Here is a 144,179-nt window from a genome sequence, read left to right as displayed (position 1 = left end):
TCTCCTTCCAAAATTCAGCAAAAAGGCTCAGTTTGCACATACTTCCTGCACTTGACCCTGTAGGGCCTCATTCACACGTCCGATGTTCTCGTACAAGCGCTATCTGTGGTTTTAACAGATCCATGGAAAATCACGTAGACATGTCTAATTTTGATTGAAGCTTTGGATCAAAATAGGCAATGCAAGTCTATGGGCCCATGAAAAAAAATCGAACCGCACTCGGATGACATCAGAGTGGGATCCGATTTCACGGACTGTTACATAGGAGAAGGTGGAGAAACTTTTATTTGTTTTCTCCACATACAAGAAAAACTGATAACACTCAGACCAAACTCTGATCAAGGTATGATTAAAATAACCGGTTCGTTTTTTTCGTACATGAGAAAAACTGATGTCTGAATGAGGCCTAAGGGTATCTGCTTCCTTTAAGGCAGTAACTGCAACTCCCAACATGCCCTGACAGCCTGCCTCCTAGGAGTTGTACTTTTACATCATTGATCACCTACCAATGAGCACCCATGCGGTATTTTGCTCCACCGGTCATATACAGACCGCTAGACACCTTATACTCCTCTAGACTCAGATTGTTGCATTGTATACTGGAGATGGAGGTGATCTAAAATCCAACTTCTGGATCATCAAAGGCTCAGGCCCCTGCTCTGTCCCATCTAATGCTTTACACTGCAGCTCTGCTTGTTCAGATTGCCTTCTGGGTATGAGCACATAGACTGCAGGAATGAGTGAGTACATGTAATGAAAGAATAATCACAAACTATCCAGAGGACAGGTTACATCTTCTAGGGCAGAGGGTACCTGATGGATGACATCCCAGCTGAATGCAGAAGTGGTCGGGCATGAGCACTTTATTAAAGGGGTTGTCCGGCCTTAGGGTACAAGTCTGCAGTCACTCTATGTGAGTGCAGACTTGTGAATCCTCACAGCCTGGTGTCAGGATTTTCCGATCTCAGGGCGCACGACTGCAAGTATGTGATTAGCATACATGCGATCATGTGCCGACTAGACTTGCCAGACCTTGATCAATGCAAGTGAATTTGAGTAACGCCGGACAGGACACGTCTAGTTGGAATGTGTCCGGAAGTATGCAAATCACTTCTGATGCTGGTGAATCCTCAAAGCGCGCACACTGCGCACATAGAGTGACTGCAGACTTGTGCTGCATGGCCAGACAACCCCCTTAAGGCTGTGTGCCCACGTAGCATTTTTCAAGCGTATATGCTGCGGAATTTCCGCAGCGTAAATGCTTGAAAAACGCATGTATATCCGCACCCCATGGTCCCCAATGGGATTCCGCAAGTTCTATGCACATGCTGCGGATTTTTCCGCAGCGTTTATGCCGCGTTCAAAAATCCGCAGCATGTCATTTAATTTTGCGTTTCCGCAAGCGGAATTGCCTTTGTCCAATGCATAAAAAACGCAAGGCAATTCCGCATGTGGAAAACGCGTGATAAACGCGCGAAAAATGCGCGATAAACGCGTGCGGAATTCCGCATGCGTTTTTCCGGGAGAGGACTTGCATTTATGCAGCAGAAATTTTCTGCTTCATAAATGCAACGTGGGCACATAGCCTTATTCTCTACAAAACTGCTGGAGACAGCGGAGTGGGGACATAACCTATAACGTAGTGATGGGCCCCTATAGGTGGATTCCCTTGTGCAGCTGGCCAGAAACATATACAATATCCTACAGGAAATCCTATACCGTCCTTGTGTTTATTCTTCAGTGTTTATCGACAGAGGAGAAAGGAAGTTTTAATTTTTTGCAGCTTAGTCCTCAGAACATGGACAAACTCCATACTACTTGTCACAAATACCTCTGGTCTGCCCCCTCCCCTGTGTCACTACAAGTGGGTTACCGCCTGCACCCTCCAAGTGTGTGAAAGGTCTGCAGGAGCACATTCCTGGTATCCTAGGGAATGGGGCAGAGGGCCAAGACCAGGGTTAAGGTGTGTAAGGAGGGGGGAGTTGAAGGTATGTGCCTGTCTGTGATGGGTGGGAGGGAATGAATGAGCTGTGCCTGCTGTGTGGGCCGGTTCTGCTGTGTGTATGGACCAGGGCAGGAATGTATCGGCATGCCAGTGCAGGGAGGGGACATCTGAGGACTCCACAGTCACAGCCATTGTTCTGAGGACAGCGAAATGTAACACTGCTCCATTATATAGATGTCATATCCCAAGAGCTGAAGAACAGTAACCATTCTGTCTGCAATGGAGAGAAATCCAGCAGTGTCTGCCTACAGAGAGCACCAACCTCAGCATACACCTCCTAGTGACATACCCTTGCGCCACCACATACCATTCATCCCTGGCACAGCCATGGCGCTGGCATGTTTACTAGAGCGGGGGCACGCTGCCAGGCTGGATGTTACTAGAGATGTTAAAATGGCTGACATCCAGGACTGCACCAACTCCATATATCATAATAACAGGAGCTAATAAAACGTTAGACAACTTCCTAATAGACTTGGTGTCACAATTCTTCCCAATATCTCTGTTTGCTGATATTTAAAGGAGCAAATATACTTCTCCAAGCCGGAAATACATTCAGCCTAGTCTATACTCTATCAGCTAATAGGGTGGAAAAATTGCCTGCGAGAAGTGTTATGTGAGGACAGATAAAGTGGATTTATCACCAGATCTTTTCCGCACTTCTGAGAGCAGCATAAAGTAGGTGCAGAGACCCTGATTCTAAGGACGCAGGCAGACGGCTGTATAAACCGGACAGGGATTGAAATGCAGTGCACGGCAGGTCTCCCGATCTGAGTGTGACAGCTGCATAAAAATACATGAAGCTAGGACGCTCGGGCACGAAGAGCCGCTAGCCAGTCCGTGCACTGCGTTCCGATCTCGGTCCAAGACACTTTCTGGGCTTCTTGTTGTATCTTTGATAATACACTGTTTTATCTGCTGCAGTTCTGCTAGTCCTCTCATTGATGAGCTCCTGCTATGTCGTCCTCGATATTATTCAAGAGCTCTTGCTATCCCGACCTTCCACCATTGTCAGCTTTCTGCCTATGCACATTGTAGACAGAAAGTTGCCAATCGATGGCAGGTTGTTGGGTTATACAGAGATCATCATTGAGAAAACTAGCAGAGCTGCAGCAGATAAGACCGAGATCGTAGCAAAACTACAACAAGAAACCTAGTAAGTGACCCAGCATTGGGGTGTGTGCATACAACGCTTTTTTTTCCCTGGCAGATTCCACTTGAAAAAGAGTCGCAAAACTACAAGAAACGTAGTGCACAGCAATGTCAAAACAACTCGTGCCGTCATTCTTCATTTCTTTTATCGCCTTTAGGGTTTGGAAACCTTGAGGAGGATAAAAGAAGTGACCCGTTCATTCTTCGTCCGGCTTTGTTTGGAAGCCGCCAGTTCTATGCACTTCAGAGCACAGAGCAAAATCGCCGGCGCAAAAAACGATTGTGAAGACGCTTCAGGAAAAAAAAAGGACTGAAGCAAAGCAGATTTTTTATAAAAATGAATAGTAAGAGTTTTTCGAGCATTTTTCAAGTAGTTCTTGAGAAGGATTTTGAAGCGTATCTGCCCCAAAAATCCTAAAGAAAATGTGCGAACTTATAGCTACTCAAACTGGGATTGAAACTAAAATCTCATCCACTACCTTCACATTACAGTCAACCACAGATATTGTCTGTTGGTAATTATTGAGTAAGGTTAAAATGGGTTGTCCGGTCTTAAGCTACAAGTCTGCAGTCGCTCTATGTGACTGCAGACTTGTAAATTCTGACATCGTGCTCACTGCGCACTGTGAGGATTTTCCGTTGCATGTTGTGGGCGGTCATATGACCGAAAGTGTTCGATCTTCGACTACACTCTTTCCAGCCTCGCACAATACACTTGCATTACACACACGACGACAGCTGTTCTGGCGTTCTTTGTCTTGCCTGTCGCTGGAAAACTAAAAATCCTGTTGAATCATGCATGAAGTGTATTAATGTACCAGACTGGTGCTCTACGATGGCTGGTTGGTTATTTTCAAGATGAAAGATTGTGGGGTTTGACGAATTCCTAGTTTCTATCCATCGATGATCTCACCATGGAGCTCTACCTTTGTACCTACAAACCCATGATTCAGTGAAGTGATTATTTCCAAGTTAATCGATTGACTTCATCCTCATGAGCCCAAGCCCACAAAATACCTGCGTCAGGCGACAGGTTCACTACAAAGAATCTTTAAGTCTTCAGCCAGAAAGTCAACATGCAAAGAAGATATTTTCTCCAATAAATTCTGTTTTATTGACTCGTTTTACTGCTGATTTAAGATAAGATTTTGCTTATAAATATTTTTTTCCTTTCAATGATGCTAAAGTATGAAGTGTAGTTGTTGGGTAATCGGCATGCTTGGGCAGATAGTGACCCATCCCGTGGCTTCTAGGTTATCAGCGCCGAGGCTGGTGATCTAATCGTGACTGAGCCATTCCTGACGGATAACCTCCTGGTCACACCACTGTTCTGAGGCAGAGAACTGACGGTTCAAAGAAGCACATGACTCCCAACTATTGATCAGAGAACCGGGCGTCTGCCTGGGGGGGAAGAAGCCACAACGTGATGTCATTCTCCTACAAAACTTCTTATACACATATCCTTTTACATGTACAAAGATCACTGACCACTATAATACTCTATAGTCCGAGAGGCTCGAACAGGAGACCTGCTTTTAATTTTACTTTAATTCACTCATTTTCTACCAAGGATTGTAAAGGTGTATTCCAGTTATTTAATAAATTCACTTACCAGTGTGATAGATGAACCAGGAAGAAAAACTAAATCTGTGTCATTGTAGTTATATTCCTGCACATAGGGGACACTATTATAGTAGTTATATTCTTGTACATAGGGGCAGTATTATAGTAGTTATATTCTTGTACATAGGGGCAGTATTATAGTAGTTATATTCTTGTACATAGGGACAGTATTATAGTAGTTATATTCTTGTACATAGGGGGCAGTATTATAGTAGTTATATTCTTGTACATAGTGGACAGTATTATAGTACTTATATTCTTGTACATAGGGGCAGTATTATAGTAGTCATATTCTTGTACATAGGAGCAGTATTATAGTAGTTATATTCTTGTACATAGGGGCAGTATTATAGTAGTTATATTCTTGTACATAGGGGGCAGTATTATAGTAGTTATATTCTTGTACATATGGACAGTATTATAGTAGTTATATTCTTGTACATAGGGGACACTATTATAGTAGTTATATTCTTGTACATAGGGGCAGTATTATAGTAGTTATATTCTTGTACATAGGGGGCAGTATTATAGTAGTTATATTCTTGTACATAGTGGACAGTATTATAGTAGTTATATTCTTGTACATAGGGGCAGTATTATAGTAGTTATATTCTTGTACATAGGGACAGTATTATAGTAGTTATATTCTTGTACATAGGGGGCAGTATTATAGTAGTTATATTCTTGTACATAGTGGACAGTATTATAGTACTTATATTCTTGTACATAGGGGCAGTATTATAGTAGTCATATTCTTGTACATAGGAGCAGTATTATAGTAGTTATATTCTTGTACATAGGGGCAGTATTATAGTAGTTATATTCTTGTACATAGGGGGCAGTATTATAGTAGTTATATTCTTGTACATATGGACAGTATTATAGTAGTTATATTCTTGTACATAGGGGACAGTATTATAGTACTTATATTCTTGTACATAGGAGCAGTATTATAGTAGTTATATTCTTGTACATATGGACAGTATTATAGTAGTTATATTCTTGTACATAGTGGACAGTATTATAGTACTTATATTCTTGTACATAGGAGCAGTATTATAGTAGTTATATTCTTGTACATAGGGGCAGTATTATAGTAGTTATATTCTTGTACATAGGGGGCAGTATTATAGTAGTTATATTCTTGTACATATGGACAGTATTATAGTAGTTATATTCTTGTACATAGGGGACAGTATTATAGTAGTTATATTCTTGTACATAGGGGACAGTATTATAGTAGTTATATTCTTGTTCATCGGGGCAGTATTATAGTAGATATATTCTTGTACATAGGGGCAGTATTATAGTAGTTATATTCTTGTACATAGAGGCAGTATTATAGTAGTTATATTCTTGTACATAGGGGGCAGTATTATAGTAGTTATATTCTTGTACATAGGGGACAGTATTATAGTAGTTATATTCTTGTACATAGGGGACAGTATTATAGTAGTTATATTCTTGTACATAGGGGACAGTATTATAGTAGTTATATTCTTGTACATAGGGGACAGTATTATAGTAGTTATATTCTTGTACATGGGGGACAGTATTATAGTAGTTATATTCTTGCACATAGGGGCAGTATTATAGTAGTTATATTCTTGTACATAGGGACTGTATTATAGTAGTTATATTCTTGTACATAGGAGCAGTATTATAGTAGTTATATTCTTGTACATAGGAGCAGTATTTGTAACGGGTCTGGGAGGCGGAACCTCAGAGCTACTATACAAGGGGGCGGTCCTTGTAAGGGAGCGGGTGGCGACCAGGGAAGACGGGCAGGCAGTCACAGCAGGTGACCGGGACAGTCTCTGGGTGAACGGGCAGGAGGTCACGGCAAATGACCGGGGCAGTCTCTGGATGAACGAGCTGGAGGTCACGGCAAGTGACCGGGGCAGTCTCTGGAAGAACGGGCTGGAGGTCACGGCAAGTGACCGGGGCAGTCTCTGGATGAACGGGCTGGAGGTCACGGCAAGTGACCGGGGCAGTCTCTGGGTAAAGGGTAGGTACGACCTGTGATGGCTGAACCTCCAGGTAGGCTAGCAGGCAGATGGAAGATGTATGCTCCCAGGTGAGCAAGCGAGAGTCTCTGGATGAACGGGTGGTCACAGCATGTGACGGCGGATCTTCCAGGTAGGCAAACAGGCAGGTAGCGGAGGAGCGCTCCCAGGTGAGCGGGCAAGAGTCTCTGGAATAGCAGGTGGTCACAGCACGTGACGGCGGAGCCTCCAGGTAGGCAAGCAGGCAGGTAGCGGAGGAGCGCTCCCAGGTGAGCGGGCAGGAGTCTCTGGAATAGCAGGTGGTCACAGCACGTGACGGCGGAGCCTCCAGGTAGGCTAGCAGGCAGGTAGCAGATGTGCGCTCCCAGGTAAGCGGCCAAGCTGGTCCATAGACAGACTGACAGGAGTAGGAAGGCAGACCGTCGGACCTCAGGCTAGCAAGCAGGTAGCAGGAATATCAGGCAGGAAACAGACAGCAAACTGGCAGGACTCTGGCAGGAATCAGGCAGGTAACTGACAGGTAACTGGCAACGGGACCTGAGGGCTGAAGCAGAGTAGTGAACAGTGCAACAACATTGCTCGGGCACCTCCATTTTGGAGGAGGTGCCTTATATATGGTGAAGTCCTCCGGCCATTGGCCGGGGACTCCTTAGGACGGCGCGCGCGGCCCCTTTAAGAGGGAGGGAGCGCGCGCGCCCTAAGCACAGTGGCCGGGAAGGAGCGCGCGCTGCCAGCAGAGCGGGAGGAGGACGCCGGGCTCGGAGCAGAGAGGTGAGGGGAACAGCGTCCCTGCCTAGCAGAGGGCAGGGACGCCGACGCTACAGTACCCCCCCCTTTAGGCCCCCCCTTTTTTAGGCCAGACAGAAATTTAGCAAGGATGAGAGGGGCATGGATGTTCTCCCGGGGCTCCCACGTTCTCTCTTCAGGACCAAACCCCTTCCAATCTACTAGAAAAAAGGTCTTCCCTCTTACCCTTTTGGTGGCCAGAATGTTCTCTACCTCAAATTCGTTTTCAGCGGAAACCGGAGCAGGAGGCGTGCCTGTAGACTTGGAAAAAGAGTTAAGTACCACAGGTTTGAGGAGAGATACATGGAAGGAGTTAGGGATCCGCAAGTTGGCCGGGAGTTTCAATTTATAGGCCACCGGGTTGATCTGACTGATGACCTCCAGAGGACCGATGAACCGAGGCCCTAACTTATAGGAAGGAATCTTGAGCCGGACATACTTGGACGAGAGCCAGACCTTATCCCCTGGACGGAATTGAGGAGGATCCAGACGTTTTTTGTCAGCATGTCTTTTCATACGCTCGGATGACAGAAGGAGTGCGGACCGGGTACTCTCCCATATGGAGGAAAATTTGTTAACAAGAGATTCCGCAGCCGGATTGTCCACCGAGGTGGAGACGGGAAACGGGATCCGAGGATGCTGACCGAAGACTACAAAAAACGGGGATTTGGAGGAAGATTCGCTCTCGTGATTGTTGTACGAGAATTCGGCCCATGGCAGGAGATCCACCCAGTCAGAATGGTGGGCATTAACGAAGTGCCGGAGGTAACTGGTCAGGATCTGATTGATCCGCTCCACTTGACCATTAGACTGTGGGTGGTAAGCGGAGGAGAAGTCCAGGGTGACGTCTAGCAATTTACAAGTGGCTCTCCAGAAACGAGAAGTGAACTGTACCCCACGATCCGACACGATGTGACGGGGCAGGCCATGAAGACGGAAGATGTGGCGGATAAAGTCTTTAGCCAGCTCGGGTGCAGACGGGAGGCCTGGCAGGGGAATGAAGTGAGCCATCTTGGAAAAGCGGTCAGCGACCACCCAAATGACCGTACAACCGGCAGAGACGGGAAGATCAGTTATGAAGTCCATCGCTATATGCTGCCAGGGGGCAGCAGGTACTGGCAGAGGAAGGAGGCGACCGGCTGGCAGGTGTCTCGGAACTTTGTTGCGGGCGCAGGACACACAGGCAGAAACAAAGTCTATTACATCCTTGTGCAGGTTAGGCCACCAGTAGTGCCGGGTAATAAGCTGGAGGGTCTTTTTCTGACCGGCGTGGCCAGCTAGTTTAGACGAATGACCCCAGTGTAGGATCTTCTCCCGATCAGGTACCGATACAAACGTCTTACCGGGAGGGAGACGATTTAGACTCACGGGAGCCACCTGCATTACTCTGGCGGGATCGATGATATGTTTAGGTTCTTCCTCGAGGTCAGATACCAGAAAGGATCGGGACAAGGCGTCCGCTTTGATGTTCTTGTCAGCCGGGCGAAAATGTAGAGCAAAATCAAAGCGAGCAAAAAACAAGGACCACCGGGCTTGGCGTGGATTAAGTCTCTGGGCATGCTGGAGATAAGCCAAGTTCTTGTGGTCAGTGTAAATTATTACCGAATGAAGAGCCCCCTCGAGTAGATAACGCCACTCCTCCAATGCCAGCTTGATGGCCAATAACTCTCGGTCTCCTATGGAATAATTGCGCTCAGAAGAGGAGAAGAGTTTGGAGAAGAAGCCGCAAGTTACCATCCTCCCGGAAGAAGATTTTTGAGTAAATACAGCTCCGGCTCCAGAGGAGGAGGCGTCAACCTCCAGAAAGAACTGCTTGTTGCCGTCCGGACGATGCAGCACCGGGGCGGAAGAGAAGGCCTGTTTTAAGGAAAGAAAGGCCTCCTCTGCTTCGGACGGCCACTCCTTGGGATTAGTACCCTTACGGGTGAGCGCGGAAATTGGGGCAGTCCGGGAAGAGAAGTGTGGTATGAAGAGGCGGTAGTAGTTGGCGAAGCCCAGGAACCGCTGAATGGCCTTCAACCCCTCCGGTCGGGGCCATTTCTCGATGGCAGACAGTTTCTCTGGATCCATTCGTAGGCCGGTCTGAGAAATAATGTAGCCCAAAAACGGAAGCGAGGTCTGCTCAAAGAGGCACTTCTCATATTTAGCGAAGAGGTGGTTCTGCCTGAGCCTGAGCAGGACCTGACGAACGTCCCTCCGGTGAGTCTGGAGATCCGGAGAGAAGACCAAGATGTCGTCCAGGTACACCACAACGCAGGAGTAGAGAAGGTCCCGGAAGATGTCATTGACCAACTCTTGAAACACGGCAGGAGCGTTACAGAGACCAAAGGGCATTACCAGATATTCATAGTGGCCGTCCCGGGTGTTGAATGCAGTCTTCCATTCATCCCCTTGACGGATACGGACCAGGTTGTACGCCCCACGGAGGTCCAGTTTGGTGAAGACTCTAGCCCCCCTCAGGCGATCAAATAATTCTGGAATGAGCGGAAGAGGGTACTTATTCTTCACCGTGATCTGGTTAAGGCCTCTATAGTCTATACAGGGACGGAGAGAGCCGTCCTTCTTTTTTACGAAGAAGAAGCCTGCTCCCGCCGGGGAGGTAGATTTCCGGATGAATCTCCTGGCCAAATTCTCCTCAATATATTCGGACATCGACCGGGTCTCAGCAGCGGACAATGGGTAAATACGCCCACGGGGAGGAGTAGTACCGGGTAACAGGTCGATAGGACAGTCGTATGGTCTATGAGGGGGTAATGTCTCTGCCTCCTTTTTATTAAAGACATCAGCAAATGACCAATAGGGAATCGGAAGTCCAGGTAGATTAGTTGGGGTAGGAGAAGGACGGACGGGATGAACAGGAACCAAACAAGTCTTATGACAGTCCTGTCCCCAGCGAAGGACTTCTCCGGTCTGCCAGTCAAGCACGGGTGCATGTCTCTGGAGCCAAGGTAGACCTAGTAAGAGGGCGTGAGAGAGTCCAGGCAGAACATGAAAAGAGATGCTCTCAGAATGCAGCATTCCCACCTGCAGAGTTATGGATTCGGTGATGAGATGGATGGGACGTGGTAAGAGGCCCCCATCCACAGCAGCGACAGATAATGGTACAGCCAAAGGTTTGGTGGGAATGCGGTATTTTTCTACCAGGGACTGTGAAATAAGATTCCCGGCCGCTCCAGAGTCAAGTTGGGCTAGTTCGAAATAACGATTCTCCCCGCAGATAATAGAGACTGACAGTAGCAGAGATGGAGAGGATTTATTCTTGTCTAGGTCGACCTCTCTGAGCGAACCTAGACACAGGCGTTTCCCGACCTCTCCGGGCAGGTACGGATCCGGTGCTCCTTACTGCCACAGTAGAAGCAGCTCCCTTCAGCACGGCGTAAGTCCTGACGGGTTTTGACCATCTTGGTCTGGTCGAGCTGCATAGGCTCAGGAGAGTGTACCTGGGGAGAAACGGAGGGAGTGACGGGTTTCTGAAAAGTAGGAGCTAGACGTGGAAACCTCCTCTCACGGGTGACCTCTTTGGCACGCTCCTGGAACCGTAGGTCAATCCGGGTGGCAAGAGTTATTAGGTCATCGAGAGTGGTAGGAATGTCTCGACCGGCAAGTTCATCTTTAATACGGCCGGACAGACCCTCCCAGAAGACAGACACCAGAGCGTCGTTATCCCAAGCCAGCTCCGAGGCAAGGGTACGGAACCGTATGGCATATTGGCCCACGGTGAGATTTCCCTGGTGGAGGCGTAGCAGAGATGATGCGGATGAGGTCTTCCGTCCGGGTTCGTCGAAGACTTTCCGGAAAGCCGTGAGAAAGGCAGGCAAGTCGGACACCAGGGGGTCTCCTCTCTCCCATAGAGGATTTAGCCAGGCCAGGGCCTCCCCGGTGAGATGGGACATGATGAAGGCAATTTTGGCCCGGTCGGAGTTAAACTGGTGGGACAGGAGTTCAAAGTGCAGGGTGCACTGATTTATGAAGCCCCGAGCCTGAGTGGAGTCGCCTCCGAAGCGAGGAGGTGCAGAAAGCCGGGGTCCGGGGTAGGATACCATGGTATTGGTGGGCAGCGGAGCTGCCGGGTTGCGAGTCATGGCACTGGCGGTGGTTGCTGGTGGAGCAGTCAGAGTGTCCAGGCGAGAATTGACATTCCGCAGGTGACCCAGGATGGACTCCTGTTGGGACCTCTGACGGGACAGTTCATGACAGAGGTCCGAGAGCGAGGGAGCTTGGGTGCCACCGGGTTCCATGGCCCGAGTAAACTGTAACGGGTCTGGGAGGCGGAACCTCAGAGCTACTATACAAGGGGGCGGTCCTTGTAAGGGAGCGGGTGGCGACCAGGGAAGACGGGCAGGCAGTCACAGCAGGTGACCGGGACAGTCTCTGGGTGAACGGGCAGGAGGTCACGGCAAATGACCGGGGCAGTCTCTGGATGAACGAGCTGGAGGTCACGGCAAGTGACCGGGGCAGTCTCTGGAAGAACGGGCTGGAGGTCACGGCAAGTGACCGGGGCAGTCTCTGGATGAACGGGCTGGAGGTCACGGCAAGTGACCGGGGCAGTCTCTGGGTAAAGGGTAGGTACGACCTGTGATGGCTGAACCTCCAGGTAGGCTAGCAGGCAGATGGAAGATGTATGCTCCCAGGTGAGCAAGCGAGAGTCTCTGGATGAACGGGTGGTCACAGCATGTGACGGCGGATCTTCCAGGTAGGCAAACAGGCAGGTAGCGGAGGAGCGCTCCCAGGTGAGCGGGCAAGAGTCTCTGGAATAGCAGGTGGTCACAGCACGTGACGGCGGAGCCTCCAGGTAGGCAAGCAGGCAGGTAGCGGAGGAGCGCTCCCAGGTGAGCGGGCAGGAGTCTCTGGAATAGCAGGTGGTCACAGCACGTGACGGCGGAGCCTCCAGGTAGGCTAGCAGGCAGGTAGCAGATGTGCGCTCCCAGGTGAGCGGCCAAGCTGGTCCATAGACAGACTGACAGGAGTAGGAAGGCAGACCGTCGGACCTCAGGCTAGCAAGCAGGTAGCAGGAATATCAGGCAGGAAACAGACAGCAAACTGGCAGGACTCTGGCAGGAATCAGGCAGGTAACTGACAGGTAACTGGCAACGGGACCTGAGGGCTGAAGCAGAGTAGTGAACAGTGCAACAACATTGCTCGGGCACCTCCATTTTGGAGGAGGTGCCTTATATATGGTGAAGTCCTCCGGCCATTGGCCGGGGACTCCTTAGGACGGCGCGCGCGGCCCCTTTAAGAGGGAGAGAGCGCGCGCGCCCTAAGCACAGTGGCCGGGAAGGAGCGCGCGCTGCCAGCAGAGCGGGAGGAGGACGCCGGGCTCGGAGCAGAGAGGTGAGGGGAACAGCGTCCCTGCCTAGCAGAGGGCAGGGACGCCGACGCTACAGTATTATAGTAGCCATATTCCTGTACTTAGGGTGCAGTATTATAGTAGTTATATTCTTGTACATAGGGGCAGTATTATAGTAGTTATATTCTTGTACATAGGGGGCAGTATTATAGTAGTTATATTCTTGTACATAGGGGGCAGTATTATAGTAGTTATATTCTTGTACATAGGGGCAGTTTTATAGTAGTTATATTCTTATACATAGGGGCAGTATTATAGTAGTTATATTCTTGCACATAGGGGCAGTATTATAGTAGTTATATTCTTGCACATAGGGGCAGTATTATAGTAGTTATATTCTTGTACATAGGGGCAGTATTATAGTAGTTATATTCTTGTACATAGGAGGCAGTATTATAGTAGTTATATTCTTGTACACAGGAGCAGTATTATAGTAGTTATAGTCTTGTACATAGGAGCAGTATTATAGTAGTTATAGTCTTGTACATAGGAGGCAGTATTATAGTAGTTATAGTCTTGTACATAGGGGCAGTATTATAGTAGTTATATTCTTGTACATAGGAGCAGTATTATAGTAATTATATTCTTGTACATAGGAGCAGTATTATAGTAATTATATTCTTGTACATAGGAGCAGTATTATAGTAGTTATATTCTTGTACATAGGGGGCAGTATTATAGTAGTTATATTCTTGTACATAGTGGCAGTATTATAGTAGTTATATTCTTGTACATAGGGGGCAGTATTATAGTAGTTATATTCTTGTACATAGGGGCAGTATTATAGTAGTTATATTCTTGTACATAGGGGCAGTATTATAGTAGTTATATTCTTGTACATAGGAGGCAGTATTATAGTAGTTATATTCTTGTACACAGGAGCAGTATTATAGTAGTTATAGTCTTGTACATAGGAGCAGTATTATAGTAGTTATAGTCTTGTACATAGTAGGCAGTATTATTGTAGTTATAGTCTTGTACATAGGGGCAGTATTATAGTAGTTATATTCTTGTACATAGGAGCAGTATTATAGTTATTATATTCTTGTACATAGGAGCAGTATTATAGTAGTTATATTCTTGTACATGGGGGCAGTATTATAGTAGTTATATTCTTGTACATAGGAGCAGTATTATAGTAGTTATATTCTTGTACATGGGGGCAGTATTATAGTAGCTATATTCTTATACATAGGGGGCAGTATTATAGTAGTTATATTCTTGTACATAGTGGGCAGTATTATAGTAGTTCTATTCTTGTATATGGGGGCAGTATTATAGTAGTTATATTCTTGTACATAGGGGCAGTATTATAGTAGTTATATTCTTGTACATAGGGAGCAGTATTATAGTAGTTATATTCTTGTACATAGGAGAGTATTATAGTAGTTATATTCTTGTACATAGGGAGCAGTATTATACTAGTTATATTCTTGTACATAGGAGAGTATTATAGTAGTTATAGTCTTGAACATAGGGGCAGTATTATAATAGTTATATTCCTGTACATAGGGGGCAGTATTATAGTAGTTATATTCTTATACATAGGGGCAGTATTATAGTAGTTATATTCTTGTACATAGGAGAGGATAGACGTGTGCTTGAGAGCTCTCAGCAGGGCGGAGGCATGGCTTCTGACCCAGGTGGAGGGGAGGGGAGCTGGGCTGATGATCCAGGGAAAGCCCCTGGTCTGGAGTCTGGCCTGCTGCCTGCACCTGATGGTGATGGGAAGCTGGAGATGGAGGCTGGTGAGTCTTCTAAACCTGCTTGTTATGTTGGAGGATTAAATGCTAAAGTTACAAGGCAAAGTATATTTAAGCTGGAATTGCATATCAGCAAACTAAAAGAAGAAATTAAGAAAGAGACTGATCCTAAGGTAAAACTGATGAAGTGCGAGTGTCTGGATGATTGCAGCCGAGAGCTGCTGATCAGGAAAGAAAAACTGGAGAAAGGTTTAAACTCTGTGCCCAGAAAGGAGACTTGGGCTAAAGAGAAAAAAAAAGAATCCAGAGCGCAGACTGTGAGCAGAAAACGCTTCATAGGGAATAAGGACATTAAATAGAAAACTGTGTGCAGCATTGTGGAGCAAGGAAGCCCAGTGAGAAGTGCAGCGCTGATATCAGGGGCACAATGTGAGGGGTCCGAGACACCAGAAAGTGCTGCAGAGGAAAGTGTGCCAGCAAACGAGGGGTTAACTGCAGTGACCTCTCTATTCAGCAATGAAGTGAGCTCAGCTGCTGAGAGTGAGAAAGAAAGTGCACCCTGTACTGATACTGTGAGTGAGACCCCCCTCAGCGCTGTGAGTGAGACCCCGCTCACTGGTGCTAGTGAATGTCTGTCTGCAACAGATAATACAAATATTATAATGGACTCTGAACCCTCCATGTCAGTGAATGGAGACAATACTGTGCAGCAATCAGTGGTGATGGACTCTATGTCATGTATGTCAGCGGATGGAGACCACACTGCAGTGGTAATGGACTCTCAACCCTCCATGTCAGTGAATAGAGACAATACTGTGCAACCATCAGTAGTAGATCTGGGTGTTGTTGCAGCATAGTCAGGTGTCAGTAATCATGGAGCTAGGGAGAGCTCCAGCACTAATCCTCCAGCAGCGGTGGAGATCTCCAGCACAGATCCACCTGCAGCTGGTGAAAGCTCCGGCACTGACCCATCTGCTTCTGGTGAAAGCTCCGGCACTGACCCATCTGCTGACCATCAGTTCAGGAGACTGTTCTCTAATGTCACCAGACCAGTGAACCCCCCGCCTCAGAGGAGAAACGCAGTCAGGATAAAATACACAGGACCAGAGGAGAACATCCCATCCAGAATTTACATTGGGAAAGTTCTCCTAAAAGACTTCATGAAGTTCAATGCGTCTGAGGTCTACGCTCTGATCCGTATCCCATCCAGCAGGATCTATGACATCAGCTTTAAGCTCCAGTGCGATCTGGATTTGTTCTGGAACATCTATAATGACACCAGAGAAGATGAGATCTGGGATCACCTCCATTGTATCCAGCTGTCTAAGCCGCAGGAGATAACGGCCACTGTCCTGTTCCAGTCTGAGGTGGTGGCGGTGGCGGATCTGCAGCACTGGCTGAACCGGCAGTGCATAGTGAGAAGTCATCCTGACAAGATCTATGATGAGGAGCAGATATGGAATGGAGGATATACACTGAAAATCCAGCTGATACAAGAGAGCGGTGTGACCAGACATCTGCCGCACTCCTTCTACCTGGGCTCAGAGAGGGGGATCTGCTACTACCCTGGTCAGCCACGTCTGTGCCATAGATGTGGGGGCCGGCATCTCGCCATAAACTGCTCTCGTATCACATGCTCATTATGTGGACAGTCAGGTCATACAAAGGACAAATGCACAGGACCCGTCATCTGTAATCTGTGCTCAGAACCAGGGCATACGTTCCGGGATTGCCGGCATGCAGAACATAATAAATATAATGGCCAGACCTCCTCAGAAGTTATACAGGAAGATGTCACCAGAGGTTCTGATGTCCCAGAAGCCGGAATGGATGAGGACAGAAGTCACAGTATCAGTGAACCTGCTCCAGAGTCTGAGGTACTAACGGATGCTGCACTACTAGGACCACCAGCCACTGAAGAACCACCTAAAGGCCCACCAGCCACTAAAGAAAGACCTAAACCGCCATCAGCCAATATAATAAGACCTAAGCTTCGATCAGCCACTAAAGTAGGGCCTAAAATGCCAGTTGTTAAAGAGAGGCCTAAGGTGTCCAGAAAGCCTGCCACCAAACCATCCAAACATCAGCCCAGTACATCTGTGGAAGCAGTTAGTCCGCCTGCACTGTCCAGTGTGGATGAGGAAGGCTTTGTGACCGTAAAAAGAAAAAATGCATCTGTGGATCCCACCAGAAAAGTCACAACAGTACAGAAAACCTCTGAGCCTCCAGTGATGGTGATAAGTCCTGGACGTTACAATGTGCTGGGAGAAGACCAAGATGAAGAGTCACAAATGGAGCAAAGTCCTTCATGCGTCCTCGAAAATGTCTCTGATGAGGGGGATCCTGACCCTCCCGTGTCCACAAAGAGATGGGGCACTACAGGTGACAGCAGTGGAAGGAGGAAGAAGACCAAACAGTCTAAGTGATCAGGATGCGGCTGAGAATAAGCTCCATTAATGTGAACAGTGTGAGGACTGTGAGCCGGCGGCAGGCGATTTACCAGCGTTTGTCTGACGAGAGATCTGACGTCTTCTTCTTGCAGGAGACGTATTTGAAGAGCAATGCTCATGTGTATGCAGCCAAGAGAGACTGGAGACTTGGGCCGTCATACTGGTCCTTCGGTCTGGAGAGAAATGACGGTGTGGGGGTCCTCTTTAATACCATGAATGTCCAGGTGGACAGAGTCCTGGAGATCTGTCCGGGTCGCTGTCTGATGCTGGACTTTACATTGGACTCCATCCATTATAGAGCGATAAACATTTATGCTCCGCAGACCAGGAAAGAGCGGAGGGAACTATTTGACCACATGAAACCATATTGCTTTACATCTAAAGTATTTATATTGTGTGGGGACTTTAATAATGTGTCCTGTAATGTGGACAGATCCAGCAGTCATAAGCAACTAAGATATGATGAGACGTTCCTTAATAATATAGTCCAGCAGGCCCACCTAGTAGACCCCTATGGGTCTCATCATACCAGTAAGACGTACACTTACCATAAGGGTGGTAATGCCAGTAGGATAGACCGGGTGTATATAAAGAGGGAGGTGAGATGCTCTCAGTACAGGATCAGCCCCCTGGAGTATTCGGACCATTGTATGGTGAGTGTGACGCTGGATCTGGCCCAAGCTGTGGTCTGTGGAAAGGGGTACTGGAAGGTGAACAGCTCTGTGGTCCAAGATCCTCGGTTCAGAGAGGCCTTCACCACATTCTATAATGAACGTAGGACCACCCAATGTATGTGTGATGACACAGCTGAGTGGTGGGAGATCATGAAGAGTGACATCAAGCAGTTTATTATACGAGCAGCCAGTAGACGTAGTAATATGGATTATATGAGATACACAGCCCTGAGACTGCACCTCAGCCGGCTATACAGCAGGATGAATGGTGGTGAGGAGGTGGACGGACGGAGCGTCAGCCATATAAACAGCGGATGAGGGAGCTGCAGTACGATCGCCTCAAGTCTCTCAAGGCGGAGGGACAGTTTGATAGTTGGGGCGTCCATAACCCAGATCCCTTTATTGCCTGTAAGAACAGGGTTAGTAAGAAGCTGATCACTGGCTTGTTAGATGAGAATGGGGTGGAGCAGTCAGAGCCGGAGAAAGTCCACAGGATCATTGGGGATTATTATAGAGATCTGTATAAAGGGGCTCATATTAATAAGGATGACATTAAAGCTTATCTGAAGGGGGTGTCCCTACCAACGTTAGACCTGGTGCAGGCAGATAGTATGGCCGATCCCATAACTGAGGATGAGGTGAAGAGGAGCATTGACTCCTTAAAGGCCAACAAGAGCCCAGGACTGGACGGCCTGGCCAGCGAGTTTTACAAAGAGTTCAGGGACTTATTGGCTCCGGACCTGGTGCAGGTCTATAATGATTGCCTCTCTGCAGGGAAGCTCCTACAGTCCCAGTATAGATCTGTTCTGGTTCTCTTAGCAAAGAAGGGAAATCTAAAAGATGTAAAGAACTGGCGTCCACTGTCTTTGCTAAACACTGACTATAAAATCCTGGCCAAGATCTTGTATTATCGGCTGAGTGAGGTGGCGGGTGAGCTGATCATCGCCAACCATACGTGTGGTGTGAAGGGTCGGACGATAGAGGACTCATTGCTGCTGGTGAGAGAAGCTGTGACGTACATTAAGCAGCACAATGTGGGGGCGTATATTGTGGGCTTAGACCAGAGTAAAGCCTTTGATAGAGTCCATCATGACTACCTGTACCAGGTGTTGTTACACTATGGCCTCCCGGTGCGGTTTGTGCAGTGGCTGCAGGTTGTGTATAAGGAGGCTGTAAGCCTGCCGCTGATTAATGGTCACTTGGCTGAGCCCTTCAGGATCATGTCAGGGGTGAGGCAGGGCTGTCCTCTCAGCCCATTGTTGTATGTCTTTAGTCTGGATCCTTTCCTCAGAAAAGTGCAGGATCATAGAGGTTTCACAGGGCTGAGGTGTTGCCTGCAGAGTACAGTGGAGGATGTAAAGTTCTGCGCCTATGCGGATGACGTGTCGGTGGTGGTGTCTTCTAGAGAAGACTGTACGGCTCTACAGCAGGAGATGACAGCCTTCTCCAATGTGTCTAACTCCTCTGTGAACATGGAGAAGAGCGAGGCGTTGTGGTTGGGGGGTGACAGTGATGTCTTCTCTGTGCCCTTCAGAACAGTTCAGGGTCAGATAAAGATTTTGGGAGTAGTGTTTGGAGCTGTAGATGATGGGAAGGTGAACTGGGAGGAGAAGCTGGTGGTGTGTGAGCAGAAGGTGCAGAGCTGGAGACACTGGAAGCTGACGTATCTGGAGAAGGTCCGCCTGCTGAAGACCTTCCTGCTCCCGCTCTTCCTCTATATCAGTGTGGTGTTCCCTGTGCCCGATGCGTTACTCCCCAGACTTACCAATGTCTTCTTTCACTTCTTGTGGGGTAACAGAGTGAATGTGGTCAGGAGAAACATTGTCTATCTCCCCCATAAGTAGGGTGGTCTCTCCATGCCCTGTCCTGAGCTCTTCTTTAATCTCATGTTTCTTATGAAGAATTTCTCTTTTTGTAAGAATTCAGAGAAGACGCCATGGTCTTGTTTGTTTAAGAGCCAGATCCAGCAGTTTGTGTCCGTGTGGTCGGTAGGGGACCCCATCAAGAGAATCTCAGGCCGACTAAAGAATAATGTTTCTTGGTATGGTGTCCATGTAATAAGTAAGGTTATTAGATGGAGGATCCTGTATGAGGACGTCAGGCAGCTCAGTAGGAAGGAGTTGTATAAGAACGTGCTGTCATCTCACTTTAGTGTCCATGTTCAATTGAGGGGCGCCCCAAGTCTAGATGTAAAACAGGCTGCAAAAAACGTACTAGATCCCAGAGTCCCCCCTCATATGAGAGACGTGGCGTGGCTGGGGCTCCATGGTAAGATGTACGTCAGAGACAACCTAAAGTGCAAGAATGTATCAGACAGATCCTGTCCTAGAGAAGAGTGTCCCCGTATACAGGAGACTATGGAGCATCTGCTGCTAGAGTGTCCCTTCAGTATGCAGGTATGGGAGTGTGTGTCCTTGTCCCTAAAGTTACCGCACCTGGTGGGACAGTCGTATGGTCAGCTGCTGTACGGAGACTTCCAGCCTGAGCTCAGGGCGTATAACCGAAGCTCACTATATGTAATAAATGTGGTGACCATCTATCATCTGTGGTGTGCACGGTGCTGCCTGCTCATCAATAAGGAGGTCCTGTCCTGTGATAGTGTCAGGTATAAGATCCTGGAAAGTCTCAAGTCAGTGTATAAGAAGGACATAAAGATTAACTCAGGTAATGTGAACTGGAGGAACATTCATGTGGCGGGATTTATCAATGTTATCTAATATTATTGTGTAAGTGATGTAACAACACAGTATTTATTTTCTTTAATATTTATTATTTTGTGATTTTAATGTAATTATTCTGTAATATTTGGTTGTCAGTTTTAAATAAAAAGATCATTATAATAGTTATATTCCTGTACATAGGGGGCAGTATTATAGTAGTTATATTCTTGTACATAGGGGCAGTATTATAGTAGTTATATTCTTGTACATATGAGCAGTATTATAGTAGTTATATTCTTGCACATAGGGGCAGTATTATAGCAGTTATATTCTTGTACATAGGGGGCAGTATTATAGTAGTTATATTCTTGTACATAGGGGCAGTATTATAATAGTTATATTCTTGTACATAGGGAGCAGTATTATAGTAGTTATATTCTTGTACATAGGGGCAGTATTATAGTAGTTATATTCTTGTACATAGGGGCAGTATTATAGTAGTTATATTCTTGTACATAGGGGCAGTATTATAGTAGTTATATTCTTGTACATAGAGTGCAGTATTATAGTAGTTATATTCTTGTACATAGGGGCAGTATTATAGTAGTTATATTCTTGTACATAGGGGCAGTATTATAGTAGTTATATTCTTGTACATAGGAGGCAGTATTATAGTAATTATATTCTTGTACATAGGAGAGTATTATAGTAGTTATAGTCTTGTACATAGGGGCAGTACTATAATAGTTATATTCCTGTACATAGGGGGCAGTATTATAGTAGTTATATTCTTGTACATAGGGGCAGTATTATAATAGTTATATTCCTGTACATAGGGGGCAGTATTATAATAGTTATATTCCTGTACATAGGGGGCAGTATTATAATAGTTATATTCCTGTACATAGCGGGCAGTATTATAGTAGTTATATTCTTGTACATAGGGGCAGTATTATAGTAGTTATATTCTTGTACATATGAGCAGTATTATAGTAGTTATATTTTTGTACATGGGGGCAGTATTATAGTAGTTATATTCTTGTACATAGGGGGCAGTATTATAGTAGTTATATTCTTGTACATAGGGGCAGTATTATAGTAGTTATATTCTTGTACATAGGAGCAGTATTATAGTAGTTATATTCTTGCACATAGGGGCAGTATTATAGCAGTTATATTCTTGTACATAGGGGGCAGTATTATAGTAGTTATATTCTTGTACATAGGGGCAGTATTATAATAGTTATATTCTTGTACATAGGGAGCAGTATTATAGTAGTTATATTCTTGTACATAGGGGCAGTATTATAGTAGTTATATTCTTGTACATAGGGGCAGTATTATAGTAGTTATATTCTTGTACATAGAGTGCAGTATTATAGTAGTTATATTCTTGTACATAGGGGCAGTATTATAGTAGTTATATTCTTGTACATAGGGGCAGTATTATAGTAGTTATATTCTTGTACATAGGAGGCAGTATTATAGTAATTATATTCTTGTACATAGGAGAGTATTATAGTAGTTATAGTCTTGTACATAGGGGCAGTACTATAATAGTTATATTCCTGTACATAGCGGGCAGTATTATAGTAGTTATATTCTTGTACATAGGGGCAGTATTATAGTAGTTATATTCTTGTACATATGAGCAGTATTATAGTAGTTATATTTTTGTACATGGGGGCAGTATTATAGTAGTTATATTCTTGTACATATGGGGCAGTATTATAGTAGTTATATTCTTGTACATATGAGCAGTATTATAGTAGTTATATTCTTGTACATAGGGGCAGTATTATAGTAGTTATATTCTTGTACATAGGGGAAGTATTATCGTAGTTATATTCTTGTACATAGGGGCAGTATTATAGTAGTTATATTCTTGTACTTATGAGCAGTATTATAGTAGTTATATTCTTGTACATAGGGGCAGTATTATAATAGTTATATTCTTGTACATAGGGAGCAGTATTATAGTAGTTATATACTTGTACATAGGGGCAGTATTATAGTAGTTATACTTTGGTACATAGGAGCAGTATCATAACAGTTTTATATTCCTGTACATAGGGGGCAGTATTATGGTAGTTATATTCTTGTACATAGGAGCAGCATTATAGTAGTTATATTCTTGTACATAGGAGCAGTATTATAGTAGTTATATTCTTGTACAAAGCAGTATTATAGTAGTTATATTTTTGTACATAGGAGCAGTATTATAGTAGTTATATACTTGTACATAGGGGCAGTATTATAGTAGTTATACTTTTGTACATAGGAGCAGTATTATAGTAGTTATATACTTGTACATAGGAGCAGTATTATAGTAGTTATATACTTGTACATAGGAGCAGTATTATAGTAGTTATATACTTGTACATAGGAGCAGTATTATAGTAGTTATATACTTGTACATAGGAGCAGTATTATAGTAGTTATATTCTTGTACATAGGAGCAGTATTATAGTAGTTATATTCTTGTACATAGGGGCAGTATTATAGTAGTTATATTCTTGTACATAGGAGCAGTATTATAGTAGTTATATTCTTGTACAAAGCAGTATTATAGTAGTTATATTCTTGTACATAGGAGGTAGTATTATAGTAGTTATATACTTGTACATAGGGGCAGTATTATAGTAGTTATACTTTTGTACATAGGAGCAGTATTATAGTAGTTATACTTTTGTACATAGGAGCAGTATTATAGTAGTTATATTCTTGTACATAGGAGCAGTATTATAGTAGTTATATACTTGAACATAGAAGTATTATAGAGGGATTTTTGAGTACTCACCGTAAAATCTCTTTCTTGGAGCCTTCATTGGGGGACACAGGACCATGGGTGTATGCTGCTGTCGCTAGGAGGTTGACACTATGCAAAAAAAGGAAAATAGCTCCTCCTCCGCAGTATGCACCCGCCTACAGGCACCAAGCTCACCAGTTAGTGGCTAGAGCAGTAGGAGAAGCACAATAAAAAACTCAACTATGTAATGCCCAACGGGGCACAACGGTGATAAAACTAAATGAGATGCCCAACAGGGCCAACAGGACATAGGTCTAAACACAGGGAGGGTGCTGTGTCCCCCAATGAAGGCTCCAAGAAAGAGATTTTACGGTGAGTACCCAAAAATCCCTCTTTCTTTATCGCTTCATTGGGGGACACAGGACCATGGGACGTCCCAAAGCAGTCCCTTGGGTGAGAGAACAGAAGATAGTCACAGACCAGGTCAGACTTCGGCAACTGCCGCCTGCAGGACCTTCCGTCCAAGACTGGCATCAGCCGAAGAATAAGTGTGGACCTTGTAAAACCTTGAAAAGGTGTGAAGAGAAGACCACGTTGCGGCCTTGCAGATTTGAGAGGCCGAAGCCTGATGGCGAACTGCCCAAGAGGCCCCCCACCGCCCTGGTGGAGTGAGCCCTTACTCCAGGAGGGGGAGGTTTGCCCGAGATGCGATGTGCCTCCAAGATGGTCGAACGTATCCAACGGGCGATGGTTGACCTGGAAGCAGGGAGACCCTTGCGATGCCCCTCAGGGATGACAAAAAGGGCATCCGAGCGCCGAAGGGAGGCCATTCTGGAAAGGTACACACGTAGAGCTCTGACCAGGTCCAGTTTGTGCAGAGACTTCTCCCGTGGATGCACTGGAGCAGGGCAAAAGGAAGGCAAAACGATGTCCTCATTTATGTGAAAAGCGGAAACCACTTTTGGCAAAAAGGAAGGCACCGGCCTGAGCACTACCTTGTCTTGATGGAATACCAGAAAAGGCGACCGACAGAGGGCTGCGAGTTCTGCGACCCTTCTAATAAAGGTAACAGCCACCAGAAAAGCCACCTTCCAGGAAAGGAGAGAGGCTGGAATGTCCTGAATGGGTTCAAAAGGAGGCTGTTGTAGGATGCTTAGGACCATATTAAGGTCCCATGGTTCCAATGGAGGGCGATAGGGGGGCGCCAAGTGGGCCACCCCTTGTAGAAATGTCCTGACCTGAGGACGGCTAGCTAAGCTACGTTGGAATAGACTGCACAAGGCCGAAACTTGGCCCTTGAGAGTGCTGAGAGATAGTCCCGCCTCTAGGCCAGACTGAAGAAAAGCCAAAATGACTGGCAAAGAAAAGGACATAGGAGTCAGTTGATCTTGTTCGCAGTGACGAAAAAAGGCTCTCCAAGTTCTGTGGTATATGCGCGAGGTAGCAGGTTTTCTGGCGTTAATTAGGGTCTGAATGACATTGTCAGTAAAGCCCGCCGTCTTCAACACCGCGGCCTCAACGGCCATACCATTATATTCAGAGAACGAGAACTCTGATGAAGAATAGGACCCTGAGAGAGTAGGTCCGGACGGTCTGGTAGTCTCCAGGGGGAGTCGACAAGCAGATTTACCAGATCTGCGTACCAGACGCATCTGGGCCAATCTGGGGCTACTAGGAGAACTGGTACTCCCTCTGTCTTGACCTTTTTGATGACTCGAGAGATCAAAGCTAGAGATGAAAAGAGATAGGGCAGTTGGAACTGTGACCATGATATGACTAGCGCGTCCTGAGCGATTGCTAGTGGATCGCGGGACCGAGCTACAAAGGACGGGACTTTGTGGTTTAACCGGGACGCCATGAGGTCGACGTCCGGCGTGCCCCACCGCAAACAGATTTGGTGAAACACCTCGGGATGGAGAGACCATTCTCCTGAGGTGAGGCCCTGCCGACTGAGGAAGTCGGCCGCCCAATTGTCGACCCCTGGAATGTGGACTGCAGAGATTGCCGGGACCGTTTTCTCGGCCCAAAGTAGCACTCTTGCCACCTCTTTTAAAACGGGCTTGCTACGCGTTCCTCCCTGATGGTTTATGTATGCCACGGCCGTGGCATTGTCCGATTGTACCCGGACTGGGGACCCTGCCAGGATCTTCTGCCAGTGAGGCAACGCCAGGTAGATCGCCCTTATCTCCAGAATGTTGATGGGAAGGGAGACTTCGTGGGGACTCCACCGGCCCTGGACCGTGTGTTGTAGGAAAACTGCCCCCCAACCGATGAGGCTGGCATCGGTCGTGACCACCTGCCAGCGAAGCGGAAGGAATGATCTCCCGGGTCTGAAGGAAGAAGGGCGGGACCACCAGATTAGCGACCGTCTTACTTGAGGAGGTAACTTGATGCGTCGATCTAGAGATGACGGATTCTTGTCCCAAGCTGAGAGAAGGGCTAGTTGAAGGGACCGGGTATGCAACTGGGCAAACGGAACTGCCTCCATGGCCGCTACCATCTTTCCCAGGACACTCATGCATAGGCGAAGGGAGTGTGGACCTGGGTCGGAGAGGATGTGGATTGCTTGTCTTAGGGAGTTTATCTTTTCCCTCGGAAGGAGGACCCGGGCACGGATCGTGTCGAACTGCATCCCTAGGAAGGTTAGGCGTTGGCATGGGACCAGGGAGGATTTGTCCGTGTTGATCAGCCAGCCTAACCGGGAGAGTGTTCAAGGTGATCTGTAGGCTGTGGAGACAGTCCTTGAACGTGGGGCCTTTGATTAACAGGTCGTCGAGGTAGGGGATGATTACAATTCCCCTTGTTCGAAGAATGGCCATAACTGTCGCCATCACCTTTGTGAAAACCTTCGGGGCTGTGGCGAGGCCGAAGGGGAGGGCAGTGAACTGGTAATGCGCGTTCTTGAAGGAAAAGCGTAGGAACTTCTGATGTGACGCGCAGATTGGGATGTGAAGGTATGCATCCTGAATGTCCACTGAACATAGATATTCCCTGGCCTCCATCGAGGAGATTAGCGACCTGAGGGACTCCATCCTGAACTGTCGGATGCGTACATGTCGGTTTAGCTGTTTGAGGTCCAGAATCGGACGTAGTGAGCCGTCCTTTTTGGGACGACAAAGAGATTTGAGTAACAACCGGAAAACCTTTCCTGAACGGGAACCGGGACTATGACTCCTGAGCGCAGAAGAGAGGTGATGGCTTGGAGGAAACCGGGAAGCAGAGATGGTTGTGGGGGGCGGGACCTTAGAAAGCGTGATCGTGGGCTGCAATCGAACTCGATTTTGTAGCCGGAAGACACAATTTCTTTTACCCAGGCATCTTCTATTGCCGGGAGCTAAGAATCTGTGAACAGAAGGAGACGGCCGCCCACCCTGGGAGAAGTCCCAGGTGGGAGTGACCCGTCATGTTGAGGAAAACCTGTTGGATCGTGATAGTGATCCAGAGGACTTGGAGGAGCGACTCTTTGGGCGCCAGTTAGGGGTGGGCCTAAAGGAAGGTCTACGACTGTCCCGCTGTGCTGGAGTACGGTCCTGTTGAGAGGAGGGGTTCGGTTGAGCGAACTGACGAAAGGACAGGAATTGAAGGGGGCGTCTCCTAGGAAAAGGGCGTTTGGGTCTGGGCTGGGGGAGAGAGGTGCTCATACCCCCAGTAGCATCGGAGATGATCTGATCTAGCTTGGATCCAAACAGTCTGGAACCTTGAAAAGGAAGATTAGTTAGAGACCTTTTGGAAGCCGGGTTGATGTTCCAGGCTTTAAGCCAAAGAATTCTACGTAAAGCAACGAGATTACTGGAAACCCGGGCTGAGCATGCAGCGGAGTCGAGGGACGCCGTAAGTAGATATTTTCCGGCATGGCCGATCTGATCAGCTAAGTCGGCCAGATCGTCCGGGGAGGCGCCTGCTAGGATGCCCTGTCTGAGCTGTTTGGCCCAGGCGGAGACCGCTTTTGATACCCAAGTTGAGGTGAAGGAAGGGCAGAGGGAGGTGCCCGCAGCCTCAAAGGCTGACTTGGTGAGGGCCTCAACCTGTCTATCCGTGGTATCCTTAAGGGAGGAACCATCCGGAAGAGACAGTACCGTCTTGGCGGAAAGGCGAGAGACGGGAGGATCCACAGATGGGGACTCCGTCCATTTGCTGACAAGGTCATGGTTAAAGGGGTATAGGATGTTTAACTGTTTCTTTCCTGTAAAGCGCTTTTCTGGTTAGAAAAAGTGCGTGCAGGACGCTTAATCTTTTTGAAGGAAACTGAGTAGTCCCCGGAAGGGCTCTCATCTTCTGTAACATGCAGAGTTTGATTGACAGCCGTTATAAGGCAGTCTATCATATCCTGGACCTTGGAATACAGGTCTGAGTCAGAGCCAGAGTCTGAATCTGAAGCAGAGTTAGATCCCTGGGCGACCTCCGGGGAAGAGGTGTGAGACGCAGGAGCATCTTGGAGTCTGGAGAGCTGGAGGATGAGCTTGCGTGGGTCCGTTTCTGAGAACGTGCCGTCAGTCTGCCCCTGTGAGGAGGGGGCAGGGATGCCTGCGAATCGTCTGTGGGGACTTTCAGAGCGCTGGTGGCCGTCGACAGCATAGGTAAGCGTTCTGGCAAGCGTTCTAAGACCTGCACCAGAGATTGAGAAACCTTGGTGAGGTTAGAGACAGACTGTGACATAGCAACAGCCCACTCCGGAGGGGAGAGGGTTACCACGTCCTGAGTGGCGGGGGGATCTTGGGGTGCCAGAATGGCGGGAGGTTTGCAGGTCGAGCAGAAGGCTGTAGTGACACCCGCGGGCCACTTAGTACCGCAAAGAGTACAGGCGTAGTATGTGACGATGTGAGAGGGACGGACTGAGGACTCCCTGGGTTTGGGCATATGTGCCTGACCAGGGATACTGCAGAGGGGAGCGCTGTGAGCAGGGGGGTCGGTGTCAGGGCAGAGCCTAACCGATCCTGTAGAGAAGCGGTCCCGTGTTCCCCTGGAGGCTCCGATGGTGAGGCTGGAGCAGGTCGATAGGTGCCGACGGAGCGGGGAGTTGCGAGTGGCAGAGAGATGGCGTCGGTGCAGAGGACGCAGAGTTGATGACGAAAGCGCGAGGAGGCTCCGATAGGTAGATGGGAAGGGGGGGCGGGCTTGAGAGGTCCGCCGTGATAGGTCCTCAGAAGGCATGAGGGCGTGACGGAAGCGTCACTATGCTCCTCGGCCCTGGTTGGTCAAAAAAGGAGGGGGCGTATAGCCGTCGGAGCGGGACTGCCCACCGGACACGCCCCCCCTCCCCCCGACGGAGAAAGCGCGGCAGATTTGCCGCGCATTATGAAGGAGAAGGAGGAAGTGGCCCGGGGAAGCGCTATTAAGCGCCATGTTGGTGAGAGGGGGAGGGAGGCAGGTAACGCCAGGGGAGTGGGACCTGCAGCTAGAAGGCAGAGAAGTACCTGTCTTAGCGGGTCCGGGAACCGTCCCTTCCTTTCTCCTTCTGAGGATGGTCTCAGGATGCCTTCCTGGATAGGGGGGGATCCTGGCTTTTCCTCCTTCCCGCACTGTCCGGTCCTGGACAGTGCAGGAGACGGTGTCAACCCCAGAAGGACTGGGGGAAGGTCACCCGCAGGGACCACCGTCTCCCTCCCAGGCCGCTCCGAGGAGGGGGCTGGGGTGGGGAACAATCTAGGACTGGCCACCGAGATCACCCTGAGACACCCTAAGGTGATAGGGGATAAGTCCTGCCCAGCGGGTCCGAGAGTAGGCGATGTGGGGGTAGCCACATTGCTCTCTCGGTTGCTAGTGGGTTAACAGGGGACGCAATCTGCCCTGTTAGCCTGAAGAGCTGTATCTGAAAGAGAAAAAACAAACATTAATAAAACACAACAGGGTTGGATCAGTAGGATCCAGATCTACCTCCTACAGACACTAAGCAACTGGTGAGCTTGGTCCCTGTAGGCGGGTGCATACTGCGGAGAAGGAGCTATTTTCCTTTTTTTGCATAGTGTCAACCTCCTAGCGACAGCAGCATACACCCATAGTCCTGTGTCCCCCAATGAAGCGATAAAGAAAGTAGTTATATTCTTGTACATCGGGGGCAGTATTATAGCAGTTATATTCTTGTACATAGGAGCAGTATTATAGTAGTTATATTCTTGTACATAGGGGCAGTATTATAGCAGTTATATTCTTGTACATAGGTGACAGTATTATAGTAGTTATATTCTTGTACATAGGGGGCAGTATTATAGTAGTTATATTCCTGTACATAGGTGACAGTATTATAGTAGTTATATTCCTGTACATAGGTGACAGTATTATAGTAGTTATATTCCTGTACATAGGTGACAGTATTATAGTAGCTATATTCTTGTACATAGGGGACAGTATTATAGTAGCTATATTCTTGTACATAGGGGACACTATTATAGTAATTATATTCTTGTACATCGGGGGCAGTATTATAGCAGTTATATTCTTGTACATAGGAGGCAGTATTATAGTAGTTATATTCTTGTATATAGGGAGCAGTATTATAGCAGTTATATTCTTGTACATAGGAGCAGTATTATAGTAGTCATATTCTTGTACATAGGGGGCAGTATTATAGTAGTTATATTCTTGTACATAGGGGCAGTATTATAGTAATTATATTCTTATACATAGGGGCAGTATTATAGTAGTTATATTCTTGTACATAGGGAGCAGTATTATAGTAGTTATATTCTTGTACATAGGTGCAGTATTATAGTAGTTATATTCTTGCACATAGGGGCAGTATTATAGCAGCTATATTCTTGTACATAGGGGCAGTATTATAGTAGTTATATTCTTGTACATAGGAGCAGTATTATAGTAGTTATATTCTTGTACATAGGAGCAGTATTATAGTAGTTATATTCTTGTACATAGGGGGCAGTATTATAGTAGTTATATTCTTGTACATAGGGACAGTATTATAGTAGTTATATTCTTGTACATAGGTGCAGTATTATAGTAGTTATATTCTTGCACATAGGGGCAGTATTATAGCAGCTATATTCTTGCACATAGGGGGCAGTATTACAGTATCCAGTACTAGTAAGGTGGATCTGATAGATTAGTTACAGAGTGGAGATTAGAAGCAGAAATATAAAAATAAACCAAGACATTCCACAGCTGAAGTTCTGAAAGTTTATGATAATGTACGGAAGATCCCTAGCTGAGTGGTGGTTATGTTATAATGGAAGGAAGTATTTCTACAGAAGACTCGGGATCTGGCTCCCAATACAAGAAGCTAGTCATGCATATCAAAGCTCTATACTTATGTGGTGTTAGACTCACTGCAGCTTCTGGAAAAAGCTGGGTGACAAAGCTGTAATTTGAGGACATATTTATTGTTACGTAGTTTTTACAGCCATATTTTGTCTTTATGCCCAAACATTGATATAATATTGAAAATTGCAAAAAGGAACAATTGGACTCTTCTTGTTCTTTTCCTGTGACTGTATATAGGGAGGTTCTCCTAATCCTGGGAATAGGAACTGTTTCTGCTTTATTCTGCTGTAAGGGATCCAGAAACAATGATTAATCTACAGCATTACATAAACGTGTGCATATTAATACATATTAAATAAGACAAATTGATAGCAAAAACCTGATTGTCTTGTCTGACAACAGCGACACCCTCACCCACCCCGACCAGGTCTGTAGGTGTTTATATGCTAAGAATGAAGCAGTCATGTGCACAATGAGGTTCACACAACACTACAATGTGTCAGCGACAGCTGAGCGTGGATACAACAAAACACAAAAATAAACAGCGCACCGGCCAGAACAGAGGCGGCAGTGGGGGAAATGGGGCTGTAGGTTCCAGCATAGAATCAATTATTGCCTTCAGTTTTTACTTCCATGTGTCTGTTTTGAACAATGTTCACATTTGCCATTATTCCTTTTTTTTTTCTGCTCAAAAAACCCAGAGCGTTGGCAGAAAAAAAACCCGCCGTATTAAGCTATATGAACACATTGAGTATTTGCAGCGGATTTTTCTGCACCAAAAACTGTAGTATTGGTAGCAAAAAAAGCTGCGTACATTTTTTTTTTACGCGTTTATTGTATTTTTTCTTTCATTCATTTGAATGAGTGTAAAACGCTGAGGGAATTGACATGGTGTAAATTTGAAAAAACACAAAATGCATTGATGGTTAAAATCAGCAAGAAAAAATAAGCATGTTTTGCATGAGATTTCAGAAATCTCATCTTTGTAAACTGTAGCATTTTTTAGCCTTGAAAAACATAGCAATCTGCTCTGATTACTGAGGGTTTTTTATTCGTTTTCCTTTTTGGTGCAGGTTAAGCCCTTTTTTTTTTTTACGCATTTTTTTTGTGCAAAAATGCTGTGATTTTGCAATTAAATAGGCAATTGCTGTTTCTTAGGCTCATCCGGGAAAATCGGGCCGATTATGCAAAATGACACTCTGATCATAGTGCAATCTGATTCACTCAGATGACAACATTCAGAGAAAAAGGTTTCAATTTTCTCCATTGTGTCAGTGCACGGATATCAATCTGCACTCAGATGTCATCCGAGTGCAGTCTGATTTCCACACACTCAATGAATTGCATGGCCGATAACGGATCAAACTCAGACATGCTGCGATTTTTTCCTTGGATTGACTTGGTCCAAGGGAAAAAAAAAACAGACATTTGCACAACGCCATAGAATAACATTGGTCTGAGTGCGATAGGTTATTTTGTCGAATCGCACTCGGACCGATAATACGGTCGTGTCCACCTGGCCTTAGGATATGTACACGTCTTTTTTCAGGCAGATTCCACACAAAATTCAACTGAAAATGCACCCCATACAACGAACATAATGCTGAGTAGTGCCAAAACAACATTGCCATGCACGAGCTCCATCTTATGTCACTTTTTTTTTTTTAATCGATACAGGATATGGAAACTCTGAAACCGTTAAAAGAAGGGACATGATCTCTGTACTTCACAGTAAGGAGTAAAAGACTACGAAAACAACAGTGCAAAAAATAAAAAAGATGAAGTGAGAAAAAAAAACACAATTTATGCTACGTGGGAACAAAATTTCTGTATAGGATAATATGGCAAGACCCAGGCTGGAGGCTGTGAGATTGTAACTCTCTTTGGTGATGAATATTTATGTTACGCCGCACCCAAAATTAGCAATTCACTATGTGCCCAACCCTTGGTTCACCAGTGGAAGCACGCACATCCCTGCCCCTTCCTGATGACGTCACAGAAGTGATGTCACCCTGCTCATCGATGGCTGTAGTGATGTCACCCTGCTCACCAACGGCTGTAGTGATGTCATCCTGCTCACCAACGGCTGTAGTGATGTCATCCTGCCCACCAATGGCTGTAGTGATGTCACCCTGCTCACCAATGCCTGTAGTGATGTCACCCTGCTCACCAATGCCTGTAGTGATGTCACCCTGCTCACCAATGGCTGTAGTGATGTCATCCTGCTCACCAATGGCTGTAGTGATGTCATCCTGCTCACCAATGGCTGTAGTGATGTCACCCTGCTCACCAATGGCTGTAGTGATGTCACCCTGCTCATCGATGGCTGTAGTGATGTCACCCTGCTCACCGACGGCTGTAGTGATGTCATCCTGCTCACCAACGGCTGTAGTGATGTCATCCTGCCCACCAACGGCTGTAGTGATGTCACCCTGCTCACCAATGCCTGTAGTGATGTCACCCTGCTCACCAATGCCTGTAGTGATGTCACCCTGCTCACCAATGCCTGTAGTGATGTCACCCTGCTCACCAATGGCTGTAGTGATGTCATCCTGCTCACCAATGGCTGTAGTGATGTCATCCTGCTCACCAATGGCTGTAGTGATGTCACCCTGCTCACCAATGGCTGTAGTGATGTCATCCTGCTCACCAATGCCTGTAGTGATGTCACCCTGCTCACCAATGGCTGTAGTGATGTCATCCTGCTCACCAATGGCTGTAGTGATGTCATCCTGCTCACCAATGCCTGTAGTGATGTCACCCTGCTCACCAATGGCTGTAGTGATGTCATCCTGCTCACCAATGGCTGTAGTGATGTCACCCTGCTCACCAATGGCTGTAGTGATGTCATCCTGCTCACCAATGCCTGTAGTGATGTCACCCTGCTCACCAATGGCTGTAGTGATGTCACCCTGCTCACCAATGGCTGTAGTGATGTCACCCTGCTCACCAATGCCTGTAGTGATGTCACCCTGCTCACCAATGGCTGTAGTGATGTCACCCTGCTCACCAATGGCTGTAGTGATGTCACCCTGCTCACCAATGGCTGTAGTGATGTCATCCTGCTCACCAATGCCTGTAGTGATGTCACCCTGCTCACCAATGGCTGTAGTGATGTCATCCTGCTCACCAATGGCTGTAGTGATGTCACCCTGCTCACCAATGGCTGTAGTGATGTCATCCTGCTCACCAATGCCTGTAGTGATGTCACCCTGCTCACCAATGCCTGTAGTGATGTCACCCTGCTCACCAATGGCTGTAGTGATGTCACCCTGCTCACCAATGGCTGTAGTGATGTCACCCTGCTCATCAATGGCTGTAGTGATGTCACCCTGCTCACCAATGGCTGTAGTGATGTCACCCTGCTCATCAATGGCTGTAGTGATGTCACCCTGCTCTCCAATGGCTGTAGTGATGTCATCCTGCTCTCCAATGGCTGTAGTGATGTCACCCTGCTCACCAATGGCTGCCCTGTCTCCTTGGGTTTCCTTTTAGTCATGAAATCCACCTCCCCTGCTGCGTTTCTGTAGACTAGGTCCTTCCTCGTCTATCTCAGTGTGACACATTGACATTATACAGTATATTATTTGTGACTTATGCAGGGGTCACTTGTCGAGGGTAACACACATTTGAGCTGAAAAGTCGCTTCCTAAATATCACTGGGGCTTTTCCGCTGCATCATTAGAAATTATTTGCTAACGACAGCGCAGATTTGCAGGAACCAATACAAGTGCGATGAGAGATTCGGAGAGTTACACATGTTATCTGTGCACATCAAAAAGCTATGGAGAGATAATGAGAGCCCACCATGCATACCCCAGTTATGAGGATGCTATAGGGGGTGAGTATGTAACAAGATATAATGGAGGCATGCGTTAGGCTTCATTCACATCAGTGTAATGAAATAAAATAGACATGTCCTGCTTTAGTCTGATTTGCAGACAAAACACAAGTAAATGAGTCCTTGAACAAAACAGAAAGCACAAGGAGGCCACCTGTGTTGCCCCCACATGCTGTCTGCTTGTCACTGACTGATTCGTGGGCAAAACTTAGAAACCTCCATCGTTTTTTTATTTACATATCAGAAAAAAAAGATAATGAAGGACCAGAAATGGATCCAGATGTGAAAAAAAAAAAAGCACGGGCATCTTAATATGGCCATAGGCTTTGTGCATACTCTGTCAGAGGCTTAGGCCACAGCCCCACTATCAGTATTTGGTCAGTATTCGATCAGTATTTTTTCTCAGGAGTGGGAGCCAAAACCAGGAGTGGGTGATAAATGCAGAATTGGTGACTTGTTTCTATTCTACCTTTTCTCTGATTGTTCCTCACCTGGTTTTGGCTCCCACTCCTGAGAAAAAATACTGACCGAATACTGACCAAATACTGATAGTGGGGCCGTGGCCTTAGAGGGAGTCTGTGAGCAAATCAAGCACAGACTAGTTCCTCAGTCCACTGTCCTATCTGCTTGTTTATCATCTAAATCCAATCCCCTCTTCCTTGATTGAAAGCTCAGGCTTTAAAGAGGCAGAAGAGGGCAGAGAGAGATGGAAAACAAGTAGGTGGGAAGGTGCACGGAGCTGGCTGGCCACACCCAGGGTGCACGGAGCTGGCTGGCCACACCCAGGGTGCACGGAGCTGGCTGGCCACACCCAGGGTGCACGGAGCTGGCTGGCCACACCCAGGGTGCACGGAGCTGGCTGGCCACACCCAGGGTGCACGGAGCTGGCTGGCCACACCCAGGGCGCACGGAGCTGGCTGGCCACACCCAGGGCTGGTAAGCCTGGAAAAGCTCCCAACTTGTACACTAAACCCACATACAGGGCTCCATTTACCCAAAACCCCTTTTGTCTTCAGTATGACCACTATGGGTCTGCATAACTTTTTTCAACTTGATAGAAAACAGCAGCTGACTGTACTTTGCTATACAAGACGCTATATGCACAGAACCTCAGCTGCTGTTGAAAACTCAAGGTATAACCTCGCTAACTAAAAATTATTTGTAATGGGGTATATGGGCCAGATGAGCAGCTGTGATGATTACACAGAGGTCATCGAGCTGTGACACTCCTGCCTCTCTCAGCTTGCCCTGACAGCTTGTGGTTATTCTGGGACTTGTGTTTTTGTCAGAGTCTTTATTATTATGCAGGGAAAAGTAGTTCACATTCTCCTCAATATGTAAAGAAGCTTCCTAAAACAAGTCTTATCAATTATTTGCATCAAAAACATCTGTACATGTGAAAGAAAGTCCTTGAAGTCTCATCTTGTCAGTACTGGGGGTGAGTGCCCCTACTCTGGAAGGAGGTGGGATTCATCGCTGGTACGGGTGCATGGAGGCGGATTTAATGTTGGTTTTGATATTGCTGGGCATCTTGCCTAATGGGAGATATTGAACACACTGTCAGTTCATTCATATACAGACATCGAGCTATGGATATTTTGGCGAATGTGGCCATTCTTACCTGGCTGGCCAGTCTGTGCCATTGGAACCCCCCCAGGCATGTGCTGCTGCTGGTTTTGCTGGAGGGTCATGGGTACTTGCTGCATGCCCGCAGCCCCTTGTAACATCCCACCTGCTGCAGACGGTCCTGGACCCATGGGGCCTCCAGGTCCTGGGGGACGGCGATTTGATAGGCCTTTTCCAAAGGCTACAGCTACTACCAGCGCATTTGTGTCGGTTGGATTATACGTTGATTTATTTTGCCGTAGATCTAAAATGAGAAAAAAAATGCAACATTAACAACACCCCTGATCTGAACGCACAAGTTGCAGAGCATCACTGCTGCGGCCAAACAGAGACTTGAGCAGATTCGGAAATCCGTGGAGGGGAGGGTGAGCACCATTGGGCTCTGTTATTTTTCTTGCCTGCAAGTGCTTGGGGTCCCACTTTGCCAACAGTGGAAAACCCTTTAATATGTTTAGGTGAATGGCAGTCATTACCTGTAACAGCTGCTCCATATCCCCCTGCATGTCTGATAGAGGATAGGCTTCACTGTATGTTGTGAATTTCAGTGCTAAACTTTTTGACAATGAAAACATGTCATATACCCACACGACTTTCAGACACTCACTTCCAACATCCGACTCCCTTTCCTCCTTGAGGATTTTCTCCAGCAGGTTGTTGCACAGCTTATTCATAGTCTGCACTTGTTTCTGGAAAGACGCAGCTCAGTTTACTACATAAGGACAAAACGTGAAGGTAATGGAGGCTGGCAGTGATGAAGGTGGGTCATTACCTGGGCCACTTCTGGAGTGATGCGAGATGCATCTGCAACCAGCTGCTTTTCCAGCTCCTCCACTTCAGGGTCCGGTTTGGTTCTCAGGTGATCAGGTACCACCTCATGGCTGAATACGGGCACCCGCCCCTCGGTGAGACGCTGCAAACATTAACCCATGTTAAAAAATAGATCTTTAAGCAACAAAGGCATCTTAGGTAGATGTGGGGGGGGGGGTGGGGAGTTAAACTACGGCACTTACCATGACCTCTTCATCTCTGTCCGGTGACAGGAGCAGAGGGATGATCACCTGGTTTTTCAGCAATGGCGTCTTCTCATTTTTCAGGACTTTATTCAGAGTGTTCAGCTGACCCGAGAGCAGAGCGAAACTGTCCAGCACAGAGGGCCTAGGGAGAGAGATCTGTGAGGTGGGCATGAAGAGGTCTCAAAAGGATGGAGGGTATGGGATAGGGTTACTAAGGAACCTCAGAAAATAAATGACAGGATGGAAAGAAAATGCGGGAACAAGGCAACAGAAAGTCCAAGGTGGTGATCTATGGAGATGGATGGTGTCAAAGATACTGGAATCGACATGAAGCAAGAAAACAAGTCTATGAGACGGACACGATTCATTATTAAAGCCAAGAAGATGATGGATCTTATTATTGGTTTTCTCCTGTGCTGCTCACTTCTGCATCAGGAGGTGAGCGCTGCTGATGACACTGTGCTGACAAGTGACTGTCGGGATGAGTGACGATGACACTGTGCTGACAACTGCCTGCCGGGATGAGCGACGACGACACTGTGCTGACAACTGCCTGCCGGGATGAGCGACGACGACACTGTGCTGACAAGTGCCTGCCAGAATGAGTGACGACGACACTGTGCTGACAAGTGCCTGCCAGAATGAGCGACGACGACACTGTGCTGACAAGTGCCTGCCGGGATGAGTGACGACGACACTGTGCTGACAAGTGCCTGCCGGAATGAGTGACGACGACACTGTGCTGACAAGTGCCTGCCGGGATGAGTGACGACGACACTGTGCTGACAAGTGCCTGCCGGAATGAGTGACGACGACACTGTGCTGACAAGTGCCTGCCGGGATGAGTGACGACGACACTGTGCTGACAAGTGCCTGCCGGGATGAGTGACGACGACACTGTGCTGACAAGTGGCTGCCGGGATGAGTGACGACGACACTGTGCTGACAAGTGGCTGCCGGGATGAGTGACGACGACACTGTGCTGACAAGTGGCTGCCGGGATGAGTGACGACGACACTGTGCTGACAAGTGGCTGCCGGGATGAGTGACGACGACACTGTGCTGACAAGTGCCTGCCGGGATGAGTGACGACGACACTGTGCTGACAAGTGCCTGCCGGGATGAGTGACGACGACACTGTGCTGACAAGTGCCTGCCGGGATGAGTGACGACGACACTGTGCTGACAAGTGCCTGCCGGGATGAGTGACGACGACACTGTGCTGACAAGTGCCTGCCGGGATGAGTGACGACGACACTGTGCTGACAAGTGCCTGCCGGGATGAGTGACGACGACACTGTGCTGACAAGTGCCTGCCGGGATGAGTGACGACGACACTGTGCTGACAAGTGGACTGCCGGTAACTGCTAATCTGTGGAGCTGCCGGGTGTTGCAACCCCACCGATCAGGTATTGATGGTCATCAATAAAAAGTAATGGCCAACCTGGATAAGTATTACCCGAAAGGTAGTTACATCCTGCAGTGTAAGTGGTGACTTAAAAGAACAACTTTAACGTAGAAAACTGTTTTCGAGAGAGAGAGCTGTATGCTACATTTTTTCATACTAAACATAAGCCCCCAAGGGCTTTAAAGGGGTCCTCTCCTTTAAGAAATATTATTATTATTTCAAAAATTCTGGTTCATGGACGCAGTTGATTAAAAACTAACAAACCAGCGAGTCTCCGTTGCGTCTCCTGGTGTCAGTTATTGGCTGCTGCACCGACGTCCGGTTGACAGGGTGACAGACGCTCAGTGAGCTCAGCGGCTCTGAGTGGCGCGTTCTGTTTACATGGGCAGAGATTCTGAGCTCGCTGATTGGTTGCGGCATGGGCGATGTGACATCAGTGCTGCAGGCAATATCTGACACTGATAACAGCGGCGGAAACTCAGGGGTGGACCAGGGGAAGGCGAGTAAAGAACATTTTATAATAAACTGCGTTGGGTTATCCCCTTTCAGAAAGTCCCTATTTCAAACAACAGAGAACAGACATAGGATGGCTGCAGCGACCCCCCTGGCAGAAGAGGAAGAGTGAAGAATAGCAGGGGTCCGATAGGCGAGAATTTGATCTTTTTTCTTTACTATATATATAAAAAAATAATAGTTCTCCTTTAAGAGGCATGTACAGAGCGACACTTCTGTGCAACAGACCCGGCGTGAACGTTGTGGAGCCTCGTCCGGAAGCCTCCACCTTCCCTCCGGTACCTTGCTATATTATTTATAAAGGTTAATTGCAAACATAAGTATAGAATAGAAAGCCGGAGATGGGGGAGAAAGACATCTGTGAAATCTGCACAGGAAAATCAACCCAAGCTCACATTAAGGTAATTGTCTGTAGCATCAGTCCTGTCCTCAATGAGAACATTTACAATGCAGCCTCCATCCCAGAAGCTGAATGACTAATAACCATTTACATTTCTGCCCTTCTTACATCTGGGGCGATGACAGCAGATTTGTGGAATTACGAGGTCACTACAGCAGCTAAAACCTCTGCGGAAACCACACTGGTAACATGCAGCCAGCGGCCATGTCTGGGGAACGCGTCCCTGCCCCCAATATCTGTGACCAGCAGGGAATTCCTTAAATAATGTGCGGCGTAACGTGAGGTGCTGGGAAGTGACCTCATGGGATATTTTCACGGCTCTATAGCTGGGATACAGAAGTAACCGAAACATGGCTATGCCCTCAGGTCATGGAGAGCAGAGCAAGAGGAGTTACTGTTCTAGGAGTGTATATTAGGAAGTAAAAGGACAACATTAGGGTATATACCTGTCAGACAAAACATATAAAATAGAAAACATTGTCTTGCTGCCATCATCCTGTCCAAATTCTCATGCTCTATCACTTTTTTGCTTTTTGAGTAGGCGATTCATCTTGGTCAGCATCCTCCCAGCACTATAGGTGCTGGAACGTCCTTACCCATGTGCTGGAACGTCCTTACCCATCACTTTTCTGTATGCACTGTCCAATGGCTTGCCTTCCCTGATTCGAAAGACCGCCTCTCTGTTTTGCAGTTATACAGTGTGACAGAGTGTCAGTAATCACATGTCTCACGCTGGTAACGCCTCCTTTCATTTACAATAATCTCTGGAGGCAGATTCTCAGGGAGATCTATGCCCCGCCCATAGATCTTAACAGCACATTTACACAAAGAGAAAAATGTGGATTTCTCTAGAATAAGATATTGGTTCACACATATCAAGGTATCATTTTATTCAGCTTTCTATGACCTACATGCCCATATAGACTGCTTAGGAGGAATGATCCTACTGACAGATTCCCTTTAAAACTGTGTAAATGAAGTGTTGAGTGCTCTGGGTGTGACAAAGCACTTAATCTTTGGAGGAGGGGGGCTTGTTTCCTGCCCGGCCCCAGCCACTTTAGCTTGATTGATAGCTCGCTGTCTGTGTGAGGTCAGGCGTCAGGCAAGGAAATCAGACAGTGAGCTATCAATCAAGATAAAGAGGCTGGTGCCGGGCGGAGAAACAACCTTGGCAGGTGGGAGCTTAAGTGCTCTGTCACATCCAGAGCTTTTAACAACTCATTTTCATGTGGATGAATACACTAATTTCTCAGGAAAGCAGCAACAGATAGATTTTTACTTAAATACATGTATTTTTAGGAAAAAAATCTCTTTTTAAACTGGGTTTTATAAAAAAAACAAAACGTTGCACTGTTTCCTTCCATGGCCCATGTATTGAACTATTACATACAGGGTGTGCCATGCATTGGTCACCAAGATACAGGTGTGGCTTTACTGCCACATGTGGATGGAGCTCTGAATTCTCTCTTCACATGTTTTGTGCTGTTATGGCTTCCCCGTTTTCAGTGCAGCCATCTACAACAAATCCACCTTGTCTGACCACGGCCTAAAGGTCCCACAGACACGGACGGCACTGACCGGCCTGATGTGCAGCGCAGGGGTGGTGGCAATGGCTGGTGCCGGCCTCTTCTCACTCACCAAGTCAGTCGGTCATATTCGTTCTCCAACTTATAGATGAATCCACCCAATGAGTTCTTCAAATCAGAGACCTGGGCTATGAGAGTCTCCAAACTGGACTCCAGCTGCTTCTCTTCTCGCTGCAAGAAACAGAAGGGATTAAGGAGTGAGAGACATTTCCTCCATCAGCCCAGAAGAAAAAAATAAGGGCAGTGACCGGGACAAGAGCAGCCGGGGCCACGGAGGTGTGTGAGAGGTGGAGGAAGGCGCTGTCTGCTCCGGAGAGCAAATTACTGAAAAAGCTGCTATTGGTGATAACAGAAAGGTGTCAGGACACGCAGATCATTGCAGCTATGATAGAAAGGTGCCAGACCATGCAGAGCATCGCAGCTATAGCAGAAAGGTGTCAGGATGTGCAGAGTATTGCCACTATGATAGAAAGGTGTCAGAAAACGCAGAGCATCGCAGCTATGATAGAAAGGTGTCAGAAAATGCAGAGCATCGCAGCTGCAATAAAAAAAAGGGGTCAGAACACGGAGATCATCGCAGCTATGATAGAAAGATATCAGGACATGCAGAGCATCACAGATATGATAGAAAGGCGTCAGGACACAGAGCATCGCACCTACGAGAGAAAGGTGTCAGGATAAGCAGAGCATCACAGCTACCATAGAAAGGTGTCAGAAGATGAACAGCATCACAACTATGATAGAAAGGTGTAGGGACATGCAGAGCATCGCAGCTATGATATAAAGGTGTCAGAAAATGCAGAGCATCGTAACTGTAATAAAAAAAAAGGAGTCTGAACACGGAGATCATCGCAGCTATGATAGAAAGATATCAGGACACGCAGAGAATCTGAGATATGATAGAAAGGTGTCAGGATAAACAGAGCATCGCAGCTACGATAGAAAGGTGTAGGGATATGCAGAGCATCGCAGCTACGATAGAAAGGTGTAGGGATATGCAGAGCATCGCAGCTACGATAGAAAGGTGTCGGGAAATGCAGAGCATCGCAGCTATGATAGAAAGGTGTCGGGATATGCAGAGCATCGCAGCTATGATAGAAAGGTGTAAGGATATGCAGAGCATCGCAGCTATGATAGAAAGGTGTAAGGATATGCAGAGCATCGCAGCTATGATAGAAAGGTGTAAGGATATGCAGAGCATCGCAGCTATGATAGAAAGGTGTAAGGATATGCAGAGCATCGCAGCTATGATAGAAAGGTGTAAGGATATGCAGAGCATCGCAGCTATGATAGAAAGGTGTAAGGATATGCAGAGCATCGCAGCTATGATAGAAAAGTGTAAGGATATGCAGAGCATCGCAGCTATGATAGAAAAGTGTAGGGACATGCAGAGCATCGCAGCTATGATAGAAAGGTGTAGGGACATGCAGAGCATCGCAGCTATGATAGAAAGGTGTAGGGACATGCAGAGCATCGCAGCTATGATAGAAAGGTGTCGGGACATGCAGAGCATCGCAGCTAATAAAAAAAAAAAGGTCAGAAAACGCAGAGCATCGCACTATGATAGAAAGCTGTCAGGACAATAACAGACACATCCTATATCGCAGTTCTAGGAGCCGCAGCATGTACACACACACATAACGCGGGAGCAGATATATAACGAGGAGGGGGCACAGTGCACACAGGGTAATAACATCTCCGGGGTCACCTGCATGCTCCGCGCTCCCGGACTCCGGTCACCATAGAAACAAAGGACTTCCGGTGCACCAGAAACTACATCCGGGTTCAAATTATGATTTCCGGGTATAAGGGGCGGGGCTAGAGAGTCCCAGTAACGAGAAAAAGCCCCCCCAGAACGGAGACACCAAGAGGGGGCGGGGGAGCCGGGACATGGCGGAGAAAGGAGATGCCGAGGTACCCCCAATATATGTACACAGGGTATATACTGACCCCCCCCAATATATGTACACAGGGTATATGCTGACCCCCCCCAATATATGTACACAGGGTATATACTGACCTCCCCCCAATATATGTACACAGGGTATATACTGACCCCCCCCCCAATATATGTACACAGGGTATATACTGACCTCCCCAATATATGTACACAGGGTATATACTGACCCCCCCCAATATATGTACACAGGGTATATACTGACCTCCCCAATATATGTACACAGGGTATATACTGACCTCCCCAATATATGTACACAGGGTATATACTGACCCCCCCCCAATATATGTACACAGGGTATATACTGACCTCCCCAATATATGTACACAGGGTATATACTGACCTCCCCAATATATGTACACAGGGTATATACTGACCTCCCCAATATATGTGCACAGGGTATATACTGACCTCCCCAATATATGTGCACAGGGTATATACTGACCTCCCCAATATATGTGCACAGGGTATATACTGACCTCCCCAATATATGTACACAGGGTATATACTGACCCCCCCCCAATATATGTACACAGGGTATATACTGACCCCCCCCCAATATATGTACACAGGGTATATACTGACCCCCCCCCAATATATGTACACAGGGTATATACTGACCCCCCCCCCAATATATGTACACAGGGTATATACTGACCCCCCCCCAATATATGTACACAGGGTATATACTGACCCCCCCCCAATATATGTACACAGGGTATATACTGACCCCCCCCAATATATGTACACAGGGTATATACTGACCCCCCCAATATATGTACACAGGGTATATACTGACCCCCCCAATATATGTACACAGGGTATATACTGACCCCCCCAATATATGTACACAGGGTATATACTGACCCCCCCAATATATGTACACAGGGTATATACTGACCCCCCCAATATATGTACACAGGGTATATACTGACCCCCCCAATATATGTACACAGGGTATATACTGCCCCCCCCAATATATGTACACAGGGTATATACTGCCCCCCCCAATATATGTACACAGGGTATATACTGCCCCCCCCAATATATGTACACAGGGTATATACTGCCCCCCCCCAATATATGTACACAGGGTATATACTGCCCCCCCCCAATATATGTACACAGGATATATACTGACCCCCCCAATATATGTACACAGGGTATATACTGACCCCCCCAATATATGTACACAGGGTATATACTGACCTCCCCCCAATATATGTACACAGGGTATATACTGACCTCCCCCCAATATATGTACACAGGGTATATACTGACCTCCCCCCAAATATATGTACACAGGGTATATACTGACCTCCCCCCAAATATATGTACACAGGGTATATACTGACCTCCCCCCAAATATATGTACACGGGGTATATACTGACCTCCCCCCAAATATATGTACACGGGGTATATAGTCGCTGTACAGACACCCCCCCCCCCCCCCAATATATGTACACGGGGTATATAGTCGCTGTATAGACCCCCCCAATATATGTACGCGGGGTATATAGTCGCTGTATAGACCCCCCCAATATATGTACGCGGGGTATATAGTCGCTGTATAGACCCCCCAATATATGTACGCGGGGTATACAGTCGCTGTATAGACCCCCCAATATATGTACGCGGGGTATATAGTCGCTGTATAGACCCCCCCAATATATGTACGCGGGGTATATAGTCGCTGTACAGACCCCCCAATATATGTACGCGGGGTATATAGTCGCTGTATAGACCCCCCCAATATATGTACGCGGGGTATATAGTCGCTGTACAGACCCCCCAATATATGTACGCGGGGTATATAGTCGCTGTACAGACCCCCCAATATATGTACACGGGGTATATACTGATTGTACAGACCCCCCCCCCCCCCAAATATATGTACACGGGGTATCTAGTCGCTGTATAGGCCCCCCCCCCCCCAACATATGTACACGGGGTATATACTGATTGTACAGGACCCCCCCCCCCCCCAATATATCTACATGGGGTATATAGTCGCTGTACAGACTCCAAATATATGTACACGTGTTATATACTGATTGTACAGTGGTTTTCACATTTTTGCACCTCTTCTTTTTATTTTTCTGGTTCCTGTTGCTTCCTTAATGACTTTGTGGAATATTGCATTCACAGTCATCTTACTACATTCTACATCTTTGCTGTTATTGGCATCTGATTCTGTTGACAGATCTTGCAAATGACAATTCAACTTGTTCCTGACTGTAAAGTTGGTGGTTCCCATAATAACAATATTTTAGTCACTGTCTTGTTCTTTAGTATGAAAAGTCTGCACACCCCTCCCTGTTCATGCAGTGGTTTTCCCTGTTCTTATTGTGCACATTGTAGATTCAGACTGAAGGCAGCAAAACCACAAAGAAACGCATGGAAACGAGGAGTAAAGAAACGAGTGACACAAACCTGAATGTGTGATGCTTTGTGCACAACCTGTTTTTAGGAGTGTTTTTGAGCAGGTTTTTCCCTCATTTTTGAGTCCTCTTTTTTTGGGGTCTTTTTATTTTTTCCATTGAACAGTGAAGAAGCCATTAGTGGGCTCTGAAGCAAAAATGCTCAAAAAGATGCACGGGCATCTTCTGGGCATCTTGTGAGCTTTCCTATTGAGCGTCTTCTGAGCAAAAGATGCCTCAATAAGGGTATGTGCCCACGTAGCGTTTTACAAGCGTATGTGATGCGGAATTTCCGCAGCGGAAACGCTTGTGAAACGCTTGGTAATCCGCCCCCCATGGTCCCCAATGAGAATCCGCAAGTTCTATGCACATGCTGCGGATTTTTCCGCAGCGTTTTTGATGCGCACAAAAATCCGCAGCATGTCAATTAATTTTGCGTTTCCGCAAGCGGAATTGCCTTTTCAATGCATTAAAAAATGCAAGGCAATTCCGCATGCTGAAAACGCGCGAAATTCCGCATGCGTTTTTCCGGGAAAGGACATGCGCAAATTTTCCGCTTCATTTCCGCAACGTGGGCACATAGCCTAATGGATGGCATTTTCTGCATGAAAATCTGGACTGAGGGTCTTTTTCGCAGACTCCGCATGTGAATATGCCTGAGTGTTGCAGAACAAGGACTCTCAGCATACACTAATAGCCCCTAGCTATCAGTACATGCTGAGAGTTGTAGTTGTACATATTGGTGCTGGCATTGTACGCCAGAGTTGGCCGACCCCCGCAGATTCCTCTGGATGCTGCTCACAAGCGGAGCTTCCCTTGCATCGTGCCAATTCCACAGAAGTGCCGCCACCAGGCCACGTGCAGGAGCCGTCTGTTGGGACAGCACTAGTTTAACCCTTGGTTTACAAGGATATAGCAGAGAAAATGCATATAGCTATTAATGGCCGTATGTCCACTCTGACCACATGCGAGGCGCTCGGGAATGCATGCTGCCTCTGCAATCATAGTTTCTTGTACAATCCTTTTTTTTTCTGATTTATTATTACTGGTATTTTTTTTTTATGAGAAGTCAAACCAAGTAGCAGAAGAAATTCTCTTGTATTATTATGACGTTAATTCTGTATAATTAGTCACTGTCTACTCCAGTAACCTTGATTAATGTTTAGTAACTCACGTGTGTGTTTATCCGGGTCCGAAGTACTAGGACATTGTAGTGGATTTACTGCCTCCTGTGGTAGGGACGGGCGACTGTGCACCAAGAGTTACATCCTGTATTATACTCCAGAGCTGCACTCACTATTCTGCTGGTGGAGTTACTGTGTACATACATTACATTACTGATCCTGTACTGATCCTGAGTTACATCCTGTATTATACTCCAGAGCTGCACTCACTATTCTGCTGGTGCAGTCACTGTGTACATACATTACATTACTGATCCTGAGTTACCTCCTGTATTATACTCCAGAGCTGCACTCACTATTCTGCTGGTGTAGTCACTGTGTACATACATTACATTGCTGATCCTGTACTGATCCTGAGTTACATCCTGTATTATACTCCAGAGCTGCACTCACTATTCTGCTGGTGCAGTCACTGTGTACATACATTACATTACTAATCCTGTACTGATCCTGAGTTACATCCTGTATTATACTCCAGAGCTGCACTCACTATTCTGCTGGTGCAGTCACTGTGTACATACATTACATTACTGATCCTGTACTGATCCGGAGTTACATCCTGTATTATACTCCAGAGCTGCACTCACTATTCTGCTGGTGCAGTCACTGTGTACATACATTACATTACTGATCCTGTACTGATCCTGAGTTACTTCCTGTATTATACTCCAGAGCTGCACTCACTATTCTGCTGGTGCAGTCACTGTGTACATACATTACATTACTTATCCTGAGTTACATCCTGTATTATACTCCAGAGCTGCACTCCCTATTCTGCTGGTGCAGTCATTGTGTACATATGAGGAGATTGCTTTTGGCTGCAGTTTCCCTTTAATTCCTGCTTTTCACTCTTATTAATGGAGGTGATCCAGTGTTTGGGAGCTCGAAGAGATGTTGGGTTTCAGTAGAAATGTTCTCATTAATTAATAAACATGTTTTAATGTGGAAACATTTGGATCTGCCTGGTGTCTTATAATTGAGTTTCGCTGCCTCCAGGAAAAAAAATATTTATCTAGTCGTCTTTTCATCAGGATTGAGGCTCCGGCACATCAGTGTAACGGGAGGTTTCTATAGAACGACTTTCATTCTTATTGCAGCTTCACATGTACATGCATTATTTTTTTTCCCTTATTTCATAAAAATATATATATAAATATTTTTTTTTTTATTCATATATTCTCTATGCTGTGCTCTGCCCATTGGAACTTTGTCTCAGGACAGTCTGTCCGTAGATGGCTCCTTCTTTTTAATGTCTCATTAATTGTAATGCTGCCCTTCACCAGCGGTGGCGCTGCAGTGATATTGAACACTTGCAGTCAGGTTTTCCTGCAGATCGTATCTGATCGCTGAGACTCCCTGCAGCAGGACAAGCTTTGTTTAGGTGTTTTTTTTCTCTAACATTTATGGTTTTTTCTAGAGTAGAGAACCCCTTTAAGAGTCATGGGTATATTGCAGTGCTGTGTTCTTCTGTGTCCGCACTTTTTTTTTTATAAAGTGAGTTTTCTACTTTTTCATGTTGCAGGTGGAGGAGGCCGGGCAGGTGTTTCTGTTGATGAAGAAGGATTACCGCATCTCTCGCAATGTCCGCCTGGCTTGGTTCCTAAGTAATCTTCACCAGTCCATTTCTTCTGTCCCCGAGTCTGAGTTGGTAAGTGCAGGGGTTAATGTAAAGTAGGTCCTGCCCAACTTTTCCCAGAGTTGTGAGTTTGTGTAGATTTGAACTTTTTTAGCTAATTAACACAATTTAGCAAAAAATGTTGTTCCTACTGGAAATGAATAAATGAATTGGCTTTTATTGGTTTTAATTTACTTTCTCTGGATCTTTTGTATTTTAGGGTTTACATGACAATGAACTAGAAGTGGTGAGCGTCGTGCCAAATGGCTGGCAGCCGGATGAGCCGGTACGCCCCGGGCCGTTCCTTTTAGTCCCATCAACGTGGGTCACCTTCCTAGCACGGCAGTACCGCTTTGTGATCGAACTTGACCTCAGTCCTTCTACGGTTATTGTGGTAAGTAAAAGGGAGTTAAAGGAGTTTTCCCTCCACTGGTATCCAAAATCTCAAGTTATCCCCTATCCTATGTCTGGGGGGTTACTTGCGGACTGCTGCGTGTCCGACTGCAAGGACCCCCAACTCCATTCATTGTCTATGGGACCCTGTTCTCGGGATCACCGGTGGTCCTAGAAGTCAGACCTCCTGCAGTCAGCTAGTTTCCACTTAAACTACAGATATGGGATAACTACAGATTTGGGGAGAATTCCTTTTAAATTGGATTATCAGATGTGATAAACTATGGATGTTCATTAATTGGACCTGATTGTTGCCGGATAATCGGATATTACAGAATATTAGGAAGTCAAAGAAAAAGTTTATACGATTCACTTACACTTGTCATTGACCGTCCTGCAGTTCAGTGCTGGAAATCATTTCTGGATTATCAGACTTTCTGGAGTATTAGAGTAAAACTACAGTGACATTACTTAATTTACTTTTTTTTCTTTTTTTCTTTAGGACGACTCCACAGAGGAGATCCTTTTCGATGAGATCTTCCATTCGCTCTCCCGCTGTCTGCTCGGGCTCCTCAGGCCTTTCCGAATCCCGGGGTCCAGTCTGGTTTTCCGGCCGGAGATTTTTGTTACCATTCAGGCCTATTCTTCTATCATTGGACTACAGAGTCATCAGGTAAAATATGGTTGCCGGAGTCGCATGGGCTCAGCGCCGTCATCTAATTATTATTCTCCATTGGCAATATCACGCTGCCCCCTTTTTTTTTTTTTTTTTTTTTTTTTTTTTTTTTTTTTTTTTTTTTTGCCGCCTCAGGTGCTTGTTCAGGGCTGTCGGCTGGACGAGCAGAAACTGCCGGCATTTCTGGAGAATGTCTGCCTGCAGCTTGGCGCCTTTGAAAATAAGATCGCAGAGATGCTCCAGCGACAGTATCGTCCGTACACTCAGGTGGGTGATAAATGCAAGAACGATAGACTGAAAAATTCCAAGTCCCCACCCGTAATGGTGTAGTGGGCGATTAGCGGCAAACTGGGCTCCATTTATTTCCTGGAAAAAGCAAAGAACTGCGGTGGTGAAATCTGATCACTAGTCCAGCTGCAGCCTAGTTTGTTTGCTTGCAATATTTCATAATGGGATATTTTGCACTGATAATTCAGAGAGGATGGATGGCTAGAAATGTGACTTATTTACTTAGCCAACCTCTGTCTGCAGTAGTCAGTCATCTAAGGGTCACTTTCTGTGCGCTGAGGTATCAGGTAAGTGTGACTGTGCTTTTATGCTATTCTAAACCTCTTTTCTAAATCCACTTTTAGGATTGCCTACCTCAATATGGAGACCACCCGCCAGGCAGAAAAATGGGTGTATCCATGGTCCCAGCTGACATTGGATTAATCAGTATGATCCGGCAAGGGATCCTGGCTTTACAGCTGCTACCAGCCAACTCCAGTGCAGGTGAGTGGGGTCTCGCATACTGTGTTCATAATGGATTCCAATGGGGGACGCACAATGCATCTTCTACTTCTAGGAATAATCGTCATCACGGACGGAGTCACCAGCGTCCCGGACGTTGCAGTGTGTGAGACATTATTGAATCAGCTGCGCAGCGGAACAATCGCCTGTTCCTTCGTGCAGGTAAAACCCGCAGGTGTTCATACTCTTTGAGGACTTTTTTTTTTTTAGTCCTTGGGTTCGCCCATAGTAGGATGAACATGTACATAAACGATCACACATCAAGGACCTGTTTTGCAAGCGTTGCACAGTACCTATTGAAATATTAATTTAGCAGGGGTCTGTGTAATGCACCAATATATGCAAAATCCTTGGGGTCTTAATTAGGGGAACCCTTCTGTGTTACACTTCTAGAAAGAGCTTGTTTAAACCCTTAAAGGGTTTGTTCTACGCCAGTCATTTCCACCGATGACGTTGCGTACACACCCACATGCCGGGACACAGGTATCCTGCCCCTCTCCATTAGGAACTATCCTGACAGGCGGGTGTAGATGCAAAATACTCTGATGTGGGAGTGAGCGGCACTGGACAAACCCTTTAATTTTTAGACTTGCTCATGTTCGCTGTTCTTACAGGTTGGTGGTGTGTACTCGTACGACTGCAGCTTCGGCTACGTCCCCAACATTGAGCTGATGAAGTTTATTGCCATGGCCACCTTGGGATCCTACCTCTCGTCCTGTCCAGAAGTCGAATCTGGACAGATGGACATGAACGTTTATCACAAGGCGTTCTTGCTGTATTCCTTCCTGCGTACAGGCGAGGCCCTGAATCCCGAGTATTACTGCGGTGAGAGACGCTTATCTCGTGGTTTCTGGAAGAGTGAACATCATCCTGTTTTAGTCTTTAGTCTTGATGCACATTTTATCTTCTCAGGCTCTCAGCACAAACTATTCAACGAGCACTTGGTGTCCGCCAGCAGTAACCCGGCCCTCGCCATGCGCAGGAGGAAGCATACCGAAAAGGAGGTGCATGCCGATATCATTAGCGTGGTGTCTGTGCGGCTCCGGGAAGGATACAGCATTCGAGAGATTCGCATTACAAAAGGTGATTTTATTTTATTTGTTCCCAACTTTCTTCTTTCTTTAATATCGGCCCAACTTGTCCACAATACATCTAGCTAATGACAGGCGAACAGAATTTGTGTTGTAATTATCTGAGTTTCGAGGAAACTTTTCTTTTATTATAAGGTTAATCATGGCTTTTTCTGGTAACCTACTAGCTCCTCTGTACCTCAGATGCATTTGTCTGTATGAAGCTGAGTTCATTTGCTCATAGTATTGTCCCGTTCTCAGGGATGCTGGAGGTGAAGCTGGCTCTGCTCTGGAAGCACAACATGCGCATTGAGTACCTTGCTGTCGCCCCGTGGCCTCTAGATTTTGTCAAGCGCATCACAAGGGTGGAAGTGGTAATGGAAGGAAGCTATGATATCCTGCACGACATCAGCTGCACATTGAAGAAGCCCATCACCAGCATGTATAGGACCAGCGTTATACGCCGCTTCTGGAACACCCTGCAGAGGTAACGTAGTGATGCTGCCTGTGGCAAGAGGATGTAAAACAATTCCACTCAATCATTCATCACTTTCTTGATTTTAGTCATTTGGCAAACACAGAAGTCACGTAAAAGTAGGAGCGATGGGTTTGTTCCCATGATTTTTTTTTTTTTTATTTGCAATAGGACTGTCATCTACTATGATTGTTTTGCAGCTGCACTCACTATTCTGCTGGAGTCACATTACAGTACTGATCTGGAGTTACGTCCTGTATTATACTCCAGAGCTGCACTCACTATTCTGCTGGTGCAGTCACTGTGTACATACATTACATTACTGATCCTGAGTTACATCCTGTATTATACTCCAGAGCTGCATTCACTATACTGCTGGTGCAGTCACTGTGTACATACATTACTGATCCTGAGTCACATCCTGTATATCTGGCTCTTGTTTTGCAGCATCAGTCAGACGGATCAGATGTTGGTCCACCTGAAATCGTTTGACAATGTACCGGAGCATTTCAAAATCCCAGAGAGCACCAAGAATGGGGTTCCCCTCTTCTACATCCCCCCGGGCTCCACCACTCCGGTAAATCTGGTGTGTGACAGTGCAGGGTATTTTGCATTGGATATGAAGCTCACGACTGCCTCTACTTTTTCTCTCCAGGTGTTGTCCCTGCAGTACAGTGACCCGGACTCCAGTCATTCTCAGTTTGCTGCATACTGGAAACCCGTCCTCTCAATGGACGCCAGCGTTTGGCAGCGTTGGTTACATGTGCACCGCATTGTTTTATTGCTGGAGCACGATTTGTAAGTGTACAGGGACAAGCCCTTTAATAATTTTTGGAAAATATGAGTAACTTTCCAATATGGACATTTAACTTTCCTAGAGTTACAGGTGCATCTCACTAAATTAGAATATCATCAAAAAGTTCATTTATTTCAGTTCTTCAATACAAAAAGTGAAACTCATATATTATAGAGTCATTACAAACAGAGGGATCTATTTCAAGTGTTTATTTCTGTTAATGTTGATGATTATGGCTTACAGCCAATGAAAACACAAAAGTCATTATCTCAGTAAATTAAAATAATTAATAAAAAACACCTGCAAAGGCTTCCTAAGCCTTTAAACAGGTCACTTAGTCTGTTTCAGTAGGCTCCACAATCATGGGGAAGACTGCTGACTTGACAGATGTCCAGAAGGCATTCATTGAAATAGTAGTAAAACCTCGGCACACCAATAATTGAGTATTTCACTGATTTATTTTAGCAGTCCACATCAAACGTTTCGGGAATCCTTAGGCGCTGATAGGAGTCGTGTAGGGACCTCGGACACGCGGTATCCACCGCTAATATACCGGCTATCAGCGGTGGATACTGCGTGTCTGAGGTCCCTACACGACTCCTATCAGCGCCTGCCAGGATTCCCTGCCAGGGACACTGCGCTTCCCACTCCTCCCTCCTCTTTCCCATTCTTTAGCAAGTGGTACACTGACGAAGGTCCAATGTTTGGACCGAAACTTTTGATGTGGACTGCTAAAATAAATCAGTGAAATACTCCATTATTGGTGTGCCCAGGTTTTACTACTATTTCTATGGTCTTGGATCCTGCTCGTGCACCCTGGTCCAGTTGTGCTGCGTTTTTCACCTCAGAAAGCAGTCATTGACACACTCCACAAGGAGGGTAAGACACAAAAGGTCATTGCTAAAGAAGCTGGCTGTATCCAAGCATATTAATGGAAAGTTGAGTGGAAGGAAAAAAAAAAGGTGCACAAGCAACCGGGATAACCGCAGCCTTGACAGGATTATTAAGAAAAGGCCATTCAAAAATTTGGGGGAGATTCACAAGGTGTGGACTGCTGCTGGAGTACCAATACCTGGTTTACAAACAACAGTATCACTGTGCTTGATTGGCAGCAAACTCGCCTGACCTTAACCCCATAGAGAATCTATTATAAAGGATCTATGGGGTATTGTCAAGAGGAAGATGAGAGACCCCAGACCCAACAATGCAGACAAGCTGAAGGCTGCTATCAAAGCCACCTGGGCTTCCATAACACCTCAGTTGTGCCAGAGGCTGATCGCCTCCATGCCACGCCGCATTGATGCAGTAATTGATGCAAAAGGAGCCCCGACCAAGTATTGAGGGCATTTACTGAACATACATTTCAGTAGGACAACATTTCGGATTTTAAAAATAATTTTTCAAGCTGTTATAAAGTATTCTAATTTACTGAGATAATGACTTTTGTGTTTTCATTGGCTGTAAGCCATAATCATCAACATTAACAGAAATAATCACTTGAAATAGATCACTCTGTGTGTAATAACTCTATATAATATAAGAGTTTCACTTTTTGTATTTAAGAACTGAAATTAACTTTTTGATGATATTCTAATTTAGTGAGATGCACCTGTAAGTATGACAAATCCACATTATTACGCAGCAATATAAGATGGAGACCTGTGACTTTTAACTCCATAAACATACAATTTTTTGAGTTTTTTTTTTTTTGTTTTTTTTTCCTGAATGGAAGATCCTACTTGGTTTGATGAACTATACCACCAGGTCTAGAATTTTTGCACTGCAGTCTTGGAGAAATCCACATTTTGTATGCAGATTTAGCAGCAGATGCACGTTGAAAGGGTGAAAATTGCCGCATGGCGTTTTCCAGTCCGTGTCCACACACTGTACTGTAATTTGCTGTGAAAAAAAAAAAAAAAAAAAAATGCAATCTGAAGTCGCCTTATTTTTTACAACAGGTTAATTTTTTTTCCTCTCTTTCCAGGCCGGTCCCTAAGCATCTCCACACTCCCGGGAATAACGGTCGCTATAGCACGGTTTTGTGCCGCATGGCTCACACAGCACTCACCTCCCTCCTCCGAGACTGGAGCAGCTTTGTGTTGGTGGAAAGTTATTCCTACGTCAAGTTAATGCTCAGGTAACGTGAATCCTAGTAAAGGGCACAACAAAAAGTTCAGCAACTTTCTAATAAACTTTGCGTTCCAAACGCTTGCCATTTTCAAGGAATTGGTATGCTGATGTGCTTCGTTCTCAGTCATTGCCTACACTGACTCTCGCTTGTGAGAAGTATGAGGTTTGTACACGTTTTCAGCCTTTTGTATTTCATCAGGAATGTCTCTATACTTTTACAGCAAGCAGGGATGTTGAAATTGAAGATCTGATTACTCATTAACCTTGACATCTCTTCCATTTTCGCAGCGATGCTGCTCAGACCCCCTCCTCTTTCTGTGTGGTACGAATAATCTGGAAAGCCCCATGCATGGTTCTTCGGCTGGGATTTCCACTGGGAACTCCTGCAAATTGCAGAATTAAGGTAAAATACATAGAATTTTTTTTTTGCATAGGAATGGTCTGGATTTACGCAGCTATATACAATAGTTAGTGCTGCAGAAAGGAAAGTAGGGACGTTATAGGTTTAATACGGCACAGGTAGAAGTGTCCTCTGGGTATCTTTCCTGGCCAGCTCAACTTAATTAAAGGGGATGTCCACTACTTTTATATTGATGATCTATCCTGGTAATAATTTCAGATTGGTGGGCGTATATCCCGCACCCCATGATCTGCTGCTAACACCTCTAGCAGTGGTCGGATGTAAAATATGTACGGGGCAGAACACCACGGCCCCGGCAGATCGGCATTTATTGCGGTATCTGCCAGTCTCCTCTAATCTGGGTACGGAGCCGCGGTGTTCTGCTTTGTACACATTTTACACTTGGCTGCCAGAGGAGGTGATGGCAGTAGATCATGGGTGATGTCGGGTGTCGGACCCTCACCAATCTGATATTGGTGACTTATCCTGTGCATAGGCCATCAATATAAAAGTAGTTTACAATCCCTTTTATACATGGGCCTTCCTACTTATCATACAGAACTGGACATGGAGACGCTTGAGAAGAGCCATCCTGTGGTCTCTTCTTCCCATACCTGTCACTAAATTCTTCAAGCCAGTGTGAGACCCTGCAGTGCTGTAGAGTAAAGCAGCTTGGTAATATTTGGGCAGCATGAATCATATTCGAGCAGGTCTAGAGCCGCAGTCACTTTTCTTCCTACTTCTGTGTTGAAATCTCACCATGTTCCCTGCTTTGTTCTGTGTTTGCACACCGAGAAGTGTCCTCTTTCCTCCTTTCTTTGTACAGGTAATGTAACTGGCCCCATACATTTTAGGAACTCTGTGCACAATTGCAAATGCAGCTCTGAATGAAATAAATGGCAGGTCATGTTGACCCCGATCACTAGTTTTCTGCATCACTGGACCTTTCTCACTGATTATAGTAAACTCTAAATGACCTGAAATAAATCCTCACAGATCTTGGGGGAGCTGAGAGACCGGATCCTTCAGCTACGATTCCCTCACAGGGTGCAAAGCAAAGAGACCACCCCTCGAGTCAAGAGAAAGATGTTTGGGATCCGCTCACCCTCCAAATCGCCGCCTCCTCCTCAAGTCTCACCTCCTGCCTTCTCTGACCGCTGCTGCCTCGTCTTACTGCACAAACCCCTGGAGAAGCTGCTCATCAAGTGAGTGCTCTTTACCCATTTTGTTAGGCTAGGTGCCCACGTAGTGTTTTACAAGCGTTTATGCTGCGGAATTTCCACAGCATAAACGCTTGGTAATCCGTCCCCCATGGTCCCCAATGACAAGCCGCACTTTCAATGCCCATGTTGCGGATTTTTCCGCAGCGTTTATGCTGCGCTCAAAAATCCGCAGCATGTCCATTAATTTTGCGGACACTCAGCGTAATCGCCGCCATTGACTTGCATTGGACTGCGTGACATCCGCATCACTGCATCTGCACATGCGGATATCACACGGTTCAATGTGCGGATGGTACCCAGGTCTGGAGAAGAGGAGACTCTCATCCAGACCTGGGTACCATTGTACCTGTGAAAAAAGAATTTAAAATAAAAAATAAAGTTTATACTCGCCTACCGATGTCTTCCCGGTGTTTTGTCTGCTCCGTCCAGTGTCTTGCAATGTTTGCGTTGATGTGAAGGACCTGCCATGATGTCACTGAGTCATGTGACCCATCACATGACTCAATGACGTCACCGCAGGTCCTTCACACTACCGCAAGCAGTGCAAGACACTGGACGGAGCAGACAAAACACCGGGAAGACATCGGTAGGCGAGTATAAACTTTTTATTTTTTTTTTATTTTTCACCATTCTTATTCATTTTTTTTTTTTTTTTTTTATAACTAACATGGTCACACTACTATAAATCCATGCCGGCTGCATGGATTTATATAGTGTGAACAAGTTGTCAAGCACTTTTCCAAGTGATGCTAAAATCGCTTGGAAAGTGCTTGATAACCCGCATGCAGAAATGAATGCAAAGACGCTTCACAAACGCTTCTACCTGGCAGGAAAAACACATGTAAAATCCGCATGCATTTTTCCTGCCAGGGAGAAGCGTATAAAATATGCTTCATTTCCACAACGTGGGCTCATAGCCTTATTTTACCTTGGTTCTCCACCAGAAGGCGCGCTCCCATGTTTGTAGTAATGTGGAGGAGAACCAAACTGTTAGAGGGGTCCTTGTGCTGTAAGTCCCATCATATATCAAATGCAGTTGTCAGCCGTAGTATGGCCCCGTCCGGGCGCGCTTAGGCTACACTAAAGCAAACCTAAATGGACACTGTTTTATTACATAATGAATAAACTTTCTCCAACGTTCTAATCTTTTCATCACTATTTTTTGGATCTCTGTTTTGCTTTTATTGAATGAAACGATGACACTAATGCGTAGAGACTCAATACTTCTCAGATAATTTCCTGCGAGATGGACACTTCAGCGGGACAAATCTTCTCTTCTGGTAGTTTGATATACGAGTGCGGGGAAGTAGTTTCAATCTGTATTAGCTCTGTTCAGGTGTTTTAAACGAAAACACTGACAGCAAGCAGAGATCTTTTAAATGGTAAAAGTCAGAAACCTTGTTTAGTATAAAGTTGCAGATCTTTACATTGTCCCATGATTACAGGTTACATAAGTGAGACTGGGCCGGCCCTTCAATGTCGGGCTTTGGTTGATTCCCTATCCCCAATTCTACCGTCCCGCTAACGCAGCGTTTTTGTTCCCCTCTCAGGTACGACAAGCTTCCTCTGGATTACAGAACTCCATTTATCCTGAACCTGGAGAGCCTGGCACAACACACGTCTGTTTCCGGACCTCTTATCGCCAATCGCTCGGCTTCCTCCACCTTGGCCTCTTTATCCCGTTACTTCTATCATCAGAGGTGGATCTGGTCTGTGCAGTCCGGCCTGGCGCCTACTGTACCCACTACTGCCTTGGCACAGATCCTTTCCACCCTGACAGAGTAAGTGTTTTTTAACCCTGCACATTTAAAAATGGACTCTCACATTAAAATACTTTTACTAAAATCCAGTCCCTATTGGCCCTGTATCCACGTATGAAATCTTCTGCAAATTTCATCTGTTTCTTTTTGAGACCTGTCAGTATTAATTGAACACCAGCAAGTGTGGTCTTTGGTCTCCATTTCATTAGCTGGTTTTTGGGGTGGTCCCTTCCTGTTCCCCCCCCCCCCCTCTTCCAGTTTGCACCCCTTTTGCTTCCTATAGAAAGCATCAAAGGGAGAAAAGTGCGGTCAAAACTGGTATATTTGATCCCCCTACAAAGAAAAAAAACGATTTGCTGGAAACTGTAGTTCTTGTGGTAATGTAATTGAGGAGGAAGGTCCTGGCAGGGCTGTACCATGATATCTCCTATTGTATTGGCCTTAGATTGACACTCATGAGTTATCCACAGTATGTGTGAAATGCCTAAATGTTGGAGATCCTGATGACTATGGGAGACCGCTGAACGCTGTACTTTGGCTTTGCCCCTCAGCTCCTCACAAAATAAATGCAGGGCAGAGCGCGCACATGTGACCTCTCCTTCACTCACATGAGGAATTTGAGACCCCCTGTTCTTGGGATCGGTGCATTAGTTGGATTATGCTGAGTGTTGATCATGAACCAACCACATTAAGAAAAAAAAAAATAATGTAATTGTGTCTGAGGTGCAATTTAAAATACACTTCAAATTAAGGGGGCGGGGGGGAATCAACCTTGTTTGGCTCAGTTCAGACAATTGCTAAACTCTGAGGTCGTCCACTTGTCTGGCCAGTAAATTGGACTAAAATAGCACAGACTGTAATTATTTATTTACTCTGTCGCCTCATTGGGGGACACAGCAAAAACTATGGTCCTGTGTCCCCCAATTAGAGGCTAAGAGAGATTTTACGGTGAGTACACAAAAATCTCCTTTTTTTCCGCCATTAGTATGTGTGCTTTCTTGCGCACACACTGCAAATATGTTCCTCTGAACTTGCCCCCTTTTTTTTTTTTTTTTCTTGATGCCATTTAAGAGCATATTATCCCCTTCTCTCCATTCTTGGGTCAGCATTACCTTCTTGAACATTACTTTATGTAATTATCTCTTTCGTGGTCACCACCTAGGATCTTTATCCGCCAACTTCATTGTTACCCAAAAAACGGTACAGTTGCCGTTCAGGTTCCTGTATCTTTTAATTTTAATAAAATGGGTAAAAGGAGGCAAAATAAAAAACCTCATCAAACTTGTAAAATGCTGAAATACAAGGTTTAAACGTGGCCCAAGTATTTCTCGCTGTAGGGATAATACTCCGATCACGGGAACCATGCCCATATGCAAGTTGTTTTTTAATGTTGTTTTTTCCTATGACCAATGAAGGTATTTTCCACACAAACTAGACTGCATTAGGGATGCTGTTGGGGTGACGTTCGCTGCTGACCCTTATTCTCCTTTTCTCTTGTGCAGGATCCGACTTTCTGAAGGTTTCCATTTTGCATCCAGTGGTGAAGGCATCATTAACATGGTATTGGAAGTCCCCATTCAGGTGAGCATCTTTCTTCTAAGATGTTCAGTTTTCCGGCCAACATGAAGTCTTCTAGACACTTCTGCTGCCGCTTATTTCCTTTGGGTTGCAACTCCCAATGTTGGATCTGATAATGGCGTAGGTTTTTATCTTGGCTTTCTAGTATTCACAGTGAAGGAGTCACTATTAAAATGCTGAAAAAGGCCACATCAACCCTCAACCTCCCAAAAAAGCAATGGTTTTGTAAATGCAAACTATCAGTCACTTCTCGCAGTGGATGGTTTGTTACAATAAATCAGTCTAGGAAATCCTCTGAGCGATGCCGTCTGAGGCTCAGGATCCTACCTATGCAAAAAGCTGCACTTGTATAATATCCAGCTCAGTATCGAGGGGGAAACCTCAGTGAAACATGGAGTATCACCTTGATGTTGGTTCCTGTGTCTGATCGTTGTGCCCCTTTCTTGCAGAATGATTGTCCAGGTGAAGGCAGCATAGAGAAGCACAGCTGCATCATCCAGTACATCCTTTTTCCTCCACATGTGACTTCCACCAAGGACAGGTACGTCACCTTGCAGAATTTTTAACAGATACCTAGGTAGGTTTATTTATTTTTTTCCGGCATGTTGCCGACCCTTCTTGGATATATCAGATTTTTTTTTAACCTGTTTTCTTTCACAATTATGCAGCTTTTCAACAGATGAAGACAACGACACGGAGGTGGAGGCCATCGAGCAGGACTCGGAGCTGCATCTGGTGTCTGAATGCTGGGTGGAACCTCAGAGCGGGTTTGTCACGGGGACCTCTGAGAGCTGGAAACATCTTCAAGGACTAACATACTCTGAGATCCCTCAGTCAGTGAGTATCTGGCAGCAGAGCGGCCTCGTTCACACCCCGCTCATTGTTTGTGCTGACACTGTGCATATTTGGGAAGTCAATTGGCTTTCAGTGCTGTGTAATTTGCCCTTTTTATCTTTGTTGTAGATAGATTCCTGGTTAAATGTAAAGCGGCCATAGATGTTCTGCGACTTTGATATCATTTCCATTCCAATTACTTATAATTTTTTTTTTTTTTTTTTAAGATCTGCGCTTGCTGACAATAAGTAAAAACATTCTTGATTGCATCTAGAGGCTGAAAACTTGAACAGATCTAATATTTCTGATTTGTTTCCATTTAGCAAGCAGCGAGGAATTGTAATATAAAGAGGACAAATGACTAAAACAGCCTTCTCATACGCAAATCTTAAACTGAAGCACACGGGCGTAACACGCTATGGATATCAAAGGGGTTATCTGGTGCCACTTTGGAGGTGAGCGGTGCCGATGACATTATCACCCCACACATTTGCCAATATACGTGCATCATACCTACCAGGCATGGACGCTTTTCTGTGTTTGGGGTCATAACGTCATCTGCTCTGCTCAGCTCCGGTGCAGAAGTGATTAATGCCGGGTAACCCGTTCAGGAGGTGCATTGCTCTTTTGCTTTTCAAGCTTGCCGTCTGGTTACTCTTTTGCTTCCTGACTTTGTATTTTCTCTGTTACGGTCATGATCCTCTGTGCTCATGTTCTCTCTGAGATCCGTGATTTTTTTTTTTTTTTTTTTTCTTTATTGCAGCTGTTTCCCAGAGATCAGAGCTGTATAAACATCATGCTGACATTCGAGTACATTGTTCAGCTCTGCCAAAACAAAGATGGCAGCTCCCCCATCCTGACGAAAACTGACCCGACAGGTGAGGATATGCAAAAACGTCCACAAACTGAAGGTCCCCCCAACTCCTCCGATACCTGTCGGCATGTTCGGCCATGCTCGCTGGTCCCCTGCGTTGATATTGTTGATATTGTTCATGTCGCATTGTTGCAGATCCCCCGGAGAGCAGTGGCCATTGCATTCGAGAGGTCCCATTTCACTTTGACCTGATGAAACTTCTGCCCAAATGCCAACAGATTGAAATGTTCTTCTTAACGCTCAGCCGAGGTGAGACCGAAGCGGTGAACTCCAGAAAGCTTGGAGATCCTGGACTTTTTGCATGCATGTGTATATATATTCCTGCAACCAGGGATGATCTAAAGTCCTTGATGCTTTTTTATAGTGGCTGTCCATGACTGTTTAAAAATCGAACTCTGCAAAAAATAAAAATAAAAAATTCTACTAAACTGTTCCAAAGCACCACAATTCTAATCACTTCTCCGATCCATCTTTTTTAGACTTCCTGTACATATAGTCCCAGTCTTTTATTTCAGTCTGTGACATATACAGGACATGACCATTGACATCCCATATATTCACAATCGGATGTCGCCCGTAGAGCCATGCTTCTGTGGACAAAGTGGCGTCACTCTGTTGCACGTACATGACTTTGCTCTGCTGTAGTGTAAAGCTGGTTTCTATAATCTGTGAAACGCTGTCCATGCTGTGGTCGGCTGAGTTGATCTACCTGCACCATTCAACACCAAGCACAACAGAGTTTGACAGACGTGTGAAAGCGGCTTGAGCGGCGCGCCGGCTCCAGAATGTCCAGGAAAGAGATGGAAATTGCTGCGTCTTGAAGTGTTGCAATGTTTTTCCGGCTTACTTTTTCTGATCTAAAGTTCCAAATCCTCTTTGTAGATATTGAATTAATGTTAATATGGAGTTTATTGCACATGTTGTACAGTGAGCTGATCTAGTGGTAGCTGTAAGCAGACATGATTTTATCGTTCACCTTTACACTTGGGATGTGCAGTGGTGTATGGGAAAAGAAGCGCTGACTGCAATAACTGTGTTAAGAAAGTAGCAGTGAATGTAGTAACGTCTCATGGCGGACACTTGCTTTAAGTGAATGTAAATTTTATTTTTTTTTTCTTTTTCAAAGCTGACGCTGAAGGTTCCTCTGCGGAGTCCTCTCTGCCGAACGACATGCTGCTCAGCCTGTTCCACAGCTGCCTTCTTGGCGAACTTAATGACCAAGAGATCCCACTTGATGATCAAGACCACCTGAATTTTATGGAGCAAGTACTTGAACGTGACCGTGACGGGCATCCGTCTCCCTTCACTTACTCACGAGGTGGGTTCAATGCTAACGGCCCCGTTCACTCCTTCCCACCAGCGAGCGGCTCTCTGCTTCCTGCATTAGTCTATATAGCGGGATAACATGACTGCTACACCTTATACTTATTCTGCTTTAATGCCTTGTTGAGTTTACACTTACACACAGCCGTTTATCTGAACAAGCTGTGCTGCAGTGTAAAGCAATGGGGAAGGACAGGAAACCCTTCTAAGCCTCTTTTAATTCAGACTTGAGTAGACTAACGATGACTGATCATAGCTCTCATCTAGCAGAGCTAAAAAGCAGTTAATCTATACAAGCAGAGCTGCAGTGTAAAGCAGACACTGCCCGGGTCCTTTGATGGGATCAATTGCAGCTAAATTGATAAAGGATAGAACATTTATGTCCTACAGTGAGAAAAACAAGATTGTAGGATAACGGCTGGAGTGAGTGGTTTATATGGTGGGGGGAGATCTTATAAGGTGGGCTTAAAAGGAGATCTTTCTACTACAGCTTTATTACTCTTGATCTTTCCTATTGATGTCTTACAGAGGAATCCTCAAGAAGCACGATCTCTGAAGCTGCAGACTCTTCTCTGTCGTCTCATAATAATCACCACGAAGCACCAAATTCAGCGATCGCGTTACAGGTACGGCAGCTTACTGACTGTCTCCGGCTCATTATAACAGTCAAGAGTTTTGCAGGGTCAGATCCTTATTGCAAGTGCAAGGATGGCTGTATCGAACTGCAGTCTGGTGTCCCAGTCTTCTCGGCTCACAAACCTGGGTGACGACGTAAGCATCCTCCTCCGATCCCGGTCTGTCAGCCTTCGTGATTTCCTGGCAATCGCTGATCCTCCTCCTTGGGTGCACAGAGACGAGCAGAGGCCACGGCCCCCAAACCGTTGATTGGAGGGCTGCTCAATCACTAGGACCGAGAACGTGATCCCAAAGGTTGGAGCTTTGCACGATGTGCAGGGAATCCACAGGTCATTTAGGTCCTGAGCTGCATTTCTTCCATCAGACTTTGTCTTATTCTTGCAGAATATGAGGAATTGCTTTTATAGTAATTCCCATATGCCATGAAATTATTGGCATTGCCTCTTTTCTCTGCAGGCTGCTCCCACACTGAGGATTTTACCTATGTCCCCCGCAGTTCTGTCATCACTCGGCTGACTTATCAATTGCACACTCTGCCCCTCCCCCGTATCCTATTAAATAGGCAAATATATTTATTGTGAAATATGCAAAAGTCGCCTCCTCATTTACCCCCCACGTGTCCTACGGCCGAGGATTGCATTACATGCTCTGGCATTTGCATGGAGCGATTTGCCTGCTTGTATCAGAAATATTATGTAGAGATTTATCTGAACGGAGCGAAGATGCCATCAGTTTATCTGTATAAAATTATATAAAATGTCTCATTATGCAGATACTCCTGTATGGATTTGGATTTATATCAAAACTCAACTCACATACAGCCTGATTCAGCAGAATTCTGAGTGCAGCTCTAGAGATGACTGGAGTGTAATGCATTATCATCTGATCTGTATTATTTATACTTGCAGCATTCCTACATAGATGATTTTTTTTGCAGAGTCCAGGCCATATAGAGGAGACCGAGGACAGTGCGACGTCGTTGCACTCCCAGGAGCCGCCGCGGTGGCGCTGCTATGCGCGATTGGTAAATGCGCAGCACTTGCTCCTCACCTTCCTGCCAGCAGCGTATACAGGTAGAGAACGCCGCTCCGGTCAATGTTGTACAGCAGCCGGATGCAGATTTGCTTATTTCAAGGTTTTAGTTTGTCGATGATGATGATGATTAATCTTCACCACAGACGTCCAGAAGTTGATGACCCCCTCAGATGCCTCCATGTCATCCGAGGGAAACTCTTACCAAGAAAGTCTCCTGTTCAATCCTGGTATCCCCACACTGAGCATCACTCCTGCAGGGGGTAAGAGGGGCGCAGGGTACGGATTTATACCACTATGAATAGTGAGTGCAGCTCTGGGTTCAGGGTATAACTCAGGATCAGTAATGTATGTACACAGTGAGTGCACCAGCAGAATAGTGCGTGCAGCTCTGGAGTATAATACAGGATGTAACTCAGGATCAGTACAGGATAAGTAATGTAATGTATGTACACAGTGACTGCACCAGCAGAATAGTGCGTGCAGCTCTGGAGTATAATACAGGATGTAACTCCGGATCAGTACAGGATCAGTAATGTAATGTATGTACACAGTGACTGCACCAGCAGAATAGTGAGTGCAGCTCTGGAGTATAATACAGGATGTAACTCAGGATCAGTACAGGATAAGTAATGTAATGTATGTACACAGTGACTGCACCAGCAGAATAGTGAGTGCAGCTCTGGAGTATAATACAGGATGTAACTCAGGATCAGTACAGGATAAGTAATGTAATGTATGTACACAGTGACTGCACCAGCAGAATAGTGCGTGCAGCTCTGGAGTATAATGCTGGATGTAACTCAGGATCAGTACAGGATCAGTAATGTAATGTATGTACACAGTGACTGCACCAGCAGAATAGTGAGTGCAGCTCTGGAGTATAATACAGGATGTAGCTCAGGATTAGTACATAAGTGTTAAGAAAACATCTCATTTTTCTATGTAGATTCATTCAATACATAACTTTTTAAAATAATAAATCCAGCTTATCCTTTTAATTCCTTCCGGTTATATTTGCCTTATGTTTATGTCCCGGTCTCTCATACTAGAAACAATCCAGTAAAGTGTTTTTATACAATCTGTCATTTCTGTTATTGGCCATTTCTTGGTAAGGATAGACTGACTATATACTATTCTTTACACAATGATTTAAGCTTTTACTGAAAAAGAATAATCCCCTTTAGGGGTTCAACCTTGTGTGCGTCCTCCGAGGCTGATGAGAAGTAATTGTAATATTGCATCGCTGAGTAAGTGATAGTAATTCTTACTTTGTGCTTCAGGTAACGGACAAGAGACCGATCACAAGAGGGAATTGCACATCTCCATCAGCCGCCAGTCCTCCCTGCAGGACGTCCTCTCCAGCCGACGACTCCGCTGCCCTGTCTATGTGTATAATTGTCCATTGGAGATGCTGAGAGAGCAGTTAGTCAGCTCCCGGCAGCCGAGGATGGCCGGCGACGTGTTCTTCAGGTGAGTTATATGATTTATTCGACCCATGTGCGCCTAGAGCGGCCATAAAGGAAGGAAGAAAATAAAATATATATATAATATAATATATTATATATGGGACGACTAACAATATGAATAAAATGCAATATATATGTATAGATTATATTGATCTAGCGCTAACAATACACCTCAATAACAGAACGATCATTTGGTACATTGCAGTGTGCTGGAGGTTCCCACGTACTCAGTGTAGCACGGCATGTTTTAATTTCTGTATGTTAACATTTTCTGCAGCACTTTTTCCTGTGGACTTCTTCAGTAGAAAAGCTTTACAATTTTTTTATTTTTTTATTTTCCTTTAGAAATTCTGTTCCATCAGTGGCCATGTGCTCTGGTGCTTTTAAGGATTAGAAAACATGACTGCTTTCTTTCAAAGACAGCGCCACCCTTGTGCACAGGTAGCTTTGTGTTATTGCAGCTCTGCACCATTTGCTTTAGTGCATCTGGGCTGCAGTAACAGCCATTACCCGGGAGTCCTGATGACATTTATCAAGTGTTCTAGATGATATAAAAAAAAAAATAAAAAAAAAAAATGGGGAAATAAGACGACTTGTAGCTTTTTTTGTGATTAATAAAGCAATTGGATTTGCAGGACCCTGGTCTAGCGGCCACTTCTGTACCAGCTGGATCAGAGCGCTGGAAACGTCCTGCTACCTGTCTGCATCCTGGGCGCCTTTCCTTATTACTACGGGTGTCTTGCCGCAACAACCAAGGTCCTGCAAATCCTTTTGCTGGATTTTCTTAGCAATGCTGTGACTCATAGGGATTGTGCCTTTCTTCCTTACCCTGCGGCGGTGGCCGCTGTTCTGTAGCAAGCGGCTGCTAACCCCCTGCTCTCTCCTTCAGTGAGTTTAAACAGGAGTCTGTATCGTGGGGAATCTTCCAAGAATTGAACACCAGGTAGTATCGGTTCCCATCCATTGCTTTGCCTGTGCAGGAGAGGGTCTTGGGTTGCTGGGTGTGGAGCCTGGGATGTATGGGGGGACGGTGGGGCCTAACGGTGCTTGTGCTGCATGTGCGAAAAATTGCTCCATGTACAACGTATGTTATGTTCCTATCAGCACATGTGTTGGGACTTTGGCTTCTTCTACAGATCTATAATAAACCCGTTCTGCTTGGAGCACCGTAATAGCATTGGTGTAATATTACCGCTGCAAAAATGGGTTAGAGGGGTCGTCAGACTACTTTTTATATCAACAAACTATCCAATATCAGATCGGTGGGGGCTGCGACACCCAATGTGATCTGTTGTGGAGCTGCAGATCTCGATCAACATAGTAGCCCACAGCCGGGAACTTCACAACCGAATGAATGGGGGTGTACCCGCCGTACCCCGCCTCGGGTACTGTACAGCTGACGGAGCTGTTCTGTACACCTTCACAACTGATGACATCTATTGGCACCGGGAACAGCAGGTCGGCGGTGATGCCGGGTGTCCGTTCCCACCGATCTGATATTTATGTCCTGTGGATAGTTCAACAGTGCAAAAATGCTGGACAACCCCTTTAACTCCTCTCTTGGCCTAATACTTCTCACATCTGAGGGTTTGCCACAGTTTGTGCAGTGTGCACAATCCTCTGAGCTACTGACTCTGGAGTGACACCTGTTTTCTAAACTGGTACAAGTTCCCGACGCTAGCCATTTTCATGAACTAGTGTTCCTGCCTTGGTTTATGCCCTGTCCTGGCCGGTCTCGGGTTGTTCTCCGACTGGATTTGGGCCATTATGTGGTGCAATTGCTTAATAGTTTCGCCTGGCAGCCCCTGGACCTCCACGGTATAATAACATAGAACTTGGCTCAGCTCACGTGGTGTGATGTGTGGCGCCTCTATCACTATCCTGATCTTTGTCAGTGCTCGATATACTAAGCGAATCATAAACCGCACTTCTCTGTATGTATGTGACATCATGCGTTACCATTGCTATGTGATGTCTAAGCCGTCTACTTAAAGGGATCGTCCTTTCCTGGGAGATCACAAAGCCCAGCGTACACTATAGATAATATGTATGGATCTGTTACACGGCAGACATGTTTCACCTCTCCTGAATCCCCCAACACAACATATGAATGTCCTGAAAGGTTTGGACTAATATGACTGTGACACCGGCGGATCCTGAACTATAGAAATTGCTTCTGGCCATTTAAAGATGCCGTATCTCCATTAAAATTGTCTTGCATTATAAAGTCTATTTTCTTCCCAGGGCTCAGTCCCAGGAGCGGCCATCAACAAACCCATTCATCCACCACAGGCAGAAGGAGTTTGTGAACTACTGTAACCTGCTGCAGGAGCATTACCACCAGTGCTACGTGAAAGGTCAGAGCCCCGCACCGTGCGGGCGCTGCATGGACAGGGAGCGTGCATACTAGTATCTGCCTTCACTTGTGTTTTGCTCCGTCTCCTGCTCTCTTCTAGGCTTGTTCAAGGCTCTGCAGCAGTCCCTCTGGGTGTCCCAGCAGGATCTCCTGTCAGCCATGGATTATTGTGAGGAGCAGCTGCAGGAGATCGATATCACCAACTTTCTAATGACCCTGTGCGGACATCTGCGCAGCTTCCGAGAAGCGCAAACGGACACTGGGTCCTCCCTGAACAGGCGGCTGCGTAAAGCCAGCTTCCGCATAGGCAGCCTGGAGCAGGAGGATGAGCCGGGTGTACGGGATGGTGCCGTGCTGCCCTCCGAGTCCAGGTAAAGAACTTCTCTACAAGTGCACTGAGTACGGGGGCCTCCTCCTCGGTGGCTAGTAGTCCTGAGCTTGTCATACAGTTTATATGCACCCGGTATCACAGGCTCATTCCATGCGCCTGCGGTCAACGAAAAGACCCTTACCCTGCGACCGGTACCTGGTAAACGTTACCTGCTAGTGCCCACTTTCCTTTGCTGCAGAAGTTGTAGGTATGACCAGTTCTGCTGAATTGCAACCTTGAAAACCTAGTCTTACCCTGTTTGACAATTTTTTTCCGATGGTTGGAGAATGAGTCCGAGCTACTGCATCTTAAAGATGTTTTCCCGAGATGTATTATAGTACAATACTGATCACGGGGGGTTCGTCTGCTGGGACCCACAGCGATCCCAAGAATGAGAGGAATTGAATATGCGCCCCTTCTTTGCTATTACGGTCTATGGGTCTGTAAGACATGGGCAAGGACAGCGCCCAGCTAATTCCAGCAGCTCCATAGTTTAAAAAATTATGAAATAATTTATATTATTTTTAAAGCAGCTGTAACTCTGCTTTTCTGATAGTGCGCTCCAATACTCCCACTCATCTTTCCTAAGCGGTAGAATTGCATGGTGGGATTTTGGCTGCTTAGTGGGGAGCTCCCTGCATACAGATTTATACAGCCACCACTAGGGGGAGCTCCCTGCATACAGATTTATACAGCCACCACTAGGGGGAGCTCCCTGCATACAGATTTATACAGCCACCACTAGGGGGAGCTCCCTGCATACAGATTTATACAGCCACCACTAGGGGGAGCTCCCTGCATACAGATTTATACAGCCACCACTAGGGGGAGCTCCCTGCATACAGATTTATACAGCCACCACTAGGGGGAGCTCCCTGCATACAGATTTATACAGCCACCACTAGGGGGAGCTCCCTGCATACAGATTTATACAGCCACCACTAGGGGGAGCTCCCTGCATACAGATTTATACAGCCACCACTAGGGGGAGCTCCCTGCATACAGATTTATACAGCCACCACTAGGGGGAGCTCCCTGCATACAGATTTATACAGCCACCACTAGGGGGAGCTCCCTGCATACAGATTTATACAGCCACCACTAGGGGGAGCTCCCTGCATACAGATTTATACAGCCACCTCTAGGGGGAGCTCCCTGCATACAGATTTATACAGCCACCACTAGGGGGAGCTCCCTGCATACAGATTTATACAGCCACCACTAGGGGGAGCTCCCTGCATACAGATTTATACAGCCACCACTAGGGGGAGCTCCCTGCATACAGATTTATACAGCCACCACTAGGGGGAGCTCCCTGCATACAGATTTATACAGCCACCACTAGGGGGAGCTCCCTGCATACAGATTTATACAGCCACCACTAGGGGGAGCTCCCTGCATACAGATTTATACAGCCACCACTAGGGGGAGCTCCCTGCATACAGATTTATACAGTCATCACTAGGGTGGCACTGAATGTGTGCAATGAGCTCCTCCTACTGATGGCTGTATAATGCTGTATGCTGAGTTACAAAGCCACCACTAGGGGGAACCTACTGTGTGTGTGTGTGTGTGTGTGTGTGTGTGTGTGTGTGTGCACGTAATATATATATATATACTAGATGGTGGCCCGATTCTAATGCATCGGGTATTCTAGAATAGGTATGCGGCCGACGGGGCGCAATTAGCAAAGCGGTGTTTAAATTTGACGGCAATATTGGTGATTGGTCGCGGCCGATATTTGAATTTGGCGCCGAAATCGGTGATTGGTCGCGGGCAGCGCCAGCGACCAATCAGCGTTTTTTAACACAAATGTCTGGACCTTTGTAACACCATGCAGATACTGTGGGGACATCAGCGGCTAGGGTGTGAAGGGAGGACCGGGCAGCGGCGCTGCGGGTCGGGATACTTCTGCTCCGAGCGCCCGCTCATGTCCCGGGTTCTTGGAGCGGAAGTATCCGCACAGGCAGCACCGCTGACATCCATGCGGCTAGGGCGTGTAGGGGGGAGCGGCGCTGCGGGTCCAATTGGTCGCGGCCGCTATTTAAATGTGCCGCACAAATTGTTGATTGGTCGTGGACTTGGCCCGCGACCAATCACTGATCTTGCGGCCAAAGTTAAACACTACTGTGCTGATTGGTCGCGGACGCTGCCCGCGACCAATCACCGATTTGGGCGCAAAATTTAAATATCGGCCGCGACCAATCACCGATCTTGGCTCCACATTTAAACACCGCTGTGCTGATTGGTCGCGGCCGATATTTAAATTTGGCGCCCAAATCGGTGATTGGTCGGCGACGCTGCCCGCGACCAATCAGCACAGTAGTGTTTAACTTTGGCGCCAAGATCGGTCATTGGTCGGGTCCGAAGACCGTGACCAATCATCGAATCGTCTTGGTGAGGACCGGGGAGCGCCGCTGCGAGAACCCGGGACATAGTGGGCGCTCGCAGCAGAAGTATCCCGACCCGCAGCGCCACTCCCCGGTCCTCCCTTCCGTATGGAGGTCAGCGGCACCGGCGGTCCTTCCGCTGCATCGCTGCTCAGCTCCGTCCCGCAGATGAGCCACTAACGGCCGCCATATTTTTTTTAGAAATACCCCGGCGCTGATTGGCCGCTGCCGGACCAATGAGCGACGCGGGATTTCCTGGACACAGATGGGATAAGACGAATATATAATATGTATGTATGTATGTATATATATATATGTATGTATGTATGTATGTATGTATGTATGTATGTATGTATGTATGTATGTATGTATGTATGTATGTATGTGTGTATATATATATATATATATATATATATATATATATATATATATATATATATATATATATATATATATATATATATATATATATATATATATGTATGTATGTATGTATGTATGTATGTATATATATGTATGTATATATATATATATATGTATATATATATAATTATAGTGTGTGTATATATATATATTATAGTGTGTGTATATATATATATTATAGTGTGTATAAATAAATATATATATGAACATATTTTACAGTAAGTACTTGTAATTCTTTATCTTTTCCTCAGTGTGGATGCAGAAGAGTTTGTGGAACAAGAAGTAGTTGAAGTGTCGGCTCCGGAGCCAAGCCGCCATCTGTGCTCAGAATTTCATCTTTCACACCTGGAAACAGGACAGGCTTGTGAGGTGTCTCCAGACCTTCACCGAATCATACAGGTACCATCTTACACCTAAAGCTACTTGTTAGTCTGTCTGGATTTGGGCTGGGGTCCCAGGTAGGGTCCGCACATGGCCTCCGAGCAATGTGGCCAGGTTGTTAGACGCAGCGGCTGCAGTATTTACAGTATTTAAACTTATTGCAGCTGATTTCTAATGAAACAACGAGAAGCCATTGGAAGTTTAGGAAGCGTCTTCTTAGCAGACACCCGTTTTCAGAGCATGATGTGTTGCCCCAATCTCATATTCATCTCTATACACTATGGATGAAAAAGCGTGATTCAATAGTATAGATAAGAGCATGAAGCTGAAGCCTCTCATTTTACGGCTGGTTGCTAAAATCCACTTTTTTTGTTGGGGAAACCATGATGTTGGCAGACATATCATCTAATGATCTTTCATCCGTTTGTTTTAGGATAAATTTCTTGCCATTGGAAGTCTTCATTTTAAGACTGTGCCATCAAACCCCCATTACTTCTTCTATCATCCATGTTCTCAGAGAAGAGAGGTAAGTGTCTTATACATGAAGGTATTGTAATGCACCTCCCAATCATTTCTTTTAAGTATCCTTGCCCCCGGTGTATAACCTCCGGCCCCCGTTGTTCCGTCTGCCTTTACTAACATATGACAGAACGGCCGGTGGTGCAGAGCTCACTGATACCAGTGCGGTCCTGTAATAGGAGCCACCGGGGTAACAAGTCCGTCCATGACATTCCTTCCTCCTAAATCTTCCCCCATCAGTTGTAAGTGATATAGAGAAGCGGAAGAAACTGCAGCAACTCAGCCATGAAGTGGAGACCCCATAACGTTACAGAGCAGGGGGCCGAGTGCTGGGGAGCAGAGGGCAGAAAAGTCACCACCGCTCTGCTGACCCCATAACCGCAGAGTCCAGACCGCCTCTGGTATAACATCAGCACAAACACTGCACCACCGCCAGGAGCATCATGGCCGAGCAGCTGCATGCGGTCGTACATCACCAAGCACAATGCTGAGCGTCGGATGGAGTGGTGTAAAGCTGCCACCACTGGACTCTGGAGGAGACGTGTTCTGTGCAGTGACGGATCGCACTTCCCTATCTGGTGTCTGATGGAGGAGTCTGGGTTTGGTGACTCCAGGAGGACGCCACCCCCTGACTGCATTGTGCCACTGTACATATAGTGGAGGAGGAAAATACTATGGGCACAAGACGATGATTACTGGGACCGATATTCCCACCACAGCCGTATACGACTGTAATTAGAATAATCCTGTAAATTACGATTCCTAATCCAGATTTCCGGTGTATACAATCACGATGTAACCCCTTTAGCCATTCTCTTGATTTTGTGATCCTAATTCCTCTCCTCCCTCTTTTATTAGGAGGACAGCACTCAGGACACGGGAGACACGAAACCCAGCGACGATATGGAAGTGTCCGAGGCCGAGCAGGCCACAGAGGAAGGTGAGGATGGTGAAGGGCCGCTCCCCTGACATTTGTAGGATCCTCATCTCGCCAGTGCATTGTAATCTCTTCATCCGTTCACAGGTAATACATCAGTGGGGGGCATTACTACCGAGAGTGACCCTGATCTGGAGGTTGAATATCGGGAGCATTCAGATAACGCAGAATCTATGTCCGAATCCGAGACTGTAAATCAGGACGATGATTCCTTCAGTGTCCTGGGAGGAGACTCGCTGAACGGTCAGGAGATGTCCGAGCTCGAGATGCCCCCTCTGTTTGTGCACCTCATCTGTTCGGTCACACACAAGAACCAGCACGGCTCCATGCCAGTCCTCACGCTGCCCACCTGCCTGGGTAAGTCGGCAAATTACGGAGAGACCACTGCGACCATGAGATCAAGAAACCTGGTCTGATTCCTTACCAATTTTAAGATCTCTGCTTGCTTTTATTAAAGTGTAAAATCTATTCCATCCATAAGCTGTGACCCCGTACTGATACATTTCACAGCTGAGGGTTTGTTACAGCTGTATTTACTCCATAGAGGATTGTGTACACAGGCCGATTTCTGATGGGAACAGAACGATTGCTAATACAACAGTTCTGTCCCCACGCGGCATCATGTTATCGGCAGCACATGTCCTGTGTACACCGAGTGATGTGCTGCCAAGAACAATGGGTTACTGCCAACACAAACGTCCTGATCTCTGGATTGCCGGTATGTTCACACGGGCCAATAATCAGGAACCAGGTTTCTTACGAAACACTCGTTGGCTGGTTATCGGCTTGTATAAATGGACTCCCCCCTTTAAGGAAGCAATGAGGTGACAATATCCGCTGCAGTCTGCTGTTAGGATTAATCTTGCGCTTCTTCTGCAGGAGAGAATTTTAGAATATTTTGTTTTTGTCTCCGTTTTTAGGTGAAGTGATCAGCTGCCTTGAGAACAGTGAAAATCTGCAGAGCATCTCGCTGGTCGATCTGAGCATTATGCTCGATATCTATGTCCTGACTCTACCCCTGGAAATCGAGGGAGTGAGTGACGACTCCCAGCATACCCGGTAGGAACAAAGCCATGCAAAATCCAGACGATAGCTGTTGGGCTCATATACATTGGCCAATTTATGTGCCAAGTACCTTCTTTTTACTGTAATTTTTTCTAGAGCAAAATTGCGGTTCCAATATTCTATATGTAGATAATGTTACATGGCAGTCATGCAGTTCCAGGTCTCTACATTTAACATTCTAGAGTACAGCTAAATATTTTCCTTTAGAATTGTTGTCTTGCCTGGCATCTGTTCACACTAGTCTGGATGTGCTGGTCAGTTTTTCTGTTTTTTGTAGTGCTCCAAATAAATATGGACCCCCCCGACCTCTGAAAAATTCGGAACCCAAAATTTATTCAGACCTCAGGTCAGCCGTTCATTGGGGCCTGGCCCCCTTAAATAAAATCAGACCCCCTTTCCTCCCCCCCCCCCCCCCCCCCCCAAATTAATTGAGAAACCAGACCTCACCCCTTAAAACCTATCCCAGAGCAGAACCCTAAATTGCATGGCTAATGTTCAGTTATCCTGCAGCGCCACCACAGGACTGATGAGGAATTACACAAATTTTGTAGAAATCCCATATAATATGGGAACCCCCTCCAGGTTCTCTTGTGAGCACAAGACTCCGCATGCAGCTTCTCTCCTCTCAGGCTTATGGATAGCGGGAGCCCCTCTTATTATCGCTGACTTTCCTTATAGGGGATTTAAAATGTGTTTGACAGAAGATCATACATTTTTTTTTTCTTGGTTCAGCAGAAAATTAGATTAAGTGCCATTGGCAAATTATAGTTTCCACCATATTTTTTATGTCCAGTTGCTAAAAATTCTATCAGGGTAGATGAAGCTGGGTAAGAATGAATACAGATATGCCATTACAGACAGTCACCCAGCTTTCCTAGAGCCCGGAATGGCAGATCAAATAATAAGTGGTCCTATGGAGCTGTAATAGTGGCTGTACTGATTGTAGGGATCCGTGCTCTGTATGCTCATGAGGAGGTGTGTGAGACGTCTTTATGTTCCTTATTTCCTCATTTCTCGCCTCCCTGCACTGCTGTGATTCCCGTCTCTCCCGCTTGCACTTCCCGCTTTCCCTTCCATTGTGCTGTGATTTTTTTTTAGTTTGCTCCATATCCTCTCCTCTACCCCAGGTACACCTCCGAGAGCAGTGTGTCCTTCCCTCGTTCCCCTGCACTGCCATCCTCATACCGCTCCGACGACGAGATACCGCCAGCGCTAGAGAGATTCCCATCCAATGTGGACCAGAGGTGAAATATTGGTGCTGCCCCTCGCCCCTGCCATCACCGCTTCATTGCAAGACAGTACAATTCCTTTACATCAGATTATCAGACGGAGGAACAGCTCCCCGATAATCATCACATACACCAAAGTTATTTTTCTGTAATTGGAGATATCTTGAGCGGTCATTTAGTTTGGATCTTTTAAGATTCCGGATTATCCGGCAGCTCTGTGGTAGATTATTGGGATTTATGGGCCCTTAATTATAAAGGTATAAAGGAATTGTACTATATTATATCATTATTTAAAGGGAATCTGTCAGCAAGTTATTGCAATTTAATTTGAGAACCGCATCATGTAGGGGAAGACGCCCTGATTTCAGCGATGTGTTGCTCTTTCAATAGAATCAGTGTTTTATCAGCAGGAGATTATCACTACAGGACTAGGTGTCTGGTGTTTCTTGGTCCAACCACGCCACCACTGCTGATTGGCAGCTTTATGGGAATATAGAAAGTACAGTCAGTGGTTTCGTCGGGGTAATACAGGGCTCAGCATTCTGAGCACTGCTAGATCTGCAGCAGAGAAAACTGTGATTCTAAGTGACACATCCCTTGAATCAGGGTCTCTAACCCTACATCATGCAGCTATCAGGTTATAAAGCAAAAACCCACTGACCATTACCTTTTTAAGCAGTTTGCATGGTGCCTTAGGCAAGTCTTACAGTGTGTATCTACCTGAACCGTTTACATAAAGAATTATTGTTCATAAACTATGTACATACATTATACTCCAGAGCTGCACTCACTATTCTGCTGGTGCAGTCACTGTGTACACACATTACATTACTGATCCTGAGTTACATCCTGTATTATACTCCAGAGCTGCACTCACTATTCTGCTGGTGCAGTCACTGTGTACATACATTACATTACTGATCCTGTACTGATCCTGAGTTACATCCTGTATTATACTCCAGAGCTGCACTCACTATTCTGCTGGTGCAGTCACTGTGTACATACATTACATTACTGATCCTGTACTGATCCTGAGATGCATCCTGTATTATACTCCAGAGCTGCGCTCACTATTCTGCTGGTGCAGTCACTGTGTACATACATTACATTACTCATCCTGTACTGATCCTGAGTTACATCCTGTATTATACTCCAGAGCTGCACTCACTATTCTGCTGGTGCAGTCACTGTGTACATACATTACATTACTTATCTTGTACTGATCCTGAGTTACATCCTGTATTATACTCCAGAGCTGCACTCACTATTCTGCTGGTGCAGTCACTGTGTACATACATTACATTACTTATCCTGTACTGATCCTGAGTTACATCCCGCATTATACTGCAGAGCTGCACTCACTATTCTGCTGGTGCAGTCACTGTGTACATACATTACATTACTTATCCTGTACTGATCCTGAGTTACATCCTGTATTATACTCCAGAGCTGTACTCACTATTCTGCTGGTGCAGTCACTGTGTACATACATTACATTACTGATCCTGTACTGATCCTGAGTTACATCCTGTATTATACTCCAGAGCTGCACTCACTATTCTGCTGGTGCAGTCACTGTGTACATACATTACATTACTTATCTTGTACTGATCCTGAGTTACATCCTGTATTATACTCCAGAGCTGCACTCACTATTCTGCTGGTGCAGTCACTGTGTACATACATTACATTACTTATCCTGTACTGATCCTGAGTTACATCCTGTATTATACTCCAGAGCTGCACTCACTATTCTGCTGGGGCAGTCGCTGTACATACCTTACTGATCCTGAATTACATATATAATCTCTACCATGACACTGATCCCTAGATCTGTAGATGCGGAGACTCTTTTGTGCGGGTGTGTGATCACCGGCCCGGGATTGTCTTCGCGGTGATGATGGTGTAATCGCGGCAGCTCAGGGCCCTTTAAACAAACCTATTTGGACGGCCATCGTCTCTCCCCCCAGAGGCAGAGTTCTGACTGCCCGGGGTCCATGTTATGTAATATGAATGAGGCGAGCGCCGCTGACTTTCTCCGCCGTGTAATGGCCGGAGGTGTAGAAGTGACAGCGGCTGATTCATATCAGACACATCCTCCCGGCAGTTGTCACTTTCTTTCCCTCGGGAGGATAAATGAATTAATATCTTTCTGACGCTGATTGTATATAACGTAGAGATCCTCCTCTATTGCTCCCATCAGGAAAAACCTGTGATCTCTGCTGTTCAACCCTTCGTGTGCTGGACCCTCACACACGTTCCCTATTGTATATGAGAAGACAGACCGGCTACATTATAGAAATAGATTCAAAAATATATGCAAAATTCCCCAGAAAGTAAAAAAAAAAAAAAATTGACATTGCTGTGATACAGGGGGCAAAGTCAGAAAATATATTAAAATACTAAATATTTAAATCCTAATGAAAAATCTCCTAAAGGCTGCGCACATTATATGAGCACAATCCAGTGTCAGCCTGTGACCTTAAAGGGGTCCTGCCCCTAAGCAATAATAAAGCACTGTCTTATTGCTGGATACAGAATGAGCTAACGGAGAATCCATCAGTGAGCTGTATATGACAGTCTGACTTGTAGTCTACTACTCTTTTATGTGTATTTCCTAGCTCCTATCAGCTGAATTATGACCACAGACCACGTCAAGGTTGGATATTTAGGTGCACCGAGCCTGTGAAAGTAAAACTGTGCAAAATTTTAAATGAAACCAAATTGCAAAAAAGATTTTTACCCCCCCAAATGCATTGAATTACTTAAACGGGGGGGGGGGGGGGGGGGGGGGGGGGGAGAGAAGCTCATTAAAAATGGACAACCCCTTTAAGCATGGCGTCACCGGTCCTCTCCTTCTCGTCACCATTAGGTTTTCAGCTCTCTCCAGGCTCCCGGCAGAGCATAGACAGGCCATCGAGGTTACGATGAGTGAGGTAGGTACTGTCCCTTTAAGATGTCTTTCCTTGCAGCCAGCTATCGTCTCCCTCATTGTCGCTGAACCTTTTTATGATTTTTTTTTTTTTTTCAGATTCGCTGGCTGCTTGAGGACGAGCTGGTATCTGCCTTACGTCACTCACGATCAATTACCCGTTCCATCCTGAGGAAGGTGCTCTCGCACGTTTGTGAGTCTGACGGACGGCCTCATTGTCACAGGGAACTGGTGCAGCTGCAGTTTGTTTTCGGGCCCGAACGTTCTTTACAGAAATTCAAAGAGGTGCGAAATTCTGCCCTGAAGTTCACACCACCAAATTCTTGTGCCGATGCATTTTGTAATCTTAACTTTTTTTTTTTTTTAATATATAGAGATTGGAGCTTGTGAAGTTACATAGTCATTTTATCTGCAGTGACCACTAGGGGGAGCCCACTGCATACAGATATTCACAGCTTGCTGTCACTAGGCTCCCTCTAGTGGCGGCTGAGAATAGTACAGTTGTGGGTGTAAGTTGCAAATGTACAAACCTTAAATCCGCTGCTCCATAGTAGCATGCAGAGAGATCTGTTGAGGGTTAGTTAGTGTAGAAAATGGTTTTCTAAAGGCCCGTGAGGCACACGAGTCTGTAAGTGACGCTATAATGTAATTATGCAGTACTGGGAGCTAATGAGACTTCCTAATTATTCCATGAAGAATTATATTCTTCATCCTTCACGTCTTTCTCCAACTTGGGGGGGGGGGGAGTCCTATCCTAAGTGTGTGTATGTGTGTGTATATTTTATTATAGAGGCGGCACTGTTTTTGGCTGTAGCCCGTGAGGTTTGTGGAATGACTGAGCTTGCATTTCTGAGCGCCTCGTCTCCGGAGCGGGGGGCCGTATTTTTAGAAACAATTATCCTTTTATGGCTCGTTCTCTGTTAATGTCAGCCGACGTTCAAGCCGGCGAGTTTTGTCCCGCAGAATGAGCCGTTAATTATCCCAGGAGGCGGTTTAAGGGCTGTAAAATAAAGGTTTTGGTTGGTTTTGTGCATTGTGCTTAGTTTATCTTTTGGCAGCAAAACAACACAAAATAGTCATTGTTGTGAGTGATTTTGCGGTGTCTGAATCTCCCTCTTTATATCCCACCTTATGGGCCATTACCCTCCTCTATATATAGGCAGAATGCTTCACACTGTACTTATAGGCGGTAAAATAACACTTATCAAATGCAAAAACACCAGACCGGCTGGCCATGAACGGCATGATTAACCCTTGATCTGACCTCCCTTTTTACTATGCATGTGCTTGATATAAAGGGCAACACACTACAAGATCTCTGCAAGAATGAGAACGGCTATGCAGCTTAATAAATATGCTTTGCAGCCATTGCACTGTCCTATACAATGCGCAGTAAAATTCCAGTAATCCGGCATCCACTGGATTGGTTTGACTCCCATCCAATCTACTATTGAAGACTGTAAGGACACTACGTGGCAATGCTGTTTGCCCCTTTTGGTTCCTTACACCTTTCTTCCATTTTTCTAGGAGTTTCGCCGCCTCTCCCTCCCAGGCTACCAGCTGAATGAGAAAGAAGACGATTATTATTACATCTCCTTGAGCCGACTTCATGCCCACAGAGTGGAAAATAACCGAGCTCAACAACAGCTCCACGTGCAGGGAGAGACCCCCTGGGAGGAGCCCGATAGAAGTGCAGCCCCTGAGGGTGTCGAGGACGACGCTGATCCCAAAGTGCCTGCAAACAATGGCCGTCCTGTGGACAAGGTACAAGACAGGGCTGAAAAGTAGCAATCTAGAAACAAAGTATATATTGGATGAAACTTTGGCTTTTTGTTTATGAAGGAACTTTTTAACCCCCCCCCCCCACCACCACCCCCGTGTACATCGTTAAATGTATTTTTTTTTTGTCAAAAGACAGAAGAGGATCTTGGTGAATGGGTCCAGTCTGCTCTTGAAGTGTCTGTTGTGGCGGGAATATCTGCCCTCGATCCCGGGAGTAAAAGTGTTAATGAAGGTTCGCTGGCTGACAAATCCCATGCACCACCCAAAACCTCATCTGTGGTCAGTCTCCCCGAGTCGGTGCAGTCCAGCACGGTGACCAGCACAGGTAGCATCACCTTGTCTGCATGCTCATTCATCACATTCTGTGCATATGACTTTATTTATAATGTGTATGTAATAAAAAAAAAAAATATATATATCTATATCTCATTATATTCCTCCCTCCATGTCTCCTGCATATCCCCACAGTGAGGGAGTCAGTTAGGAAGAATAGCTCTGAAGCACAAACTACTGCTCAGAGCAAGTGCGATTCTGTAAAGCAGATGACAGGAACATCTGATGAGAAGTATGGATGTGTCTTGGTGGAGTTGCACCCCCTAATGCTCTTTTCTTATTGTCCTAGGAGGGTCTCGACAGCGTCCCAGTCGTGTCCAGAGTCTGGTTTCCAGTCATGGCAGTATGGATTCCGATCACTTAGGTGAGCTCCGTTTTGGCATGATTAAGAAATCAGTGAGGGTCTCTGCACCCTGTGACTCCCGCCATTCAACGCTACTAAACAGGCAATAATGTAAAGTTGTTATCCCTCTTATTCCTGATTCTTGCACGTCTGGCAGGATACGACGCCGGCAGCAGCGACTCTGAGTGCGAAGACGCCCTCATCACTGATCAGGACTCGCGCTGCCCGGTCATGCCAAAGTTTTGGCTGATTGTGAAGGTTCACCAGGACCGGGTGGAAGTCTGCACCCATGCCAGGTACCCCACCGTTATGTCCCTACAATTTGGACCTCATCATGTGTGTTCCGGTTATTTGGTCCTTGTTTTTACACCTTTTCTCCCGCTGTCAGTGCCGTGGCTGCTCAAGAAGTGGATGAACTGGGAGAGAGTCGGCGACTGCACGAGCTGGTGGTGAGGAAGGTGGGGGAGATCTGCAGAGTGGTCAATCAGGTAATGAAGCATTCAGAAGGTGTGTTTTTTTTTTTTTTTTTTTTTTTTTTTTTTTTAATATTTAAATGCATGTAGTTGGAGCTTAAAATTAATTTTTGCAATTAGGTTTTCTTTTAAATAATAATAAAAAAAAATGTTGCACCCTTTTGCTTTCTATAACATCTGTGCTGCACTGGATGCAAAAGGAGTCAACTGAGAATTTGTCAGTCAGCTCGCTATGAATCTGATGTAGCGTTTGGAACTCTTATCTGTCCTCTTCTGAGCTACTCTCACCTCATTTATGGCCACCGGCAACATCATAGTTGAATGTGCCGCAAAACCAAGCCTGTAAAAGGCGCGCCCCTGCTGGAGAGGTGCACGCCTGCTCATATATAAACGTGATTACAATGTTATAAAATAACTGCTGTAACCATTTTGTATATAATTAAAACCGTAACTGTATTCCGGACCCTCCTTGTCCATCAGTCAGTGTCCTCGCCTTGGATGCAGCACACTGAGGGTTAACCAGTCTTCCCCGTTGATGGATTATCAGCCGGTTGCTTCATTCTCCTTTTTCCCGGCTCCGTTTACGCCTTTCGCTGAGGTATTAAAATACAAATGCATTCTCCCAAATTGCAACACTTAAACTTTTGTACCGGGCATTAAACGGCAATGAGCGTAAAACAAGATAGCGGCGGCGGCCGGCCGATCTATCAGATAAAATCTCATAAACAGGCAGCGGCGGAATCACTGGAGCAGAAATCAGAGAACAAACCGATTTACCATCCACGATTTAATAATTTAAGAGCAGATGGAAACAAAGGAACAACAGAAACCCCACGTCTCCTCTAGAGAACGGTCCCCGGAGGATAAAACCCCATCCGTCTCTCCAGTTTATATTCCTTTTTTGGGGAGCGGCCGTCTGGATGTAAAGCAGAACATGATCAGAGCAGCGATTATTAAATGTAATAAATCTCCAAAGAGAGAGTCAGTACTGCACCCCAGACAGAAATGAGGCCTATATATGTCTCCTTAAGATCTTTCTAGCAATCTTAAGTTTTGTTGTTGTCAGATCTGTTACAGGAATTGTCTATTTTTTTTTTTTCTAATTAAAACCTAATCTTTTGCATAATGAAAAATGCTGCAACTTTTATATATATATATATATATATATATATATATATATGTATATATATATGTATATGTATATATATATGTATATATATATGTGTATATATATATGTGTATATATATATGTGTATATATATATATGTATGTATGTATGTATGTATGTATGTATGTATGTGTGTACGTACATACATACATACATACATACATGTTTAAAGATCTCTGCTTGCTTTCAGGAAATGGAAACATCACAATAATAAATTATTTTAATTAATAAAAAATACAATTTATTTTTATTAAAAATATTATATATATATTTATATTACTGGCTGAAAAGCTATGCAAACCCAACACTTTTGTAATGTATTGTAAAGCCCCCATGCATAATTCTCCAATTGCAGACATTCCCACCAATTCCAAGAATGGGGCTTTAAAGAGCGTCATGTGAATGGAGCCATGGTCGATCATGTGCACTGCCGAACTTCATTCTCAAATTCTCAGTAGGACGGCCAGTGATGAATGGAGTGCCAGAAACAGACGCTCTTTAAGAATGAATTTGCATGATCGACCAAAGCTCCATTCACACTGGGATCTTCAGAGCTCCGTTCTCGGAATCGGTGGGTAGACGAGCGGTCAGACCCCTGTGATCGAATAATTATCCCCTGTCCAATGGATAAGGGGTAGCTTTTCATCTTGTTACATATCCTTTAACTACATTAGTGTCCGCCTCCTAGTGGCAGAATCTATAACCCACGGTCTCTGCGTCCCCCAATAACATGGACGAGAAAACTTAGAGGTTTTCCAGCCTTGGGCTACAAGTTACGCTCATCGTGCACACTGAGGATTCTCCAGAGTCGGTGGTAGGAGCCAGTGGTCATGTGACTGCAAGTATGCGTTTTGCGTATTTGCAGCCACATTCCAACTAGACTTGTCATGCCTCACTCAATACATCTGCATTAAAAAGACCAAGTCTGTCTAGTTGGCATGTGACCGCGTGTATGCAAATCGCCGCTCCCGGCACCAGAGAATCCTCACAGCCCGCAGTGCGCACAATATGGGGATTCACAAGTCTGTAGTCACATAGAGTAACTGCAGACTTGTAGCCGAGCACTGGACAACCCCTTTTAAGTTTGCTAGTGAATATACAGAGGACAAGCTGATCCTAACAATAGAAATGCAAAGTAACGCTATAATCCATCTATGCACAAAGCTGCGGAGATGCAGCCTCGGCAATGAGTTTGCAGTTTAATCAGTCATTTTGGTCTTTATTACGGTATTTTTTTCCCTTTTTTATCCCTATAGCGAGGCCTGCACAGCAGAAGCCCTCAATATCTACTCCAACCCCAATCTTGACCAAATTTGACTTGTGCCGGATGATAAATTTGGCGCTGCTATAGGCGCTTTTCTAATGTTACGCCCACCTACTGGTCGGCTCAGTCTTAGTAAATCTCCGGCTTTGTGTGGTCTCCACAGCGTCTCCTGCTGCAGGATCTGCACGACACGCATCTGTGTAACACACTGCTGGTGGCCGAGAGCGAGGAGGATATCTGGAAGACGGAGAGTCCCTACACGTCGTACCGGCCGAGGGCGCTGACTACAGAAGGTGAGGATTGTTCTATAGTCGTCTGTGTGCAGATCGTATGGGAGGCGACCCCAGAAAGCCGCTCCGGACCCCCAACTACTCCGCCTCCTTTTTTTTTTTTTTATTGAAATCTGTGCAACCATCATTTCAGGATCTCTGCATGCGGTCAAAGAATGGAAATATGCTTGTTTATATCCAGGAGTCTTGTTCCCACAGCTGCTGGTTTGTTGCACTGTGTCAGTCTGTAAGATTAGCAGCAGTGCAAATTCAAAACGTGCAAAACTGGTTGCCGTCACACTATATTTTTTTTTTTCAAGTCCCACACGTAGATGTGGCGTCTCGACGCTCACAATTGACTTTTTATTAATCCTGGTTACCAGGTCAGAGACCATCATGTTCAGTCTTTACAGTGTAACGCAGTCCTCAGCTGTGTGAGGCCTCATTTTAGATGTCTGTGATTTCTTTCATACACAAAAAAAAAAAAAAAAAAAAAAAAGCAGATATTTTTATTTTTACTTTTTCATCTGTGTTTTTCTTGGTTGCTAAAACGAAAAAAATTGCAAAACTTCACTCATCCATGAAATGGGGCTGCAATCGGATGGCATCACGTGAGCTGCCAGATTTTTTTTTTTTTCTTTTCTTTGTGAGTACTCGATCTACAAAAAAAAAATGGACATGTGAGCAGCCACAAAGGGTATGTGTTCAAGATGTGAAACACATAGGGGATTCATGGTCATCTGAATGAGGCCTTAGTAGGACGGGGTCAGGAGGATTTTCAGGTTTTGGATGAAAATTGTTTACTGATAACAAACAAAAAGAAATAAAAAAAAAAAATCAACTGTAAAAAATAATCTGTTTGGGAAAGCAGAGTCACACCTGAGAATGAAGCCGTATTGGTTGTTACTCGGTTAGACCTCTGGTCCGTGTCCCCTGCAGAGCTGCATCGGTTCTTTTATTTTATGTCTTGTGATCATACGTTCACATTTGTCATTGCAGACTTTGCCGGGGACGAGAGTTACCAGCCTCGCGATTATCTTGCTGCCACCATGCAGTTTATACCTGGTCACTTTGCCTGCGACATGGTGTGGAGCACAGTGATTCAAATCCACCCCCGACTGAAGATGGGACCCAACATGGGGGTCTCCAGAGGTCGGTGTCCGTCGCTCCCTTATGATCTGAGCCTGAGAAGCCTTGTGGTAGGGAGAGATTGTAATATATTTGTCTCATGTCCCGGCAGCCATCCAGTCCCTGCGCTCCGTGCTCAACGCTTTCTCCGTCGTCAACCGCAAGAACATGTTCGTGTATCAAGAGCGCACCACCAAATCCGTCTTCTACCTCCGGTGCGTATGGCAGAGCGCGTCCTTATAATAACCAATATTTAATAGAGTAAGGGCCCATTCATCACTCCTAGGATGGAAGAAAACCCTATAACCATAGGCATATATTCCTGTTTTTTGTTTTTTTTTTCCAAAATTTTTTTTGCCCCAAACGTCCCCCTGACCTAGTCTCCTTCTACATCTCAGGCTCTCTGAGACGTCTGGCAATGGCCGGCTGTGGGACCTGGACTCTTCCCAGTCTATGATGTCTCGCTCTTTGGCTCTGTCCCGTAGCCAAGAACCGATTTTCACAGAGGATATGACGGTGAGATGACGTCATCTGAAGCCCAAGACCGGAGATCAGATCTGCACCGTCTTTTATTTCTCACGCTTGTCTTATTTTCTAGGGCAGCCGCTTATCACTGGAGCTGCCATCTTCTCGGAGTACAGACCCTACGAGGCCCGTGGGACAGATGGATAAGCACATTCTTCTCCTGGTCCATGGCGTCGGAGAAGCCGGTGAGACTAAAGAATGAAGGTTTTCGTTCTGGTTGTTATGACTTGACCTGGTTCCTCTATAGAAGTGTATATACAACATAAAAAAAAAATGGCTTCCAGATGCTATTTTGATATGATCATCCACATTTAACATGTCTGCAGGGTCTGAGATCACGGATGATTTGGTGAAGGTTCTCCGGAAGCGCCTGGACGAGGCCACGCTGGACATTATTACTGTCATGCTGCAGAGGAATTGTAAGCTAACGCCGGCAGATGTCGAGGTGAGGACCCGGCGCCCTGGGGCTGCAGGTCTTGTTTGGGGCAGGGTCTCCGGTGGTAATCTTGTTTTTTTATTTTACCAGTTTATCCAGCCGAGAGGAACGCCTCCGACAGAGGTCCTGCAGTACACCATCCCCCAGGCCTCGCTGCCCTGTCTGCAAGCCATGGCCTATTATCTGCGGCAGAACCTGCTCATCTTCCTCCACACTCCCAAATACACCGATAGTAATGGGGAGCATCACTTCCAGGTGAGGGGCACGTAACCACTGACCTCCGCAGTAATATGGGTGTATGAGGAGACGTCCAATGACCGCTCCACTGGGCTGCAATACTAATAGGAGGTGATCCAAACAATGCTGATGTTCCCGCTGTCTGATCTCGGGCTGATACTGAGTACTGAGTTTGTGTTTGCAGCATTATTACCACCACTCGCTCCCGGAGCTGGATCTATTCTTGTATAATAATCCTGGTGGACAGGGAACCGGAGGAAAAGGTAATCACAGCCATTGTCTTACGCTCTGTTATCCTCCTGTCCTAGCATTGTCTGATTTCAGTTTTGGAAGTTATTCCATTACATCCTATGTTATTGCGGTTTCCCATGTTCCCGCCGGACGCCCGCTTTTTTGCAGCACAGATTTCATGTATCCTCTGTTTTGGGTTTAGGTATCGGCTGCATTGCGCTGTCCTTTGTAACTCAGCACGGCGCTCTGGTGACGCAGGCCTACGGCGAGCGGGCAGGACCTCCTCTGGTGTGTCCGTCTACCACGTCTCATCTGCTCAGCGTCAGCACCTTCGAGTCTCTAACCAAAGTCAGCAGATATACTCCAGATCCCAGCGCCGCCGGCTCAGGTAAGGCGTGCCGCAGCTCACTGTGGACACCAGTTATAATTTGCTGGATTATGACACCACATTGATTGATTTATTTTTTTACTTTCAGCACCAATCACTTTAGTACGATTCGATGTCTGGGAAAAGGGAAACATCAGCTCTTCCCAGTTGTCCGAGCGTCTCTCCAATTCATTGCGCCATGCGCTCTGTGATGTCATCATCGAGTTTCATATCCTACAGATGCCGCTCTGTGTGGATCCGATGAGTCCGGGAGACCTCGAAGCACCAACGAACGGTAATCTCCTGAATAACCTGCGCTGATTAACCCCCTCAAGTCTGCAGCTAAGCCTTTTAGCCATGTCTCTGGAGAGGAGAAGGAGCTGGAGAAACTGATGGAGACCTGCGTTTTGGAATAGTCATCCTAGTCCTATTATCCCGGCCACCATTCTAAACCATGTTATCTCTGAAATGCCGACGCATTTTAACCTGAAACGTACATATCTTCAATAACGCAGCTGAACAATGCTGCAGGACGTATGGGCAACATGAAACTGCTGACGGGTTTCCTTTTAGAAGCCCCTTCTATTGAAAAGATGTGATCGTCGGGTGCCCCAGAAAGCCATCGTTGTTGTTTCATAGCAGAGCCAGATATAAGCTTTGTCAGGGAGGACTGTGTGTTTTTTTTTTTTTTATTTTATTTATTTGCTCCTATGAAAAACTGCAAAAAAAGGGAAAAAAAAAAAAAAATTAAGGAAAATCGCCGCTAATGGCAACCTGCCCCGTTCACCCTAAACTATACAGATTAAAATGACTGAACCACTTCAGAGAACCTATTTTTATAGTTTATTTTAGTATCCATTCAGTAAGTGATGGCATAATGCTAGGACTCCCACCGAACCTGAGAATGAAGGGGCTGCAATGCTGATTCAGCACAATCTCCCATTTAAAGTTAGTATTTTCACTGCACAGGGGGCGTCCATGGACACTCGCTACAGTCTAGCTCCATTGAACCGCACATCCAAGCTCTCGCCACCTTCAACTCAAAAATATTTCCAGAACCCATCCTTTCCTCCACCCTCATTCTGCTAAAATGTTAGTGACCTCATCCTATCCCGCCTGGACTACTGCGACATCCTCCTCTGTGTCTCCCTAATAAGTCTCTCACCTCTCCAATGCATCCAGTCTGTCATTGATGGTTTCTTGATTGTAATGTTATATTTTGTATGTAATCCCTTCACCATGAAATCAATGGTGCTATAAAAATAAATAATAATCTACCTGGTTTGTTTTTGCCTCCAGGAAAGGGCCCCTCTCAGTCTCTCCCGGATATGAAGGGATTGGTCCAGTCATCCAGCATGCCTCGTCCGGCCCCTGTAACCCTTCCTCCATTAGTGTCTCCCCCCAGCACAGACCCCAGTACCCCTCCTAGCAGAGCTGGGCGCAGGAGCTTCTGGGATATACTGGTAAGGATGCAGCAAAATGTCATCCATAGCAGAATGCTTGAGGTTTTATTAAAGTGCTTGTATAAATTTGTCTGAATGTATAAAATACTGTGCTATGTGTTACCTTAATTCTAGAGTAAGCCTGACAGTGCAGAGCTGGGACCCCCGAAAACCACAGACGACATAGTGTGTGAACGAACAGAAGAACCACGAACGAGACGGCGGCACAAGACAGAGAGTGTAAAAGGTCCAAGTTATCCAGACCGGCCCGGGCTCAGCCTGGAGCATGCTCAGAGGTAGCCGCTCTTCTCCGCAGGACTCCCGTATCTCTTCTGTGCAGAGTCACCACTATCCTTATATCTGCCCCATATAGGAAGCGCCAGACGCAGCTGGATGAGGGTGACGTGGGCACGCTGCACCCGTTATACAGCCACACCTGCCTGCAGTGGATGAACTTCATGAGTCAGCTGGGTATGTGCAGGGCACACTAGATCTTTTATTTTTCTACTTGTTTGCATAATCTCTTCTTGATTGTCAGTGGAAAGATGAAACACAAGAATTTGGCATGTATTTCCGATGTCTAGTCCTTTTTCTTTTTTTTAAAAAAAGGCCACCGCCAGCAATATCTGGCAGCACCTTGAGCGTTCCTGTATATGGGGAATTTGGGCGAGCTCTTCTGGGCGAACATGTTTGTCTGATGGCCATCTATTATGTTTGGGGGCTTAGACCTTATTCCTGTCCCCGTGCAGGGTGTCCGTCCATGCAGCTCTGCTCCGCACAGACTGTTTCTCGGTTCCTTCTTCAGTCAGTTCTGATTGAACTTTTCAGCATCATCACATCCCTGGCCAGCGACACCAGCGTCCGAGTGTTTGAAAAATGCAAGTAAGTTCATTGCAATGCTGTGAATGAGTGCAGATTGCTCTCATTATTCTGACTTTTGCTTTATAATCATCACATGAACGTCATTAGGCAAATTTGCTGAATTCAATTATTATTTTTCTTTTTATCAGTGGCCCAGAAGGACCGGCTTTTGTGCCTTTCTCAATCAACCAGAATAGCCCATCTCGACCCGCAGCGGCTCGTGAGCTGATCCTTCTGGGACGTAACTTCCGCCAATGGAGATACAACACTGAACAAGGTTAGTTTCCCGCCCGATTGTAACCCTGGGGCCTGTCTTTATTTAATCAAGATATATATATTGTACATACATTACTTATCCTGCACTGATCCTGGGTTATATCATGTCAGACACATGCATTATGTCATTTGTGGATGATGCTGTGACGGATGTTCTAGAATTTCGATGATGACTTTTTCTTTACTCTCCGCTCTTACACAGGAGGATGATGAGGATGAGGGTGATGATAAGGGCAGCAAGTTGAGAACTTGTACGTTTCTGTCTTTGCCACCAGCACAGCACCGGGTGATGGGGTATGAGACACACACAGATGGGTGCACAAAAGTAATTCTCATAAATTTCCGGTTCCAGACGGCTTTATTGGCTTTTCACAAACACTCTTGCATCTTAAGTACATGACGGAGGTTTTTCTCAGGGCTGAAGTGTTCCTGATTTCTGCACTTGGACATAACAAACTCAATTGCTTGTGAAATGGAGTGGTAGAAACCCTCTGCAGATCGTGCCGCCCGCTATTGCGGAGTCTTATGTGCTTATGGTTTCTAAACACATCCTGGGGGCTGTCGTATTTTGGAGACACACAGAAACATCTGATATTCTCGTGAAAGGCTATGAACGCTTTGGCACAGAATCGTTTTTATTGCTCCTTTTGCTTCCTAAATGCAAAGATAAGTTACTTTCTAAATCGCATTCATTAAAGATTTTCTACCATTCTGCTGCTACAGAAAGTCTGTAAGTCCTTTTTATCCATTCCTTTACTTTTCCAGAAATGTTACATGTCCGTCAGAGCTTCAGCTCTCTGCTGCTCCCTTTTCTTTATCGCTTCATTGGGGGACACAGGACCATGGGTGTATGCTGCTGCCACTAGGAGGTTGACACTAGGCAAAAAAAGGAAAATAGCTTCTCCTCCGCAGTATGCACCCGCCTACAGGGACCAAGCTCACCAGTTTAAGCTTAGTGTCTGTAGGAGGTAGACCTGGATCCTAACTGATCCAACCCTGTTGTGTTTTATTAATGTTTTCTTCTTTATTTTTCAGATACAGCTCTTCAGGGTTAACAGGGAACACTGCGTCCCCTGTTATCCCCATTCTCAAGCGACCGAGAGAGCAGTGTGGCATTTCCCACATCGCCCACTCTCGGACCTGCTGGGCAGGACCTATCCCCTGTCACCTTCGGGTGTCTCAGGGTGATTCTCGGTGGCCAGTCCTTGCCCATTCCCCACCCCAGCCCCCTCCTCGGAGCGGCCTGGGAGGGAGACGGTGGTCACTACGGTGACCTTCCCCCAGATTCTGGGGTTGACACAGTCTCCTGCACTGTCCAGGACCGGTCAGTGCGGGAAGGAGGAAGAGCCAGGATCCCCCCTATCCACGGAGGACCTCCTGTGTCCACCCTGAGAGGGAAAGGTACAATCCCTCCCTGCTGCCCCCTCAGCCCCAGGTCCCTCACATCTCAGCTATGGCACGGGCCCCGTAAATCCTGGGATTATAAGGGGGGCATCACATTTCCTCACCGATGCTCACTTACAGCAGCGCTTGGCCACGCCCCCTCTCCTCGCAGTCATCAGGAAGCGAACCGGGGGCCTCGGACTCACAATAGCATGGCGTCCCCCACAGCTCCCCCCCCCCCTGTTTCTCTGTCCTTTTTTGCGTTGCATTTCTGCCCACGCTTTCTCTGTCGGGGGGCGGTTCGGGGTGGGCGTTACTCTTTCCGGCGGGTATACGCCCCTCCCGAAAACCGGCCAATCAGGACCGAGGAGCATTATGACACTTTCGTCACGCCCACTTTTATCCCGGGGGCCTATCAGTGGCCGAGTTCTTAAGCCCGCCTCCATCCCTTCTGCCTATCGGAGCTTTAGATCCCCTAGCTTGCTCAGGGCAGCACGCTCCGCTCCGGCTCTGTCCCTCTACGCTGCTCTCGGTCTGGCTCCTGCAGTATCATTCTGTGACTGCCTCATCACCGCAACCCTGCTCCTGTCTCTGCGGCTCTGGACTTTCCGACGGGGAATACGGGACCGTGCCCATTCCAGACCGGGTAGGCCCTACTCTGCCACTTCCATACACACACAGGCTCCCTCCTCTGCAGTATTCCTGGTTAGGCACATATGCCCAATCTCTGGGAGCTTTCCGTCCGTCCCACTCACACAGTCACATATTACGCCTGTACTCTTTGCAGTACTAAGTGGCCCGCGGGTCTGACAACGGCGTTCTGCTCGACCTGCAAGCCTCCCACCATGCTGGCACCCCAAGATCCCCCCCGCCGCTCAGGACGTGGTAACACCCTCCCCTCCGGAGTGGGCTGTTGCTATGTCCCAGTCTGTCTCTGACCTCACCAAGGTATCTCAATCTCTGGTGCAGGTCCTAGAACGTTTGCCCATGCTATTCACGGCTACCAGTGCTCCGAACGTTCCAACGGACTATTCGCAGGCACCCCTGCCCCCTCCTTCTAAGGGCAGACCGAGGGCACATTCTCAGAAACGGACTCGCACAAGCTCGTCCTCCAGCTCTCCAGACTCCAAGATGCTCCCTGCATCTCACACCTCTTCCCCAGAGGTCGCTCTGGGATCAGACACGGAATCAGATTCTGGCTCTGGATCCGACACGGACCAGTATTCTAGAGTCCAGGACATGGTTGACAGCCTTATATCGGCCGTCAATCAGACTCTGCATGTTAAAGAGAACGAGAGCCCTTCTCAGGACTACTCCGTTTCCTTCAAGAGAATCAAGCGCCCAGCACGCACCTTTTCTAACCATTCAGAATTTGATGGTGTCTTTCAGAAACAATGGGAGCATCCTGAGAAGCGCTTCACTGGAAAGAAACAGTTAGACATGCTATACCCATTTAACCACGACCTCGTCAGCAGATGGACGGAGTCCCCTTCTGTGGATCCTCCTGTCTCTCGGCTAAGACTGTACTGTCCCTTCCAGACTGTTCTTCCCTCAAGGACACTACGGATAGACAGGTTGAGGCCTTGGCTAAGTCAGCCTTCGAGGCCGCTGGCACCTCCTTTTGTCCTTCCTTCGCCTCAACTTGGGTATCAAAAGCAGTCTCCGCATGGGCCAAACAGCTTAGGCAGGGCATCCTCACCGGGGCTTCCCCAGACGATCTGGCTGACCTAGCGGATCAGATCGCCCACGCAGGGAAATATCTTCTCACGGCGTCCCTTGCGGGCTGAACAGGTAGCGGCGTCGTCTCCAGCAATATCATCGCCATACGTAGGATTCTTTGGCTGAAGGCTTGGAACGCTGACCCGGCCTCCAAGAAATCACTAACAAATCTCTCTTTTCAGGGCTCCAGACTATTTGGGTCTAAATTAGACCAGATCATCTCCGATGCCACTGGGGGCAAGAGCACTTCCCTTCCTCAGCCGAGACCTAATCGTCCCTTTCCTAGGAAACGTTACCTTCAGTTTCGGTCCTTTTGTCGGTTCGCTCAACCAGGACCCTCCTCTCAACAGGACCGTACCCCAGCACAGCAGGACAAACTTAAGCCTACGTTTAGGCCCACTCCCAACTGGCGCGCAAAGGGTTGCTCTTTCAAGCCCTCTGGATCCCTTTCACGATCCAGCAGATTTTCCTCAGCATGACGGGTCACCCCCACCTGGGTTTTCTCCCAGGATGGGCGGCTGTCTACTTCTGTTCCGAGACCCTTGGGTATCGGCAATAGAGGATGCCTGGGTCAAGGAGATAGTGACCTCAGGCAACAAGATCGAGTTCCACGCCATACCAAGAACTCTATTTATCAGGTCCCGCCACTTGCATCCATCTCTACTTCCCGATTTCCTTCAGGCCATTGCCTCCCTTCTGCGCTCAGGAGTTATAGTTCCAGTCCCCCTTCAAGAAAGGTGTTCGGGTTTCTACTCAATATCTTTTCGTCGTTCCGAAAAAGGACTGCTCACTACGTCCGATCTTAGACCTCAAACAACTAAACCGACAGATGCGTGTACGGCACTTCAGAATGCAGTCCCTCAGGTCGGTAATCTCCTCGATGGAGGCCGGGGAATACCTATGTTCAGTGGATATTCAGGATGTGTATCTTCATATCCCAATCTGCGCACCACATCAGAAGTTCCTTCGATTTGCCTTCCAGAACGCACATTTACCAGTTCACTTCTCTCCCCTTCGGGCTTGCCTCCGCCCTGAGGGTTTTCACAAGGGTAATGGCGACGGTCATGGTCATTCTACGAGCCAGGGGGATTGTAATTATCCCCTACCTCGACGACCTAATGATCAAGGGTCCCACGTTCAGGGACTGCCTCCACAGTCTCCAGATCACCTTGAACACACTTTCTCTGTTAGGCTGGCTGATCAACACAGACAAATCCTCCCTGGTCCCATCTCAGTGCTTAACCTTTCTAGGGATGCAGTTCGACACGACCCATGCCCGGGTCATTCTCCCGAGGGAGAAGATAAACGCTCTCCGTCGGGGGATTCACCTTCTCTCTGACCCAAATCCACGCCATCTTTGTCTGTGCATGAGTGTCTTGGGAAAAATGGTAGCAGCTATGGAAGCTGTCCCGTTTGCCCAGTTCCATACCTGGCCTCTTCAACTGGCCCTTCTGTCGGCATGGGACAAGAACCCGTCGTCTCTAGATCAGCGCATCAGGTTACCTCTTCATGTGAGAAGGTCATTAATATGGTGGACTCGTCCTTCTTCCTTCAGACCCGGGAGGTCATTACTACCACTTGGCTGGTGGTAGGTGGTCACGACCGATGCCAGCCTCATCGGTTGGGGGGCAGTCTTCCTCCACCACACAGCGCAGGGCCGTTGGAGTCTCCACGAAGCCTCCCTACCGATCAATATATTGGAGATAAGGGTAATTTACCTGGCGTTGCGTCACTGGCAGGACATTCTTGCAGGGTTCCTAGTCCGCGTACAATCTGACAACGCCACGGCGGTGGCGTACATAAACCGTCAGGGAGGAACGTGCAGCAAGTCCGTCTTAAAAGAGGTGACGAGTGCTAGTTTGGGCCGAGAACACTGTTTCGGCAATCTCAGCAGTACACATTCCGGGGGTCGACAATTGGGTGGCCTACTTCCTCAGTCGGCAGGGCCTTGCCTCAGGAGAATGGTCTCTCCATCCCCAGGTGTTCCATCAGATATGCTCACGATGGGGCACGCTGGACTCAAAACCAGGGGAGGAGTCCTGAGGAGATAATTTGCATATTCCCACTGCATTTTGGGGTAAGTGAAGAGTCTCCGCGAGCTCAAAGAACACTAGATTTTGGCTGTTGGAGCTGAAAAGAGGACATCGGTAGCTTTTTTTTTTAAGCTTTTTTCACTGTTTTCAGAACATTAACAATAAGAACATGGAAGAGTCCAGGAGCCATTTGGTGAGCTGCATATCCTGCTACATGTTCACAGACTTGCCAGTGGAAAAGCCAAACTCCACATGCCAGAAATGCAAGCTTGTGTCCCTGTTGGAGGAAAAGTTGCGAAATCTAGAAGAGAGGTTAACTACCTTGAAAATCATTAAGGAAGGTGAAGAGTTCTTAGACAGAGCAGAATTATCTCTTCATGATTCAGAAAGAGAAGAAATTCGAACTGCACCTGACGAAACAGAGGAATGGAAGCATGTGACCCACAGAAGCAGGAGGATCGAGAGGCAGTCAGCACCCATACTGCTCAGGAACCAGTACCAGGCTCTCACGCAGGAGAACCATGAAGAAATACAGCAAGATAAGACTTTGCCAGCAATGAATAACCTTGTAAGCCCTCAGAATCCTCCTGGATGGAGAAAGAAGAATGTTGTGAAGAAAAAACGGAGAGTGGTGGTCATGGTGGATTCCCTGTTAAGAGGAACAGAGGCCGCTATCTGCAGACCAGACATAACCTCAAGAGAAATGTGCTGTCTTCCAGGAGCAAAAATTAAAGATGTGTCTGACAGGATATCAAGACTCTTCAGACCTACAGATCACTACCCATTCCTGCTAATACATGTGGGGACAAATGACACCGCAAGAAAGGACCTGGAAACCATCTGCAGTGACTTTGAAGACTTAGGCAAGAAAGTGAAAGAATTGGGAGCGCAGGTGGTCTTCTCATCCATCCTCCCAGTGGATGGCCATGGAACAATGAGGTGGAATAAGATTCTACAGGTGAACAACTGGCTACGTCGATGGTGCCGTCAACAAGGATTTGGATTTCTGGATCACGGAATGAATTACCTATACGATGGACTACTTGCTAGAGATGGGGTGCACCTTACGAAGACTGGAAAACATGTATTTGGAAGTCGCCTTGCTACACTCATCAGGAGAGCTTTAAACTAGAACAATGTGGGAAGGGAAGCAAAAGGCCAGAAAAAGCCATACAGCTGACAAATACTATTGAGATCTCTGCTACTGGAAGTGGAAAAGAAGAACAAAGACAAAAAAATCTAAATAATAAAAATATGGGAGGAAGAGAAACCAATCACAAACTAAAATGTTTTTATACAAATGCACAAAGCATGGGCAACAAACAAGGAGAATTGGAACTAATGCAGGAAAAAGAATATGATGTCATTGGAATCACTGAAACTTGGTGGGACGATACACATGATTGGAATAAAAGGCTAAAAGGATACAACTTATTTGCAAGAAACAGACTTGATAAACGAGGAGGAGGTGTTGCATTGTATGTTAGAAAAGCGTATATCTGCACAGAGATTGAAGCTTCAGAGACTGGGAGTTCTGTGGAAACTGTTTGGGTAAGAATACAAGGAGAGAACAACGGAAAGGACACCATTGTAGGCATTTACTACAGGCCACCTGGGCAAGCTGAAGATATGGATGAACTCTTTATGTATCAAATGACCAAGTTCTCCAAAAAATATGACGTAGTGGTCATGGTAGATTTCAACTATCCAGACATTTGTTGGGAATCTCTCTCAAGTAAAACTAACAGGTCAAGCAAATTCTTATCCTCTCTTGCTGACAACTTTATCTTCCAAAAGGTAGGGGAGAAAACAAGGGGATCTGCTACTTTGGATCTAATCCTTATAAACAGGGAGGAAATGGTTGAGGAGGTAAAGGTGGCTGGGACCCTAGGAGGCAGCGATCATGCTATTATAGAATTTTGGATAACTAGAGGAGGAAGATATGTGAAGACTCAAACTTCAAGGTTAGATTTTAGAAAGGCAGATTTTAAGAGACTCAGAAAGAGAATAGGAGGGATCCAATGGCTGGATGTCCTTAAGGACAAAAATGTCCAGGAAGGATGGGAAATTTTTAAAAATGAGATTCTCAAAGCACAATCGTTAACAATCCCGAAAAGTAGGAAGAATGGGAAGCATTTAAGGAAACCAGGATGGATGAACACAGAACTTAAACACATGCTAAAAAAGAAAGAAATGTTTATTAAATGGAAAGAGGGAGGCATATCTAAAGAAGATTATAATGCAGTCTGCAGATCCTGCAGGGCACGTATCAGGTTAGCTAAAGCTGACAATGAATTAAGGCTTGCAAGAGATGTCAAAAGCAATAAAAAAGGATTTTGGGGGTATGTCAAAAGTAAAAGAAAAGTCAAAGATGCTATAGGATTTTTACAGGATGAAAATGGAGAAATGGTAAGAGAGGATGTTGAGAAGGCCAAACTTTTTAATTCCTATTTTGCATCTGTTTTCTCTCAGAAAGAAAATGTAACATCAACTGATCTTCACTGTCCTTTTAAAGGAATAGAGGAATCCAAGTTATCTGTAAACAGAAAGATTGTGAGGGAATATTTAGCTAACATAAATGAGTTCAAGTCTCCAGGTCCAGATGAATTACACCCCAGAGTACTGAAGGAGATTGTAGAAGAAATTTTAGAACCACTCTCCATAATCTTTGAAAATTCTTGGAGAACAGGAGAAGTCCCAGAAGACTGGAGAAGAGCAAATGTTGTTCCTATCTTCAAAAAGGGGAAGAAGGTGGACCCAGGGAACTATAGGCCGGTGAGTCTGACTTCTATACCAGGAAAGATCTTTGAACAAATTATTAAACAACATGTATGTAAGTACCTGGATAACAATGAAGTGATTAACCAGAGTCAGCATGGGTTTGTAACTAACAAGTCATGTCAGACTAACTTAATTTCCTTCTATGACAGAATCACTGACTGGGTGGATCAGGGAAATGCTGTAGATATAGTAGATCTTGACTTCAGCAAAGCATTTGACAAAGTATCTCACACCATCCTTATTGAAAAAATGACCAAGTATGCAATGGACCAGGCAACTGTTAGGTGGATTCATAACTGGCTTAGTGATCGGACTCAAAGGGTGGTTGTAAATGGCTTCACATCCAGCTGGATGAATGTCTCAAGTGGGGTACCACAGGGCTCCGTCCTGGGACCTGTATTGTTCAACATCTTTATCAATGATTTTAGATGAAGGAATTGAGGGTAAACTGACTAAATTTGCTGATGACACAAAGCTAGGAGGGATAGCTAATACTAGAGAAGAGAGAGAGAGGATTCAAAAAGACCTAAATAAACTGGAGCAGTGGGCAGCAACCAACAGAATGGTTTTTAACAGGGAAAAATGCAAAGTACTACATCTGGGCAATAAAAATGAAAAAAGCATATACAGAATGGGAGGAATAGAGCTAAGCAACAGTACATGTGAAAAAGACTTAGGTATACTAATAGATCATAGACTGAACATGAGTCAACAGTGTGATGCAGCAGCAAAAAAGGCAAATACAATTCTGGGATGTATTAACAGAAGCATACAGTCTAGATCACGTGAAGTCATTATCGGTCTTTACTCCTCTTTGGTCAGACCTCATCTGAAATACTGTGTACAGTTTTGGGCACCACATTTTAAAAAAGACATAGACAAACTGGAGCAAGTTCAGAGAAGAGCGACCAGAATGGTGACTGGTCTGCAAACCATGTCCTATGAGGAACGGTTGCAGGATTTGGGAATGTTTAGCTTGCAAAAAAGAAGACTGAGAGGAGACTTAATAGCTGTCTACAAATATGTCAAGGGCTGTCACATTGTAGAAGGATCATCTTTATTCTCATTTGCACAAGGAAAGACTAGAAGCAATGGGATGAAACTAAATGGGAGGAGACACAGATTAGATATTAGAAAACACTTTTTGACAGTTAGGGTGATTAATGAGTGGAACAGGCTGCCACGAGAGGTGGTGAGTTCCCCTTCAATGGACGTCTTCAAACAGAGGCTGGACAGACATCTGTCTGAGATGATCTAGTGAATCCTGCTTTGAGCAGGGGGTTGGACCAGATGACCCAGGAGGTCCCTTCCAACTCTACCATTCTATGATTCTATGACTTCGACCTCATGGCGTCGCGGTTAAACCACAAGGTTCCATCCTTCGTAGCCCGGTCCCGCGATCCCCTTGCGATCGCTCAAGACGCGCTAGTCATCTCATGGTCTCTCAGTTCCAGCTGCCCTATCTCTTTCCCCCTCTACCATTGATCCCTCAGGTCGTCAAAAAGATCAATACAGAGGGAGTACTGGTAATTCTAATAGCCCCGGATTGGCCCAGACGCGTCTGGTACGCAGATCTAGTAAACCTGCTCGTCAACTCCCCCTGGAGACTACCGGACCTCCTCTCTCAGGGACCTATTCTTCATCACAGTTCTCGTTCTCTGAATTTAATGGCATGGCTGTTGAGGCCGCAGTGTTGAGGAAGGCAGGTTTTGCGGACGTCATCCAGACCCTAATTAGTGCCAGGAAACCCGCAACCTTGCGCATATACCACAGAACCTGGAGAGCCTTTTTTTTGTCACTGCGAGAAGGATCAGCTAGCTCCCATGTCCTTTTCGCTACCGTTCATTTTGGCTTTCCTTCAGTCTGGCCTGGAGGCGGGACACTCTCAAAGGCCAAGTTTCTATTCCAGCGTAACTTTGCTTTCCGTCCTCAGGTCAAGACGTTTCTGCAAGGGGTAGCTCACCTGGTGCCGCCTTATCGTCCCCCGGTGGATCCATGGGACCTTAACATGGTCCTGAGCGTCCTTCAACAGCCCCCGTTTGAACCCATTCGGGACATCTCAGCCTCTCTTCTCTCCTGGAAGGTGGCTTTTCTGGTGGCTGTTACCTCTATTAGGAGGGTTGCAGAGCTCGCAGCCCTCTCTTGTCGGTCGCCTTTTCTAGGCTTCCATCAAGACAAGGTAGTGCTCAGGCCAGTGCCTTACTTTTTGCCAAAAGTAGCCTCCTCTTTCCACATCAATGAGGACATTGTTTTGCCTTCCTTCTGCCCGACCCCAGTGCACTCTCGGGAGAAATCCCTGCACAAGCTGGATCTGGTCAGAGCTCTGCGTATGTACCTTTCTAGAACAGCTTCCCTCCGGCGTTCGGACGCCCTGTTGGTCATTCCTGAGGGTCGGTCGCAAGGGTCTCCCTGCTTCCAAGTCAACCATCGCCCGTTGGATACGTTCGACCATGTTGGAGGCATATCGCGTCTCGGACAAATCTCCTCCCCCTCCGGGGGTAAGGGCTCACTCCACCCGGGCGGTGGGGGCCTCTTGGGCTGTTCGCCATCAGGCTTCAGCTTCTCAGATCTGTAAGGCCGCAACATGGTCTTCACTCCACACCTTTTCAATGTTTTACACGGCCCACACTTATTCATCGGCTGATGCCAGTCTTGGACGGAAGGTTCTGCAGGCAGCGGTTGCCTGCAGTCAGACCTAGTCTGTGGCTACCTTTTTATGTTCTCCCTAGGGACTGCTTTTGGACGTCCCATGGTCCTGTGTCCCCCAATGAAGCGATAAAGAGGGATTTTTGGTACTCACCGTAAAATCTTTCTTGGAGCCTTCATTGGGGGACACGGCACCCTCCCTGATTTTGGGCATAGGTACAGTTGGCCCTGTTGGGCATCTAATTTAGTTTTCATGGTTGTGCCCCATTGGGCATTGCATAGTTAATTGTTTTAAGTTCCTTCTACTGCTTTAGCCACTAACTGGTGAGCTTGGTGCCTGTAGGCGGGTGCATACTGCGGAGGAGGAGCTTTTTTCTTTTTTTGCCTAGTGTCAACCTCCTAGTGACAACAGCATACACCCATGGTCCTGTGTCCCCCAATGAAGGCTCCAAGAAAGAGAGATTTTACGGTGAGTACCAAAAATTCCTCTTTCTCAATGTTACAGATAGCAGCCAGATAGGAGGTTGTACACAGATCTACACAGCATAAAGTGGGGAGAAAGTATCTACGGTCTCGGGGAGGGCTGAGAAACAAACAAGCTACAAATTAGGTGGCAAGCATATGAAGAGGAAACAATTGCAGGATGCAAGCAGTGCTGTCAACAGCACCCTGGATAAACATAAATCTCACATCCAGCCTGTATTACTGGGAAGGACACTCTTGTAAGAGAAAAATCTGGAACTTTGAGGCTGCAAACGGCATATCGGGATTTGAAAATAAATGAAGGTTGAAAACATTTTTTAAGTCGTATATTAAAAAAGCAAAAAACACTTTCTCCTGTGGCGTGCAACATGAAAGCATGTCATAGGAGGAGACCAGTTGCATTGTCCGGTTCTAGAGTTATTCACATAAAAAAAAAAAAAAAAAAAAAGGAATTTATATTCTATGGATTATTTTTGTGTTCACAGCTCAAAAAGGATTCCAGCGTTTTGAAGCTATGGAGCTGGACCCTGCCGAAAGACCTCTGGACCTGTCTGCCTCACCACACGGATTGGTTCCTCGACAAAGGTTCCTGATCATCGACATCCAAGACAAGAAGGTACCGCTGCAGAGAACGACTTGTACAGGCGTTCCTAGGTGTTCTGACTCGCGGCTGCATTTACATCTCCATCTTTCTTCTCGGGCAGCTGACCCTGTACACATACAACTGGTCCCCAGACCTGGGCGCATCGCTGAGCCGCTCCCTGGTCCGTCTGATCCAGTGGCAGAATGCTCGGGCCCACGTGGTACATTGTCTTCTGAGTCAGAAGTTAGGACTCTTCCATCACTACTGTTTCTCGGACCCCTCCTGGCACGAGGAGAGTAAGCAGGTACAAGATGCAAAATTACTGGCGTTTTCTGTTTTTGATAGAATATAAAACTTCATTGCTGTAAATTTAACAATTCTGCAACTTTTACATAGAAACCGGGAAGTGTATCACTCCAAATTAGAGGCGCACACCTCCTATTAATAATAATCTTTTTATTTATATAGCGCCAACATATTCCGCAGCGCTTTACAGTTCAGGCAATTTACAGACAATATCGTCCCTGTCCCCATTGGAGCTCACAATATATATTCACTATCAGTATGTCTTTGGAGTGTGGGAGGAAATCGGAGAACCCGGAGGAAACCCACACAAACATGAGAACATATAAACTCCTTGCAGATGTTTTCCTTGGTGGGATTTGAACCCAGGACCCCAGCGCTGCAAAGCAACAGAGCTAACCATTGAGCCACTGTGCTGCCCTATTAAATTTAGTCATCTGTACATGGGCCAGAAAATTAAATCCACGCCAGCTATGAGTTACTCTGGACTTTGCGAGGCAGTCGGTCACGCACTTCGCACTAAACCAAGTCCAGTTTTTAGAAAAGTGGAAAAGCCATTGCAAAAATGAAGGGGAAAAAAAAAGGTTCATTTTATCACAACTGCAGCTTGCATAAAGTCTGTAATCTTCCTTTTTATGCATTTCAATTCCTCAACATTTTAAAGAACGCGGCTTGCTGTCAATTACTTCAAACACTCAGTATTTACAAAGTTTATCAGGAAGTTGCAGAACTCATTGTAGTGTTATTTTGGAGCCAGGATGTGTCATTACTTTGTGATCAGTTAGATCCACGCACAATCCTGAGAATAAAGGGCCTGCAGCGCTCATTCAGCGTCACTGTTGTCCTATGTACAACGACACTCCCGACCAACTGATGTGCTGGGAGCTGCCTCTGTTTTCATTCACTTGAATGGAGCTGTGCAACAATTCCTTGTCTCTGTGCAGTGGAAAGGAGCATGAATCGCCACTTTTATCCCCCTTTTCTTAGGATACTACTTTGAGCCACTTTGTATATAAGCTCATGTATTTAATCTTTTTTTTTTCATCCTTTTTCCTCTTCCCAGGATCCCAACCCATTCCTAAATTCAACCTTAGAAATTGATGCTCTTATAAAAAGCCCCACGCCTCCCCCTTACAAGGAGCAGATTCGGCTGGGCACCTCCGGCCGTAGCCTCCCATCCTTGCACTATTCCCCGGACATTGTGCCTTTCGATGAGGTTCTCCGGGACGTTTTATCTATAAAACCCATGCATCTTTCTCCGGAGGCTGACACAGTTTCTCGTCATGGAGCTCAGTTTCTGGAAATTAAAAGTACAGAGAGAAGAGGTGAGAAGGCCGAGCTGATGGGAGTAGTAGTGGGCTTTGCTTTTGCATCGTGGCTCCTGGGGCTTGAGGATTGTCCTGCACCTCTAAACCTCTCAGTATTTTCTTCCAGAGGTGGAGAAACAACTGAAGATCGAAAACCTGTTTGTGACCTGGCAGCAGAGATCAGCGCAGTCTAATATGCCGATCAGTGTGAGTGCCCGCGCCCTACTGCACTTAAAGGGCCAGCAGCCTATTAATAACATGTACATGTGTATATACAGTGCCCCTGTTGGAGCAGATCGTAAATATTCTCTTGTTAATAATTCAATGTTGCATTTAAGGAGATCATGTGGAGTACCTGGGCACTTTGTACATTGTCCTTTACATGGACAGGAAGATTGATTTTTATATCTTCTTACGACTTTCCCCTATTACCCCAATAGTTTTTTTTTAGGCATATTATGCTTCTAAGTATTTTGCGTTTCTTCTCCTTCCTGCAGGCTGCAGACCTAGACACCCTAAAGCAGTCTGCCCGGCTGGTGCATTATTGCGCCACTCCGCTGCTTTTTGATCCGGCGTTTCAAGCACAAGTCCAGAATGACCAGGGCAGGGGCGAAGGAAAGGTAGGTTGTGGTTGCTGGAACCTGTGAAGTACTACAATTCTCAGAGGATTAATATTTAATGATCATCTTTTTCTAGAAGAGGCATTGGTCTAATGACTCCGGCACGTCGGGTAGAGATCGGAGTCACAGCTGTGATTCGGCAGACATGCCTCCCAGCAAAGCTAGAGAAGAGCCCTGGCTGCAGGAGCTGTGCACGGCCTTCATGCAGCAATACATCCAGTACCTGCAGAGCACCGGATTCATCCTCGTGCAGCTGCGTCCTGCCTCGCCCGCTCGCAGGTGAGTGCCCATCATGTCACCGGCTTATGACCATGAGCCCCTTTCCACTTGCATTTGGGTAGAGAGTCACTGCGAAGGACACTGCATCGCCAGTGGATTCTCGCAATATCTTTTGCAAATCCATAAAGATGAGTTGCCGTAAATAAGGTGGCTGGCTCATTTCCTGGGCTGATCTCGATGCACTTTTTCTTCTTCACGTCCATGTATTTGCAGCACGGCGCGGATTAGAGCTGTGGCCTCCCTGGCTCCGGAGAACAGAGCTTCCAAACCGAAAAACGAAGGCAGTCCTAAGGTGAGGCTCCCCCCTCCCCCCTTCTGTTAATATAGGAGAGACAGTGTGATCTTGTTAGCATTAATAATGACACATGCATTATGTATATATAGCAGAGTACAAGTTCTGCAGTGACCACGTATCACCTACAGAGGGCGCTACCTGGAGGGATCGTGCTGATGGAACTCTCCTTCCAGGTTGTAAAGGGAGAAGTAACTGGAAATGCTGGGAACAGTGGTGCTACGTCCACTATTTTAATGATGTGTCTGTCCTACAGGGATGTTACTTCTGTGTGAAGCAGTACGCTCTGGAGTGTTCCCGTATACCAATGGGCCAGTCCGTCAACTCCCAGGTACTGGTCAGCGGCCCACTGTCTATCTGTCACAACTGCAATAAGAAGTATCTCAGTTCTGGGTGTTGCATCAGCTGCATTCTCAGTGATGTCACCGCTCTCTAGTGAATGGATAGGCTGCATTCTCAGTGATGTCACCGCTCTCTAGTGAATGGATAGGCTGTATTCTCAGTGATGCCACTGCTCTCTAGTGAATGGATAGGCTGTATCTTCAGTGATGTCACTGCTCTCTAGTGAATGGATAGGCTGTATCCTCAGTGATGTCACCGCTCTCTAGTGAATGGATAGGCTGTATCCTCAGTGATGTCACCGCTCTCTAGTGAATGGATAGGCTGCATTCTCAGTGATGCCACTGCTCTCTAGTGAATGGATAGGCTGTATCTTCAGTGATGTCACTGCTCTCTAGTGAATGGATAGGCTGTATCCTCAGTGATGTCACCGCTCTCTAGTGAATGGATAGGCTGTATCCTCAGTGATGTCACCGCTCTCTAGTGATGGATAGGCTGTGTTGTCAGATGACTGCACAGATGAAGTTTTATAGACTGTAGTGTGGTCCTTGTGCTGAGTGCGGTGGAGTCAGCAGATGCAGGTCGCTGAGCACTTTTCTCTTTTGAGAGTATTTATCTTGTCGGGAACAAGGTAAAGTGGCGCAGATTTATACTTCTGTAGGTATATAAACTCTCAGCTCTCCTGTCACCGGGGATCTCTGGCGCTTCCTCTCCATCTACACAGATGTTATGATCACGGTTAATTGGCCCTGTTGATTATCGCTGTATGAAAAGAGATCTGCACAAGGCATTTATTAGCTCTTAATTAACGTAGCAACCTTCAATGCAAGAAGTGAGATGAACAAAATGTATGTAACGACATCAGAAGCTGTTATACAAAATTACAATATTTTATCTTATGAGCAGATCTAATAATATAACAGGTTACATGTGGAAATGGAGTCACTGTGTACATGCGTTACATTACTGATCCTGAGTTACATCCTTGTATTACACTCCAGAGCTGCACTCACTATTCTGCTGGAGCAGTCACTGTATACATACATTACATTACTGATCCTGAGTTACATCCTGTATTATACTCCAGAGCTGCACTCACTATTCTGCTGGTGCAGTCACTGTGTACATACATTACATTACTGATCCTGAGTTATATCCTGTATTATACTCCAGAGCTGCACTCACTATTCTGCTGGTGCAGTCACTGTGTACATACATTACATTACTGATCCTGTACTGATCCTGAGTTACATCCTGTATTATACTCCAGAGCTGCACTCACTATTCTGCTGGTGCAGTCACTGTGTACATACATTACATTACTGATCCTGAGTTACATCCTGTATTATACTCCAGAGCTGCACTCGCTATTCTGCATGCCTGTTCAGGGTCAGTACACAGCTGGCTCTGGTAATCTGTAGAGTGTCATCTAAGCTTCCACGTCGTGTCTGTCCACAACCTTACTGACTGTTTCCAGTTGTCATCTGCAGAATTGCAAGTGATCGAATTAACTTGTCATTCAGCCGTTACTCAAATTCTTGTCAGGGGGACGGTGTATGCCGGATCTTGAGTTAATGTCGGGTTTCTTTATTATCGTGATGTTGCCATATTATAAATTACACAAAAAAAATCCAATTATCCAGCTCAACAAAGAAAAATGCCCACTAATCCGGCACTAGAGAGAATTACCAGGTTAGCAGACGGTCCATTCTCCGCACATTGACCCCTTGTCTCCCTTACCATTTTCTTGATGCTTTTAATAAAAGGCTCGACGGGCAGAACGTTACCGCTACTATAGAAGTAAAGAGCCTCGGTATAGCGGTGTCAGGGGGCAGGAATGTGTTTCTAACTGAGCACCACATTGTTAACTTACACCAACTCCAAGGGGCACAATAAAACGTACAGGGTATCAGCCTCTGAGATGCCTGAAGTGTATTACATAAGTGTGTGGGATGGGGGGGTCCTGACACAGAAACGTGCACCTCTTAGAGAATGGGGGTCTCATCTTCCTGTTCGCACTCCAGAAAGTAAGAGACCCTGTATGCGTCTCTGGAGACCCCTATGCTGGACATATGAGGGTCCCACAAATGGCTACACCGTACACCATTAATACCCGTCCCTCCTCTGCATGGTGCACCATTGTTTATTTTCAGTCCCTCCTTGTTCACTGTCTGTCGGACCCCAGACTGATGCAAAGTGGAGGTAAAATGTGACAAACATTCAGGACGTATGTGCGGACTGGATACAATTGTTACAAACCCTCTGCCCTGAGAATTATTGGATCAAGGACCACAGGATTGTTTCCATTCACGGACAGCCGGCAGAGCTCTTGAAAAATGTGAATGGAAACAATGTAAGTTATAAAGCTGGAGAACTTATTAACACCAGGATTAAGAAAGCTGATTTTTTTTTTTTTTTCTTTGAAGCCTGTTTTCTGCAAAAATCTCCACATATAGTTGTTGTCCCATCTGTCTTGTGTACATGTCGCCCGTCCTTTCTTATCAGGGTAAGCGCTCCAGCCGAGCCCACTTCAGGAGAACCCCAGAAATTACCTGTGACCCTTTGGTACGTCCCCCTCCTTCAGGCCTGGATGCTGTGCAGTGTGTCGTGCCTGTCACGCTTTCATCCCTCCGCCCCGATCCAGCCCTGTCCTGGGTTGGGTCATGTTAACCCTTCATGCAGCACGGTTCTTCCGCACAGCATCCGGGGGGGCTCTACATCTTCCCGTCAGGATGGGTTTTTGCCTCCTCGGTGCCGGGCTACAGACCTTGTTTTGTTGTTGGTGACTAGCAGATTTTCGTAATTTGCACAGATGGTAAGAGGTGGGTTTGCCATCTTGGCTTCTTGGATGAAAATGAAGGCAGCACTGGCAGCGGCACTTGAGACGTGGTGACGGATCGTTTTCTTGGGATTGATTTAGATAAAGCACCATTCACAACCACAAGGGAGCACGGTGCCAGATTGGTGATGGTGTAATATGGCCCCACAAGTGATATACAGACGTGTTCCGCTCACCTACATTTTATGTTTCCAGGTGATCCAATATTCATGAGTTTACCGCTCAATGGGGCACCTGGTGCCTCGATGGTATCACAAGCTGGCGGCTCACAGAAGATGGCGATGTCACAGGCATATACGAGAGGCTGAGGGGTTAGGTCTGGAGACCCACAATCAGACCGGGCATTGTGGCTTTATTGCCGATCACAAAAATGGTTGTGTGACTGCATCGAGGGATAAAGACCCCGTCTACATAGGAACCATGCAATTTAAAATCCTTTAATGATTAAAATTAGATTGATTGATTATCAAGTGTTCTGAATTATCGGACGGTCATTGGAAAGTTGAAACTCGCTATATACTCATTTTTTTAAATCTGATGCAGAAGTGAGCGAAGCCAGAGTCCCCCCTGTTAATCATAGGAGTTTCTCCAATCTTTCTCTTGACTCAAAAGTTCATGATAGATTATGAGATTTTCTGGATTATCAGATGTCGGAGTAAAGAATTTCTCTACTTTTATTTATCTTGAGTTGCATTGTGTCTTTTACTCCCGTTACATCAAAGGCTGCGTCTGACTCAGTCCCCTAGTAGCCACATCACTAGTATTTTAGCACCGTAGTTGTGGAGATGTTGTTTTTTTGACTGCAGCTTTGGATGTGAGTAGAGTACAGGACTAATATTTGTGGAGCTTTTAGTTGTATTATACAGGCTAGGTACACCGTCATGAATATTGGGTCACTTTCGGAGACTGGCACAGGGCATTTGCGCGGGCCATGGCCCGGACCTTTGGCCATGGCCCGGACCTTTGGCCATGGCCCGGACCTTTGGCCATGGCCCGGACCTTTGGCCATGGCCCGGACGCGTCTTACTGTCATGTCCTCTCTCTGCAGCTTTCCATGCTCTTCACAGAGGAGTGTGACAAGGTGCGGGACCTGATGCACGTCCACTCCTTCAGCTACGACTTCCACCTGCGAGTCGTCCACCAGTATCTGCTGGGATCCAACATGTCCCTCCGCCAGGGCTACGATCTTGCAAGCTTCCTGCAACTCTTCATCTCTCAGCACCCCGACATCCCCAAGTATGGCCGCAACCACGTGTACCAGGGCCTGCTGTCCGTGCCCACGGAGATCATTGCTGCCCACCAGCTATACAACTACATCGCGGATCACGCCAGCACGTACCACATGAAGCCTTTACGGATGGTCCGTCCTTCTGTCCTCGGCAGCAAGGGCAAGAAGAGCAGCAACGCAGAGCAGAACGAGTACGGCCTGGTGTCCATCTGGAACAGGTAAGCGAGGCCGATAATCAGGGGGGGTATTGCATCATACAGGATCATGGGTCGGACACAGCCGTTGTGTGTACGCAGTACTCCTGAATGGTAATGTAGATCTGAATGCACCTCCTTCTGCCCGGCAGCTCCGGTTTGTACAAGGACTCTGAAGGTGCCCAGCACCATGATGACTTTGACGTCTCATTATTGGTGTGTCACAGTGCCGCACCGTTCGAAGAGCAATCCGAACAGGAGAGACACGTTCTGAGGTACCAGGAAGAACTACGGGAGGGTTCGGCTGATTTATAGTGACAGCCATCAAAGTTCTGGTCACAAAGGGGTTACATTAACCTGTAAATGTCCATTCTAAGTGTTAGTGAGGCTGCTGAGATCATAGCCAGAATCTCAGTAGTGCAGCCTCAGGCTTTGGGCCTGTAACTTCAGGTGATCTCAAGAGCTGATGGAACAATAATAAATAATTTTGTGATTTTTCTAAACTTTGGGCATAAAGCTCATTAACCCTTTTCTCCACTTTTTTTTTTTTTTTTGTCAGACTTCGATTTTACGTCATCATGACGAGTCAGCGCGAGCTGTTCCCACGTCTCACCGCCGACATGAGGCGCTTCAGGAAACCGCCGAGGATCCAGAGAGACCCACAGGATCCGGACGGGGCCTCGGAGCTGGCAAAGTGCCAAAGGATGGAGATCGAGAGCCAAGAGGAGATCAGGGAGGGAGAGCGGAGCAGGACGAGCTCCGGGAACCTCGATCATCCACATCTGTTCCCTCTGCTGGGTACGGAGGTGAGCGCCGCCAAGAGGCAACTGATGGAGATGGTGCAGCTCGCCAAGTGCCACTGCCGCAGGGACAACCTATGGAAGCGACTCTACCTGCTGGAGCCCCTCGCCTCCGACAAGCTGAGGCTGGGCAAGCTCAGCCCGGGAGAACTGAAGGAGCTGCTGGACGCCGTGCACGGAAGGAGCGTGGCCGAGATCGACCCCCAGCTGGTGAGATGGTGGTGATCGACTATTGCTGAGATGACGCTGCAGAAAGTGACTTGTCTTATACTCCAGTCACATCCAAAGCTGCATGCACAATTATTGTTACATCATGCTTCATGCTACAGTCCCATCCAGAGCTGCATGCACAGTTCTTAGGTTATATCATGCTTCATACTATAGTCACATCCAGAGCTGCATGCAGTTTGTGTTGCATCATGTCTTATACTCCAGTCACATCCACAGCTCCAGTCTCATACTCCAGTCACATTTAGAGCAGCACGCACAGTTCAGCTACATCATATTATACTCCAGTTAAAGCCAGAGCTCCAATCTCATACTCCGTCACATATAGAGCTGCATGAGCAGTTCTTCTGCTACGTCTTTTACGTCAGTCACATGCAGATCTCTTCTCTTACTCTCCAGTCACACCCAAAGCTGCATTCATTTGCTTTTACATCATGTAGGCTCACACATGGCACAATCGTTGCAGAAATTGCATGGATCTGAATTTTTTTTGCAGCAGAAATTCCTGCACAATAGTAACATCCAGAGCTGTATTCAGTTACATCATGTTTTATACTCCAGTCACACCTAGAGCTGCATTTTAAATGTTGTCATTTGCCATTTCAAGTCCAATAGCTCCTCCTTTGCTGCATGGCTTGATTCCCATACACTATATGCTCCACAATGCAGCGGAGCCGTGCCTCTGACGCCGTGTGGCTCGCTCTCCTTCTGCCTCCGCAGGAATTCCTCCTCTCCATGAATGTTCAGTGGTATCAGAGTCTCATCAAAGTCCTCCTGAGCCGCTTCCCTCAGAGCTGCCGCCATTTCTACAGCGCAGACAGTGGCACCCAGTACCTGGTGAGTGCCCGGATCACTCTTGAGTTCCCATCCTGTGGAAATCTCAGCTGCTCATATCCACCACAAGGGGGCGATCTGTATACATGTGTATATGATTCCCATTCACTGGAATAGGGGCCTCGGCTAGATCGCCATCTGGTGGTGGAAACTATTTATAGCAATGTCTCTTATACTAAAGGAAAAAGACAGCAGGGACTTATACAATATAGAAGGGAAATGATTCAAGTCGCTCCTGCTGCTGGTTTCCTATAAAAATCAATGTAATTTTGGCTCACAATTATTGTGGAGCATTGCTTTGTGCACGTTTCTTGCTCATGGACTTGTCATTCATACACGTCTTGAGCCAGAGGTTGAGGTTCATGCTGCGATGTGAATTACTTCTTTATTTTAGATGAGTTTTAAGTCTAGGTGCGGTGATGCTCATATTTCCTTCTTTTTTATTCTCAGGTCGTCCTTAACCAGAAATTCACAGATTGCTTTGTGTTGGTTTTTCTAGATTCCCATTCCGGTAAAACGGTAAGTAATATCATATAAGAGGCTGCACTCGGTACAACTGCAACAAACCCTCAGCTGTGAGGAGTATTCACTTAGGAGAGGTTTCAGCAACGGCATGTAAACCAGAACGTTTCACCATTTTCAATTCTTTTCGTCTCCGATTTCGGCACGAGTTGTCATAGTGGCCGTATTACGGGGGAGATGGACAAACTCTCCTGCATTTTCCCGCCTTGAGCCGCAGATTACACTTTAAATCTATATAAATGGATTTTTAAGATACCTGTTTGATGTCAGTGAATGGGGGAAATTCTTGTTTACATCCAACAGTTAAAAATCCATACCGACCGAATACTTTGGAGATGATCAGTTCAAGTCTAGCATCCAGTCCGGTCCAACATGGCAGCCAGTCTTTCCTTCTGCACCTGGCATCCTCGGCGCCTCTTGTGCTTACTGGGTCCTGTAATGTAATGACATTGTACGGCCTAATAAGCACACGAAGCACTGCGGAGGCCGGGCACTGAATTAATAACCAGACTGGACGCCGAAACCAGCAAATTGAATTTCTCATCTCTACTTTTGAGATTTGTTAGAAATGTTTTATAGTCTAGACCTTAGAAACACCCGGACTTGGGATTAATACATTTTTCCCTGCCGCTGATACAAACTGTCATGACAGCAAATCTGAATGTTTGTCAGGTGCACATGTTTGACGATGGCGTGTGGCTTCCACCTTGGTTCACCCCAGGAGAGGTAATAAAGTTAAGTGTAGGCGTGCGTGGCGATCCTGCACGCTCGCCGTGTTTAGCTCATAGGGGATTGACTGCATGGTTGGGTTTGTCCATGTCGTCGCAGAATATGGCTCGGTGTAGTCTCCACCACCTGCGTCCGTCCTCGCTCTCTATAAACTGCTGTTACTTCATTTTTGCACATTATTCGGCTGAATCCAGTAAAAAAGTGAAAATGACAGGAAATCAAAGTGAAAAGAAGAATTGCCGCCACCGCGGCTTCTGAAACGGAATATATTTATCTTCAAAAGATGGCGATTTCAGACGGGTCCGTCTGTCTTCTGGATCCGCATGGTGGAAGCTTTTGAGGATTACAAACTTAATCCTGCAGTAAAAGCGTCGCCGCCATCAGACGTCTGTCACTTAAACGGTCACCGAGGGCTAAATAGTCGCTGTGTGAATACCGTCATTATCAGATTAACTGTAATAAGAGAGCGCTTTGCTAATAACCTGGACGGGCAGCAGCTCTGCCAGAAAACCAAAGTTGTTTCTTCTATAGAGGAGTCTTTTCCAGACTCCTGAAAGGCCAAATCCCCCTCCCCCCCCATATGTAACTTATCTATTCTTATAATATACACCTTGTTTCCAATTTTATCTACTCTCTGGATGCAGCCTGCAGTGTAAAGCATAGAGGTTTTCATTCATGTTGGCAGGGTGATATCCAGGGTCGTTGATTTATACAAATGTAACTAATTTATGGCATATTTTTACCATTTCTCTTCTTTTTTTTGTCTCAGAGTCTCAAGGTCGTGTTTCGGGAGCCGTTTCCAGAGCAGCCGCAGAACAGCGAGAGTCCGCCGCCGCAGCTGGTTTCTACGTACCACCACCTGGAGTCTGTGATCAATACCGCCTGCTTCAACCTATGGAGCGGCTTACTCTGACAGCGCTGCCACTACTGCCGCCGCCGCCGCCATACACTATTACAAGAGACTAGATCCCGCCGGGATACAGCCCCTCGGGGAGGGAGGGTAATCTGCTGCTACCGTCCTCTGCCGACGACCCCTCGGAGAGGAAAGCGACTGAGTCGTGACTACAATCCCACAGATTTCTTTATTTTTAAGCCAAATTCGAAAAAATGTAAGATTTTATGTAAATGTTACCTAATCCCAAACCAATGAATAAATGACGTTCTCTTATAAACAAAGTTTACGTGCCCCCATCTGATGTGATAACCGTTCGGCTGGCTGTTATTACCCAGCTTTCCCAGGCTTCTGAAAGGTACATGTACCTAGTTATACAATGTTGTATATCTCCCGCTCCTGGACTGCTGCACAGCTGTGTATACAAGCCGCACAGGAGCCTGGGAAAGCTGGGTGACCACCAACAGGGAACCGGTAATGATGGACACATTACTTTCTTAAGAAAAGATCAGATGGCTGGTGCTGGGCTGACATTCTCCATCCTCCGTTTACACGGCCGTGTCTTGACCTCCATATTTCCTCCTGTAAGTCTTCATCCACCCGAGTCCGGCCGCCGTATCTCCTGGAGAAAAGAGAAAGCCACTTATTTTCTCTGGACGACTGTCTAGGGATCAGTCATGCTTTTCCTTTGCTGCTATGTAAGGCTGTATCCCATAAAGGGGAGTGCTGTTTTCTTCTGTCATACAACAGAGCAGCCTTCTTGCTTCTCAAACCACTGTCTGTGTGCTCCCAGAATGTTTTTCCTTTCCCCATGCTTTACACTGCAGCACTGCTCCTTTAGAACACAAAGGCTATGTTCACACCATGTTTTTTTCAGCGGTTTTTGCTGCAGACTTTTATGCAAATTTTCAGCTGCCTTTTGCAGTAGCAGCAAAGTCCGAGAAACCAGAATTTTCTGTTCACATATCGCTTTTTTTTATTGTGTATTTTGTGCCTTGCAGCCTTTTCTGGAAAATAGAGCATGTCACTAATTTCAGCGTTTTTTCACCTATAGGAAGTAATGAGTAGTGAAAAACGCTGAAAAAAAACCATGGTGTGAACATGGCTATCAGGTTTTGCGGCATTTTTAGTGAAAATAAGCAGGTAAAACAGTATGTGAAACACATTTAATTTATTTTTGTGATTTTTACCATCTTGTCTTTGTCACTGAGATGGTTGTTTGTATTAGGAGAGTTTAATAATTGTGTAGAGTGTAAGCATTGGCTGAGCTAGGTGTGAGATTGAACAATACCTGTGGCCTAGGGAGGTGTGAAGTTGAACAATGCCTGTGCAACTGAATGCCCAACCATAGTGTGAAAGTAGTGTCATACACACTGGCAGTGCATTGAGTTTGTTAATTAAACTATTCCTGAACAATTCCCCTCCCCTCACTGTTATGCCAAAACTAGAATGTTTTTTTTTTTTCACTGAACTTTATGTACATGCATAAAAGAGACTGAGCATGAACAAGGGACACAATTCTGCAAAAAAAAAAAAAAAAAAAACACGCAGCAAAACCTGCATTTTTGACACCTCTTTCCTGCCAGAGATCAGGTTTTGCTACAGATATGTAACGCCCAAAAAAGTATGATGTGTGAACATACCCTAACTTTTGCTTGGCTGCACTGTTTGTGTACTACCAGGCTGTGCTTCTTTTCCCCATGCTTTACACTCCAGCACTGCTCGTTTAGAACACTAACTTTTGCTTAGCTGCACTGCCTGAATGCATCGGTCTTGAGCTGTAGCTCCACCAATTTAAGCAATTGGGTCACCCTCCAACCCCCTTCCCCACCCAACATCATATCTTTTCTGGACTTTCTTCATCATGCGTGGCCCTTTCTAGGGGGTCGCACATGTTTTGCCCCCACACTCACCTCTTGGTCTGTATTCACATCCGATGTAGCCCTGGTAGCCGAGTTCCTGCAGGAGCTCATACAGATACATGAAGTTCAGCTCGCCGGGACTGTCCGGCTCGTTGCGATGAGGGACCTGAGCCACCTGCACGTGACCTGCGCAGAGATAAGTGTCAGTTCACACTGCCGGAGCGAGTTATAAAAGGATCGGGACGAGCAATGTGGAATAAAATGTATCGGAGCAATTCTAATTTGGCTCGGGTAAAATTCTCTTCTCGTATTGTAAGTCTGCATTTTTTCTGGAGAATAACACGGCACATTTTATCTTCTGAAAACTCAACGACATGATCTGGTAAGAACGTAATTACAGCAACGTGAAATCTGCTCGCACACTAGCCGCGTCGGAGAATGTTACCGAAAATGGGAATCCCACCGCTCTGCTAAGGACGAGAGATACCAAGAGCTGGATGAAGTCTGAGGAGGAGGAGGAGGAGGGCAGCTCAGGGCCGGACATTAAAGGGGGGTCACTCCTTTCTAAGGTAATAGGGTATTGTCGGACAGTCCTTGTAATTACAAGCAATTTTGCAGTTTACTGCTTAATAAAACTTTCAGTCGTTCTTGAGATATTAACACTTTACAGCTCGCTGCCTTGGAGACCGACCACCGCTGCTAGACAGCACAACATGTGCAGGGCTTACAAGCTCTTTTGTTCAGAACACAAGATCGATGGAGCGCGCGGTTACCTTCTCATCGCAGTGCTTACAATCTAGACAGCAGCGGTGGTTGGTCTCCTAGGCAACAAGCTGTAAATAAAGGAAAAGTAAGTGCTGCAAATTTTAAACAAGGTCAATCCGAAAATAGTCTATTAAGATGGGAGTAACCCTTTAAATGTCAGCAGTTGTATCAGTAAAAGGATTCATTGGGGATAAGCGGCGCAGCCATATAGGACCTGGTGATCTCAGTATCCGTTGTGTGACCTGCCAAACTCACCCTGCCGCTTCCTGTAAATGCTCTAAGTTCACCACCTCCCATACAAAAGGTAACAATGCATTTCTCACCTATCAATGGGAAATACGTCTTAATATTCTCCGTCAGATTTCCGTCCATTATCTGCCAGTGGAAAAGATCCTATAACAGAAGAAGGATGTGGGTTTTCATGTTGCAGACAGATGGTAAAAGCAGCAAACAGATTTACAGGTAACGTGACATTAGAAAGCACCTTATTGTTGAAAACCGACTTTTGGTTTTTTTTCTTTTTGCTATCTATTTAAAGGGAATCTGTCACCCCCTGGGATGCTTTTAAGCTATTACTATGGACATATAGGTGATAGAATGGATAAACTGGTCTTACCGGTATCCCTCATAGCTGCAGTCTAGTTGAAAAATACACTTTAATATTAATGATTTCTTCTGGGGTGTAGGGTGCCAGGAAGAAATTCCGGCCTCCTCTCATTATAATACCACCCCCCCCTCCCATGTATGTCACAGTGCCCTTTTAAAGAAAAAAAATCTTGCAATGTTCACACTGACCCTTAGAGCTAATATTAGACCCATACTTCCTGTTCTGGACAGATGACCTTTCAGCAGTCTCATTACCATCCGAGACAGGATTAGAATGAAACCTCTATATACAGTAGATAACACAGGATCAAGCACAATAGCTGATGTCACAGCTCACCTCCTCCCTACACAATGACTTTTCCCAGATTAGAGCATGCTCTGACAATGATTCCACCCCATCAAGTGGGCTCTGAGTCTATTGCTGGTAATGTACATGTGCCCAACAGGAGATAAGAATCTAATATTACACCTAGTGACCAGTGGTAAAATTGCAAAATCTTTATTTTGATGAGATACAGTAGAGACCAAAAGTTTGGACACACCTTCTCATTTAAAGATTTTTCTGTATTTTCATGACTATGAAAACTGTACATTCACACTGAAGGCATCAAAACTATGAATTAACACATGTGGAATTATATACTTAACAAAAAAGTGTGAAACAACTGAAAATGTGTCTTATATTCTAGGTTCTTCAAAGTAGCCACCTTTTGCTTTGATGACTGCTTTGCACACTCTTGGCATTCTCTTGATGAGCTTCAAGAGGTAGTCACCGGAAATGGTTTTAACTTCACAGGTGTGCCCTGTCAGGTTTAATAAGTGGGATTTCTTTCCTTATAAATGGGGTTGGGACCATCAGTTGTGTTGTGCAGAAGTCCGGTGGATACACAGCTGATAGTCCTACTGAATAGACTGTTAGCTGCTTTTTTCTTGCCATAATACAAATTCTAAGTAAAGAAAAACGAGTGGCCATCATTACTTTAAGAAATGAAGGTTAGTCAGTCCGAAAAATTGGGCAAACTTTGAAAGTGTCCCCAAGTGCAGTTGCAAAAACCATCAAGCGCTACAAAGAAACTGGCTCACATGAGGACCGCCCCAGGAAAGGAAGACCAAGAGTCACCTCTGCTTCTGAGGATAAGTTTATCCGAGTCACCAGCCTCAGAAATCGCAGGTTAACAGCAGCTCAGATTAGAGACCAGGTCAATGCCACACAGAGTTCTAGCAGCAGACACATCTCTTCAACAACTGTTAAGAGGAGAATTGGTGCAGCAGGCCTTAGTGGTAAAATAGCTACTAGGAAACCACTGCTAAGGACAGGCAACAAGCAGAAGAGACTTGTTTGGGCTAAAGAACACAAGGAATGGACATTAGACCAGTGGAAATCTGTGCTTTGGTCTGATGAGTCCAAATTTGAGATCTTTGGTTCCAACCACCGTGTCTTTGTGCGACGCAGAAAAGGTGAACGGATGGACTCTACATGCCTGGTTCCCACCGTGAAGCATGGAGGAGGAGGTGTGATGGTGTGGGGGTGCTTTGCTGGTGACACTGTTGGAGATTTATTCAAAATTGAAGGCATACTGAACCAGCATGGCTACCACAGCATCTTGCAGCGGCATGCTATTCCATCCGGTTTGCGTTTAGTTGGACCATCATTTATTTTTCAACAGGACAATGACCCCAAACACACCTCCAGGCTGTGTAAGGGCTATTTGACCAAGAAGGAGAGTGATGGGGTGCTACGCCAGATGACCTGGCCTCCACAGTCACCAGACCTGAACCCAATCGAGATGGTTTGGGATGAGCTGGACCGCAGAGTGAAGGCATAAGGGCCAACAAGTGCTAAGCATCTCTGGGAACTCCTTCAAGATTGTTGGAAGACCATTTCCGGTGACTACCTCTTGAAGCTTATCGATGGAATGCCAAGAGTGTGCAAAGCAGTCATCAAAGCAAAAGGTGGCTACTTTGAAGAACCTAGAATATAAGACATATTTTCAGTTGTTTCACACTTTTTTGTTAAGTATATAATTCCACATGTGTTAATTCATAGTTTTGATGCCTTCAGTGTGAATGTACAATTTTCATAGTCATGAAAATACAGAAAAATCTTTAAATGAGAAGGTGTGTCCAAACTTTTGGTCTGTACTGTATATATACACTGCTCAAAAAAAATAAAGGGAACACTCAAATAACACATCCTAGATCTGAATGAATGAAATATTCTCATTGAATACTTCGTTCTGTACAAAGTTGAATGTGCTGACAACAAAATCACACAAAAATAATCAATGGAAATCAAATTTATTAACCAATGGAGGCCTGGATTTGGAGTCACCCCCAAAATTACAGTGGAAAAACACACTACAGGCTGATCCAACTTTGATGTAACGTGACGTTGGTGGATGGAGCGAGACATGATGTCTCAGATATGCTCAATCGGATTCAGGTCTGGAGAACGGGCGGGCCAGTCCATAGCTTCAATGCCTTCATCTTGCAGGAACTGCTGACACACTCCAGTCACATGAGGTCTGGCATTGTCCTGCATTAGGAGGAACCCAGGGCCAACCGCTCCAGCATATGTTCTCACAAGGGGTCTGAGGATCTCATCTCTGTACCTAATGGCAGTCAGGCTACCTCTGGCGAGCACATGGAGGGCTGTGCGGCCCTCCAAAGAAATGCCACCCCACACCATTACTGACCCACTGCCAAACCGGTCATGCTGAAGGATGTTGCAGGCAGCAGATCGCTCTCCACGACGTCTCCAGACTCTGTCATGTCTGTCACATGTGCTCAGTGTGAAGCTGCTTTCATCTGTGAAGAGCACAGGGCGCCAGTGGCGACTTTGCCAATCCTGGTGTTTTGTGGCAAATGCCAAGCGTCCTGCACGGTGTTGGGCTGTGAGCACAACCCCCATCTGTGGACGTAGGGCCCTCATACCACCCTCATGGAGTCGGTTTCTAACCGTTTGTGCAGACACATGCACATTTGTGGCCTGCTGGAGGTAATTTTGCAGGGCTCTGGCAGTGCTCCTCCTGTTCCTCCTTGCACAAAGGCGGAGGTAGTGGTCCTGCTGCTAGGTTGTTGCCCTCCTACGGCCCCCTCCACGTCTCCTGGTGTACTGGCTTGTCTCCTGGTAGCGCCTCCAGCCTCTGGCCACTACGCTGACAGACACCGCAAACCTTCTTGCCACAGCTCGCATTGATGTGCCATCCTGGATGAGCTGCACTACCTGAGCAACTTCTGTGGGTTGTAGAGTCCGTCTCATGTTACCACGAGTGTGAAAGCACAACCAACATTCAAAAGTGACCAAAACATCAGAAAGCATTGGTACTGAGATGTGGTCTGTGGTCCCCACCTGCAGAACCACTCCTTTATTGAGGGTGTCTTGATAATTGCCAATAATTTCCATCTATTGTCTACTCCATTTGCACAACAGCATGTCAAATTGATTGTCAATCAGTGTTGCTTCCTAAGTGGACAGTTTGATTTCACAAAAGTTTGAAGTTGCACCACAGACTGTCCAGGAGTTGGCGGATGCTTTAGTCCAGGTCTGGGAGGAGATCCCACAGGAGACCATCCACAACCTCATCAGGAGCATGCCCAGGCGTTGTAGGGAGGTCATACAGGCACGTGGAGGCCACACATAATGCTGAGCCTCATCAGGAGCATGCCCAGGCGTTGTAGGGAGGTCATACAGGCACGTGGAGGCCACACACAATACTGAGCCTTATTTTGACTTGTTTTAAGGACATTACATCAAAGTTGGATCAGCCTGTAGTGTGTTTTTCCACTTTAATTTTGGGGGGTGACTCCAAATCCAGGCCTCCATTGGTTAATAAATTTTATTTCCATTGATGATTTTTGTGTGATTTTGTTGTCAGCACATTCAACTTTGTACAGAACAAAGTATTCAATGAGAATATTTCATTCATTCAGATCTAGGATGTGTTATTTCAGTGTTCCCTTTATTTTTTTAGCAGTGTACATAGATATACAGTGAAGGAAATAATTATTTGATCCCTTGCTGTTTTTGTAAGTTTGCCCACTGACAAAGACATGAATAGTCTATAATTTTAAGGGTAGGTTAATTTTAACATTGAGAGATAGAATATCCCCAAAAAGATGACGAAAATCACATTGTATAAATTAGATCATTTGTTTTGCATTTTGCAGTAAGAAATAAGTATTTGATCCACTACAAACCATTATGAGTTCTGGCTAGTGATGAGCGAGTATGTTCTGTTGACCCTTTCGGCGAGTATGCTCGGGCGAGCACCGAGTAGTTACAGCTGCTCGGTGTTATGTTTGAATCACTCCTGTGTGCATGATTTGCGACTGTTTGACAGCTTTAATACATGTGAGGAATATGTAAGAAATAGACATTCCTTACATGTACTAAAGCTGTCAAACAGTCGCAAATCATGCACACGGGAGTGATTCAAACATAACACCGAGCAGCTGTAACTACTCGGTGCTCGCCCGAGCATACTCGGCGAAAGGGTTAACAAAACATACTCGCTCATCACTAGTTCTGGTTCCTACAGACCAGTCAGACGCTCCTAATCAATTCGTTACCTGCATTAAAGACAGCTGTCTTACATAGTCACCTGTATAAAAGACTCCTGTCCACAGACTCAATCAGTCAGACTCTAACCTCTACAACATGGGCAAGACCAAGGAGCTTTCTAAGGATGTCAGGGACCAGACCATAGACCTGCACAAAGCTGGAATGGGTTACAAAACCATAAGTAAGACGCTGGGTGAGAATGAGACAACTGTTGGTGCAATAGTAGGAAAATGGAAGAAATACAAAATGACTGTCAATCGACATCGATCTGGCGCACCATGCAAAATCTCACCTCGTGCGGTATCCTTGATCATGAGGAAGGTGAGAGATCAGCCTAAAACTACACGGGGGAACTTGTTAATGATCTCAAGGCAGCTTGGACCACAGTCACCAAGAAAACCATTGGTAACACATTACGCCTTAAAGGTTTAAAATCCTACAGTGCCCGCAAGGTCCACCTGCTCAAGAAGGCACATGTGCAGGCCCGTCTGAAGCTTGCCAATGAACACCTGGATGATTCTGTGAGTTATTGGGAGAAGGTGCTGTGGTCAGATGAGACAAAAATTGAGCTATTTGCCATTAACTCAAGTCGCCATGTTTGGAGGAAGAGAAATGCAGCCTATGACCCAAAGAACACCATCCCCACTGTCAAGCATGGAGGTGGAAACATTGTGTGTTGGGGGTGTTTCTCTGCTAAGGGCACAGGACTACTTCACCACATCAATGGGAGAATGGATAGAGCCATGTATCGTAAAATCCTGAGTGACAACCTCCTTCACTCCACCAGGACATTAAAAATGGGTCGTGGCTGGGTCTTCCAGCAAGACAATAACCCAAATCATACAGCCAGTGCAACAAAGGAAAACTTATGGAGGGAATTGAAGCTCCGAGTTGCCAAGCGAGAACCTCAAAATCTGAATGGTTTAGAGATGATCTGCAAGGAGGAGTGGACCAAAATTCCTCCTGACATGTGCGCAAACCTCATCATCAACTACAAACAACGTCTGACTGCTGTGCTTGCCATCAAGGGTTTTGCCACCAAGTATTAAGTGTTGTTTGCCAGAGGGATCAAATACTTATTTCTCACTGCAAAAAAACTCTATCTAATTTATACAATGTGATTTTCGTCATCTTTTTGGGGATATTCTATCTCTCAATGTTAAAATTAACCTACCATTAAAATTATAGACTGTTCATGTCTTTGTCAGTGGGCAAACTTACAAAAACAGCAAGGGGTCAAATAATTATTTCCTTCACTGTATATATGTATTTCAACAATAAGTTTATTTCTGCTGACACCTTCCCTTTAATGATCACTAGTGATTATTGTAGGGTCTGTCGTCGTCATTGGTCTCGTTATATTTCTCTATGATCAGTGTCGGGTTCTTATTCTCTTTCTAGTGATAATTCATAGCCTGGAATTGGTAAGAGCAACAAACTATTCACAACTTACCATCTGCATCTTCACATTGGGTCTTCCTACCTTCTGTAAGATTGAGGCCCCTAGAAGAAGAACCGCCTGTAGTATTGTTTAGCCTGAGGACCGTACCACCCCTCCCCCCACCCACACCTCACTTACCCTGCTGCGGGGTGTTCAGGAAATACAGGGGCTCCGAAATGCGGCAATTTATAGGTTCGATGAGACCCACAATCCCGGCCTGGAAGGAGAAGTGACGGTTACTCCCAAGACCGGTTATAGCGGAGACATTACTTACCTACTGCACGTCATCCGCTCTACTTTATGCACAAAAATGAGAGGGATATATATTTTTTTTTTGCAGATTTCCACATGCTAATGAGCTTATACAAAAAGTCTAAATCATTTCCTAAGAAATGCAAGTGGATTGTGCAGGTGAAGTGCACGGAAAGTATTCACAGCCTATACTATACTTCAGAGCTGTATTCATTACTCTGCTAGTTGGTATTGGAAACAGCAAGCTTTTACAGACGGGGAAGATGCCTGTATAGAGCCCAGAGTACAGAAAGCACATTTGACAATGCAGATACTGAACAAGTAAGAGATGCTGGGAGGTTTCTTCTCCTGGTGACCGTGTGTGCGAAGGGGAAGGGAACAGCAGGAGGAAAGGAGCTGTGGAGCATCAAGATAATTAGAGATGATTGCAGATTATGTTGGAAGCACTGTACCGCCTGGAGAATGGGGGCGACACCAACCCCTCAAACCAAATCAGAGCCCCGGTGGCGATAAGTCTGGACTTTACTCCTACCTCCTGTAACATATCAGCTGCATATCTCAGGTTCTCTATGAAAGTCTCCTCCATCTCTTTCTCAATAGATGCCCTGTCCATGCCGGCAGGTACCCGCCCGGCCATGATGTGTATCCTGTAAGAGAAACCCCAGAGCGAAGGTCACAGCTGCCCCCGATGTATACAATATTGGAGGACAGAATTTTTATGAACAGAATTAAAAAAATATGGTTTTACAGTTACATATGTTACTTATCCTGCATTATACTCCAGAGCTGCACTCACTATTCTGCTTGTGGAGTCACTGTGTACATACATAGCATTACTTACCCTAAGTTATATGCTATATTATACTCCAGAGCTGCACTCACTATTCTGCTGGTGCAGTCACTGTGCACATACATTACATTACTGATCCTGTACTGATTCTGAGTTACATCCTGTATTATACCGCAGAGCTGCACTCACTATTCTGCTAGTGGAGTCACTGTGTACATACATTACATTACTGATCCTGTGTTACATCCTGTATTATACTCCAGAGCTGCACTCACTATTCTGCAGGTGCAGTCACTGTGTACATACATTACATTACTGATCCTGAGTTACATCCTGTATTATACTCCAGAGCTGCACTCACTATTCTGCTGATTAATATTGGAAGCACTCTTGTGCACCGCTTCTAATACCATTCCTCCCGTTACCTGGTGCAGTCCAGTTCTCGGGCCCAGGTGACCGCCTGTTGTAGACCGGCGCGGAATTCATCTTGTCTCCCGGGTAAAGCACCGAGCCCCAGTTCTCCGGCCGATACGTCTCCTGCAGGGAGGAAAAATTACAGAGCAGATTTATGATAATTCATCAGTACAAGTTCTAAACACAAAAGAGTCCAAGCGCAGGGGGTCGCAGACAAGGGGGGGTCCGGCAGGAGATGGCCGTGACCTAACCAAGAGAATGTCGCCATTACACAGGGTGTGATCCGCGCCTTATTTATCTGACTGGTTCTTTTAGGGGCCCTGATTAGGGCTGATTCTGCCATTTTCAAGATCTCTGCTTGCTGTCAAGGAATGGAAACCAAACCATACAATAGTCAACTGGCTTAAAGGGGAAGATTTACAAATGCAATAAATATATAAAAAATACAAAAAAATTACATAAATGGCGAATTCTGATTTAGAAAACAATATATATATATATATATATATATATATATATATATATATATATATATATATAAACAAACCAAAAAATAACAAAATAACATCACTTTGTTTTCCAGCTAAAGGAAAAAAAATGTAATCCTATTTGGAGTCGTCAGGTCCGTACAATCCCCGTCCAATAATTTATCCCATAAGATAATAAACACCATGAAGGGGAAAAAAAAAAAAGCAAAATAAAAGTACCCCCAAAATGGTGCCGATAAATACTACAACGAGAAGCCGACAAAGCAACAAAAAAAAAATAATTAAAGCCTTGGAAAATAGAGGCAAAAAAATATCATTAAAAAATGAGGTTTTTTTTCTTCTAAGAAAATTTAAAAAAATTCTAAGCCACAAAAAAAAAACATTGAGACGTTTGGTGTCGCCGTAATAGCAGTAAATGAAGGGGTTAATGAGCAAAATGTAAAACTTGCGCCACTGCCGCCTCACAGGACAACAAAGGTGCAAAATAAAGATGGCGGCACAGGGGGTGTAACCTAGCAACACACAATCCCGGACGCCATGGCCGCCCGCCGTGTCACCTGCAGGAGTGTTCAGCAGCACCAGCTCCATGTTGTTTTCCTTCAGAGCGGCCTTCATCCCCCCCAGATCCGCGTCGTAAGGCCAGGCCACCTCCACCGCTGGGAAGCCGGCCCGGGCCGCCGCCGAGATCCTCCCGGGGAAGTCGGGGACGTCCTGGAATAACCAAGAGATATTGGCCGCGAAACGTAATGGCGGCGGCATAGTGACTGGAGGGAGAGGCTGCAGGGCGCTGCGGGCCGGGGACGGCGGTCAGGAGAGTCCGGGGATGTGCGGGAGGAGCTAGGCCGCGGCCTGCAGAGCGGAGAAGCCGGGGGCAAAGTCCTGAGGGACGGCGGAGTGATGGCGGCTGCTCTCCTCAGCGCAGCGCCGCGTGCAGGGTGCGTGCAATCTGCGCAGGTGGAGTGTTCTGTGTTGTAGCTGCTGAGACTTTATGTATTTTTATTTATTTTTTCGAATTTTCCTTTTTTTTTTTCACACATTTTTCTTTATCTGTTCCCATAGTTGTTGTTTGCTGGATGACTTTTGCAGTAAAATTTAGAACAAAAAAAAAAAAAAAAAAAAAAGAATTTCCGCCATTTGTGGTTTTTTTTTGGGGGGGGATTACGACGTCCATTGTGCAGTAATGACCGGCAGCGTGGTCCTCCGACTACAGCCAAAGACCGGTGGCCTTTATTATTTTAAGGTTTAAAAAAAAATCATATTTCTTTTTAAAATATAAAATAATAATAATAAAAATTGTCTCATCACCATTTTCTGGGAACCTTTTTTGCATTTTTGTTTTTAATTTATTGAATTAATTTTTGATTGAACCTACGATCAAGGAAATTAGATGTGGGTACAAACATGGTGGCTATAGGGAGGTGTGGGGGGGGGGGTGACCTTCATTGCCATGGCTACGTGGTGACACCCCAAAATGGTAATGCAAGACAGATAAAAAAAAGTTTCTTACCCCCCCCCCATCAGATTTGTGCTCACTGACATTCCCTCAGTTAACTCATTCTGCAGTCAGCATAGAAAGAAAACAGTGCTACATTTTTAGCTAGTTTCAAATCAGGCCTTTTATCCCTTTTCCAGACCAGGCACATTTTCACGTTTTGTTTTTTTTCTAGTATATGTGGTTTAAAGAGCTGTAAAAAAAATTTTTTTTTTTGCTTGGACATTAAATTTTTTTTTTAGTTTTTTTTGTGATAGATGGGGCTTCATTTTTGTTATTGTCATACTTTTCATATAATATATTATATTTTATATTTATTTTTATTTCTGGCGATATCTGTGGGCAAAAAGGGAAATGCGTACCTATTTTACTCATCTTTGATTATTTTTTTTAATATCTATATATACCTACAAAGGACCACTAAAATATATTTAAAAATGTGTCCCCCTTTCTGTAGCAATTATTTATGTACGTCGGATATGTGTTGTTTTTTTTTAAACTGTCTAGTAACAGGCATTTGAATTGTCAGTAGCTTTTTTTTTTTTTTCCACTTTTTATTTTTCATTTATTTCACATATTGCTGATAATGTCTGTACAGCACATTATAATTGTGCTATATTAGTGAGTAAAATAAAAAATATTGTGCCCCCATAAGGTCATAAAAGACGGTTGGGGAGCTATTTTAATATTTAAATAGTTTTTTTTAATCTGATTTCCCCTGTAACTGAGGCTGGTATATTCACCCCAGTTCCAGTGGAAATGCAGCCTCCTGGCAGCTTAGCAGAGCTGTCTGGGTCTCCTCTGATGCAGCAGCTCTTGGTTCTCTTCTATACAGAATGATCAAATGATCGCTTGCTCCTATTACTGTATACACAGCCCTTCTTCGGCTCTGGCCTTATAGCACTCGAGAAGGCAGAGACAGTAATAAACCATCTCTGCCTTCACAAGGGGGAGCTCGGCTGTCTCTGACAATCAGTTCCACCGCTCCCGCACCTCATGATCGTGTGCAGCTGCTCTTCTCTGCAGTGACGTTTTACAACATCACTGCAGAGTAGAACGTGGACCACCCAGTTATTTATCTAATGGGCCGTTTGAAAGTAGTTAAAGAAACTCGATTGCAAAAATAATTTTTAACCCCAATACAGTCATGTACGTAAAAAAAAAGTCCTGAAAGGTGGACAATACCTTTTAAGAAATCTGTTTTGTTTTCGTGCCTTTTTTCTAACGGAGAAAATTTTTAACGTTTTTCAAGTCCTATGAAGAAGCCCATGATAAATATCCTGAGTACCACTGTACCTGGAGCAAGATGTGTTTTGAAAATAAAAAAAAAAACACCATTAACTCGAAAATGCACCAAAGGTTGACAACAAAAAAGAAAAAAACATTGGAAATCATTGGCTTTTATATTTGCGCAAATTGCAGCATTTCATCGTCATAAACGTGTAAGCCAAATGTATCAATGTCGTACTCCATTTATTACACCGTCAGCTTTAGTATATGCTGCAAAATGTAAAAAGGACAAGAAAAGTGATATGGTTAACCCTTTGGTGTCACATACTACATAGTTATCGTTGCATTTTTTTTAAAAGTCACATATTCTAGACATGTTCTAAGCTATCTTTAAAAAAAGGTATCAATGTTTATATTTGTAATATGCATAGAGCCTTTCGGTGGTGACTTTGGACACATTGGTTTCCCGCTATTTTCTAAAGTTGGGATGTGTTCCAATTAACATGCAAAAAAGTTGCGAGTTGAGCAAATGTTTGCTTTTACTTTGGACATTGGACACATCATTCTCAGGCTCTTATCTAACATTGGGAAGTGTATCACCATGCTTGCTTAAATATTGCGCCAGAGTAATTTGCACCAAACTTTTTCATTAAGGTGCAATATTTGATAATAACTATGTAGTGCTAGCGTTGAAGTGAGTGCACTAAAGTTTTGGTGCAAATTACACTTTTTTTAATTTTTTTAAATAAAAAATATAAATATGGACATTTGTTTCTTGGGCTTTTTATGTGTCATTCTTAGCATTTGGCAAATGTCTGGAGATATATAAAAAAAATTTTTTGCAAAAAATGTAAACCCTGGAAAAGACTGCTTTTTTTTTTTTTTTTTTTTTTTTTTGCATTAAATGAGTGAAACAACCATTAAAAGTGTTTAGAAGGTAAGAGCTTTGCTTAACTTTTTTTTTAGTCCTAGTGTGATACTTTGCAGTCATTCCTCCGCTCGCTCCGCCACCGTTATACAATTTATATTAACAAGTGCCACACGTTCGCTGTCACCTCAGATGTCACTGTCTTCTCCGATCCGCTCACCCAGTACACACCTTTCCCCACCGCGCTGTACAATGCATCTGCTCCTTTTCTTGAGCAGCTTTTAATAATTTCTCATGTTCACACCTAACTCGCCTAATGTTTGCCTGAACTGGCAGAAGTGGTAACAATTCTTGACTTTTCCTATGGTTAATGAGACAGTGTGGAATATATCTCCCGGGGTGCAGGATGACAAGTGTAGTATTTGGAAATACTTGAAGATTGACTTGAGATAAGTGTGACGGATTCTGTGACACCTGAGAGATGGATACTGATGAATCCACCACTTCACCTTTCCAAGAAGAAGACACTTTAGGAACGAAGAGGATTGTTTTGGAATATCTGGAGGCCTAAAGAAATATAGTGTGCGGCAGCGACTGAAATTTACATTAAAGGAAAATATCTTCATGTCTTAAGGCTCCCCTTATACATAAAACTAATGTCAGCTGCACCTGCCAATATTGACGGGCTCGGCCGATGGCTCTGTGCACGGGGACGCTAGCTGATTGATGGGCAGGAGAGATGTCGATGCGCCGGTCGACAGGTCCTTCAAAACTTTTTGCTCAACTCTCCTTGTTAGGAAGCAGTCAGACGTCCGTATAAAATCAGACCAAGAGCGGACTGCAAAGCATGGACTGGTCGGTGACTTTCCCGACCCGAGCATGATGGCTTCATGTATTTCTATGCAACTGTCACGCTCGGGCTAGGAGAGCCACCGGCCAGTCCGTGAACTGCGTTCTGATCTCGGTCCGATTTATACGGCCATCTGACTATGCCCTTAGCTTTATTCTGTGAGTCAATATGAAGTTTTGCCATAATTTGTGAGCCATAACATGTTTTTTCCAGTGACTGTATCTGGATTTGTTTTCTGCGGGTTGAGTTGATGTTTTCATTGGCATCATTTTGGAATACATATCTTTTTTGTTATTTTCTTTTGATAAAGGACACTTTGTGGCAAATTTATCTATACTGATACCTTAGTGCAAACACATGCTCCAGATTTGTCACAGTGATCCATGCGGTTTCATAAATCTGGAGTATTGTAAGAGTTGACTAATCTAAGTTTACACCACCTATTAGTTTACTTTGTGGCTGAAATTCACGCCAAAATTTTGGTGCATGATCGGCCATTTTCAATGAGTACCTCCAAGGCACAGATAGTGTCTAGAATACATAATATGGTACAGTTCACGAAAGATGCAAAGTAAGCCAGGATTCTGGAGTAATTTGCTTGCTGAATATGTCTCTTTTTACTCAGTTTCTGATGACAACTAAGAATTGAAAACTCAAAACGCATAAGGAGACTGCTCTAACCGTAATGCACTGTCTTTTTAATAATAAAGATTGGTTGTTTTACATTGGGTGGAGAATTTTTTTCTTTGTTTTCTGAACTACAATCGCCAGATAACCACAGAATCTCACATTATGGACTTTATGGAAAGTTCAGTTTATAATTACCATAGGAGGCGTGACTTTTTTTGGGGGGGAATTAATTTCAAAACAAGTTTTATTTAATAATGTAGTAAATGTGGAGTGGAACGAGAGGTTTTGCTTGCCCAGTGGAGTGCGATCAGGTATTTAGAGAAGGAATAGATGGATCGTGGAATATCTCAGGTCCTAAGGTGCGAGGTTGAGGAAGATGAGTTGGGGCTTGGCTTGTTGGCACATGTGTGGTTACCTCCAGCATCCCATGCCGGTAAGGCTATGTGCAGACACAGTTTTTGGAGCAGAAAGTGAGTGGAAACTCACCAAATTCTCCTAAAAACTTCTCAAAAACGTGGAGGTTCTGCTCAGTTTCCACTCTATGGCTATGTGCACACGGAGTCTTTTTGCTGAGTTATTTTTTAGAAGAAGAAGAGCAGAAACTCCAAGGTTTTGAGGAGTTTTGCATTTTTAAGGAGGATTTGGAGAGGTTACTCTCAGTTTCTGCTCCCAAGACTTTGTGTGCATATAGACAGTTTCTGATCTGAAAACTAACCAAAAAGTCTAAGCGCACGCAGCATCTTTTTCAGGCAGATTCCTCCAGGAACCCACCTGAAAAAAGTGCTGAAAAAGCGCCCCATAAAATGAACATACTGCAGAACGGCTTTGAACGGCATAGTCAGAACGGCTTTGCCGTGCACATGTTCCATCACAAGCCACTTCTTTGAACTGTTTCAGGGTTTGGAAAAGAAGTGATGTGCTCTTTCTCTTAGTGGAAGACGCCCGCTCTCTATATTTCACAATACAGACTAAAAGACGCCAGCGGCGGAGGAGCCATCGTAACAATGATGGTAAAACCGATGGCAAAGCCACTTCAGGAAAACGAACTAGTAGTCACTGCGAATACATTTTGTAGAAAGATTGCATAGATGGTCGCTCAGAGTTAGAATCATCTTGAACACGAGCTCCTGTAGGTTGGTCAGCAGACCGGAGAGCTTCCGTAAATTCACGGTGGTCCAAAATATTTTCCTCCTCTTTTTCAAAACTTTTTTAAAAAGTTTGCTGACTGCCCTCATTAGTCGTAGACTTCCTGGCTTGAGTCTTACTGGCTTTTATTATTTATACTTCTCTCCATCCTTCTCCTGAGAAGCTGATGTAACCGAGCCTTTCCTTGGTCCTCTCGGGGGACAAGTGGAATTCCGCTTTCTGACAGTCACGCCTGATAAAAACAGACTATTATACATCAAAGAGGATGGTTAATGAGGACAAATGGAGTGTAACGTGTTTCTGCATATCATACTGCGCTCCTCGCCGGCCCCATTCTGTGTTCTCGCTGCAGAGATGTTAATCCACAACGCAAGAAAACAACACTTTTATTGATTTGGCATTTTAAGATTCTTGCTAAAAATAGCCAGATTGGAAGGTAGGATTTCCTGCAGATATTCCGTTAAGAGATGAAAATTATTATATCAAGTTAGGAAAGCACAAAATCCTCCTGGATTCTCCGCAGAGGCCTTTTTAATGTGGGTGAAGAGGAAATTTAAAAAGCTGGACATGCTCAACAATCGCTTTTTCTGGGCGGATAATGACTTTAGACGTCATTGTTGCTGCAGACTGGTTGAAGGCAGTCATATGCACTGGAAATCACAGGATGGATAGAAGTTTTATTATATATAAATTATGGAAAAATTGGAAACAACATTTTCAAAACATCTCGATTTATTCAGTCTGGAGTACGAGCCCAGCAGGCAGAAATCCTGATACTTACCGCCTCGGCTGCTATCAGTAAGATTATTAATGGTCGTCTGAGGAAGGTTCTGCCGCTGAACACACTTAGGCAAATCATCAAGATCCACTGCTGGCAGCTCCTGTAAAATCATCAACCAATGACGTCCCAGAAGTACTCGATGGCGACAAATCCAGAGACGCTGCAGACTATGGTAGCTCATTTAGGCCATACAGGCGGTTCACAGTAGCACAAGCAAAATGCGGCCTGACATTGTCATGTTGAAAAAAGACTCATGGGTTACTTTCACATTTCCTCATGAAGGCCTCTTCATGGCATTACCCATTGGTCTCCAAACCAATCTCCAGCTTTCATTGCATCTAAGACAAAATCGGAACTCATCGCTGAAGAGGACAGACCTCCATTCCAGCCTCCATTGCTGCCTTGCTTTCTACCTTGATAGCCTTTGAGAGCGGTGGCGTGAGGTCAATGGACGCCTGTAGCCGGACGTCTGTCTCGTAGCCCAATGTCGTGCAGATGCCTTCTGATGGTTTCTGTAGACCCTACGCCTTAGGTTCGGACAGTATGGATCATGCACTATTCTATGAATCTGATGAAACCACGTAGGCATTGCCATGAAGATTCTTTCACCAGGGAACGTCACACCGGTCCTTCTCCCAGGATTATGGCGTGAGGTGTCATAATGTACGGCAGTCTTCATTCCAGGTACACTAACAGCTCAGTGTTACATTGATTTGGTTGTGGAACCAGTGGTGTGGCCATTTTTCCAAAATGTCCAAGGAGCCATTTTTCAACACAGCAACTGCAGGTTCCATATTCCTCATGCTATTCTGTCTATTCTCTGAGCAGCCTGTGGGGCCTAAACGTGATACCATGACCTGCAATGTCTCCAGACTTGTCTCCCATTGTGCACATCTAGGATGTCATTACTCGGCAATTACACATGGAGCTGCCAGCAGCGGATCTTGATAATTTGCTCAAGACCATTTTTTCTCACTTGTCATCCATGTGCAATCCATTTTTTTTTTTTTTACTCAACAGCTATTAATCTTTTGCAGGACCATTTATAGTTTCCTATGCTACAGAATTGTAATGTATTCGTAAAAATCGTATGCCATATTGATGCCATATTGATGCTTTTTTTCTCGCACTGTCCTATTTCACAGTGAAATCGCAGCACACTGCAATTTTTTTCTCATGCCGAATACAGCTGACAAAAAATACGTAGATCTGCACTGCCACATAGTATAACATTGGTCAGAGTGCAATCCTTTTTTTTCACGCATTGCACTTGTCCGATTTATATGCCAGTGTGAGCAAACGCTAAATACAATTGACTATTCGGAGTTGTCAGACTAGAAGACTTTTCTCTGTGGATACGGGGACAAATGATCTGTGGAGTGTACTGAATTTGGTTCAGAATTTGAGAAGCAGCTCAAGTTTAATAAATGATGCCAAGTAAATACATTTTCTCACATGGCATAAGTAATTTTTTTTACTACTTGGGAGCAGGCAGTAATATCGGCCCCGGCACAGTAGACGTTGACAGTCAGAATTGCTTTCTGCGGTATCAAACAGTGGTCTTGGAGTGCCGCAAATGGCAGAATTTGAGAAATGATCCTTCACGAGTGCAGGTAGATCAAAGCGGCTGAGCTGGAGATAGACTCGACACAGCTCTCAGAGCTACCTGTGTTCTTGTGTAAGTGGCTTTTATGACATCTATTGCGTCTGTAAATTATGCTTTATGTATATGAAAAGGAATGAGATGGGAAACGGCGAATGTCAGTGATTAAGTAAAAGCTTAAAAGGACTCTGATCTCAGGAAAAGTAAATCTTTATCTTATCTGTTACCTAATAACTATCTCCTGTTTATACCGAGCAAAGGAGCGAGAAAGGAGATCCCCAGGACAAAATCATATACTTAATAGAGTAAGTTCATCTTATGCAGTCTCTTATTATTTAGCTGCCTTCTGCTCGATCTTGAGCCATGAAGACTTGATGGATGAACGATCTGTAGGAAGATGGATCTTGTGCAAGTCTAGATAGGTCCAAAAGGGTCTTCTCCGCCATTATCTTGATAGTATCAAGCCATTGGGTTGCTGGTCTTCCTCTTCGCCTTGTTTCTTGATGTCCTTCTCCAGTGATTGCTCTCTTCGAATGATGTGTCCAAAGTAGGCAAGTCGTAGGTAGCTCGGTGATCCTTGCTTCGAGTAACATGTCTGGCTTGATTTGTTCCAAGATTGACTTGTTTGTTCTTGTGACAGAGTCACTGGTATGTTTTATGATGGGAGGTATGTGTCACACAGGTTACTAGCCTGTGTGAACTGAAACCAATAAACTTTCTGCCAGCATGTTATATCCTGGAGGTTAACTCTTTTAAAGGGTGTGGTTTTATGGGAATGACGTAGAGATGGGAGGGAAGTCAATCCCCATACCTCCACCTCAGGGTGTGGCTGAGCGAGGTTTAAATTCTCACCGCTTTTATTTCTGTTGTTGTGCTTGGAGAGGCAAGGTCTCCAGACTGGACAGTCATAGCTATGGAAGGAGCTGAAGGCTGGACTGTAACCGGTGTGGGCAAACCGCACACACACATATGGACTGTGCTATCGTTTATCTTTTGTTTGTTGTTTTGCCAGTAAGGCCGTGTTTATTTTGCTGGAGTTGCAGAGCTTTATGCCATACAATAAAGCCTGCAGAGAAAAGCTGGGTTCCTGAGTCTACTTCTGGAAGCGGCCGAGTGAGTCGTCTTGCCACAGTTCTCCTTGTCATCCATGGAATTGATAACCTCCTTCTCCAGCACCACATTTTGATGACGTCAATTCTTCTTCTGTCTTGTTTCTTTATCTCCCAGGTTTCGCATCCATATGTTACTACAGAAAAGACCAAATTATGTACGAGCCGTGTCTTCATCACCAGTGAAATGTTCCTCGATTTGAAGACCTCGTCCAGTGACTTCATTGTTGATTTGCCCATAGCTATTCTCTTTTTGACTTCCGCTGTCGTCGACAATCTCTTACCCTATAGACCCTTACCCTCCCAAGGCAGCATTGCACATGCATTAACAGCAGGCTAACCAGATCTCAAACCACATGCATTATATAGAAATGTCATGTAGAAGTTTTGGGGATTCGTCTACCATACCCAGAACCAATACTTGCTCCACTCAGTTGTCCGTGCACACTTGGTGCAAACCTCCACAAGGTTATAGCAATACAGAGAAATCCAGATACCAAAGCACCATACATCCTTCGGTTGGTAAATTTGTTAGTGCAGAAAAATCACAACGTTTCAGCCTCGCAGGGCCTTTATCAAGCCATAGAAAAAGAGAGATATACCAGGACCAATACTCTTTGGTAATCCTGTCATTGTTTTTACATGTTGCACTTAAAGATAGATTTTCTGGATTAAAGTAAATTTGATTCCTCCCCCGCAGCTATGGCCAAAGGGGCAATTTATACCTCCCATACCCAGATGCTTTTGCATTGTATACCAAGTCCACCACCTACCATGTACCATTTATAACGCTCCTTCATTAAGTGGTATCCTTTGGATCAAGGTGCGACTATTATATCGTCATCCGCTATAACTTCACATTATCCTACCTTGGCTTAACTTGATCAAGTAATGAATGAGCAGAAAAAGGAAACCCAATCATCCACATGTGGAATATGGCCTCCGATTCCTGATATGGGGATGTACACTGGCCGTAAAGTGTTGTGCAATATTAGGAAAACATGGCTGCTTTTTTTCAAAAACAGTGCCACTCCTGTGCACAGGTTATGAGTGGTAATGCAGGGCAATCCTATACACTTCTATTGAGCTTAGCTGCAATGTCAGATACAACACACAGATTGGTGGCTCCGTTAAATACAGCCAATGTCATTAAGAAGGATCTTTAGTGTAAAGAACAAAAAGGTGTCCTGGAAGTGATGATACGGCCTGATCTTACATCATCCAGCTTGTCAGGGATCTCATGAAGAGACAGAAGGATTTTTACAAGCCTCATACACAGAAGATCTGGGATCAGTTCTCCAAGATGTTTGGAACAACTTACCCTGCCGAGATTCTTCCAAAACTGTGTGCAAGTAACTGAGAAAAAGATAAAGGATGGTGACCAAATATTGATGCGATTTTGATTTCCCTTTTCTTCATTCACTTTGCATTTTTTTAATTGGGAAAAATAATCTATTAACAGTTAAATTTTTGGAAACTTTTTACTTTGTGGCATTTCTTTCCACACCTGCCTAGAACTTTTGCTCGGTCAGGTGGTGGCTATTATAGGCGAATCATTGGTGTCTTTCCTGTCCGTGAGAAATCGATGCCTCCTTTACTACATATGGAGATTTGTTCTTTGCATTCAGCTTTTAATTTGCAATTAGCATAATATATAAGTGCACCTCCGTTTTGCTCTCGTGTTGCCCAACACCCTCCGAGCACAAGGACCGGTTGCAGTCGCAGGCTCCGTAACCCATATTACAGCACCACAGTACTCATGTCTGCAGTCGTGGCACACACCATGTCTGCCACCATTTTTTTTTTCACATTTTCAACCTTAAATGAAATGAAGGAATCTATGCCAGTGCTACATCAATGAGCAGGACGGACATGCCCAGAATAGAAAGTGTTAACACTCTTTGGAGTAGGGGTGCTCCCAAGAAGAGTGGGGGGCACTGAGCATTTGGATTGCAAAAAAATAGAAAATCACCAGGATGAAGTGTTTGAGCGCCTGTGCGTTCTGGCAGTCGGAGAAAGGTGTGCAGTGACATCTATCAGACCCGGCATCTCGGCAGGTTGCAGCGTTTCTATGGTTACGGGAGGTAGAGGAAGGGCTCCGCTTTCCATCGCTTATCCCGATTCATTTATTTCTCGCTTGTTTCCTCTGTCTCTGCCATACATAAATATGACATGATCAAGTTATCATCCTCGCTGAGGACGCTCTGGCAGGTGGTGGGGTCACTTTGCCCGTGAGGAGGGGCCGTCACACTTTTACAAAGCTGATGGTAATATGGGAAGGTGCTGAAGGAATAGATTATCTCTGCACTCGGACATTACCATATGCTGAGATCTAGGTTATTTTTCCAAGTCAAGTGGTTTCTGAGAAAGTAATTCCTGATAAGGATATTTACTGTGCAAAGTGCCCGACTGAAGGGGGCGACGTGAAGGAGGCGGCAGCAAGATGTCGGAATCTGCGCTGATTGCATTCTTATGTCAAGTGAGGTTTCAAGAACAGTGACCAAAAAAAAAAAAAGTCAGCTTGCAAAATACGTCCTTATAAATTGTGCCTTTCTGAACCTTCCGATCAATGCCTTCACTGCTGTCCTTCCCTATGCAATAGGGACCTATAGATCGTCTTATCCTGTTCTTCAAGGTGCATGAAACCATGACTAAAGTACAGTAAAGACTGACATACAGGCACACATCACCAAATATGATCCTCTTGTGAAATATTTGATGTCAGTAAAAAAGTAAAAACTCTATAATGGCAGAAAATATCCCTGGTCCCATGTCTAGAGATGCAGGGGAGGATATACCATGGATGCAACATGTGGCCCGAGAGGTCAGGGGGACACTACCGCCTCCAAAGCAGGTGCCATTATGCATTATGATGAGATATTGGCCCATATACTGTTCTTGCACAGGGGCCTCTTCTGTCTGTGTCCGCCAGTGTAAAGATGTATGCTGCCCCTAGTTTGGATAATATGACCCACAATTTAGCCAGGATTTGTGGCTGTAATATAAGTGCAACTATGTGCCCATATTACTCTCAAGCTCGGACTGGCCCACAGGAGAACAGGAAGATCCTCCGGTGGGTCCCCATGCAGGGATGGGCTCTCCAAGCCACTTATATGAGAAGTAGTTGGCACAATACATTTGTTTCACTATGTACAGAAAAAGGCATCATCTCAACATTCATTTAACAAACTTCCCCCTTTATTATTACATAGAAATATAGGCAAATATGTGAGTGAGGGTAATGTGATATTTGCATGTAGCTGAGCAGTGGGCCATCAGAGTCAATGTTACTGGTGGGCCCATTTCACCTCAGTCCGGCACTGATCACGTAAAATCAGCCTTGAAGTGGTTTTACCATCTCGGACAGTTATGGTGCATGTGCAGCTCATTAAATTCACAACTATGAGATTTCTGGAAATAGCCGAGCGCACGAGATCTGCAACTTTCTGAACTCCCATAGAAGTATAAGGACAGAGCCACACATGTGCGGTCAACTCTCCATTCATGGCCCCATTCTTGAGATAGGTGTGGGTCCCACATCTACTATCTTGGGCAGCACGGTGGCTCAGTGGTTAGCACTGCAGCCTTGCAGTGCTGGGGTCCCACCAAGGACTGCATCTGCAAGAAGTTTGTATGTTCTGCCCATGTTTGTGTGGGTTTCCACCGGGTTCTTCGGTTTCCTCCCACACTCCAAAGACATACTGATAGGGAATGTAGATTGTGAGCCCCAATAGGGACAGTACCGATAATGTCTGTAAATTGTCTGAATTGTAAAGTGCTGTGGAATATGTTGGCGCTATATAAATAAAAAGATTATTATTTGTTATTATCTTGTCGATATATCATAAATATCTGAGACGTGAATACTTCTTGGCTGCTCCATTTGCAGCAAATTCTGATAAACCCAGTTTCAGATCTAAAATGAAAAAGCTATTGGTTATATACTGTGTCACGCCCGCAGGTGGTGCACGTGGTTAGTGGACCCACTGTGCCACAGGGCCGGGCTTACCTAGGAAGCAGCTACCTGGTGTTCACTGGAGCTCCTGATTGTGGAGACAGACTGAGCTGCAGATAGCTGCCAGGTACTACTCCTAGGCAGTCCCCAGTACCCAAGGGTCAGGTACGCTGACATGATACGGACTCGAGCTCCATTCTGACTACTAGGTTCAGGATCCTCTGCAGAACGGTCACCGACACGGAGTCTCAGACAGGGCTGATTCGGAGACTGGTTTTAGCAGTCCAGATATAAGAAGTACACTGATAGGTGCATGTTCAGACACACGAGTGTTGGATATAGATTCAGGTACCACCAGAGCGGCTTCAGGACTGGCCATACAAAAACCAGGGACTCCGGGTTCAGGACTAGCCACACAAGGACTTCAGGTTCAGGACCATAGGCACATTATAATGAGGTCAATCTGGGCTACCGCCTGGGGCCCTAGGCTCCGGGGGGGCCCATGAATTGCCCCCATTGTAACTTGCAATCGCATGTGTGTGGCCGCAGGCTGTGTAAATAATGCTGGGCCCGCCCTGCCTCATGAGGTCACGCAGAGCAGGACCCAGCGTACAGAGCGCGGGCGCGTCTGTTCAGAAGATGTGACTCACGCGCCTGCAGTCTGCCGAAGAGGAGCCGCTCTACCTCCCTCGCTTCCCTCCTGAGCTGAATAGCTCAACAAGCCGGCCTGTCCTGATCTTCTATAGGCAGGCAGAGCTGCAGTTAGCTCCTCCCCATGAGCGCCCTGATTGGTCCACACTGGACCCTGAATCCAAGTGAGCTGCGGCAGCAGAGATTGTGCCTGGCACTGACCAATCATCATCAGTCTCCTATATGTAAGTGCTGCTGGAGCCAATTTAGTTTTTTTTTAATGAATTGCAGCATATACTGTTACTGTGGGAGTGGGGTGGATGTGAGGGGAATAGGGGGAGCTGATTTGGGATAGTGGGGGTGGGGCACTGGGGGCCTTGTGTACTGAGTTTATTTGCAATCTGCTGTCTGGGGAGGGTGGAGATAGGGGGCTTATTATATTTACTGCTTAGGTCTTATAATGAGCCCCTTCCTGATAGTATAATAAGCCCCCATACAGTAACCATGGCATGAGCTACACTCTGTCTAAAGGGGTTGTCCGGTCTAAATCTACAAGTCTGCTGTGCCTCTTTGTGGCTACAGACATGTGACTCCTTACATTATGCACACTGTGAGGATTCACCATTGCCCGTATCGGCGAGTATGCGATTTACATGCGCTTGGTCACATTCCAACTGCGCTGCCTCATACAATACAAGTGTATTGAGCGAGACCGGAAACAGTGTAGGTGGAATGTGGCCAGGTGTATGCAAATCACATACTTGAGGTCACATGACAACCCGCTCCCTGCACTGGAGAGTCCTGACAGTGTGCTGTGCATGCAATGTGAGGATTCACAAGTCTGCGGTCATATAAGCTTCTCTCAATAGAAGAGAATTGAGAAAAGCAGAAAGAGTGTAGTCAACACATGCAAATAGCAAACGTGGTCACATGACCGGCCGATCACATAAGTGATGCTGGGTACTCATGGGCCATTATTACTATACATGTACACTGTAACTGCGCCCCTGCACTGACTGACTCACACGTCAGTATCTCCAGCATGTGTGGGAACAGATTCCACACATACTGGAGACACTGACACACGTAGACCCATTCAAATGAATGGGTCTGTGCACATGTCAGTGTGTTTCCACAGACCGTGTGTAAAACACGCTGACATGTTCGTTCTTTGCACACAGCATGGGCCGCAAAACGTCCCACACTGATGACATCCATGTGTCATCTGTGTGACACGTACCGGTGCCTGGGAATCAGTGTAAAGTTAGCGCTGGTCCCAAGCGCCGGGTGCTGAACGCTGTCCTCATCATGGTTCCCTGCCAGCGCTGTGATCAGCACGAGCAGGGGATAATGTTCACAGTTGTATCTAGCCCCCGCTGTGTCCAGCAAGTGTAAAAGTAAGAATAAAATTTAAAAATCCTTATACTCACCTATCTGTAGTTGGAAAAATCCAGTGTCCAACGCTGTAATCCATCCGACCGACAGGCGACCGCACACACCAAGGAGCAGAGCAGAATGACTCGCAGCGAACGGGACTCTGACCTGCCCTGAGCTCACTGAGTGACAGCGCACGACAGGGGTCCGCTCGCTGCAGCGAGTCATTCTGCTCTGCTCTGCTCCTCGGCGTATACGGTCGCTTGTCGGTCAGATGGATTACAGCGTGGGATAGGTGAGTATAAGGATTTTCTTATTTTATTCTTATTTTAACACTTGCTGGACACAGCGGCATCACAATACAACTCTCAACATTGTCCTCTGCTGGTGCTAATTGCAGTGCTTGGGAACAGCACTAACTGTACCGCTAATTCCCAGGCATCGATACGTGTGATCCTGATGCTGCACATGGGCAGCACACGGTTGCACACATATTCCACACAGGTACACATTGACTTGGATATCTCCAGTACTGTTTTTTCCAATACCTGTAATATCCGGACATGTGAAAGAGCGCTAATGCTGAGCAGCTGTCAGTGCCGGGGCGCAGTTACAACTAGGATCGGTTTCTCACAGTCATGGGTGGAACTGAGCTCCGCCAGCTGCTGTTAACGCCTTAAAGGGGTTTTCCACTACTCAAACAACCCCATTTTAGGCCTCTTTCAGATGTCAGTGTGTCTGGTACGTGTTGTGACAGTTTCCACACGTACCATAGACACTGACACACACAAACCCATTCACATGAATGGGTCTGCGCACATGTCAGTGTGTTTCCAAGGACCATGTGATCCACACGCTGACATGTCTGTTTTAGGCCAGCAGCACGTATCACATGGACCCATTCAAGTCAATGGGTCCGTGTAAATACGTATCGCACACGGATGACATCCGTGTGCTTGGGAATCCGTGTACAGTTCGCACTGTTCCCAAGTGCAGGGTGCTGAACACTGCCCTCATCAAGGTTCCCAGCCGGTGCTGCGATCAGCACCAGCAGGGACAATGATGAGAGTAGTAGTGTCTGCTCCTGCATTGTCCATCTGTGGTCGGCTACATAGGGGCTGTCTAGACGAGGAGCGGGGCGCCATACCGAACTTAGGGTGCCAACCTCCACTGTCAGGAAGGGAATTGTGAAGGGCAAAACTAGTCCCTGTCTCCCCTCATTTCTGCTCTTTTTTTAAACCACTTTATTTCTGTGCAAATGTGTGCATTTATGTCTTTATGTATTGGGGTTTTAAATTAACTAATTCATTAAATTATTTTTTAATGTCTTTTTTTGTTATGGCTTACAAGAATAAGGGCCCCTTAGGTTGGTCGCTTTGGTTGTTGATTGAGGGGGCTATGTGGGTGCTCATACTGTATATAGGGGGATGTCAGCATAATTAATTGTGCGCAATATTAAGTCATACAATTAATATAAAAAATAATTATAATTAATATTGAGCAAAATTAATTTCAGCCTATTCATTTAGCCTCCACAACAGTCACTGTTTCTCATGCGGCCATTTGGGAAAATTAATCTCCCATCCCTGCTTTATTATGTATAGTGCTGTGTTATTTATAGTGCTGTGTTATGTATAGTACTGTACATAAGGGAAAAATTTGCGCGGTGCGCTATGCACGCCACTATCTCTCTATCTCTGTCATTTTCCATCTACATACAGTACAGACCAAAAGTTTGGACACACCTTCTCATTTAAAGATTTTTCTGTAATTTCATGACTATGAAAATTGTACATTCACACTGAAGGCATCAAAACTATGAATTAACACATGTGGAATTATATACTTAACAAAAAAGTGTGAAACAACTGAAAATATGTCTTATATTCTAGGTTCTTCAGGGTAGCCACCTTTTGCTTTGATGACTGCTTTGCACACTCTTGGCATTCTCTTGATGAGCTTCAAGAAGTAGTCACCGGAAATGGTTTTTACTTGACAGGTGTGCCTTGGTTTAATAAGTGGGATTTTTTGCCTTATAAATGGGGTTGGGACCATCAGTTGTGTTGTGCAGAAGTCAGGTGGATACACAGCTGATAGTCCTACTGAATAGACTGTTAGAATTTGTATTATGGCAAGAAAAAAGCAGCTAAGTAAAGAAAAATGAGTGGCCATCATTACTTTAAGAAATGAAGGCCAAGAGTCACCGAAAAATTGGGCAAACTTTGAATGTGTCCCCAAGTGCAGTTGCAAAAACCATTGAGCGCTACAAAGAAACTGGCTCACATGAGGACCGCCCCAGGAAAGGAAGACCAAGAGTCACCTCTGCTTCTGAGGATAAGTTTATCCGAGTCACCAGCCTCAGAAATCGCAGGTTAACAGCAGCTCAGATTAGAGACCAGGTCAATGCCACACAGAGTTCTAGCAGCAGACACATCTCTACAACAACTGTTAAGAGGAGACTTTGTGCAGCAGGCCTTCATGGTAAAATAGCTGCTAGAAAACCACTGCTAAGGACAGGCAACAAGCAGAAGAGACTTGTTTGGGCTAAAGAACACAAGGACTGGACATTAGACCAGTGGAAATCTGTGTTTCGTCTGATGAGTCCAAATTTGAGATCTTTGGTTCCAACCACCGTGTCTTTGTGTGACGCCGAAAAGGTGAACGGATGGACTCTACATGCCTGCTTCCCACCGTGAAGCATGGAGGAGGAGGTGTGATGGTGTGGGGGTGCTTTGCTGGTGACACTGTTGGGCATTTATTCAAAATTGAAGGCATACTGAACCAGCATGGCTACCACAGCATCTTGCAGTGGCATGCTATTCCATCCGGTTCGCGTTTAGTTGGACCATCATTTATTTTTCAACAGGACAATGACCCCAAACACATCTCCAGGCTGTGTAAGGGCTATTTGACCAAGAAGGAGAGTGATGGGGTGCTACGACAGATGACCTGGCCTCCACAGTCACCAGACCTGAACCCAATCGAGATGGTTTGGGGTGAGCTGGACCGCAGAGTGAAGGCAAAAGGGCCAACAAGTGCTAAGCATCTCTGGGAACTCCTTCAAGATTGTTGGAAGACCATTTCCGGTGACTACCTCTTGAAGCTCATCAAGAGAATGCCAAGAGTGTGCAAAGCAGTCATCAAAGCAAAAGGTGGCTACTTTGAAGAACCTAGAATATAAGACATATTTTCAGTTATTTCACACTTTTGTTAAGTATATAATTCCACATGTGTTAATTAATAATTTGACGCCTTCAGTGTGAATGTACAATTTTCATAGTCATGAAAATACAGAAAAATCTTTAAATGAGAAGGTGTGTCCAAACTTTTGGTCTGTACTGTATATATACACTGCTCAAAAAAAATAAAGGGAACACTCAAATAACACATCCTAGATCTGAATGAATGAAATATTCTCATTGAATACTTCGTTCTGTACAAAGTTGAATGTGCTGACAACAAAATCACACAAAAATAATCAAGGTGTGTCCAAACTTTTGGTCTGTACTGCATGTGCACCAGAGCACCTGTGTGTTACATGACCTATCACATGATCTATCAAACAGGATCATGTGACATGTCACGTGATACACCGGATACCTGGGGGGGCCCACACCTTCTAAACTGCCCGGGGCCCTGGCTACTCTTAATCCACCCCTGTTCAGGACACTGGCCACACAAGGACCAGGGGACCTCACAACTCACTATTTACTCGCTGTGCTGCCAGGACAGTGAGTATGCCGGCGTCCCTGCATGAAGGGGGAAGAGAAACCATACAGGAGCACAGGTAATAACGTTACATACTGCTACTCCTATCTTTATCCAATTCTGTTTTTTTGGCTAAGAGGTGCAGGAACGGAAGAGCAGAAACCCAGTCTTACAATACTTATTCGGATAGTAGATCTTTGAAGGACAAGGTAGAGGAAGTCTCGACGTTTGTAATAATATTCCAAAGTTACAATCTCCATAAAATATTATCTACCTTGGTAATAAAAAAAAAAATTCTTGAAGCATTCTGGCCCTTATTCATTAAGACTGGTCCGTGGTTAGTCTTAATGAAGGTTGCGCTGGAGTAAGATAAGCCACGATCATTAAAATGCCTCTTTGATGAATTTGACATATTTTACTACCGTTGTTCGACACTACTGGAAATTTCTGCCAGTCAGGAGGGTGGGTTTGGTAATGCCACAACTCCATGCTGTTTGAAAAACATTTGCAATATTTCCATCAGTTTTCCACACCAGAATTTTAGCCAAAACTGCTCGATAAATCAGGGCTTTTGTGTTCTCCTCATTCCTCTCCAAAGCCAAATTCCGAATTCTGCCGCTTTCCTGTAACTATAGAGCAATGCATTGTAAAAGCTCCGATCACAGCTGCATAACTCGGCTGTTAGGTTCACGTACAACCAGAGGAATTTTTGAAAGCAGCTTTGGATGTGACTGGAGGGAATGATGTGAAGTGACTTAGAGTCAGTACAAAGTCGGTGAAATACGTCCAACACATTGAAGCTGAAATGCTAAAAACTGAATTATTGATCAGAAAAAGTCAAGTTTCAGCCTTCGGCAGTTGAGGAGCTACACGTCCTAGTACATCTTCGCCCCTATGTTATTTGTAACTGGGGATTGTTGCCTGATAGAAATCGTCCGTCGTGTTTTGGAGATGAGCACAGTGCAGCAAATGGCGCGGCCACGTCTACGTGGTGACATTTCGCATTCAGCCGGTGAACAGACTAAGAGACACATTATGCCACTTTGGCACAAGATCAATTGCAACCTGTGGAGAGACAAATGCCACTGTCCCTGATGTATGACTGGCGGTGGTCTCTCTGTGTGCCGAGTAATTATATTTTACATCCACAAGACCTGCACAATACATCTGCAAATGAGAGAAATTATCTATTAGCAGACACCGGACTCCCTACTAATCCTGAAGACCAGAGTCCAGGAACTGTCTACATTCCTCCAGTAATAATACCAATATCATAGTCCATCTAATCCTAGAGGACTGAACACTAATTGTAGCTGAGCAGTCGGCTACTTTACCAGGTCAAAGAAAGTGAATATTCTTTGAGAGAAGACTGGTGCGCCAGCAGAATTTCGCTTTTTCCTCTGGAGGTGAACGGAGAAGAAAAAAAGTAAATGCAAAACTATCCAGGCAAAAATCTCC

General features: G+C 45.6%; 3 protein-coding genes across 5 annotated transcripts; 1 reads left to right on the top strand and 2 right to left on the bottom strand.

Moving 5' to 3' along the window:
• Nucleotides 1-34,419: 34,419 nt before the first annotated feature.
• MED8 (mediator complex subunit 8) lies at nucleotides 34,420-42,545 on the bottom strand. The gene is made up of 7 exons (XM_073643681.1): nucleotides 42,466-42,545; nucleotides 40,810-40,928; nucleotides 36,848-36,992; nucleotides 36,607-36,747; nucleotides 36,442-36,523; nucleotides 35,833-36,081; nucleotides 34,420-35,746 (listed from the first exon to the last, which is right to left on the bottom strand). Exons 1-7 carry the CDS (start codon nucleotides 42,469-42,471, stop codon nucleotides 35,682-35,684), a joined length of 807 nt encoding a protein of 268 aa, XP_073499782.1. The 5' UTR covers nucleotides 42,472-42,545; the 3' UTR covers nucleotides 34,420-35,681.
• Nucleotides 42,524-112,495, top strand: SZT2 (SZT2 subunit of KICSTOR complex). 3 transcript variants are annotated; one of them, XM_073643652.1, is made up of 72 exons: nucleotides 42,524-42,671; nucleotides 47,842-47,967; nucleotides 48,155-48,328; nucleotides 48,830-49,000; nucleotides 49,139-49,270; nucleotides 49,636-49,774; nucleotides 49,848-49,954; nucleotides 50,407-50,617; nucleotides 50,705-50,875; nucleotides 51,124-51,349; nucleotides 51,785-51,914; nucleotides 51,993-52,135; nucleotides 54,118-54,270; nucleotides 54,552-54,666; nucleotides 55,660-55,868; nucleotides 57,437-57,667; nucleotides 59,149-59,227; nucleotides 59,674-59,765; nucleotides 59,893-60,061; nucleotides 60,822-60,936; nucleotides 61,068-61,181; nucleotides 62,059-62,250; nucleotides 62,784-62,881; nucleotides 63,829-63,964; nucleotides 64,070-64,186; nucleotides 65,207-65,396; nucleotides 66,282-66,335; nucleotides 67,637-67,749; nucleotides 67,849-68,119; nucleotides 71,183-71,330; nucleotides 71,746-71,838; nucleotides 72,690-72,771; nucleotides 72,856-73,125; nucleotides 73,689-73,827; nucleotides 74,961-75,077; nucleotides 77,935-77,998; nucleotides 78,094-78,279; nucleotides 79,522-79,758; nucleotides 79,909-80,101; nucleotides 80,399-80,473; nucleotides 80,610-80,748; nucleotides 80,841-80,940; nucleotides 83,521-83,650; nucleotides 84,626-84,778; nucleotides 84,867-84,969; nucleotides 85,153-85,270; nucleotides 85,353-85,464; nucleotides 85,606-85,724; nucleotides 85,806-85,970; nucleotides 86,137-86,215; nucleotides 86,386-86,571; nucleotides 86,660-86,845; nucleotides 87,850-88,013; nucleotides 88,128-88,288; nucleotides 88,366-88,463; nucleotides 88,742-88,874; nucleotides 89,003-89,130; nucleotides 100,660-100,790; nucleotides 100,879-101,061; nucleotides 102,124-102,385; nucleotides 102,495-102,574; nucleotides 102,865-102,987; nucleotides 103,064-103,266; nucleotides 103,480-103,558; nucleotides 103,651-103,734; nucleotides 103,815-103,889; nucleotides 107,785-108,182; nucleotides 108,311-108,433; nucleotides 108,718-109,168; nucleotides 109,907-110,023; nucleotides 110,471-110,539; nucleotides 112,041-112,495. In XM_073643652.1, exons 1-72 carry the CDS (start codon nucleotides 42,648-42,650, stop codon nucleotides 112,182-112,184), a joined length of 10,602 nt encoding a protein of 3,533 aa, XP_073499753.1. In that variant the 5' UTR covers nucleotides 42,524-42,647; the 3' UTR covers nucleotides 112,185-112,495. The 3 variants fall into 3 exon arrangements, with proteins under 3 accessions (XP_073499753.1, XP_073499754.1, XP_073499755.1); XM_073643653.1 differs by lacking the exon at nucleotides 66,282-66,335; XM_073643654.1 differs by lacking the exon at nucleotides 74,961-75,077.
• Nucleotides 112,335-124,312, bottom strand: HYI (hydroxypyruvate isomerase (putative)). The gene is made up of 8 exons (XM_073643680.1): nucleotides 123,903-124,312; nucleotides 122,869-122,980; nucleotides 122,186-122,300; nucleotides 121,540-121,618; nucleotides 121,414-121,463; nucleotides 115,114-115,183; nucleotides 114,077-114,211; nucleotides 112,335-112,785 (listed from the first exon to the last, which is right to left on the bottom strand). Exons 1-8 carry the CDS (start codon nucleotides 124,102-124,104, stop codon nucleotides 112,712-112,714), a joined length of 837 nt encoding a protein of 278 aa, XP_073499781.1. The 5' UTR covers nucleotides 124,105-124,312; the 3' UTR covers nucleotides 112,335-112,711.
• Between the last annotated feature and the right edge of the window lie 19,867 nt (nucleotides 124,313-144,179).

This window comes from Phyllobates terribilis, unplaced genomic scaffold (genome assembly GCF_046119375.1).
Source record: "Phyllobates terribilis strain yellow unplaced genomic scaffold, ASM4611937v1 Scaffold_8__6_contigs__length_399053987, whole genome shotgun sequence".
Classification (NCBI taxonomy): domain Eukaryota; kingdom Metazoa; phylum Chordata; class Amphibia; order Anura; family Dendrobatidae; genus Phyllobates; species Phyllobates terribilis.
Note: the sequence above shows the minus strand (reverse complement) of the source record. Positions and strands in the feature narration are given on the sequence as shown.

Excerpts from the sequence above, each read along its gene's own strand:
- MED8 (XM_073643681.1), bottom strand. Across the intron at positions 36,748-36,847 it reads ACAGAGATGAAGAGGTCATG|CGTCTCACCGAGGGGCGGGT; the intron begins GTAAGTGCCGTA and ends TAATGTTTGCAG. Across the intron at positions 35,747-35,832 it reads GGCACAGACTGGCCAGCCAG|GCAAGATGCCCAGCAATATC; the intron begins GTAAGAATGGCC and ends ATCTCCCATTAG.
- SZT2 (XM_073643652.1), top strand. The coding sequence starts at position 42,648 with ATGGCGGAGAAAGGAGATGCCGAG. Across the intron at positions 80,102-80,398 it reads CAGCACGGTGACCAGCACAG|GAGGGTCTCGACAGCGTCCC; the intron begins GTAGCATCACCT and ends TTATTGTCCTAG. Across the intron at positions 85,971-86,136 it reads ATGGGGAGCATCACTTCCAG|CATTATTACCACCACTCGCT; the intron begins GTGAGGGGCACG and ends TTGTGTTTGCAG.
- HYI (XM_073643680.1), bottom strand. The coding sequence starts at position 124,104 with ATGCCGCCGCCATTACGTTTCGCGGCCAATATCTCTTGGTTATTCCAG. Across the intron at positions 121,619-122,185 it reads CAGCTGATATGTTACAGGAG|GCCGGGATTGTGGGTCTCAT; the intron begins GTAGGAGTAAAG and ends TTCTCCTTCCAG. Across the intron at positions 121,464-121,539 it reads CCTGAACACCCCGCAGCAGG|GGGCCTCAATCTTACAGAAG; the intron begins GTAAGTGAGGTG and ends TTCTTCTTCTAG.